Genomic DNA, 144,179 nt, shown 5'->3' with positions numbered 1-144,179 from the left:
CCTGACCATTTACGGTAACAGGAGATACCAAGGATTGAACCTGGGACATTCAGCATGCAAAGTATGCATGCACATTGCTACAGAGATACGTCCCATCCCCAAACCAGCTGCGCTGTTGGGTCTCTTCAATTCAACTGCAATGGATGCTGCTATGGAAGCAGACAGGTAGACGGAAGCAAGCACAGCCTCCCTGACAAGCGGCACTCTCTCCAGCATGATTGATGGGTTCTCTCTCGCCCGCTGCTTGACATGCCCGCAGCGCAGTCGATGTGACTGATAGATCTTCAAAGCCAGGGCCTGTCACAAATTATGTTTCAGAGCGTTTTCCTTCAATGAGTTCAAAAGTAATCAGAAGAGAAATATTATTTCAGCTCAAAACCTTAAGCAAGTTCTTGAATAACTCTGTCAGAATGAGAAGGGCTCCCAAAGACTGGGCAGAAGCATCAGGCATGGGGTATGATGTCCTTGGGTATAGTTCCATGAAATCAGGAAGGAAAAATCAACAAAGAAGCATTTTTTTTCATTAGCCAAATCTGCACTGTACATTTAAAGCTGCATCATACTTGGGCTTCTCTCTCCACCCTCCCAGGTATCTTGGGAATTGTAGTTCATTAAGGGTGCTGAGTGTTGTTAGGAAAACCCCTATCCCCCTCATGGAGCTACAATCCCCAGAGTGTTTTAACAATCCTAGTTCCCAGGGAACTAGCAACCACAAAATCAAATTTGGAGAAGCGATTTCCTCAGGATATTGACATGGGTTGTCATTCTGGTATTTTCACTTCTCACGGTCTCAAAACAATCACTCAGTAAGCCTTGTGATCAGCCTCCAAACTCCTGATGGGGGTGGGAGACGTCCTCCCAAGGGGCAAACATGAGGGAAATCTGTTAGCCATGTGTCTTGCTCCTACCCGTCAACAATGAGGTAAATAGGCAAGACTGGTTTTCTCAATTACCTTCGGCAGGCAACCAGCACACTCTTCTTTGTTTTAAGTTTTTTTTGTCGACTGTAATCTAAGGGCTCCACTTGACCTAGTTATAAAGACTGGGGCTGTATACACACTCTATCTTTGAAGCACATTATTTCCCTCAAAGAATTCTGCACAGCATAGTTTGCTAAAGGCTGCTGGGAATTGTTACTCTGTGAGGGCTAAACTACAACACCCAGAATTCATTGAGGAAAAGAATGTGCTTCAAATGTGCTTTAAATGTGCCTAAGAGTAAAATTTCAAGGATCATTGCAGGCAGGTGTGTCAAACTGCTGCTGCTACTGATCTCACCTTCAAAGTCTTTCTGAGATGTCCTCTGCATCATGTGGGAAGTGTCTCCTAGACTAGAGGTGTTGGGGATTTCATAAATACAGCCACAGAGCTTTGCTTTTGTACACGTAAAGCACTGACCAATGTCCACCTCAAAGTTGGGATCAGCCTATTTCTGCTCCCAGACAGTTTTGCCTGTGTTCTTTCTTAAACCCATTTCATGCTATTTTTAAAACTGTGCCAAAAAGCATATCTAAATACCTATTTTATATCAATGAATGCAATTTGAAATGTATTTTATCCTAAAATACATATTCTTTTATGCATTCTCGTACTTTGTGTGGTAGGAAAGCCCTATTCCTCTCAGAAAGCTACAATTCCCAGAGTGGTTTAACCATCAATCTCACTTCCCAGGGAACTCTGGGAATTGTAACTCTTTGAGGGGTATAGGGGCTTCCTAACAACTCTCAGCACCCTTAACTACAGCTCCCAGAATTCTTTGGGGGAAGCCATGACTTTTAAGTGGTATCATGTTATGATTCATAATGCTTTAAATGTATGATGCGAATGTGGTCTTAAGTGAACATGTCCCTTTTTAAAAGCTGAGAACTGTATTTCAAAATTCAGAGAAGTACAAAATCCAGAGCATAATTACATTAGGATCAATGTATTAGGCCAAGAGATAAAAAAAATGTTCAGTTTATTTTAAAATATAGAACAAACTAAATTCTTTAGTCCCACCTCAGTGACCAGTCTTGGACAAAAACTAGTCCTCATCATTCTAATAAATACAGGCTTAAGCAGTGTGCTGGAATTATTAGAAGACTCAGAGTTATGATCACATATCTTGGTTTTCAAATGCCTTGGGAGTCGAATGGTTTGGCTCCCAAACGATTGTTCCGGTTTTTGAACGTTCTTTGGAACCTGAACATCCGACGTGACTTCCACAGCTTCTGATTGGCTGCAGGAGCTTCAAAATCTGTGCCTTGGTTCTCGAATGTTTTGGAAGTCGAACGACACATTCCGTTCCACTTCCATGGTACCACTGTATTTGCCCAGCAATCAATTGATGTACCCATGCCATCACACCGAGAAATAGGACATCTTAATGCAAAAGGTTGACCACTGCCTAACATGTATCAATACCATGCAGCCCCCTTCTGTATCATCATTCAGTGTTGTCGGCAAATGTTACAGAAAAGGAAAATCAAGTCCAATGTTCACTGCAGACTCAAGATCCAAGCCAACAGATCTCAGTAATAGTTTTATAAGAAGAGTTCAAAAGGAAAAACGGAGGAGTCAGTGTCCGACAGTATCAAAAGAACTGATCAAAGGGTGAAAAGGGGATTAACAGCATCTTCAGGAAAAAAGAAAAAGAGGGAAGAAAATCTAGTATATTAGACAGGGGGCTTTTTTTGAAATGGTAATAGGCGCTACCTGAGCTGAAAAGACAATTAAGATAATGTGTTAATTTTTTTATGGTGTCTGGCAGTAATATTTTCATCCTGTTAATTACACCACAGACAGCAAATGTATATAATATGATAGCTCCATGCTGAGAGGACATGCTTGCTGCCTAGTTAAGTGATGGCATTTATCCTATAATTAGCTTGTTGGAATGCGATTTGCATTGCCTGCCGAAGAGTGTGTATCATATCAGCTCTGCCAAAGATACCTAAAATGGAAATGGACAATCTCTTATGGTTGACCTCTGTGGATAACCAGGTGATGCTCTTGATGACCTTCTGGTCTTTGAAATCAGCTACACACACACACTCGGGGGGGGGGGATATGTTTAGGAAACATCCAAAATAAGACATGCAAGAGAACACCAATTCAAAATGATTCCATAGATCGGTTTCAAGCATTTTCACAATGCAGTTGTTTGCCACAGTTTTAGGTTGCGTCAAATGAGTAATGTAAGGTGAGGGACACACCTGCCCAGATCTGAAGTTCCCCAAGCTCCAGAATAATACAGAGGTGTTCACAGATTGTGAGATCTGCTTTGATTGATGACTAGAAGATTGCATCTCTCATACATTACGTCATGCATGATAGTAGATCACTCCTGTAAGTGTGGAGATAGACTAATTACAACCCTTCAATGGCCTCAGAACCAACAATGAATGGAAGATTGACTTTGTGGATTACACCATACAAACGAAATCAGTGGTACCAATTAGGACAGGCAAGGGGGGTGCACAATTGTTCCCAAACACCATCCCATCTTTTAGGGCACCAATATCTGGCTGTTACAAGACCTACAAATTGGAACAATAGCATTAAGTCAGTACTTTAAAACCTTAATACTCTTAAGTATATATACTGCAGGTTTTTGCAATTTAAGCTTGAAAGTATGCAAGAGCTGATCATTGAGTTTGGCTTTAGGAGCTGTCTTAAATCGAGTCAATCTGGTCTATCTACCTTAGGATCAACTAGACTGACTGGCAGGGCTTCAGGCGGGGACATTCCCTGTCCTACCTGGAGATGTGAGGGATTGGACCTGGAGCCATGGACCCCTGAAAATTATGCCTCTGACCATTTTCATCAGTGATCCTAAGGCAGTGTTTCCCAACCGGTGTTCCGCGGCACACTAGTGTGCCGCAAGACGTTGCCTGGTGTGCCGTGGGAGGGAGGCGGGCGAGTCCGGCGGCGAGAGGCGGGGCGGCGGCAGCGGCGAGCACACGCGGGGCAGCGAGCGAGCTCCCTCCCAAATCCCATCGCCGCTCGCTTCGGCCGGCCGCCCCGTGCCGCCGCCCCAAGCCTCGCGCGCCCAGCGGGAGCTCCTGCCGGGCGCGCAAGGCTTGCAGACACTCGCCCGAAGCACGGGGAGCCCTCCGGAGGGCTCCCTGTGCTTCGGGCAACAGGCTGCCGCCCCAAGCCTTGCGCGCTGGGCGGGAGCTCCTGCCGGGCGCGCAAGGCTTGCGGACAGCTTCCTGAAGCCTGGAGAGCAAGAGGGGTCAGTGCGCACCGATGCCTCTTGCTCTCCAGGCTTCAGCGAAAGCCTGCATTCGCCCCATAGGACGCACACACATTTCCCCTTTATTTTTGGAGGGGGAAAAGTGCGTCCTATGGGGCGAAAAATACGGTACTTTCTTTGTGTTTATTTGATGCCTATTAAAGAGAGTTACTTTATATATAGTTAATTTTTTAAACATTTTCTAATGGTGGTGTGCCTCGAGATTTTTTTCATGAAACAAGTGTGCCTTTGCCCAAAAAAGGTTGGGAAACACTGTCCTAAGGCACTTCTGGGTGGTGTAATGCTAGATATGGGCTTTAGAAGACAGCTATATAGAAATGGAAATGGTCATCACTGAGATCAGCTTTGCTATTTTTAGCAAAGTGCTGGATTAATACCTAAACAACAATGAAACAAACTTTGGTTATTTTGTTGTTTAGGTATCAGTTCAGCGGTACGATTTATTCTATGTTGTGCCTGCCCTGCTATCAGCACTGACAAAGGGTGGGCTAGACATAGTTTTGGTAAATCCATAAAATAAATAAAAGCATCGTCATAACAACGTAAGAAACCCTCCCCCCACCACACACACTAGATCAGACGAAAGGCCCATCGAGCTAGTGTGTCAGACTAGGACCTCAGAGACCAAGGTTCAAATTTCCTCTCAGCTATTAAACTCACTGGGCCAGTCACTGCCTCTTGGCCCAACCTACCTCACAAGGATGTTGTGGGGATTAAACGGGGAGTGAGGGAGAACCTAGTACAGTAGTACCTCTGGTTACGAACTTAATTTGTTCCAGAGGTCCGTTCTTAACCTGAAATCGTTCTTAACCTGAGGTACCACTTTAGCTAATGGGGCCTCCCACTGCTGCTGCGCCGCCACCACACGATTTCTGTTCTCATCCTGAGGTAAAGTTCTTAACCTGAGGTACTACTTCAGGGTTAGCAGAGTCTGTAACTCAAAGTGTTTGTAACCCAAGGTATTTGTAACCCGAGGTACCACTGTGTGCCACCTAGAGCACCCTTTCTTTCTTTCTTTCTTTCTTTCTTTCTTTCTTTCTTTCTTTCTTTCTTCCTCTTTATAAAGGAAATAAAATAATAAAATTAAATAAACAGTCTGGCATCCTGTTCCCACAAGGGCCATTCATGATGCCTATGGGCAACCCACATGGTTGGTCTCATCAATGTAGCTCTTCCACGCCATGTACTGTCAGTAGAAATTCCACTGCCATTCTTAGCATCACCCTTTAAAATAGCTGCCAAAAAGAAGAAGTTGTTTGATCAATATCCCCAGCCCCTCTCCCATGTGCACATACGAACCCAGACAATGACAGCCTTAGGAAAAAAAAGGTTGCTGGAAGTTAATCGCCAGTTTGTGCAGCACCTGAAAAAATGTTGATTTCCCCCCTTTTTTAAAAAGAGACAACAACTTCAAGGGAGCCCCTGCTTATGGGAAATCTCCTAAATGGTGTGAAAGAAACAGGGCATTAAGATCTCCTAGTTTAAACAAACAGATTTTTTTTTTTTGTCTTTAGCAGAGAAACTAATGAAGTGCCCCACTTATTCTGAATAGCTAAAGGGTGATAACAGCTAATACCAACATAGCCTTAGGTCAAGAAGCTGAAGCTCAGAAATTGCCTGTTAGTATTCAAGAGCTGTTGCTTAACATAAAATAAATAAATAAGACATGGAAACCCAGAAGCCTCCTCAGCTTGCTTTTTGCCTTAGCCTTATTTACTGAGGGAAGGAAGGAAGAAGCTGATTCAGCCTTATTTATTTAAGAAAGAAAGAAACCGATTCATCCTGCCAAATATGCAGTGTATTTATTTCACAAAATCTATATACTGCTTGATTGTAAAAACAAACAAAACTTAAAGCAGTTTACAAAAGGGGGGAAACACAATGAAATCATCAGCAAAAGAAACACAGTTAAAAACAACTGTTCAAAACATCCAAAAATAATTAAAAACCCACGATAAGCTGCAAAACAGATTAAGACATTTGACAGTGTTTTGCATGTCTGGAAAGGCTTGCCTAAGCAAAAAATGTTTTTAGCAGGCGCTGAAGGTGAAGGCACCTCCCTGATTTCAATAGGCGGGGAGTTCCAAAGTGTACACACTGCCACACTAAAAGAACAATTTCTTACATATGCAGGATGAGCATTATGCAGCGACTGTAACAGAATTCTTCCTGAGCCAGCATTTTTCTCTGCTGGAGAAAGCTGGGTATGCCATGCATTTCGCAGCCCTCCATTGCCACGGAGGATTGCCACTGTAACAAAGTAAGATTTAACTCTGTTTAGTTGGCTTCTGTTGTTGCTGTTTGCAGACCGCATGGCACCTCCATCTGTATTCCCCACCCTGTTTTGTCACCATTCTGCCTCACTCTACCTAATGGTAGAGCTGGCCCTACCATTGAATCAGGCAGCAAAATGGCTGTGTGGGCCCTGCTGTGAACAGAGGGGCAAAAAAAAGGCAGGCACTGGGTTGATGGTGCACGCTTAGAAAACAGAGAAATCCCCAATGTATGGTTTTCAGGCATCACCACTTGGAGAGACAGCATGTGAAAGCATTAGGAATGCTTTTGATGTTGGCAAAATTAGGAGATGGGACTGAATTTGGGTCACATCCCCTTTCCTTGTGCTCCCTATCGAAAAGGGGAGGGGGGAATACGAAGACATACACACGCACTCACAAAGAGAAATCAAAAAGCAACAAAGGCTGGCATTTCAGCTTTGAATCAAGACAATGAAGTCAAAGCGTCCCTAAAATAAAGATATTGTGATTAGTTTATACCATCTCCTTTTAAGAAGCTGCATTAATTTTGATTTATATTTAAATAAAAATGATTAAATTTTATCTTCTAAGATGGAAATGTTGTGATAAATACTGGCTGGTAGCCAAAGTAATCTCTGAAGCCTAGAGCTTACGGCCCCTGTTGTCTTGTATGGATATTTGAATGGCAATGGGTTTTATCAGTATTTCTAAAGGCACTCATTTAATTATGTGGTTGTAAGAATTTTCAAAACCCCAAAGAATTAACACTCTCAATACATATTCATGTCCCTCACATTAATTCAACCTGAACAGTTGAAAAAAAAAATATTAAAAATAATATTAAAAAACAAAAAAACAAAGCAAAACATGAACACTCATTTATTTTTATTTCTGTAAACACTTCAGAGCAGTATCTAGGTCTCATTTGGGCTCTTGTTTTATTTGTGTATAATTAAAAATAATTAGATGTTATCAGCTCTTCTCTACATTGGCTAAAGGAAACCTGAATCACAATTAAGAGTAGAGATTTGGGCCTTGACACAGTGATCTGCTTTCCATTTGGTCCCAATGCTCACATGAAGTTCCTATCCACATTTCAAAGAAAGCATGAGATCCGCATGTATACCTCTTTTGTACATGGAGACCTTGTTCAAAAAGAGGGTGCTAATTTGCATGCACTGATTTATATGCATGGATGCAAATTTAGAAATAATTTATTCTATGCGATTAAGTCACAGTCGGGGTAGACCCACTGAAAACAGTCTTAACTAAGCCCCCATCTGCACCACACATTTAAAGCAGTATCATACCACTTTAAACACCCATTGCTTCCTCCAAATAATCCTGCTAAGTATATATTGCTAAGGGTGCTGAGAGTTGTTAGGAGACCCTTATTCCCCCTCAGAGAGCTACAAACTCTGAGTGGTTTAACAATCAATCCTCCTTCCCAGAGTACTCTGGAAATCGTAGCTCTGTGAGGGGAATAAAACGACATTAAAACGGGAGAGCTGGTCGTCACAAATTAGCAACTGGCATTTGAATAATCTGCCAAGATTATGGCAGAAAGGCTCTTCCCACAAGAGAATTACAAATATATTACAGTCAGAATATAACACAAGGGATGACATGAAATCATCAGGGAGGCAGTGATTGCTGTGTTGTTGTTGTTATTGTTGTTGTTGTTGAAACAGTCATCATATTTGAAGAAATCAAGAGAAAGAAGGAAATGACCAGGAATTAAGGCAAACTACAGTGTGCAGTGTAGAGGACTAGGATATGGGTTCACATTCCCATTCAGTCATGAAGCTCACATGGTAACATGAGACCAGTCACTGGGCAGATCTACACCATACGTTTAAATCACATCCGACTTACATTTAAAGCACACAATGCCTCCCAAAGAATCATGGGAACCGTAGCTCCACCCCTGCATAGCAACAATTCACAATACTAACAAATTAACAGGATCTTGGGGGAAAGTCATGGGCTTTAAATGTATGGTGTGGACCTAGCATTCATTTCTCAGGTCAACCTACCTCACATGGTTGGATAAAATGGGAGAGAGGATAATAATGTATGCTGCCTTGATCTCCATATAGGAAATAAAAACAAATGCACAAACAAGGGGATTTTTTTTTTAAGTGAGTGCGGTAAACTGCTAAAATTATTATTATATTATTATTGCTACTATTATTAACAGCAGCAGCAGCATTTGTGTGCAGAGGGTGACAACAGTTTAAGACAAAAACTGAACTATCTGGAACAAAGGATACTGAGTTTGGAAACAATCCAAGAAAACTCTTAGCTAATTAGCTACCAAAGCGAAAAGACACTAAACTTGATGCCGTCCTCTAAAGAAGAAACATATTACACTGTTCCCCAACAGAAGTATCAAGTGAGTTTGAGCAACTTAATAAGGGGGGAAAAAGTTGTACCATTCAGGAAACCCAGACCTGGATAAAAATATCGGAGTCCTTTGACAAACTTAATATGCCACAGTTTGCTGATAAAAGCAGTTAGATTGCCAGAAGCCCACATTGCAAAAGGACAGTTTAAAGAATGCATTTTTAAAAATACATAAATAAAGGCATGTTAAAGGGGAAGGGCGGTGGTAGAGCATCTGCTTTGCATGCACAAGGACACAGGCTTGACCTCCAGCATCTTCTGAGAAGGTCCCCAGTCTGCAGCTCAAGACAGCTTCTGCCACTCAGTGTTTCCTGTATTTGGCTAGATGAACTGGTGGTCTGAGTTCACATAAGGCTGACTTGAATTAGGGTACACTTCTGTTTCAGTGTAGCTGAAGAAGTGTGCATGCACACGAAAGCTTATACCAAGAACAAACTTAGTTGGTCTCTAAGGTGCTACTGGACAATTTATATATATATTTCGACTGCGTCAGACCAACACGGCTACATACCTGAATTTGGATTAGAGTGACCTAGGTTCAAATCCATGCTCAGCTGTGAAACTCACAGGAGGTCACTATCCTTTCCTCTTACCTACCTCCCTGGGTGACCATGAGGATGAAAGAGGAGCACAGGCAACAGGTGTGGTGGAACCCCAGTCTCCTTGGAGAATGGGTGGGATAAAATGCAACAATAATCAAGCACTATCTGATAGCATTGCTTAACCTGGATATTAAACTAGGAACATTGTTTATTTATTAAATATTTTATTAATCAGAATAAATAAATAACCTTCCCCCAATACAGGATTCCAAAAAACATTACATACAGGAAACTGATGATGATTCTTAATTGATGCCAGAGGCACCAAATAAACATATTACAAATGTATTATCTATATCACCTCATGCTTTTCATATTCCTGAGGCAGATATTTATAGGGGTCCTTGCATATTGTCATTAGCTGCATTAGTTTTTTCCTAAAGTATCTCGTAAAGTATATTTTCTCAACTGTGTTGTGTTCTGATCCATGTATATGATGCACTTTTCTATGCCAATAAAGGAGATTGGTTGAATGATTGAAATAAAATTCCAACTACTTTTATGCCAAGTGGATAAGTCTCGATCTTCCGAGGATTACCATTTCCGAACAGCTGATTACTGTGCAGCAATCAACAAATAAAATATTAATTCTTACATTTAATATTACGGTTTACTCCATCACATAACAATAAGAAAAACAATCCTGGGGCTAAGGCAATATGTTTTCCTCTTATCTTAAGAAGTTCCTGGTAGATCTTGTAGACTGCTATCATCACTATTAGGTTAAATACTGTTATTTTGAACAGCATTAATGAATATGCATTGGGGTTGATAAAGCACAGGAAACCAACAAATATTACCAGAAGGCTGATAAACCTCCAGTGCAATCCTTTGCTGAGACAGAAGGGGGTATATAACTCTTGCTACATAAACAAAATACCTATTCATGTTAGATGGGTTCCTGCACTGCAAGGGGGTGGACTAGATGACCATTTGGGTCCCTTCCAGCTCTACAATTCTATGATTCTAAGTTCAACTTACTCAACACACAATCCAGACTCCTAGTAGACAACAGCCTAGCTTCAGAGAATGGCAAAGCCACTGTTGCGTTTGCATCCCCACTGTTTTTGCCAGCCAAGGAAGAAGGTGAAACTTTGCAGGTGGCCAGTTCAGTCTAACCCCATCACCTGCCCTTGAAATGCCCCATTTTGGAGGGGGTAAGCTGGCTTCCACTACTGTGGATACCAGCAGCAGTAGGTTCCACCCACCTGTGCTTTCGATGGCAGCAGAGCCTGGCACAGCTGGGGAGAAGGTTGACGCCACCTCATGCAAACTTCCTCCAGTGTGACAGAACACAAGGTTTGGGTAGCTGTGCTCCTATTAGAGACATGTCTTCAGGATTGCCACCTGTGTTTTATACAAATAAAAGGGAAACCCCCCAAAACTTGCATATTCATAGACACTGAAAAAGCCTTTGACAGACTGGAATGGTCCTCTTTCTTCTACAAACATTTAAGAGGTAGAAGGTTTTTGTAAACTGCCCTAGGAAGCTTTGCTAAAGAGTGATAAGCAAATCTTTGGAAGAATGAAATAAAATGTTTTTGTAAATATATTACTGAAGTTTACAATAATTTCAGTGGTCATTTAAAGTTTTTGTTTTGCTTTTAAATTAGGGAAATTTGTACTTGGCAAAGGTACAAACCAAGGACATCCATTATTCTCTTAAATCATTGTTGTTATATTCATACTTTCATAGAGATATCACCAAGTGCAATTAGGGATAATCCCAAAATGAAATGGATTGAATACAGCTATGAAATAATTTTCTTTTATATGGTTATATTATATAGGTATAATTATACCCTACATAATTCTAGGGTCAATCCTGGGATCACTGAGAAACAAAAATTTTGTTGCATTGACACCTTTCAATTTCCGACTTTTGCCGATATGTCATATTTTCACTGGGGATTAGTGGACACTGACACGTTGATCTACCCCGGTAATTATTGTTTTGCAAACTTAATTTTTCTTTATTTTTATAGTTTTGTAACCTAAATATTTGTATTTTTCAGATCAGACCATGGCTTCTTCAAGTAGACAAAAATGTGTAAACAAGCCTGATGCCTTTTGTTAGGCTATTTTTGTCTGGTCAATACGAAGGATATGAGCAAGAAAAACCAACATTCTATCACCTATCCCAGTATTCCTTCAGCAATTAACCTATCCCGCACTCTGAGGAACTCCCAATTTCAGTTTTTAAGGGGTTTGTCACTTCTGAAGATGAAGGAAGTGAACATGGTGAGGAGCACAACTGGATCATCTGTGTGGATCTCAAAATGGTCAGCTTCTTGCTTGGACAACAGAAAGGCTTTACCGAGTACCTGAATAACAACAGCTTGTAGATACCACTGGGAAACAAAAATAGCAGTCACTTGTGTGATCCTTGGGTTCTCACCAAACCATGGGAACCCCAAAAGGTATACTCTTCCGTTTTTCTTTTGTCCAGTCTCTAAGCATTTCCTCACAATTGTAACAAACAATATGTGGAGCCCATTTCTTGTCTTGGTTGCCCAGGGGAATTTCAAAATAGCTATTATAGGCACACCTCACAAACGCTGTTATATTGCGTCTTTGACAAGGAAGTGCGTAGCAGCGGGGACTTCCAGGTTAGCGCCATCGGCAATGGAGGAATTCCTCTGATCCAGAGGAACCCGCTCAGCGAAAATCGGGTCTTGCCGCCGCGGCAAAGGCGGAGACCCTTTAAAAATCCCAGGCGGAGGAAGCCTGGGAACGTGGGATTCGGCTGACACCAGGAGCGCCCCCCCTACACACAAGGAAACCCCTTTTTCGGGGATCCGAAGTGACGTGGGGTGAGCGGCGCGGTGTTTTGAATCGACTGCTATTTTTGTGGAGTGAAGCCTCACAGCCATTGCCGGAGAGCGCTGACTTTTTCCTGTGGACAATTGGACTCTAAACAAGTACCCGTGAGTAGAACGGAAAATTGGGCTAAGAAACATTTTAATTTGGCACTCGAGCGGGAAGGTTCTAAACAGGAAGTCCGCCTTCCACTTTTGTAAATAGCCTGAAGCAAAAATTGTGCAAGCTAAAGTCTGGAAAGTTGTACATAAAGGTTTAAAATTCCTCCTGTTTTAACCATCTAAACCCCTCTTGGAAGCAGGAGTAAAGAGGGGGAATTTTGACTGTTTAAGCCTTCAGGAGAGAGAGTAAAGAAAGATAAATTTCCACCATCTCAAACCTGGGAACGGGGTGTCAGAGACAGAGATTTTTGGTGAAGTTCATTGACTGTGAAAGGAGCATCCTTTGACAGATAGTTAAAGAACAGAAACAAATTGTCTCCAGTGTTGCCTTTTGCATTTAAAAGAAACAAGAAATCTGAAAAATGAAAGTAACTTTCTTTTGTTGGAGCTGCTTTCAAAAGATGGATACAAATAGAAATTGTCTCCTCTAGAGGGAGCTTGTTAAATTGTTGCTGGAGTCGATCTGGGGACTCTACAGCTGCGGTGATAAGGATCATGGGATCAGACTGTGACCTTGAACAAAAATGTGTTTGGAAGAAGCTTTGGTGCTTGCCTTTTGCAAGACAAGCGCTTTGTTGGAGCAGATTCATGAGAAGATGGACTTGATGACTGTTGCAATCAAAAATTTTGGACAAACAGTGAATACTTATACAGAAACCATCCAGGAGCCAACTCAGGAACATGCTTTGACAGAGCAAGTGCAAATGCAGAAGATAATGGAGGAGGCTGCTGTTGAACCTCAAGTAATACAAATGGAGAAGCCCGAGGCCCTACAGGAGCATAAGCCGTTGTTGTTGAAGGTTGAATCTGGAGTGGGCCAGGGGGGGTCTGGAGTTGTGGGGGCCCTTAAGTTTGGAGGGACTTTGAAACATGCCTTTAAATATTTTCTGGACTACACTGTTGATTGTGGGGAATGGGACTGTGGGGAATGGGCCGATCTGCTGAGGAGAGACGGAGATATTTTTGAGTTGGAACATCCCCGAGACCTACTCCTCAATGAGAAAGGAAACGAATTAAGAAAGAGATCAACAAAAGATAAGGTAAAGTGCAAGTACAAACAAGAAGATCTGCAGAAGGGACATGGAAGAGACTTAAGAGCCTCGGACATGATATTACCAGGTTGATGGACTAGATGGAACAGACAGTAAGGACTGACATAACCCGAGACCAGGAAGAAGAGATGCTGGAGGAAGATTGGAAGAAATTTTTTTTACTTATATTGGGAATTAGTGTAAAATTAATGAGCATTAGGAAAATGTTGGAATGAAAATATTTGGCTTTAGTAGAAATGATATAAGGAATTATGTACAAATAAATATTAAGTTTTAAGCTTTAAGGTATTTTATAGAAAGATAAGGTTAAAATAAATTAAGGTAAATTGAATGACAGAATATAGTGAAAGATGGAAAGGATTTGCTGAGTTAACTAATAGGTTAGAATGTTAAGACAAATTATTCAATAAAAATTGAGAAAGATGGAAAGAATTTGCTGAAACAAATAACTAAACTAGAATACAAAAAGGGAGGTGTGAGGAGGTCGATGAAACAAGTAAATGAAGGATGGAGATATGGAATATTGGATGTGTGTTTTTATTGTTATTGGTGTATTGGTTTTTATGTGTGAGTTTTTTTCTTTTTTGATGTACTGTTATGTATGTTTTGTTAATTTTTTGTTGTTCTCTTTTTTGTCTTTTTTTGTAATTTTTGAAACTTCTAATAAATATCATTTAAAAAAAAAAAAGAGGAAGTGCGTAGCAGCCACATACATAACACAGACAATATAAAGCAGGGATGGGAAACTTGTGGCCCTCCAGAACTACAATTCCCATCAGCCCAGCCAGCATAACCAATGCTCTAAGAAGACAGATGTTGAAGTCCAGCAGCATCTGGAGGACCACAGTTTCTCTTTCCTGATCCAGAGCTGATCAATCCCTGAACTGTTTCACTGGTAAGCAGTTGTTTGCATTGCTTATTACCCTCAAAACAGAAATGATTAAATATGTATCTTTGTATAGATTGCACCCCAAAATATATATTTTGGTGCATTTTTCTTAGCTGTAAACTTGCAGAAGTACACAAACAGAAATATAGCTGGCTGGTTTGCTTATAAATGCAGACCAAATCAAATCCTTAAATATAGGAACACAAGAAACAAACCTTATTCCAAGTCTAACTGGTGATTTATCTGGCTGAGTATTGTCTACACTGACTGGCAGAAGCTCTCTGGAGTTTCAGATGGGGACATTCCCAGCCCTACCTGAAGATGCTGGGGAAATTCTGCATACAAAGCAGATGTTCTACCATTGAGCTGGCATACCTAGAATCAAACCATGCAGCCCCCCCCCCGAAATATTTCTACAACATATACAGAATGAAAGTACTATTGCAATTTTAATTCTACACACACACACACACACACACACACACACCACAAACATAATCAAAATTGTATTAACCACCTCCAGCTCTATGAATCTTGACAATTCCTTGTCTCAGAATCTGGGCAGAACTGACGTCTGTCAACAACAATTGCCTCCCCTTCTTTCAGCAAGAGAGAACCGACCCCACTTCTATGCACTCGTATTAAGAAGAAGAAGAAAATAAATCTGTATCCTCCTTTTAATATGTTTATCATCTCCTTTCCCCCCCTTTTTATGCCAGCGAGCTCAGAGATTGAGTCGCTGAACCCGTCTTTTCCAAGCGTGTCAATGCAATGCTCACTGTACATCTAAGTCTTATCCTCTGTTTCATTCTGACTGCCCCTTTGTTCTCTTTTCTACCGCTATGGTTTCAAATATCTTTTGACAGCAAATTTAAAGCAACTGCAGTTCCTTTACTGTAAGAGGATGGGGGGGGGGAGAGCCATTATTAACAGAGTTGTCAATAAACAATACCAACTTTGTAAGGCTGACTAGTTTTACAGGGTGGGGCGTGGGGAAAGAAAATCAATAATTAGTGGTACGTCTGAGTGCTAGTAAAATATATATTTCCGACTATATCTTAAGAGCAACCAGAAAGCAAAGCACTTTAAATTGCATTTCAGACACTAATGCAGGCAGCTAATCCTATTTACATTCATATTAGTCCTGAGTATCTTTCTGGGGCCCCTTAAGATTTTCACATTTGTATGCTTGCATGAGTTGCAGAGCTTTTTACATGATATCAGGACTTTTGTAATTTAAATCTATAAAAAGCAATTGCTTTTAAATATACTTCCCAACGGTGGATGAAAAAAGAAGCCCTAAACTTATTGGAGAGCTCTACACATCACTAAACATGAGTGCCAAAGTCTAGGCTGTGTGCACTGTGAGAAATTAATCTTCTACTGTATTAGCAAAACAGAGAGATCCAGAGGTTGGAAGGCGACAAGCTCTGAAATGTCCACATTGGATTTCTTCCTCACATCCGATAACTGAAAAATGTGTTTGTGGAAGGGTTGGTAGTTGGCTTTTTTTGTTAGCTTGCAATTTAGAAATTTAAACCATTATCATAATTATCTTAATCTATAAGAAGAGTCCCACTTGATCATACCTAAGGCTCACCTGGTCAGTGATAGCCCATTGGGATTGGTAGGGTGAGAGGCAGGGAGCCCAACAGTAGGGGGCATCAGAGGCAATGACAGGCATAGCCAACTAATTCTAGGTTCCCCCACCCCCTGCACAATCTCCTCCCTGCTGAGTTATACATGGGCAACCTGAGACTAAGGAGGAGGAAGAGGCTAATAGGCAGGACCAAATCCAAGACTGGCTGTAAGAACAAAGGCAGGAAGTTAGGAGCAGCCTGAGGTTGGTGAGGCAGTGCCCCATTCACCCAAATTGTTCAGACTCTACTGCATGGTGCTCTCACAGTGACAACCAGATACCCATGCAAAGCCCACCAAAGCAAGGCTTTAAGGAAATGTCTCCCTAGCACAACCATTCAGAGGTAAACTGCCTCTGAGCAAGAAGGCTCCATTTAACCCTAATGACTAATAGGCATGGATAGACATCTCCACTGCTCCATGAATTTATTTAATCCCCATTGAAAGCTATCCGAAGCACTGACCAGTGCTGTGAATGGAGATACCCAGTAAAATGATGCCTTCTGATTGGAAACTAGACCTGTTAGCCACAAAAAAACACTCTTCCTTCTCGTTCTCCTTATATGACATGTTTGGGGAGAAATACTTTGGTTTTGGAAGACATATCACCTCTAGCATCTGTTAAACACCTGGATTTCTGGAGCTTCCTGAAACACTTTGGAGATCCCCACTTTTTGTTCAGAGTGCTTTGAAGGGATCCAGCTTTGGCTTGGGGAATCCCCAAATCTGTCTGACCCCACTTCATTTCTTGATTTCATCTAGACATTTTGCATACACCTGTCAGAAACTTCACTTTAATACCAAACATGCATGCAGAAGAAAATGGAGATCTACACTTTTACAATCCTGGATGCAAAAATAACCATGTCAACAAAAGGTTCACATTGTATACACATACAGTCTCCATTGAATTGAAGAGGGCTTTCTCCCAGGTAATTGTGCATAAGATTGCAGCCTTAAGAGGTGACTAACCTAAGTGATCTTGAACATGGCGTCCAATTTCTGATGACATTTTGAGGCAAAAGCACGCACATAAGAAATATTTGCTGTTACTGTGTTCCAGAATCACCTGTGTGGAACTAGGATTTTTAATTCTCTCTCTGCTGATAATATTCTTGCTATTCATGTCAACCAGTGGCTGTTATATTTCATGCATGTGTTTTCCATTAAAAATATCAAATACAACTGTCTTTTCTTTTTTAAAAGAATTGCTAACAGCAACCCCCTGATCAAGGCCAGATGTGAATACCTAAAACCATAGGTAGACTTTGTACATTTTGCTCAGCTGCTGACACAGTGCAGCAGCAATGCCTTTTCGGAAGGGAAAAAAAGAAAGAATATCAGCTCAGCTACAGGTCCTTGAGAAGATCTCCACTGAACATCAGTGGCTCATGTTATTTCGTGCCCCCTTTTCTTACTCCACTTGATCACCATTCCAGGGAGAAACTCTCTTGTTATCAAGGTCTATAACAGTTTACCTTTGTGCAGGCACCTCTCGTACCAAGTAGCTCGTGGGTTGTTTCAACATGACCTCCTTTCTATACCGTAGGAAATCACTTGGCAGGGGAGGAGGAGGAGAAGCAGGGGGAGAGAAAATCTTTTATTTTTAAGCCTCCTGCCATTTTCGACACATAGATCCTTGGAAGCTCAGAACATTTATGCAATTCCCAAGCTGTCCAATAGGATCAAGCAGGATTGATTGGCCTCCTTTGAAATTAGCAAGGAGTACAGTAACTTCCTTGTTGGTTAACCCTGTAAAACACACACACACACACACACACACACACACACACACAAAACACACACACAGCGACTTTGGGAAGCAGGGGCGAGTGATAATAAGCCAGTCACAATAGATGGCCACATTAAATACGTATCTGAAAGAACAACACATTATTTCAGGTGCACATTCATGAACAGTTAAAGGGTTGTGCGCCTTTATTTATTTCCCCCCAAACGGTTATTTGAATATGAAGTCGGTAGCAAACTTAGCATCCCCAACTTTAGTTTAAAAGAACTATACAAGACTCTGAAATGAATGTATAAATAACATGCAACTGTCTAGACAGTATAGGTCACTTACAAAGAGACTGGGTCAGGCAAAAATTGTCCATCAGCCAGACAACCATAACTGATTCTGATGCTAAGTAACGGTTTAGATATTCAGTATTCTATATATGCGAAAGGCTTCACTGAGCATTGGATTTTTCCAACCTGGCTAACCCTTCTACTTAAAACATATCTTTATGCAGCCTTAGGAAAATGCATGCGCTATTTAAACATTAAAATTAATGCCAAAGGAGGGGGGAGGGCAGAAATGCTCTTTTAACAAGGGACTTGAACCAAGCTGTGTAATTGGCTTTTGGTCAAGCAAAAAATAACAATTGTATCCCACCCTAGACAAATAACCTCACGTTACAACATTGGCAGAATCTTAAAGATGAGTGGGTATTTAACACCTTTCAGTCTAGCATATACAGCAACAACAAAATCCCATCAACTCTTTAAAAAAATGACATTTATGCCAGTATGCATGTGTGTGCGCTTCTTTCCAATTTCTCCATAGTTTTTAGGGCACAGTGCCTTCTATTTCAGGATCTGCTAATATCTGGCTGCCCTCAGAAAGGTCTCAGCCACATATTATTAGCATTAGGAGCAGTTCCTTTGACTGTTGTATGAAGTTATGGGAAGAAAGAAACTTTAAAATAATTCTGAATCAACAGACTGTGCATGTTCCACAATCATTAGTTGATGTCTGTTTTTAATAGTTTTAATGTTTTAACTGATGAAAACCACTTTGATAAATGACATAACAGTATACGGTACGTTAATAATTGTTGAGGTGTTTGGAACTAACCTACCCCACTTTATTCAGTTAGAGCATTTTTGTGCCCAGCTCTTCAGCCAGAAAGTTCCCTGCATGGCTTATAAGATTTAAAGGTGCAACATAAAAGGGGGAAAGGGACAGGGGTGGCAGAGGGAGGAAAGCAAGCTCTGGCACCAATTCTTAAGGTAGTTTCTATAATGAGCAAAGGGATATGGCGCCTGTTGAGAACCAGCAGTGTAAAAATACCACCCTGTCCACCCATAAACAGAGGGGCAGGTTCGTTGATGCATCTTGCCATCCCTGCTTCCTCCATCTTTGCATGACCACATGGACATGGGAAGGTCATCCACATGGATCCAACACGCTCAAAATCCAGCATGCACTGGCCAGAATTATAAAGCTGAACTCACAGATGAAAAATAAAAACTGGCTGCATGATTTTGGCTTATATGAATTGGATTTTGCACACACTGGCTGCTTGTGAATCCCATGTATCTATTCAATGCATTTCTTCTATTGTTTTCTTACATTTGGAGTCCACCTTTCTTCCATCGTGCAACCCAAGGCAATATCCATGTGGTTGTCAGGCAGTCTCTCTTCCCAGGCACAGACCAGACCCAACTTCCCCAAGGTGGTGGCCTCATGGTGTGTGCAAAGATGAGTGGGCAGGCGGGTTGGGTGCTCATGGACTTGCACACAATGAGTTGGGTTGGGTGAGGGTTATCATCTGATCTGTCCCCAAACATTCCATTATTAACTATGTTCTTCAGTCTGCTTCACACAGTACATAATTTTCACATATACATCTACAGTGTGCAGGGCATGCTGAAAATATGTAAACTGTTTATGTAACAAATATTTGCAAAGACAACAGTGAGTTTGTTTTTTTTAAGTCTAATTAGTACAAGCAGCCTGTGATCTAACTGATTTTCTGATCCTGGTTTTCCACTAACTACAGTTTCAACAAGCTACAGTTACCCAAGTTTGGATGTAATTTGCCAGAGGAACCTATGGTTTCCTGTTATGTCTGAGACCAGCATCTATTTCTATTCTTGCCCCCTTCTTGAAAACCACTCCTTGATACCTGCTCTGGTAGCTTATCAGCATAGTTTCGGCCAATCTTCAATAGACTTTGAAGGTAGATTTCAATAGACCAAGGAAGAGAACAGATGAACTTTGGATCTAGACTGCTGGTGGTGCATGTAGAATCATAAAATTTTAGAGCTGGAAGGGACCATGAGGGTAATCTAGTACAACTGCCTACAATGCACAGATGTTTTCCCCATGTGTGACTTGAACTCACAGCTCTGAGATTAAGAGTCTCATGCTATCCCAGGTCCAATGTGGTGAAAGGTGATGTAATCTCAAGCTTAATGCACTCAATAATTGGTCCTCATTTGAACTGATTCTATGGAGCAAGAACGGACATCATATTGAAAATGTGGGAGGGGTGAGGAGGGAACCACTTCCACTATAAAACATAGATCTTAAATCTGCTTTACCAGCTCTAAGTAAAAAGCATTATATTTGCTCCTTCCTATTAATTTTTCATAAACACTCTGATAGAAATTCCATTTTTGGAGAAGAGAAATGGATCATTACTATGCAGATGGCATCTGCTTTCATTTTCACATAGGTGCCATTATTATTTCATCACTCCCCCTGCTTTTTCTGCTAAATCCACCGTTCATCCAGCTACATTAACAGACTTGAAACATGCAACCATCCCACAATAGGACTGATATTGCTTCAACAATGCCACTTTGGTGGAAGGAGCAAAGTCCTCTTTAAACGCTGCTCACTGAGAGCTTTAAGTAGTATATAAACCAAAAGTTGGGAGTTGGGTTGGTTACCTTTTGGACTCTTTCAATAACTGATATTCACCCCTGTGCACATTGCTCACAAACCCCACCAACCCACCTCAATCCCTGCCATCCCTTCATACACAGGTCCTCTGTGTCTTCCCAGCGCTGCTCCCCTCCTTTGCCCTTGATCTGAAAAAAGTTCCCCAACCACAATTCCATGCATAGATACTGCAGTCCTAGGCAAGTCTACTCATAAGCAAGTCCCTCTACTGGAATATTGTAGCTGCAAGATAATCATGAAGGAGACTATGGGGTGTCACAGCTATGTGTGGAGATTTGTGTCTGAAAGGGACCACAGGTAAAACAGTATCTAGAAAGCCAAGTCTTTCAGTCTCCAAACTTTCCCTTGCATAACATTCTCTGAAGACGATGAGGTCAGTGTATGGATACATATCTAGTACTACTAATCCCTCAATTATTTCTGAAACAGCTGTTCTTCCCAGGATATGCCTCGGGATATCGCTGGAACAGCTGGCACCACATCCCAACTCCTCCTCTGGCTGGAAATATAGGCACCCACTTTCAAATGTTGGTCTATCAAAGGAAGTGCCTCAGACTAATTTGTCTGCAGTGCCTCTTATGATAAAGGAACGTTGACCCCATTTGGTTATCAATTCAAGTGGCAAGCTGGAGTGCCTTCCCACCAGTAAATTTACTTGTGTAAGAATGCAAGCCTGCCACTTCAGAGACAGCAAAGCTGGGACGGCTCAATGAACCTGCAAGAAAGCTTTCCAAGGGAAACAACATAAGAACATTAAAAAGAACCTGCTGGATGAGGCCAATGGCCCATCTAGTCCTACATCCTGTTTTCACAGTGGCCAACCAGATGCCTGTGGGAAACCCCCAGCAGGATTTGAGCACAAGAGAACTCTCCCCTCCTGCGGTTTCCAGCAACTGGTATTTAGAAGTTTTGCTGTCTCCCACTGTGGAGGCAAAGCATAGCCATCATAGTTAGTAACCATCAATAGCCCTCTCTTCCATGAATTTGCCTAACCCTCTTCTAAAGCTATCTAGGTTGATGTCCATTGCTGCCTGTTGTGGGAGTGAGTCCCATAGTTTAACCACACGCTGGAGCCACTGATCAACAGGAAAAGCTTCTGATTTGCCCACCATTGCTTTTCTCCATGTGATTGGACTACAAACAGGCATCAAGGGCAAAAGACTCAAATATGAGACAATAAAGCAAAGCAAAACAGAAGAGAACTACAGAAATCCCTCCAAGGCAGCTATTTGTATAGTCACTTCCAAACAGAGCTGGATTGCAGCTGAGCTGATATTTCGCAGAAGAGAATTGTCTCTCCCCCTCCCTGCAGAACACACACACACACGAAAATTTTGCAAAATACTCTCCAGAAATTTTCCATATGTTGGCCAGTGGTCATCATTATTTCGGCACCATGTCTGGCCATGACTGATAATGACAATGATTAAATTAATTACCCACCGTTCACCAGCAGGTCCCAGAGTGGATTACAGCAATTTGAAATTCAGTAATAAAGACAATTAAAACAGATTACAATATGGGAAAAGGTGAGTCTTGAAAACATACATCTTATCTCTCAAAGGCCAGGTTAAAGAGGCCTGTACAACCAAAAGTTGTACAGTGAAGGTGCTAGACAGACCTCTATGGGGAGAAAATTCCATAGCTTAGAAAATGGCCTCTCTGGATCCCCAATGCCAACTGCTTCTGAGACTACAGAGTGCTGAGGGGAACTACCAAGAGGGCCCCCTCTGCTGAACATAACACCTGAGAGGGCCCATACGGAAGGAGGGTCCATAGGGAAGGAGGGTCCATAGAGAAGGAGGATGCCTTTCAGATATTCAACGCCTAAGTCATTTAGGGCTTTAAAGACATGAACTGGCAACCTTTGCAGCTGTATGGGGCTATATGAGTTGTAAAAGCAACTCCAGCCATTCATCAGGCCAATGCATTTTGGACCAGTTGAAGTTTCTGTGTCATCGTCAAGGCCAGTCCTACACAGGTGCATGGCAATAACCATGCACCATGCGCTCTAGAAATTACTAGAGCATGCAGAGATGGTCAAGCCATCTATGAAAGTGTTATATTTAAATCAATTTTCTGTTTGAAAGGGTGTCCAGCCCAAGTCTCTTTAAAGATAAAGAACCATCAGAAGCAGCCTTGAAGTTGTCCATCAATAGTGAGCAACTGCACAGCAGACTGAGTAAGCATATACCGTATTTTTCGCCCTATAGGACGTACCGTCCCATAAGGCGCACCTAGTTTTTTGGGGGGGGAATAAAGGGGGGGAACATTATTTTTTTTTCCCAGGCGCGGGGCTGGGGCGGGGGAAGCCCGAGCTTCCCCCAACCCCAGCCCCCAGAACAGGCAACTCTCCGCAGGCAGAGGGAGCCCAGCGCAGGGCTCCCGCGCCTTGCGGAGAGGTGTGCGAAGTCTGGGAGCGCTGGGCTCAGCGCGCCCAGCCTTCGGCATGCAGGCAACTCTCCGCAAGCAGCGGGAGCCCAGCGTAGGGCTCCCGCGCCTTGCGGAGAGGTGCGCGAAGTCTGGGCATGCTGGGCTCAACGCGCCCAGCCTTCGGCATGCAGGCAACTCTCCGCCAGGAGCGGGAGCCCGGCGCGGGCTCCCACAGCTTGCGGAGATTTGCGGGAAGCCTGGAGAGCAAGAGGGGTCGGTGCGCACCGATACCTCTCGCTCTCCAGGCTTCAGCAAAAGCCTGCATTCGCCCCATAGGACGCACACACATTTCCCCTTCATTTTTGGAGGGGAAAAAGTGCGTCCTATGGGGCAAAAAATACGGTAGGTCACCTGGACACAGTTTCCCCCCACAATGGTCTGGTGCATTGTAGGTAGAGATGGTAAAAGGCCAGCTTCCTTAGGAGCAATAAATGCTGGCAGCTGTGGAAAAGGGTCAGGTAGGCATCTCACCTCCTCCACTGGAGTTCTGCAGCTGCTCCTGCCTCCAATGTTAAAGTGTCAGGTCTCCAACTCCTATTTAGTTCTACTGCTAGGGCATTTTCAGTCCAGCTCATTGCCTTGTAGTTAGGGTCCTATGGAAATGAACACAATGAAATACACTAGATTGGCCATCCCTATATATTTCCTCAGAAGCAAATGGCCTCATGTGCAATATATACATTTAACACCACAGATAACAACCTGATCTCTTATAGAGGAAGTGAAAGAGTAGTAAAGGAGTCTGTCTCCATTTTTCAGGCCACTGATGTTTACAGTCTAGTGGTGGCAGATCAAGAGGGTTCTCCCGCAAAGCCTTCTTTATATATACTCCATTCTTAAACGCAGATTCATAACCATGGTGAGCAATGAAATCTTCCTCTCCCAACCGAGCCTCGTGAAGAAATATTAAATCAAGGCTTGATAAATGATCTTGACAGTCGGATTTAATACTTTGCTCTCAATCTGTCTTTTGAACAGTTATGTAAGTGTTAACATATTTCCTCCCTCTTCCTAACTCAAGCACATGGGGGTTTGGTGGGCAGAGCTGCCCCCTGAATTGCCTGCATTTTCACAGCAAAACCAACACTGCATCCTAATTGGTGATGTGAAGAGTTTACACGACTGATTTAATGACCCTTGGGATGTTTCGGGAAAGGCGGGAGTACCTCATCCTACACCCCCCCCCCCCGAACGTGCCATCCTGACAGTGGGAACTTTGGAATGTGCGCTAGCTGAAATTCAATCTGCAGTTGCAGTTATTTGAATAAACCTCTCAAACATTCACAGACACTAAGCACAGCTGAAGCAAATCCACAGTTAAGTTTGCATAAATGCCCAAGGGGACTTTCTTACCATATTCATGCCAGCTTTCCCCCTCTCTCTTTCTCACTTGGCTTCCACTTACCCAGTGTTATGTGATCGTCACAGTAATTATGGATGCCTTAGGAATACTGGTGGAGTTAGATGAGAATGATATGCCATAATGATAGCTGTTTTGCCAAATTTCTAGGGAAATGCTCCTCGGGCTCTTGGATCCACTGCTTCCATCTATTTGCTTATGAATTTCTGATGGAAAGGCAAAATTACTAATATATATACTATAGATATATAGTTATATAATGATACAGAACTGCTTGCGAGATTTATTTTCCATTTATTTCTTTTCATTCTTGAATTGCTTCCCATGGAACATCCTAAAGCAATTAACAATGAAGCATCAATAGAAACATCAACAGTAAAAAGAAAAGAAAAATCTATACACAACTTCAAATTTGTTTGAGTCAAGAAGAGAAACACATTTTGCTAAAAAGTTGACCATTTTGTTATTGCAATCATTGGTGTCAAGCAAGGCGTTAAAAGCCATACTTCGCTAAAAATGAAATGGCAAACAAATGGAGTTCCATCAGTCATAAAGCATCATGCAAGGGACAGCGTCAGAAAACCTGAATGAATTAGGGGAAGAATCACTGAGGGAGAAAGTATGCAGAGAGGCAGAGTAATCATGAAAATTAGATGGAGGTGGGGTTCAACAGAAGAGCAGAAGGAGCCAGTGTGATGTTGTGGTTAGAGGTACTGGGACCATAATGAAAGTATGCTCTGTATTCTTGGGTCAGACCAGAGCCATGCTCTCAGAGATTGGGTGGAGAGACAATGAAAATCCAGACAGAAAGGTTGTTGAGCTTTTTTGGCAAACTCACAAAAAAGATTTTTTTTTTAGCTATTTTTGAGGGAAATCGCCCAAAACACTACTGACATGGGTATCCATACTTCAGGATTTTAGCAATTTCAGCCTGGACACTGCTTCCGACGGCAGTGTTTTGGGATGTCCAGGAAATTCCAGACATAAGGCAGCTGGTAAGAGTGTTGGCCCAGGGCCTGAGAGAGACCAGGCTTCAAACCCCCACTCAGCTTCACTTTCCTCACAGGATTGTTGTGAGGATTAAATGGGGAGGGGGGGATCATGCACACCCTCCTGGCCTCTTGAGGAAAGATGGGTCTTCATCATCACCATCTTCAGTCCTAATATACAGAATACAGTCCTATATATGAAAGAACCTCCTATCTAAAGAGCTGTCCAAGCATAGTAAAACCAGAAAAGGCAGACATCCAGGGGCTTCAAAGTTGCCTATGAACAATTAACAGACAAACAGTTGACTGAACTCTCCCACTATAAAGAAATAAAAACATAAGATGAGGCTGCTGGATCAGGCCAATGACCCATATAGCCCAGCATCCTGTTTTCATGGTGGCTCACCAGATGCCTGTGAGATGCCTGCACACTAGACGTGAGTACAGAAGCACTTTCCCTATCTGTGACTCCCAGCAACTGGTACTAAGAGGCATAATGCCTCTGACAGTGGAGGTGGAACATAGCCATCATGAGTAAGCAAAGCTTATATGGCTTAGGCCCAGGTTATCTGAAGGACTGCATTCTCCCATAGGAACCTTCTCAGGCTTTTCAGGATCTAAGATTTTTGGAGGAGGCCATTCTCTCAGTCACACCAGCCTCACAGGTATGTTTGGTGGAAACACAAGAGAGGGACTTCTCGGTGTTCCCAGGCTGGAACTCCATCCCTAGAAAAGCTAGGCTGGATCCCTACTGTGCTTCTGCCAGCAGGTGGAGAATCTTTTATTCTGACAGACTTTGGGGCACTACCTTTTTTTTTAAGGAAAGGGTTTTCACAGTGCTGTGTTGTTTTTATGCTCAAAACAAAACAAATTCCTTCCAGTAGCACCTTAAAGACCAACTAAGTCAGTTCTTGGTATGAGCTTTCGTGTGCATGCACACTTCTTCAGATACACTGAAACAGAAGTTTCCAGACCCTTCTATATAGTGAGAAGGTGGGGAGGGGTATTACTCAGAAGGGTGGTGGGAATGGGTGATTGGCAGATAGCTGTGATGCCTCATCACAGCTATCTGCCAATCACCCATTCCCACCACCCTTCTGAGTAATACCCCTCCCCACCTTCTCACTATATAGAAGGGTCTGGAAACTTCTGTTTCAGTGTATCTGAAGAAGTGTGCATGCACACGAAAGCTCATACCAAGAACTGACTTAGTTGGTCTTTAAGGTGCTACTGGAAGGAATTTGTTTTGTTTTGACTATGGCAGACCAACACGGCTACCTATCTGTAATTGTTTTTATGCTGTGCATTTTAATAGATTTGTTTTGATATTGTTTTAATTCTATTAGAGTTCCATTCCTTTTAAATTATTGCCTTTTATGTGTGTTTAGATTTTTGTATTTTACCTGTGTTTTAATTTGTGTGAGCCGCCTTGAGCCCTGGACTGGGAAATAGGCGGCATATTATTAACAACAGTAACAAATCAGCCTTCTCTAATCTGCAGCTCTCCCATCATCCCTGACCGCTGGGAATTCTGGCTGAGGCTGATAGGAGATGCAGTCCAAAAGATGCACAGGGGAAAGACCGTGCGAGATAAAGTGCAGTAGGCACAGTACTTCGCACAAGTTAATCTCATTTACCCTGTGCTGACTCAAAACTCCTGTGAGGTAGCTTCATTTAGAAACAGCAGCATGCCTGAGGGCACCTGGTGAGTTTCACGGCTGAGTGGGGATTTGGATCTGAGCCTCACAAGTCTCAACTGCCCTGCCATGACTCTACCAAAGTCAACAGAATCCTTTCCATTAAATAATCATCTCTTAAAGTTGAATGGCCAATTTTATCTTTTTCAGGGGATACTATGTCAAGCGATGATATCGGATTCTAGGACAAATGTGAGCACACTCGCTTTGAATTTGTTCCTTACATCTGTTGCCTGTTCCCAGCCAACATTTCCCGTGGTTTTCATTACCTTCTCTTCCACCGGTATAAGTTTTCCTTTGATATATTCCCCCCACTCCAATAACCATTTCCGCTTCTCCTATCTCTTAATCATTGTTCCCCTACATAGAGTGGAGCAAATGTTGAATATACACCAGTCTGTCTGTGATCATAACATGAGTACTGACTTTAGCATCTGGAAGAGCTCAGTTTTCATTCATTTATATTTAAAAAACAAACTAAGTTGCTAGACCTTATTACTATGGTGTGGACAGACTTGGTGAAATCTTGGCGGCTAGTAAAAGGGATAAGCTGGACTTTGTGGAGACAGAGGATGGGCAGTGGTGCAACTAAGTACTTTTTAAAATCTGGATTTAATTGCCTTATTTGTGTGGGTCTTTAGATGGTAATCTGTATTATTTCACTAGCTTAAAAATGTTAAAAGGCAGCCTGGCTGCATTTGGGGGCTTTCCTGCTCCTTCTGTTGACTGAGACCCTGGACCTCTGCCCCAAAGTTCTGCTCTGATGGCACCACTGAATTTGTTGTTGTTGTTGTTTAGTCGTTTAGACGTGTCCGACTCTTCGTGACCCCATGGACCAGAGCACGCCAGGCACTTCTGTCTTCCACTGCCTCCAGCAGTTTGGTCAAACTCATGCTGGTAGCTTCAAGAACACTATCCAACCATCGCATCCTCTGTCATCCCCTTCTCCTTGTGCCCTCCATCTTTCCCAACATCAGGGTCTTTTCCAGGGAGTCTTCTGTTCTCATGAGGTGGCCAAAGTATTGGAGCCTCAGCTTCACGATCTGTCCTTCAAGTGAGCACTCAGGGCTGATTTCCTTAAGAATGGATAGGTTTGATCTTCTTGCAGTCCATGGGACTCTCAAGAGTCTCCTCCAGCACCATAATTCAAAAGCATCAATTCTTTGGCGATCAGCCTTCTTTATGGCCCAGCTTTCACTTCCATACGTCACTACTGGGAACCACTGAATATATAGGGTTAAATGCTCTAGGTTGCTCTAGCCTGATGAAAGCAGCCACCAAAAACCTGATCAATTTAATTGTGATGTTTGGCTAGGACTTCACAAACATGGGAGATCATGCAGCGCCAGGTAAGTGACAACACTTTTCTAGAGTGGTTGCAAAGAGCATGGTGCTGGGCTTGATAAAGTTCTTAACCCATAGCTAGCAAAAGCAAAGTACATTACTAAGGACCCATCTGCACTGTGCATCCAAAGCAGCATCATACCACTTTCAACAGTCAAGGTTTCCCCCCAAGAATTTTGGGTGCTGTAGTTCATTAAGAGTGCTGAGAGTGGTTAGGAGGCCCCTATTTCCCTCACTGGGCTAAAATTCCCAGAGTTCCCTGGGAAGGTGGATTATTGTTAAACAGCTTTGGGAATTGTATGTCTCTGCAAAGCATCTCACCAGTGGTCTGCACCCTGGAGCCTCCCCAGCTGCCCATCCTTCAGCTAAGGAGAAGACCTCATGAGCTAACTCCTTCCAGATCAGGAATTGTGGACAGCCAGGGAGGCTGCAAACTGCAGAGAAATGTTTAATGGAAACAGAAAGGCACACACACACACTCCATCCTCATTCCCTTTATCAGCTAAGCTCAAAACCTTGCAGTAGGGATGAGTGAATCTGTCAGTTTCAGGTTCTCTCAGTTCCGAATCTTAAAATTAAATTCCACAATTCCACATAAATTTACTTTTAATAAATAAATAAATAAATAAATAAATAAATAAATAAATAAATTCTCATGAAAATTAATCAGCATCTTAGTGTAAATATATCCTAGTGCACAAGTTTTTGTATGCAGGGTTTTTTTACCTAATATACACATTTTTGCAAAATTCGTTTCCCAATACACTGCGCTAGCAGACACACTTTTTTGCACACTTTACCCTAATCTATGCATTTGGTACAGATCGTTTGGCTAGAGAACTTCATGGCAAAAATCTAGAGAAGTCTGAATTTCCAAAGATGGCCTGTGTTTCAGTTCACGTAGTACCTAAGAAAGCGCCAGTTAGGTATGTTCTCCCTTAAATGCAAACTGGATCAAATTTCTCCACGGGCACGCACACCAAAACTCTGAAGAAATTCCAAAGTGCCCTGAGAATGAGGGGAGAAAAATGGAAAGCCTGCTTTGCAGGGGAAGATAATTTTCAAAAGTAAATGTAAAAGAGGGAGGGCAGATTTCAGCAGAGCACTAATTTCTAGCAGAGGCGTTCATTGATTTGGCTCGTTCTTTTGCCCCCAAATATGAAATGCCCCAAGAATTTCTTTGCTGAAGTGGAAAGCGGCCTCAGCAACTTTGTAGTTATTGCTAAATCTTGACTTGCAGCCATTTCAGAGTCAGTTTGCTTCTCCTCTAAGACAGCATTTCCAAAACTTCACAATAAATGACAAAGCAACATGCAAAGAATGAAGGAGAGATGAAGGTGGGGTTTTTTTATTATTTTTAGAAAAATTGTTCCCCGAACCAAGTAGGTATCTGTAACAGCAGGTTTAATTTAAAGTGAATATCGCTTTCCTGGCTTTAAGCAACTTCAAAGCAAACGTCCTAATGCCTCTCATTTTGTATGTCTGTTTTACATCAGTCACAATTTTGTATCACCATTTCACTTCTGCCCGATACATATCATAAATTTTTGTAACTGGAAAGCACACTTAGTATATGGATTAAATTAAGAATGGTTTTCAAAGGGAAAAAAAGAACGACGAAAGATAGTGGGCATTTACATTATTAACTTGCCTCCCCCCTCCCCTTGCATCTGATGATGTGTTGTTAAGGGCATGTTAAAACATTGTAGGATAATCCACGCCCCATATATCAATAAGATATATTTTTTTTAAGGGAGGGGGACCTCCAGTGGAATTCGAAATCAGGTTTTGAAAAAGCTCAGTGTAAGATAAGCAAAAGACAGTGGACAGCAGGAAGCCTGCCTCAGTTGCTGAGCATCCTTGCAGAGTCAGGTCAGGATCAACTGTAGGTGAGGTGGCTTTCACAACAGGTACTTACTATAGATTTTTCCAAACAATCTTCAAAGGCAGCCCCATGAATAACATGCTGCAGTAATCTAAGCTGGAGGTTACCAAAACATAGACAACAGAAGTTAAGTTATTCTGGTCCAGATAGGGGTGCAGCTGGGCCACCAGCCAAAGCTGTGTAGGAATGTTCAGGGAGGCAGGAGAGGATATATTGTTTAATTATATCCTTCCCAACTTGTGTTAACAATTTCTACAATTTAGCAGAGTAACATTCCCCTTTTTAACCTGAAACTGTTCTTAACCTGAGGTACCACTTTAGCTAATGGGGCCTCCCACCACCACCGCGCCACTGCCACACGATTTCTGTTCTCATCTTGAAGCAAAGTTCTTAACCTGAGGTACTATTTCTGGGTTAGTGGAGTCTGTAACCTGAAGCGTCTGTAACCTGAAGCGTCTGTACCTGAGGTACCACTCTACAGTGGATAACGTCTTTGCCAGGCTTGTTTAAGTTTCTGAAATAAGTTCCCTGGTAATTCCCCTTTATTCCCTCATAAAAAGATTAGACATGACACAGTCTTGTATAAAAGTATAAAAGAGTTTACTCACACACATTCTGTTCACAGATGGATCCCTGAAGGCTGACTTAAGTTACAAAATATATACACGTGGAATCTATCCCATAAGGAGATAGTTCCTTTGTCCTCCCTTGGCTGGAAGCCAACAGAGCATCTCAGGCTAAGGAGATGTTGCTTCTTCGAGGAATTGAGTCAGAGAGAGATGGCTGCCTCCCCTGTGCTGTTTTGTTATCTGCATAGGTGAGGTCACGCCCACCTCTGGTCACATGTAGAGGAAGTCTGTCCCAACCCAGGAGGAAACAGGAAGTACCGACTGGCTGGTCCAGACATCCCCTTTAATGTCCACTCTAGGAATGTTGTATTTGACTGCTCTGTGTTTCACATCCCACACACTGCACCACGGAGGCCGCCTAACCATAAGCGACAGAAGTACCCCCAAGCTGCAAACCCACTCTTTCGGAAGAAGTGTATCCCCATCAAGAGTAGGCCACCTCCCATCCATCTGTTCTAGGAAACTGCCTGCTAACAGTGGCTATGTCTTATCTGCATTGAGCTTCAGATTATTGGCTCTCATCCAGTCCATTACTGAGGCAAGACATCGGTCCAACACAGCCACACCTGCAGATGTAAAGGAGAAGCAGAACTGTGTGTCATCTGCATATTGCTTACAACATACTCCCAAACTCCAGATAACCCCACCCAGCGATTTCATGTGGATGTTGAACAGCATAAGACCAATGGATAAGACCAAGCCCTCAGGTACCCCAAACCAAAGGCTCCACGGGGCCAAACAGCACTCCACAAGCATCACCCTCTAGAAACGACCAGCCAAGTAGGACCGAAACCACTGCAAAGTGGTGCCACCCATCCCTAACTTGGAGAGCCGCTCCAGAATACCATGGCAGAATACCAAGCCACTGAGGGGTGAAGAAGAATTAGCAGGGACAAACTTCCCCTGTCTCTCTCTCCACAGAGGTCATCATATAGGGTGACCAAAGCTGTTTATTTTTCAGCCAACAAGGCTGTCAAAGCACCTTACAAAACTCACTGCTAAGACAGGCCCAGCTCTCAAGCTTACAACCTAAAATGGTATGACACATGAGAAAAATGGAATGTGGTGGGAGAAAACTAAGCTCAGACAAAAGTTCTTAAAGTCACAGTCGCTGTCAGTGGTGTCTCTGGCTGATAAAGAGCAGCTCCTTTGCTGAAACCGTCTCCCCAGTGATCAGATCCAGGAGAAGAACTGCTGGCAGTGCCTAGTCCAGTAGGGTGCTTCTTCCCTTGGGCTATTTAATTTAGTGCTACACCAAAAATTCCTTCTTTTTAGTCCTCTCTCATTTCATTGTCCATGAACTAATTACAAAAGAAACTGAGTAGTAGTAGTAGTAGTAATAATAATAATAATAATAATAATAATAATAATAATAATAATTTATTATTTGTACCCCACCCATCTGACTGGGTTGCCCCAGCCACTCAAGGCAGCTTCCAGCATATATCAAGACATAGTAAAACATTAAAGCTTAAAAAGCTTCCCTATACAGGGCTGTTTCAGATGTTTCCTGAAGGTAATATAGTTGCTTGTCTCCTTGACATCTGATGGGAGGGCATTCCACAGGGTGGGCACCACTACCAAGAAGGCCCTCTGCCTGGTTATGCATATTATTAAAGCAGGGGGAAGGGTTTTGTTGTTGCACTTACGTTACTTTTGAGGTGGATGAAGTTTTGAGAGTGGCTTGTCTTTCATTCTGCAAATCATCTCTTCTGTGGCCTGCATTCTGCAGCCTTCCTGGCTGCCCAAGGTTCCTGAAACTTGGAGCACCGAAAAAAGGTATCTGAACTGGACAACTTTCAAGACACATGGAACATTTTTATTACATTTGTTATTAGAGAAGAAAAATTATTGCAGCCTACCCACCAGCCACACCTGGTCAATTTTGGCTATGTGCTCTGAGTTAATACCAAGCCAGATGGGTGGGGTATAAATAATAAATTAATATTAATTAATTAATTAATCAATCAATAATAACTAAATGGAATAGGTCCAGCTATAGTTAGGAGCACAAGGAGAGAGCATTCTCTGTGGCAGCCCCAAAGTGGTGGAATTCCCTCCCAACAGAGCGGTTCTTCACTTATATAACTTTTGGCTAACGGTGAAGAAACCCTTCTCAAGCCTGGCCTTTGACACCTAGCCTATTTTTGTGTCTAGCCTTCTGTTGTTTTCCAGCTCTGCATTTTTTCCCTGAAACGTCCTTTGCTATGCTTTTAATACTATAAAATTGAATCTCCCAGAGTCCAATTTGGGAGGGATCATTGTTGGCCATTAGAGAATGAAAAAACTCCAGAAGTTCAGATGCAGAGTCCCAGTCCCAGCAATTTATTACAATCTCTTAGATTCATCATGATAAGAAACGAAAACACACAGAGAATCCTGGCTTATGTAAAACATGATTTAGCTGCGTGACCCTGAAAAGGTTATATTCCTTTGCCACATGTACAATGTAACATCATTTCCCTCCTGGCTTGATCTTCTTCTGGTGCCCATATGTCATTTCAAAAGATGCAGCAATCTCCTTTATCATACGCACAAAACTCATTGGGTGTAGCCTTGTTTGATCTAGCAGCAAATATTAAATCAAACTTGGGCTTCATTAGGGCAACCAATGCAGATAAATAACAGTTTAAAGGCATTTTGATCCCTGAAACCAACAAGATAAATAAAATAAGGTAAATTATTTTTATCCAGCCAGCTTATTTAGCTGGACAGACTCAGACCACCATCAGCCACCCAATAAGTTACACTTCAGTCCATTGAAGTCACTCAGAAGAAGGATCCCAGTGAAGAAGAAAATAGCCAAGGAGGAGATTACCTAAGGAAGAGAAGATGATCTCAAGCCCAGGTAGGCTTGTGTAGGAGAAAGCAGTTCTTCAGGCATGCTGGTCCTCAGATGGATAGTAGGAATGGGGAATCCAGCCCTCCAAATGTTTGTTTATTTATTATTGTATTTATATCCCACCATTTCCCCAAGGAGCTCAAGGTGGCAGTCACAGTTCTCATCCCATTCCTCTTTTTATCCTCACAATAGCCCTGGTCACCCACTGGACTTCACGGTTGTTCAGGATTTGAACCCTGCTCGTTGAGTTCCTAGTCCAGCACTCTAACCACTACACCACACTAACTGCTTAGACTCCAGCTGCTGTCAGCCCCTGCCAGCCTGGCCAGTGAATGGCCAGGGATGGTAGCAGATGTGTTCCCGCATCATCTGAAGGACACACTTCCGACACTGCTGCTGTATGAGGCATGGAAGAGAATTGCCTCCAGAAGTCAATGCATTTGCTTCAAGACTTATATGAGAAGTTCTGAATCTGTGATCCATGAAGGTGAAGGCAGCTGACATAGAGAAATATGGCAACCTACTTTGCAAAAAGAAAGAAAGAAAAACCCTCCGCATTTGGTGTCAGCAAAAATAGGTTAGCTGTTGAACACTGGGGGTGGGGCATACAAATATATTTGTATGCTAGTTGTGGTCTGCCTTGGTCTCTCTCAACTTGGTCTGCTCTCTTTGCTGTGATCTCACCTTGACATAATAGCCTATTTTATTGTCTCTGTGAGTCGATCCAGAGGTAAATTTCCTCTAGCCCTCAATAGTTGTTGGTTTTCTTTTTAAAATAAATAAATAAATAAAACATAAGATTTTTGTTTGCGATAATGCTTGTCACATTAATTATGGCTGGCAAAATAACCATGGCTAACACTAATTTATGCAGATTTGCACACCATAATGCAAAGGAGGGGAACAACATTTCAGAAGGACCATATAATAAGATTTTCAGTTAAAAGAGTACTGGGAATTAAATAAAGTATACTTTTAATTATTGGCTTTGTTGTTGTTGCCATAGGAAACATAATGTAATGGGGAGGTGTTGGTCCAAAACTTAACAAAAGTTAAATTAAAGAAAGAAAATCTGAAACAGTGTGGTGCAATAGAATCCATGCTATCAAATTGGTTAAGAACAAAAGGAATTTTAGATCAGGTATTGTCTATCACTCACCTCAGCTGCCTTTGTGATCACAACTTCCGTGCTCCTGTTTCATCTGCCGTTTCATCTATGTGCCAAACTTTATCCTGGCCTCCATGAACTGATCGAACAGCAAAACTCCACTCCAGCACCTTCGCTGCACTCCAGGTCTTCTGTAAAGCCACGGCTGACAAGATGACTCAAAACCAACAGGGCTTTGTTTTCCTTATGCCACCCCCCCTTTTTACACCAGAGGTTACCTCGACCTCATGAAAGGCTTGAAGCCTCCAGGATGACAAACTTTGTTTACTGCTGAATAGGATAAGACATAAAAGAGAACCCACTCCATAAGATGCGAGATCTTTTAGCAACACAGACTCTATCCAGTGTGTGATCTGTGTATTGTACATCAGGGGTGGCCAACCTGTGGCCCTTGAGATATTGCTGGATGCCAACTCCCATCAGCCCCAGCCAGTGTGGCTATTAGTCAGGGAAGATGGTAATTCTGGTCTAATAACATTGGGGGCTGCAAACCTAGCCATCTTGGTTGTACATCAAGGCTATACTTTGCCAAACCAAACCGAACAGGAGTTAAGTGTGTTTCAGGATTGAACTTTGAACTCTTCAAGTTCATTCTCTTACATGTGGGGCGGGTAGGTTTGTAGTTACTCTTTATAGACTTTTTGAACTGTGCAAGACATGGTTACCATGATGGCTATCACTACTAGCCATGATGGTTATTATTCTACTTCCACTGAGAGGGTTCATCCACACAAAATGGAACACATACGTACTATTTAAAGTAGATATATTCTCCTTGAGGTACAGATTTGCCTGTGTCTTTCATTTTCATGGACACTGTTGTCTGGTAGATCTGCCTGATGGGCAAATTTGTTGTTAAAACCTGCCCTTACAGCTCTGCGAGTGATTCCACTCTGCTGTCAGTTGTGTAATGCAGGCAATGTGGTTCCTAGCCATGCGTAAAAGACAGTGTGGATAGGGAGGGGAATTCTGCACACTGCGTGTGGCATTGCACTGCAGAAGTGAGCATTAAATTAGAGTGAGAGGTTATAAGTCTGACAGAAACTTGATCTGTATTCCCTAATTATAGAGTCTCCCTTTCACAAAACTGACACAAAAATGTTAAGCCAAATTACATGTTGTCTAATTAACTATCATATACAAGGCTTCAAAAAAGAGAGAGAGAGAGAGAGGAGTAGGGGGGAGGAGAATGTCTTACATGTTATTTAGTAAAGCGGCATTTCACACTTGCAAATGATCAGTCAACATGGATATTGCATCTTGGTTAACCTGCTGCAAGGTTAAGTCATTTCAGTTTCAGAAGCCGGGCCTTTGAAGTGTGCTGCTCATGATATTTATTGAGGTGGGAGAGGCGATGGGGCAACAGTTCAATAACTCCAAACTCCAGTGATGGACTGCCCAGAGTGGTTGCAGATGGATTAATGACTGATAAATGATGTGCTAGGGGAGGAGGCAGGGGACCAACGGTAAGGGGAAGTTTTATTAGACATGACAGGACCAAGGGCAGTGACCAATCACAGTGTGAAGGGGTGGAGCTGGTGAAATTACTCGCACCCTCCATAGCACTCTTTAAATACTTTGATTGGACAACCCTTCAGACAGAGTATATGCAAATCTGTGTCCTCTTTTGTCTTTTTTTCTTAGTGATGCATCACACTACTTCCTCCAATGCCTGAAAAAAGAAGGTGAGAACAGGACTTTTGTTCCTTAGCTCCGAGAAAGTCTGAGAACCTGCTGAACTTCTAAAAGCACCATAAAATACAAGAGGACCAAGCAGTTCCTTGTAAAATTACTCATTTACAGCCAACGCTATTACTGTAAGTAATTGCAGACATGGGGGAAAAATGCAGAAGTCCTTTAATAAATGCACTTAAAAACTCTGTTCTAGTCCAAAGTCTTTCATTAACGAAAATTGCTACATACACTTAAACCGCTGAGGTTACTTCATTTTTAAGAGACAGAGAAGAACTTCTTTTTTTATCAGCAAATATAATAAAGCTTTCAAGTGACTAAAACAGTGTCATATGTTGTTTCCTTCATTAAAATGTTAGTGGTGTGAGATAACCACAGTCTACTTTTCTATGGAGAGGTCAGCCTAAATTTGGGTTGTACCACTAGATTGCAGGGCAGGGGTCACATGGCTGACTGTTGTCCATTAAAAAATGAGATCAAAACTGGCATCTCAAGGAGAAGGCTATGATAGAGCCCTTGTTCCCAACATGTGGAGGGATTTATTTATTTTTTGTATATATGGATTTATATATGTCCAACACTCTTGCAGATTTGAGAATCATAGCTATGTGGTTTGTCGGCTCAGCAAGTACAATTTAATTTGAAAAAAGTACCAATAACTGAGGAGGGTCCAGGGATCAACCAGAGAACAGACATTTTGTACTCATGTGTATAATGGCTGTTTGCTAAAACACAATAAAGTGAATGAGACATTTTGCACACTCAAGATCCTAGATTCAGTTCCTAGTGTATCCAGGTAAAGAGGACCTCAGGTAGAAAGGCTGTGGGGTGTCAGAGATCACACCCAATTAGAGTAGATGAAGAGGCAGCTTCAGATGATGCAGTACTATAGGATATATTTCTTACTCGATCTTCACTCTAAGGTCTCACAGGGGGTTACAACAATATGAAAATGCAATATTAAAATCTGCACTCAGCTGTCATCTGTGGCTCCTAGAAGGTGTCAGCTTGCAACAGCAGCCACACTCCATGAATAGCTTTGATTGGCCAGCTAAACCAGGTGAGGGTAGCCAATGAGTCTCAAACCCTCAGTGAGTTAGGGACTACCCCAGCATGTGAAGGCAGACTCTGACAAATTGAGCAGACAAGACCAATAGGCCAACGGTCAAGAAAGCAGTTTCTGCACATGCTGTAGAGGGGAATGAGGGGCACATGGGGCTCGCCAATCTGGGAATGTAGCCCATCTAGGAGAAGGAAAACTCTGATCATAAACATCTGCTGCCTTGTGGAACATCTTCAGGAGAAGAAAAGGTTAAGGCAGGGGCCAGCAAACTTTTTCAGCAGAGGGCTGGTCCACTGCCCCTCAGACCTTGTGGGGGGACCAGACTATATTTTGAAGGGGGGGTGAACAAACTCCTATGCCCCACAAATAACCCAGAGATGCATTTAAATAAAAGCACACATTCCACTCATGTAAAAACACCAAGCAGGCCCCACAAATAACCCAGAAATGCATTTTAAATAAAAGGACACATTCTACTCATGTAAAAACACACTGATTCCTGGACCGTCCGCGGGCCAGATTTAGAAGGCGATTGGGCTGGATCTGGCCCCCAGGCATTAGTTTGCCTACCCACGGGTTAAGGAATAAACCCTACACAAGTTTGGATTGGAGTCCCTAAGATGTTTGAACAGTGCCTTGTAGCCTCCTTCTGGCAACTCCTGCAGCTGGTGCCAAACCACATCAGCGAGGCCGAGAGGGAGATATTGTCATCTGCACAGCCCAGGACCTCCATGCGTACTGCCCAGGCTTGTGCCCTGAGAGGTCACTTCAGATGAGTGTAGGCAAGGGGGGCAGGGGGGCATAATATTCTCTGGGGGGTTACCTGTGATCTTCCAAATTTCTGAGGGTGGCAAAACTACCAGTCTTAACACCTGAAAATGGGCTCTCTTTCAGATAGTTGATATATAGACTTTGGCCACATTTATACCATACATTCAAATCACTATGATACCACTTTCAACAGTCATAGCTTCCCCCCAAAGAACTCTGGGAGCTTCAGTTTATTAAGGGTGCTGAGAGTTGTAAGGAGATCCTATTCCCCTCCCAGAGCTACAATTCACAGAGTGGTTCAACAATCAAGTCCTCTTCACAAAGAACTATGTAGAACTGTAGCTCTGGAAGAGAAATGAGGTCTTCTAGCAACTCTCTGCACCCTTTAAACACTAGAGTTCTCAGGGCTGGGTGGGTGTGCGAAACTGTGCGTGTTTAAAGTGATATCGCAGTACTTTAAAATGAGCACACTCTGTACTCTGCACCTCCCTTTTGCCAGATAGCTTCTGAATTTCAGTTCAGGAGGTTTAAGGTTCCATATGACTTTTCAAGCATGGTTGACTGGAAGGTGGCTTTGTTAAGAGATGATAGCTGGGATTAAGACAGCATTGTAGGTTTTATTGTTCTTTTATGCTCCCAGAGATGAAAAATGTCTAACAAAGTCACAAGCCAAGTGGAGAGCCGCTTGCTTGTTTCGCCAACCTTGCTCGGCCTTGTTCAAACCTGTAAGGTGGCTGTCAAACAATCTTGGCCACATCTGAACCAGAACTGACACTTGTTCCAAAACAATTTGGTGGCTTTGCTGCGGGAATGTGCAGCTATGAATGCCAGCTTGCACCCTCCCCTGCAAAGACACACAAATAAATGCATTTTATATACTATTTGCTTTGATGCAAAAGGCATTGCCACATCTTCCGCTACTGCACTGTAACCCTTATGGCCACCTCATTCCTGTTGCTGCCTCCACTATATTTAAAAAGCAGGTACAGTGTATTTGATTTGCAACCTGTCATGTCTCATTGCTGCGATGAACTCATTGTGCGAGAATGCTTTTGACATCTTACACCGGCCTACTACATGATTCCAATGGAAAGAGACACAATGCAATGAAACGACTGCGATAACACTTAAAAGCTACACTGATCTGACTCTCTAAAATTGCTTAAGCAGTTGAGAAATATCCAGAACTGTAAAAATGCACACACGCTGAATTCCCCCTCATGTTCAGTTACTTTTGGAGATGCTTAATGTGCCAGACTTTTGGTATGTGCTGATGGCTTCTCATCAGCTCCAAAAGCTACTAAGCACGATGGCTATGTTCTACCTCTGCTGTTAGAGGAATTGCCCTCTCAATACCCGTTGCTGGGAATCGAGGGTGGGCAAGCTATTCCATCTGCTTTACCCCACCACCTTTCCTGAGACCCTTAAAAGGAGGAGCTGCTACCTGGCAAGTATTGCTACAGCAGAGAGACTGTAGGTAAGTATGTGCAATATTGTGCACGTTATTTGATGTATAATGTTACATGCATGTTATACGTCTAAACACTTCATGTTTCCTAAAGCAACCAACACATACAAAAATCCATATCACTGTATAAAATTGTATGTGAACACTTATATAATGATGCTGCAGAAATATAGTACCACATGGACCTTCCCTCTTATACAAATAACATGCATATTATTATGTATTGTTTTTGTGCATAGTTTTGCACATGATTCTTCTTTCCTTATGGCAATGTATGAGTGGCTAAGCTGTGCAGTGGGCACTCAATTCAGGAGGCTTGTCTGTTGAGGGCAAAGCCCGATTGGGTCAGAAGCACTATATTCCATGTACAAATCCAGTTGAAACATATTCCTCATCCATCCCTAGTTCCAAGTGCCTGCTGGATTTCTAAGGGAGGGAAATCTTGATGCCCTTTATGCTTGTGGGCTTCCTGAATGCCCCTGGTTAGCCATGGTGGGGAAGCAGGTGCCGGGCTGGGTGGACCTGTAGGTTTCTCTGGTTATGTTCTTGTGATGTTAATACTAGGAAAATGGCCTACTAATGGACAATAGAAAAGAAAGCCATCATAAAAGGAAGTTAATTTTATCATTGGTACAACAGATCCTATTTTCTCAATCCAGTGGTGCATTCCTCTATTTTCCCCCAATTCTTTTCTACAACAAGTATTTTTGCAGCTGTTAATAAATTAAGTACCACCTCTGAATCATTTTTTATGATTGTATCAGTTAAAAACCCTAAAAGTACTAGCTTGGGCTCATGAGGTATAAGTTACCAGTTATGGTATTATGGACTGGATTTTGAAGGGGGGAAAATGAAGGACAGAGTACGCTCAAAATTTATGCATAACCTTGGCTCTTCTTGCCCCACATCTCAAACAGTCATCCTGTCCTGTTTTGTATTTCAGATTTTAGCTTATATGGTTTAAGGTGCCATTGGTGCCATTGATTTTAAAATGGGTTTTCTTTAATTCAGCAAATGCTGACCCAGGTGGACTATGAGTCCCTAGCATTTCCATTCATCTGTTCTTATATCATGTATAAATTAGCCAAACAGATGTATCAAAAAATGGGCCATGTTTGTTACGTTTGGCAAAAATAAAGTACCAAGAAAATGTACAACCATATGATGCTTTTAATGCATTATTATCTCATATAAATTGTATTTGTGTATATGATTGTTGCTGCTGCTGCTGTTCTTATTCTTATTATTTTTTTGAAAAGAAAGGTTTCATTAGGATGACTGCTTCTTGACCGTTTTCTAAAGCAGGAAATAGCAAAATAGGGAGTTGCCTTATATGTACTGAGTCAGACCAGAGATCAGTATAGTGCTATAGTGACTAGCAATGGCTCTCCAGGGTTTCAGACAGGGGTCTTTTACAGCCCTACCTGGTAATGCCAGGCATTGAACCAGGGACCTTCTGCATGCAAAGCAGATGCTCTGTCACTGAGCAATGGCAAGCTGATTTCCTTCTTCTACAACCCAGCTGCCCATAAAGAGAAAGGAATTAAAGCAAGGTTCAAAGGACTTGATCCCATCCTTGACAGATGAGAGGCAAGCACTAACAACCTTTCAGGGGGGAAAACGTTTGTTGAAATGGAGTCTAATCTAAATAAGTTGTCCAAGTCCACACAAAGAAGTACTTTTTTAGATCAATTGTCAACATGATAAATTTCAGCAGCTCCACTATCAGGTCTGTGCAGTGGCTGCCATCAGCACCAAGGAAACAGCACAATTTTCAGAAGTACAAACTGAAAGCACTGTAGATCAATTAAACTATTCCAGTGCAAAGTGCTTGGGGATTAGGGAACAAAAGAAACTGCCCTGTGGTCAGACCATTGGTTTATCTAGCTCTGGGATGGAGAACCTGTGGCCCTCCCGATGTCGTTGGACTGCAACTAACTTCATTCCGGATGACTAGCCATGCTAGCTGAGCCTGACGTGAGTTTGAATCTAAGAACATATGGAGAGTTGCAGGAGCTAGTGGGAATATACAGTCGAACAACCTCTGGAGGATTGCAGGTTCCCCATTCCTGAGTTAGCTCAGTATTGTCTACACTGACTGGCAGTGGCTTACAAGGAATTAAGGCAGTGGGGGTGACTCTCCCAGACCCACTTGGAAATGCTGTCAATACAACCTGGGACCCTCTGTTTGCAGAGCATGTGCTCTACCACTGATCTAAGATTGGTTTCCAAACGTGAAGCCATGTTGATTCATTATGTTATGTAGGACCCAGAATCCAATGGCACCAGAGTTCATGGTGGCCAGAGGTTTTGTAGGTTTTGAACAGAGTGAACCTATGACCCTCCAGATGTTGCTGGACTACACCTACCATCATCCCAGTCCCTTAGCCATGCTGATCAGAGTTGGGAGCCAACAACATCTGGGCAGCACCTACGACCTTGAGTCTTCTTCATTATGTGGATGTAAGGTAAAGGTAAAGGTACACCTGACCATTAGGTCCAGTCACGGACAACTCTGGGGTTGCAGCACTTATCTCACTCTATAGGCCAAGGAGCTAGCGTTTGTCTGCAGACAGCTTCCGGGTCATGTGGCCAGCATGACTAAATCGCTTCTGGCGAACCAGAGCAATGCACGGAAATGCCGTTTACCTTCCCGCCGGAGTGGTACCTATTTATCTACTTGCACTTTGACGTGCTTTTGAACTGCTAGGTTGGCAGGAGCAGGGGTGAAGATGTCTAAAGGAATCAATGTAAAACAGCAATAAACTATGTTAGCCAACATGGTATCTTCCAGATGTTGTGGACTACAACTCCCATCAGGCCCAGTCAGCATAGCCATCATCTGGGATGATATGGAGTTTTAACACAAAACATCTGAATAGTATTAAGCTGGAGAAGAGTGCCTTTGAGCACACCTTCTAAAAACATAAGGGCACCTTTGAACCCAGTATGTTTCTGGATGCACAGACTTATTCAATCAATATTTAGAGAAAATCTCTTTTCAGAGCTAGAGTGGAGCATCTCCTCTTAGTTACAAATCTTTTCAGCTTTCATTTCCCCTCATTGGCATTTCAGAAAAGAGCACTGACAGCTTTGATGAGTTCTTATCTAAATACTTTGAGTTGAAAAATAAAAATCGGACATGGAAGTGGATTCCATTGGATATTCTCCCCCTCTTCCCTTTACTCCCAAAAGTTGAATCAACTGGAAGAGGGTAATATAATACCCTTTGACAAGCTGAACAGTCGTAACAGATGGTTGTTTAAAGTCTCTACATGGCCTGTTAGGAATGAAAACAAGACACAGCTCTGTAACTGGGCTTTCAAACCCAGCTCAACCATCACAGTGTGCTTTAACCAAGTCATTTTATCCCATTAATTTCATGAATGAATCCCTTCGGGTCTTTCTAACCATCACCAACTACAGCTCATTAAGAGCCACCACCCCCATCCAACTGGTCATGTTGTTTCACCAAAACTCCTTACGCTTAAAATGCAATTAAACTTTTTAGAAAAGAAACAAGACCTCTTCTTCTTCCATGGCTTCATCCATTTGCCCACACCCTTCTCCTTGGAAAATAAAAGAAATGAACTTTTTAAAAGGCTCGTTTGGGAAAACGTTTCAAGCGCTCCTGGTGCGACATTTGCCCAACTGTTCTCACGGCATGCAATTAGAAGTCTAAATACTCAGGGTAATGGGCATCTATTGGGATTTCAGCTCGCAGATCTTTTCCAAACAATAATGTGGAAAGACTTGCTGTCCAATGAGGTGTCTTATTGAAATATCCCAGACCGTTTCACATGCCAGAACTGTCAACTCCCCGATTTACACTTACACTGTTTTGCTTTCATTACAAAAATAGAAATTTGTGTCCTTAGTGCTGTAACATTACTAATGCTAAATATTTAATTCCCTGGGGTGCTAATTATGGTCGAGCAGTGGCAACACTGATTCTACTTTTTAATAACAACTGTAAAAGCAATTTGAGCATTTTTTTTCAATTAATTAAATACATAGTCTACCAGTAACCTCTTGTCATTTTGCCCTCCAGGACCTGCACTAATTTGTGTGGAATAAAAATGTTTTGAAAAATTAACAGATATGCTAGTCTGCCTCCCTGTTATTCTATTAAATTAAAAGGGCTGTCGAATCAACATGATCACCTAATAGTTACAGGCGCTGTACACTCGGCTATAGCTGGGAAAGCGGAGAAGTTCGACAAGTGGCGTTCAGACACCGCAAATGTTTACGAGAACCTAATTAGCAGAGAAGAGAGGCAAAGGGGGAGCATGCTCAAAGCAAGCACCAGCCCGAGGTGACATGCTAAAATGCTCTCAAAGACAGCATCTTGCAGATTAGAAGTCCACATTCAATAAAGACTTTGTGGCAGAGTGCAACAGCCATAATCATTTGCCACCTGTGCTTTAGATGTTCTGCTTAGTCTGAATCAGAGATACCTAATGGCTAAAGGAGGGCCATTTATAAGGCACATCCAAGTTATGGTTTTGGAAGCAAATGGAAGTGGACCGTCCTCTGTCAATTCACCATCCATGCAAGCTCAAACCAATGGCATCCCACGCTGGTTGCTTCCCTGTCCATTCACACAATTTATTGTGGCAATTGAGGGACTGGTGTTGGCCAGTCTGCAAAGAAGGAGTTGTTAGAATTCAGGCTCGGTCAGAGGTATGTGCCTATCGTTCCGGCGATTTTCCTCAGGCTGTGAGAAAAACACACCAACTGCTTCTCCTCCTTCTTGTTCCCTGCATATCCCCAGGGAGGGGAATCAGACTCAGACAGAAAAGTAACTACATGCCTTTATTCCTGTCTTTAGCAGTCATACAGTAAAAGATGTCTGCTCTCTTCAACAAACAGAGAGAAACTCCAAACTCCACCCATGTACATCCTGTACAGGTCATATGACACACACTGAGCTCACATCCTGTGCTCAATAAGGAGAACGGACTGCCCCTTTGTTTCCATGGCAACAGTCACAAACATCCAGTTTGGCTTTGCAGCCACAAGCAGCTGACTGAGCTGCTAGAGCCTTTGCTTGCTGCAGCATTGCTGCTTTAGAATAACAGGAGTAACCTATAAGGACATAAGAAGAGCCTCCTGGATCAGGCCAATAGCCTACTAGTCCAGTGGCCAATTAGGTGCCGATGGGAAATCACTGTTAAATATAAGCAGCTTGCATAGCAGTAGTCAGTGCATGAAGGGGTTGTGGTCATAGATCTGTATTCCTAGACTTAGCTATGTCACAGCCCTCACCTAGAAGGAAGTTAAGTTTCTTTGTTCATTCTCTTTCACCATGTCATCTCGATGAGATAGGACACACCAGATCTTGATCACTACAAGCTCAGACCATTTGCTTAGATCCATTTTACTATATTTTGTATTTCTACCTGTGTGCTTCTAGCTGCTGAATGGAATAACACATGAATCTGACCTTTGGAAGTTGTGTAAGTAAAGCATTTAAACTTACTAGAGATCCAGCAAAATCAGAAAGCTGTTTCCTGGTTCTGCAGGAACTCTCAGCAGCTTTTGATACCATCGACTACGGTATCCTCCTTGATCGTCTAGGAGAGTTGGGAGTTGGGAGCACAGGTACTTTTTTCTAGAGGTACTCAAGGGTACACAGTACTGTCACTGAGGGCACTGTTATGCAGTGGTTCCACTCCTTTCTCATGGGCCATATCTGAAGTGTTGGGGGATGTGTGTTCAGACCCCTGGGTGCTCAGTTGTGGGGTGCCTTGGGGCTCCATCCTCTCCCCCAGGCTTTTTAACATATAAATGAAGCCACTGGGAAGGATCATCAGGGGAGTTGGGCTGGGTGCTCACCAATATGCAGATGATACCCAGCTCTACCTCTCATTTAAATCAGAACCAGTGAAGGCAGTGAATGTTCTGTGTGAGTGTCTGAAGGTGGTTGGAGGATGGCTGGTGGTCAACAGACTATGGTTGAATCCCAACAAGACAGGGGGCAGACAGGTGGGGGAGGGACTCCCTGGTCCTGAATGGGGTAACTGTGCCCCTAAAGGATCAAGTGCACAGCCTTGGGGTCATTTTGGACTCACAGCTGTCCATGGAGTTGCAGGTTAATTCTGCCTCTGTCAGTGGAGGTAGAACACAGGTATCATGGCTAGTAGGCACTGATAGCCTTATCCTCTGTGAATTTGTCCAATCCTCTTTAAAACCCATCCAAGTTGGTGGCCGTTCCTGCTTCTTGTGGGAGCAAGTCCCACAATTCAACTCTGCACTGTGTGAACTGCTTTCTTTTATCTGTCCCGAACCTTCCAAAATTCAGTGTTTGGGTGTATGTTTTCATTGAGGGCCTCTTTGGTTTTGGACTTTAAGACACAATGCTTTCTAAATTAGTTCCCAGGCAAAGTGAGTAATTAAAGGATTGCATCACATTTATTGACGCTGGAACACAGTGGATGTGAGTCTGTGGATGTGAGCAGAATACTTTTTTGACAGCCGGAACTTAAAAAGACTAAATGTGGTTAAAACTGGTCTAAGAGAGCAAGCGTTCATTTCAGGTTCTGCCCTGTTATATAGCAGAACTCTAAACATAGGAGGATCAGAGGCTGTCTGAAATGTTAAGGACATTCCTGCATGGCAATCTTGACTAAAGCTGGAATTACCATCCTGCAGTCTCCATTCATAGATGACTTCAGACTAGTCTTGTTTCTTGTTCAAAGTGCTAATTTTGACTTATAAAGCTTTGTTTAGCTCAGGACCCCAATACTTTGAGGACTGTCTTTCCCCGTATGAACCTACTTACACCCTAAGATCGGCAAAGCATTAAACATCTTTTGAACATTTTCATTATGTCCCACTGCTGACATCTAGCCTCAGAGAAAATCCACCCCGGCCTCTGGAACTATGACAATCTTTCAGCTACCCAAAAAGACTGCAAGAGAGTTTAATTAACTGTGTAGGCCAGAGCTTTGCGGCATCTTTCTTACTGAGTATGCCTGAGGGCACTTGCTAATGTTCGGGATGAATCAGCAAGAGAGCCTGCATTTTAGCTGAATTGGGAACAAAACATGCAAGGATTAGCAGCCTATTTATATATTGCATTTATTGCATTTCAACCCCTCCTCTTTCTCCAAGGAGCTCAAGGTGGCGCACACAGTTCTTCCCCCTCATTTCATCCCTACAACTACTTGCTGAGCAGAGCCAACCCATCTCAAGTGGCAGAAGTACAAGAGGCAGTGCCCTGCCCACTCTACCACCCCACCGCTGCCAGAATGCCCAGTCTCTCACTGGCAAGAGGGAGGCATTCCAATGAATGCCAGTGCCTTGTGGAACACCCCAGCTCTTGTCAAGTTTGGCGAGAGGGGAGGCATTCCACCAGCAGTGGAAATGATGGGGATGGGGGGCGGCAGCATGGGGCAGGGAGAGGTGGCACATTCCCATTTTGCCTCGGGTGTTGAAATGGGACAGGCTGCCTCTGCCTGTTAGGTTAGTCACTGCCTCTCAGGTTAGACTGAGAGATAGTGACTGGTCACTCAGTGAGGATTTGAACCCTGGTTTCTCCCAGGTCAAGGTAAATTCAGATGATGTGTGAGAATGAACCCTTCTCATTCTGTGCAGAGTTGTCTCATTGAAATGAATGGGCATGACTAACTTAGGTCTATTCATTACAATTGGTTGACTTTGAGTAGAACATGGATGCAGACCACTGTGTCTCAGTATTGCCTATTTCACAGGGTTGCTGTTGTTGCCAATAAGAGCGTTAGTTCCATTCCTTAGCCCAAGGTCCCATGGTGAGTTACAGTATTAAAATCAGTTTAAAACTGTTGGGAATTCAGTGGCATCCAATGGTCGCCCAGCCCTGGTGAAGGTCATGGGTTACTTCTTCTCATACTCTGAGGTCTATGAAAGCCGATTATTGAAGTTCTGTGCACGTGGCACTTATGGAGATTGTGTGCATCTGTATTTTCTCAGTTTTGCATCACTATGGCATCAGTGCTCCTGTAGGTTCCTAACCTGGTACCTGGGGTTACAGATGCTTCAGGTTACAGACGCTTCAGGTTACAGACTCCGCTAACCCAGAAATAGTACCTTGGGTTAAGAACTTTGCTTCAGGATGAGAACAGAAATTGCATGGTGGCGATAGCAGGAGGCCCCATTAGCTAAAGTGGTACCTCAGGTTAAGAACAGTTTCAGGTTAAGAATGGAGCTCCAGAACGAATTAAGTTCTTAACCCGAGGTATCACTGTACTGCTTTTCTGTTCAGTGAGAGCAGAATTATCTTTAAAGTTATTTCAATTGCAGACGCCTTGGGACAGGGAGCTGCCTTCTTCTTATGCTTACACTGCAGTGTGTCATGTACATAAATGGAGCTGTATCAATTAAAACAGTGTATTGTGTATTTTTTTTAAAAAAAATGTTGTGGGGATAAAACGAGGACCTGGGGGAGCACCATGCATCATGCTTTGAGATCTTTGGGAGAAAGCTATCAATGTAAAATAATTAATATGAATGACAATATGAAGAAGGACATATTCCAGACAGGCAAGATTACTCAGTGATGGGCGTTCCTTGTGGGGGCTGGATAGAGCGAGCCATGGTGGGAGATACATTTGACCCACCCGCAAGCCTGAGGTTCCCCACCCCTGCCCCTACTCTGAAAGGGAGGGGTGATGCTGGATACTTAAAGGACTCACAGCATTAGGTCATGACACAAACATTTGCATCAAAGTTGTGGGTGCAAATTTAATATGCATAGATGCTTTCAGGAAATTAAGGTGGTAGGTGGCCCAGCCGCCCCATATTCAAAACAAAGACATTTTTCAAGCTGGGAAAAGTGGGGAAGGTTCACTGCAAAAGACTCCCCTGCTGTAAGGTCAACAGTTTCCAGCTACATTATATCCACCTCTAGGAAGGTTGGTTAGGCAGATTGTTTCTCAGGAGCCTGGCAAGGCCTATTTTCTGAACTGTGAGCAACCTGTTTCCTTAACAGCTGGTTATTATTGGAACTTTCTAACTTTAATAATGTGGTGTCTGAATTTGCTTGCTTTTCTCTTCCCTCCTCATCCCTTTTCCCTTTTGTGTCATGTTCTTTTTATATTGCACACCTGAGGGCATCGGTGGTGCCCTTTGTACTGGCTTGCAAGCCACTCTGGCTGATCAACTGAATATAACCATTGGACATGCTGGCAAGGGCTGATGGGAACAGGAGTCCAACACTATCTGGAGGCCCAAAGGTCCCCACCCATCTTAAGACAAAGAGGAACAGCCACATCAACATTCGCAAGTGCATTACACTTTGTTCACTCCAACCTGAATTAGAAGAGTGCTGAAGTTGAATATATAGTTCCTGGTTTTAAAAAGGTACTTTGTGGGTCCTGTCAAAACACACACACACACACACACAGTGTGTGTGTGTGTCTGTGTGTGTGTAGCAAAAATAGACAGTAAAGCAAGCAAGTCAAAAATGTTTGAGATCTAGAAATATTCACACAGAATACAGCAATCATTGTAGAGCCAGGAAGTCTGGGAGAAACCAACCTATTATTTGGAGTATTTATATATATATAAAATGGATTCTGTCTGCTCCAAGATTACATTTTGTTTTCTATCTTGAGTTGCTAAATAAACAGCATTGCAAACCTAAACGCTAATGCCGGGTCATTATGTGCACTCAGAGGTACGATTTTGAGTCTCTGACCTAATGCAGCCCTTTCCTATGCTATATATGAAACACACAAGTCTAGTGTTACGCAGGTTTAATTAAGGATAACTACATGGTACGTCTATTGAACCACACATGGAAGATTAAGCAGCAGCAGGAGCAAACCCATTTCAAAGTTGTTTTCTGGAAGGGGATTAAAAATAGACCGTGTGTGGCAATTGAAGACTCTAGACTTCAGGCAAAGCTCAAATCTTAGGTTGATGGAAAGAGATGATCAGTCATGAATCCCAAGGTTGCATCTGCTATTAACTCCCGGCATTGCAGGATTCAGATTTGGAGCAAGGAAGTGCTAACACTTACCGGTACCTTCTTCCCAATGGCTACCAATTAAGAAGTGGCTAAGGATAACTCATTGAATTTCACCATTTTTCATGGGGCAAAACTGATTTACTGCTGTGCTGAAACTGGTCCTCCAATTTCTCAAAAATTTCCTTCCCAGCCACGTTGCTACCTGCCCCACACAAGATTTAGGGATGGGCAAATAGGTCAATTTAAGCTTCTCTACGTTTCTTGTTCCCCACCCCCCACCCCAATCTTACATTCAATTATCCACATTTTCAGTTTTTTAAAAGTCCTCATTAAAACTTCAGATTTTAGTGCAAGTTTCCCCTAATTCACACATTTGTGTACACAATTTTGCCCAATATACATTTTTTGCAAAGCAATTTTTCTCGAATATAATGCATTTTTGCACTTTATTTTCACCAATATGTGCCATTTTATGCATACTTTACCCTAGTATAGGAATTTTTGCACACAACAGGTGGCTGGAGAACTGCACTGCAAATTCCAGAGAAGTGCACATTTTTAAGAACGTCTGAGTTCTGGTTCACTTACTGTCTCATATCACTTTGGGACCTTTTAGTTCAGATAAAAGGTATGGCAGACAGATGTTTATAAAATTATGCAGGGGTGCCAACCTGAATAAAATATTGGGGGGAGGGACAGGTAGGTAAACCCCGCCCCATTATAATTGATCACAAGAAGTGGCGCACACACCATTTGAATGGCAATGCCCATCAACTTTGGCAGGACAGCCCCCTCAAATATTTTAGGGGGGGCTGAAGGGTCCTAGGCCCCTAGGAGTTGGCTCCTATGGCAGAGAGAAAGCGGACAGAGAAAAGCTTTTCACCCTCTCTCATAACACCAGAACTCAGAAACAGCCTATGAAGCTGAGTGTTAGAAGACCTAGGACAGAAAATGTCCTTCTTTATGCAGCAAATAAAACAGTGGACCTCACCCCCACAGGAGGCCATCAACCTAGGTGGTTTTAAGAGAGGATTAGACAAATTCATGGAGGAGAGGGCTACTGATAGGTACTAGCCATGATGTCTATGCTTTGTCTCCACAGTTGGAAGGCAGCAATGCTTCTGAATATGAGTTGCTGGAAACCACAGGAGGTGAGAGTGCTCTTGTGGTCAAATCCTGCTTGAGAGTTTCCCACAGGGATGTGGTTGGCCACTATAAGAACTGGATGCTGTACTGGATGGGCCACTGATGTTATTTAAAAAGGTAAAGGACCCCTGACAGTTAAGTCCAGTTGCGAACAACTCTGGGGTTGCGGCGCTCATCTTACTTTACTGACCAAGGGAGCTGACATTTGTCCACAGACAGTTTTTCTGGGTCATGTGGCCAGCATGACTAAACTGCTTCTGGCAAACCAGAGCAGCGCACAGAAACACGGTTTACCTTCCCGCCAGAATGGTACCTATTTATCTACTTGCACTTTGACGTGCTTTCGAACTGCTAGGTTGGCAGGAGCAGGGACCGAGCAATGGGAGCTCACCCCGTCACAAGGATTCGAAGTGCTGACCTTCTGATCGGCAAGCCCAAGGGTTCTCGTAAAACACAGGATTTCCGTTACAGCATCTGACTGGTGCTTTTAGAAGAAAGGAGATCAAGTTCAAAGGGAAGAAAGGCATCTGTAGAAAGTGGGGATATCTCCAGATATCATAACTTCCTTGTGCACATCCATCAGGATTTTAAGAGTTTGTTCTGCTCCTTTTTATTTTACAGGTTTTTCAGCTGCAAACACCCTAGTGCCTATGGTGCAGTGCAAAATGGATCTAACAGAGCTCCTTTCAAATACTGAGATCAGTACGAACCATAATTCTTCCTTAAGCTGTATCCCCATTTATTCCCTTGGGACTTTCCCGTCTTGAATGCTTGGGCTTATGGCAGATGAGTCTGGGAGGGAAGACTGCGAATCCATCGGGTGCATCTCCAGCAGTCCCACAACACCTATGCACAACCATTTAATGCTCAAAGGTTGAACCCGGGTGAATGGGTGCCCGTAGCCTTTTAGAGCTCCACACACTGAAGAGGGAAGCCTGGCAGCAATTTCTCAGGAATAATTTACTTCCCCTTTTCTACCATACAAGGTAACTAAGGGAAGTGGCATATGGTCCTTCTAAAGGACACCAAGATAAAATATGGTAGGTCAAAGCAGCGATCAGATCAAATGAAGGCAAACGGAACCACACTGGAAATGAAATGTGTGCACACAGAAAATAAAGCAGAGGAGAGGGGGAAATGCTTCCACTATTTTTGAATTATGTACGAAGTCTGTGGCACCAGCTGTTGTCACCAACCCATAGATATAGGAGCCTTTCCTACATGACAAATAAAAAAAGAATTCATTTTGGAAGTAGAGAGAGGAGAAACTAGAGGTAGCTTATATTATTAAGGAATCTTTTTCTTTCTAATAACTGCCGGGCAGGAAGGGGAATATAACCATCAAAGGTTGATTTTTGAAAAATAAAATGCCAATGTTATGGAAGCAAAACTGGATTGGACAGGTGATGAAAAAGGGGGGAACGTCTTAAATGAGCAGCTGACAGATTATTTTTATGGACCAGTGTTTAATAAGCACCTGAGCGCACAATACAAAGCAGAAATCCATGGCACTTGATGCAGTATCTTTAGCAACGGAGGAAGATGCCTTATGCTACATCAGGCCATTGGTGCATCTTGACTGACATTGTCTGCATGGGCTGTCAGTGGCCCCAACAGGGATTCAGAAAAAGGACATGTCCAACCTGACTTGAAGATGCAGGTGACTGAAGCTGAGACTTCCTGCAAATTGAGGAAGGTTGCCTTGGTAAACCACCATGTGCCAGCCTCCAGCTTTCACCTGTAGAATGGAGATAGCAATAATGACCTTCTTCACAGGGTGGCGGTTGTTGTTGTTGTTGTTGTTGGGCAGGGATGGAGGATTCGTACCCCTCCAGATGTTGGTGGATTGTACTGTTTCCATCACATTTGGCCTTTGGCCATGCTGGCTGAGGATGAGGGAGAGCTGGAGTCCAGCAACATCCACATGGCATATGCAGGGTTCTGATGGGCAGGGCAGGAGAAGTGGGGACAAAGTACTACAGCTACCTACCAGCACCTGCTGAGACTAGTTTATTGTATTTTTAATTGCATTTCTATCCAGCCGTTTTCTCCAAGGAGTAAAAGGTGACGTGCATGGTTCTCCCCCTTCCTCATTTTAATCCCCACAACCACCCTGTGAGGTAGGTTAGGCTGAGAGGCAGTGACTGGCCCAAGCTTCATGGCCAAGTAGGGATTCAAACTTGGGTCTCCCAGGTCCTAGTCCAACACTTTAACCACAAAGCAGGGTGGCAGGAGGAGAAAACAGCAACTTGGAGAAGCTGTTTTTGGACTTCTACACTCAGTGGCATAGCGTGGGTTGTCAGCACCCGGGGCAAGGCAAGTAATTTGCGCCCCCTAACCCATGGATTTGTGCCCCCTAACCCGGGGATTTGCGCCCCCTAACCCTAACCCCCAGATGTTGCACCCGGTGCAGCCGGGCCCCCCTGCACCCCCCACGCTACGCCACTGTATACACTTCCCTCTCTTTCCTGGACACACAGACTAAATTTTGCCCAAATATTCACCCTGAAGAACAGATCTTAATGAGTCCCTAGCATTTCAGGCTTTGTGTGGCGAATGCAATTTTGGTTGAAACTTCCATATGCAGAGCGTTGCTTCAAGACAGAGAATGGGCTTCCGAGACTGTTCTTGCTATCTTAGAAATGCATTGCGCATACCAGCCTTTGGGGTCGAGAGCCTCCGTTTATTCCCTCTATTGTTTAACAGCCAGTGACTTGTTTATAACGCTGCATATTTTTCGACAGCTAGCCATAAAGAATGAAAAGCGTCATTGCTGTAAGCAAGGGAAAGAAAAAGGAGGGGGATAGCCTTCCCCCTTTGCCTACCCCTGAAGAGCTCATTTTCACATTACTCAGGCTTCATTATGCTGAATCAATATTCGTTTAGTCACTGAGGTTATTGACATATTTTAAAATAAAAGCATACCCTTCAGCTACTGAACTCATTACAGGTAATTTGTCTTGTCAGGGACCAGGGAATATTATCCCTCGTCTTTCAGAAGCCAACAGCCCATGGAAATACATCCCCATGGTTACAACTGTAAATAATTTTAAGGTAAAAATATTGAAAAATCAATGGCTGTTTCCTGCAATCTGTCACAAACAAATCAATCATCATCCGCGTAGCCGGCAAAGTAAAGATTTGAAAAGGAGATGAGAGAGCCGCGGTAATTCTGGGCCGAAATCTTCTCATTTCAAAAATCACTTCACATAATGGTGTCATCATTTAAACACTTAGCAGGCGCTTCTGCCTTTGCCGTCAACATCACTCACCGCTCCTAGTTGTGCAGGAAATCCGTCCCACGTAAAACAAGCCTCCCGTCTTAAAAATGCTAACGGAGTTAAGTAAATTTTAGCCAATCGAAGAGTCGGCTCTTGGCTTCGTCCGCAAGCTCAGAACAAATCAATGGCTGTTCTTCCTCATAAAGATTCTCTATAAATTCACCTCTGAAGATGGATTGTGCTCTAAAGTGTAATCAAGGCAGCACTTTAGATGTAGACGCAGATAGGGAAAACAGCGGCTTCTGTGTTCTGCTTTCATTTGGAAGTTCCCCAAACAAACCTGGGCAGAAAAATCTAAGCCATTCCCCCCCCCCCTAACGAGATCCAGTGTGGTGCTGTAATAGCTAGAGTGCTAGACTACGACCTGAGAGACCAGGGTTTGATTCCCCACTCGGCCATGAAGATTCATTGGGCCAAGGTCTCTGGGCCTAACCTACCTCCTGTGGTTGTTGTGGGGCACAAGATGGGAAGGAAGGGAATCATGCACACCACCTTAAGCTCCTCAGGGGAATGGTGAGGTATCATTATAACTAATACATTAAAGACAGAATCAAAACCATAATTAAAGCCTCATATGGAGAGATCAGGCTTCTGGCCCCCTTAGTTCTGACAGTGGCCCCCCAGATCCCTGTAGGGAAACTTACATTATATCACATATAATAAAGAATTTATTATTCTGGATACAGTGAAGAAGCTATTTTACTCTTGAGCTTCCAAATGTTGTTGTGTCACCTATAGGACATTTCTAGAAACAGCAAAACAACACTAAGCTAGCTTATTTAATGACAAATGCTGATAATTATTCTTCATATAGTGCTTTTCTCCTATGCTACAGTTCCCCAACCTGACATCCACCAGATGATTTGGACTACAATTCCCAACATCCTAATTATTATTATTTTTAATGCTTTATTAGTTTTAAAAACATAACAAAACAAATACCAAATCAGACAATATATAGCAATCAACAAAAGCCAACATCCCTAATTATTATGTTGGCCAGGGCTGATGGGAGTTGTAGTCCAAAATGTAAGGACACCACCAGGTTGCAGAAGGAAAGCTGTCCTAAGCGTTATTCCATGGCATAGGAGATAGATCAATCAATAGCTACATGGATCATTTTAGATTTTATTTTTAATGCTTTTGAGGGGTTTTTTAATATGTTTTTTCTTTGTGTTTAATCACTTTTGTGTTTACCACTCTGGGCTACTTTGGGAGGAAGGGTAGGTTAAAAATATATAAATAAAGAAAAAGTTTCAGAGGCAGTATATCTCAGTATTAGATGCTACAGACATCAACCAGACAGGACAATTCCCTTAATGTCCTGATTGCGGGCTTCCCAATGGTGGCGGTTGGGCTACTGTCAGAAGCAAGATGCTTTCGCATTCTCTTCACTATAGCAATCTAGGAATTCCCTAGATGGGGTGGCCAAGGATTCAGCTTTCTTAAAAAATAAAAATAAAAATGATGGTGGTGCCATGCCTCCATTCACTTCCGTTCATTTGGTGAGCAACTTCCATGTGTGCCTTAGGAAAGCCGTGCAAACCACACCTGAAAAACAGAAGGAGGAAAGAAAAGAAAGCTACATTTATAGGCCAAATGAGTGGACACAAGCAGACATTTTACAAAATGGTGGAAAGGGCCAAAGGTAGGGATGGGTGAATCTGTCAATCTCACTTCCTTTCTGATTCTCCTGTTTCTAATCTTAAATTCAGTTTGCCACATTCGACAACTTTTTATTTATTTTTATTTTTAAAGCCCTCTTGAAAACTCTCACATTTTAACACAAATTTCTCCTGATTTGCACCTTTGCATCAGGAGACCTGAAATAAAGAGGCAAAACAAAGGTGTGGGGTATAATCAAAGCCACTTTATTCCCCTGCAACATTAAGAGTTTATGAACTGAATCGGGGGGGGGGGGGGAGAGATGTGCAGAAAATATTCAAAACCTTCTATCAGGCTCCCAAGCCTGCCATGAACCAGCTAGCCTGCCCTCTTTCCCCCTGCCACACCCGTTAGCACAGTGGCTAATCATACGTTTGGAGAGGATTTTTTGTTTTGCTCACAAAACATACCAGGCTGTTAATCAAAGGCATCCTAGAGCCAAGGGCAGGGAAGCTATGGTCCTCCAGATGCTGTTGAACTCCAACTCCCATCAGGCCCAGCACACATGGCCACTGCTCAGGGATGAAGGGAGCTGTGGTTCGGCAATATCTGGTGGGTCAAAGGTTCTCCGCTTCTGCTAGAGAGGGTTCACGCTCATAGAAAAGCAAGATGATCAATACTGAATATGAAGATGGCACACAATTCGCATGTGGCACAGGGCAGTCATTCCCAAAACTGTGAAAACAATGAGAAATAAATTCATTGTGGGGTTATTGTGTTTATTATTTACTGCATCTATACCTGACCTTTCCTGAAAGGGTAGGGGTGTCCCGTCCCGTTCCCTGCAACTACCACGTTTATCCTCAGAACCATCCGAGGTAGGTCAGGATGATGAAAATGTGAGTAAAGTAGAGCACAACATTATGGAGTGGATCAAAAGAGACATGGGATAAAAATACGTGAGAACTAATAACTATCATTTTTTCCATCAGCACCCAGGTGTGATAGTGGTTGAAATGTCAAGAGCAGGGAGAAGTGGGTTCAAATCCCCACTCAGCCATGACGCAATCTCAGGACAGTCCCTGCTTCTCCACTTAACCTACCTTACAAGTTTGTCAAAACAGAATCACACACACACCACCCTGAGGTTCTTGCAGGAAGAGCAAGACACATGAGATTAATATTAATGTAATTTTTTATTTTTAAAAAAATCCTTTCATAATAATAATAATATCAGGGACAGCTGGGCCCTAGAGATTGGCAAGATAAGAGTATTTTTCAGTGAACCAGAGCACCTCTTATCATGACCGATCTTACCTTGCATGGAGAAGACAAGGTAACCAACAAGAACTTTAGATTTGATAGATTGTATTTCTATGCCACTCTGTATCCAAGGGAATCCCAAAGCAGTTTACAAACAGCAACAGCAACAGAATATGATAGTTGCAGCACAAATGGCTGCTCTCAAAGTTTGGAGCTCCCTTCTTAGAAAAGGTAGACTGACGCCCACCTTGTTCTCCTGCTACCAGCAGGTGAAGAACTTTTTATTCTGACAGGCCTTGGGAGCTAACTGCTTTAAAGGAAATAGCTTTAATAATGCTGTCTGTTTTTCTTGTTTTTATCATCTGTATTTTAGTAGATTTGTGGGGGGGGGGTGTTTTTAATTCTATCTGAGATTAATGATTCCCCCCCCCCTGTGTTTTTAGCTTTTTACCTATGTTGTCTTAATTTCCATGAGCTGCCTCGAGTCCCAGTCAGGTGAAAAGGTGGGATATAAATGAATATAATTAATAAATAACACCATTCGCAAATCATCAGTAGAACAATTATAAAAGAATTACATCCCATAAAATAATGCTAACAGAACAGCAGCTGAAAAGGAAGCTCCCTAGTGTTGCATTTACCCCCTTCACACTCACACACACGCCAACATAAACACTTTCCGTAATCCTTCACTCTTCTCAGTTCAATTTTTTTCAAATTCTCCTAGGCGGCGCTATGGATGTGCAAAATTCATGCAGAGTTGCAAAGGTAAAGGAGACACCAATGGGCATTTCCCATGAAACACCAGCTTCTCAGAATCTAACCTGTACAACGGAGCTTCTGGGTTGCAGCCAACTAAGTTTTTGCAGAGTAGGCCAATCAGAATTTACAGACCTACATCACCCATTTCAGTGGGTCTACTCGGAGGGTAACAAGCACTGGAGGCAGCCCTTAGCAAACAAGGGCGTCAATTGGAACGAAGGGAGGCAGTCTTGGGCAAGGACTTTCTGCCTGTCAGAACAAACTGGTGGAACCGTTCCAACCTCCAGGACAAAGCTTAAGCACTTATCAAAGGCCAACGAAAACACTCCCAAGCGTAGAGAAAGCTGCAGAGGACGAAAAAAGTGTTCTGAGCTGTTACACCTGCTTCTCAGGGTAACATGCCTGATACACCAATCACTCAGCAACCGGCATATTGATTTAATTCAAAGCAGGACAGCCAGTTTTTGCTTTTCACCCAGCTGAAAAAAAAATCTGTGCTGCTTTCCAAGCAATGGAAAACCGTCTCTCTTCTCTTGTCCAACCTGCTTCTAAGTAAATGTCTTAACATTATTCTCTTTCTTTCTTTTGTAATGAAAGAAAGAACAAATAATTATGAGACTCCAAAATAAGTTGTATATAATTCACATAAGGCCTGCCAAAAAGAAGTGGGGGAAATTCAGACAGAAGTGGAAATAGCAGACAGAAAAATATTAAGAGGCAAATACTTGAGGTACGGTAAAGAGCCAGTATGGTACCCTCCAGATGTTGTTGGACTACAAGTCCCATCAAAACCCAAAGAGGCAAAAACAATCCATTTTGTCAGGACACCCTGTACTGTAATTCAGTTTGTTTTGGGATTTTACTGATTTTGTTAGGGGATAAAAAAAACACACACAGAGAAAAGGATTATATCCTTCGTTCTAGTTCCAACATTTGGGCCATGAGTGCTGTCACTCACATAGCAAAACAGCACTACTCATGTACAAGAGGGAGGCAGGCTTCAGAGAAGTTTGCAAAAGTTTTTTTAAAAAAATGGGGGGGGCAGCCCAATGAGGGCTGAGCATGCTCAGTGCCCATGGCACGCTGACTGTTTTTGCAGAAAAATGGAAACATAGAAAGCTGCCTATACTGAGTAGGACCTTCATTCCATCCAGCTCACTATTGTCTGCCCTGACTGGTAGCAGCTCTCCAAGTTTCAGGAAGTGCCAGGAATTGAACCTGGGATGTTCTGCATGCAAAGCAAACTCTCTTCCACTGAGCTATAGCCCTTCCACCTCTTTCAAACACAGAAAATGGGAAATTAAACAGTGTGGCTAGACTCCACACTACAGCCTTTTGTTGCAGCTCCCACTTGTTTTGAAACAGCCACTAGCTAAGCTTCCAAAAAGGATGGTATAACTCAAACGCTATTTCAAGGGAAGTGTCCTATGCACAAGAAACTGGCGTAAAGCAAACTGGTTTAAGTTCAGCTGGTGTGCTGTTACACCAGCTCCAACCTTTATTCAGCAGCAGGGATGCTGCCTTTAAAATAGCGACCTATGCCTGGTTGCCAGGTCAGATGACCAAGTTAAGGATCTTGCTTAAGCCCTACCCACCCACCCCCCACCCCTGGGTCTCACTGGTACCATACCTCCAGAACATCCTTTTTACTCTGGCCTCGGCTCAGCTAGCTTTGGCTCAGCCAGCTGAGCCATGATGAGCAAGTTATGTCGGTGTATCTTTAGCTGAGCCAGGGCTGGGGACTTAATGCCACCTGAGCCTGGAATCCGGTGTCTGAGTCAGAGATCCACTACATCCTGAGCTGCTCATTCCTTTGCCAGGCTTAGGCCAGCTCAGCCAGCAGCGGTTCCATTCCTGAACGGAGTTTGAATCTGGTGTACTTTATGCTGGCTTAACCTAGGCCAACTAGGTACAAAACAATGACTCAGCCAGGCAGATGCAGTCTGAGAGTTACAGAACTGGGCACCTCTGAGCACATGTTGACACCAAGAAGCTGAGCCTGGTACCTTGCTAATTACTACAATACTCAAACTAAAACACAGGCATCTCTGAATCTTGCAATGCAGTTCTCCAGTCAAGTAATGTGTACAAAAATGCATATATTGAGGCAAAATATGCATTAAATGTATATATGTATGAGTCAAAACAACATGCAAAATTGCATTATGTTAGGAGAAACTGCTTTACAAAGATATGGATATTAGGGGGTGAAATCACAAACATAAATGTGTATATTGGAATAAATTTGCACCAAAAAGGCTGGTAAATTTTCATGAGGACATTTTAAATTAATAAATTGATGTAGGAATGTGGATAACTAAATTTATGATTGGACAAATGAGAAACTGACAGAAACTGAAGCTAACCGAGATTTGCCCATACCTACCCTCAGTATCAGTTCAATGGAATTATGTAGCTACTTTGTCGTTTTGTCATCCTGACCGCCATTTTGTTTCCAGGCTCATTTCAACATGGTGCTGATAAGCCGCTGTCCTCCAGATATCTTCAGCTCTGATTCACATTTCCCTGACCTGCTGGCTGTGGTTGATGGGAGCTGGAGTCCAAGAACATCTGGACCACATGAGATTGGGGGAGGCTATCCTAAATATTTTGGAATTCCCAGAAGAGCCTGCTTGTCCTTACAGATCAGCTGAAGCAGCTCTTTTGAGGATCCCACCTTCCTCAGAAATACAGCTGATGGAACAAGAGTTACACCAGTTACACCCAAGGAAATCTGTCTGGAACTCTCTCAAATGGCTTTGTTCTTTGCTACTGATTAAAGACTTGTATATTCCAGGAGGCGTTTGTTAGTTTTGTCTGGCTGGCTGATTTCCTTAATATTGCAATAGGCACTGTCTGTCTCAAAACTATTTTCCAATTGGCAGTTTTTGACTGTTCTTTAATTTTCTTATAATGAGATTGCTTTTATACCGTATGGTTTGCCACCTGAGGCATCTCTGGATTGAAAAGTGGAGCATGCATTTACACTCAAACACTAAGGTCTTTGGACCATGTTCTTCCACAAGTAGCACTTTCATCACAGGCAACATCAACAAGGGAGGCAACTTTTGGGATAGTTATGACCCAGCTGCAGAACATCCTGCCCAGGAATTCTAGAACACCCCATTGCCAACTTCATAGTCCTTTATCCAAGCTAGGCAAAGACCACAGGCTCTTAAAATTAATTTTAAATACTTCACACTCTCTGATTATTAACTGTTACTTTATCTGCATTGCTTTACGTTGTTTATGCTCACCTGACCTGGTTTCTATTTCTTTTTTTAATCTACCTTGAAATCACTGAGAGGAAGCAGTACTTGGACACCAAAATGAAAAAATAAAATAAAAAGCTTTTCTGTACAAAAATATTAGGGTTAGCAGCACTTAGAGATGGGGGAGAAATGTGATTCAATTCACACTTCAGGAGTAAACTACCTAGGATTGCATTTTTGAAACAAATACTGAACAGAAACATTGGCAATCTTGTTAAATCCACCTTTCTAATTTTGCAGTGCACAAGGGCAAAGTGTCCATGAAATGAATATAATTGTGAAAATAACATACCAAAAAAAAAAAAAAAGCATAATGTTAGGGGAAATTGCTTTGCAAAAATGTGCATTTTAGGGAACACTGCATATTAAAAGGCATGTAACTGGAGACATTCTCAGTAGGATGCTAACAAATTTTCATGAGGACTCTTGAAAAAAAGTTTTGCAACAGATGTGGAACTGTGGAGAGTGGAAGTAAATTGAGGAACTAAGAAAAAACAAAACTGACAGGTTCACCCATCCCTATTATTGCATGTAGGGAACCTTTGGCCCTCCAGATGTTGATGAACTACAACTCCCATCATCCATGACCATTGACCAAGCTTCCTGGAGCTGATGGGTTTTGTAGTTCAGGAACATCTAGAAGGCCAAAAGGTTTGCCACACCTGCCATATACATTCAGGAGTAAGTCCCATTTAACTCAATGGCAGTTACTTCCAAGAGATGAGTACAGGACTGCAAGGTTAATATCATGGAAGAAGAGCCCTAGGATAGACTTCCCCCAACATCTAATACTCTATGTGTAAGGAATATTTTCAGCCTGGGGAGAATTCCAATCAAACGAGCCTCCGCGTGCAGCCGCACTGTCTAGACACACACTTGGCACCCCCCCCCCCGGGGGGGAGCCTGGGTTTCGCAGGGCAAACAGACCACCACTTCCCATAATGCAACTTCAGAATTTGTAGGCCTCCATATCTATCTGTAATATTCTATTTAAAAGGCTGAAATGTATATATGTGCATATGTATATAATAATACACACATATATACAGTACAGTACATACTTGTGTGTGTGTGTGTGTGAACCTTCAAAAAATAAAGGAAGGGAAAACCCCTCTTATTCACATCTGCAAAATTAAAACAGCACGCCAAAATAGCTAACACAAATAGATGGCAGAAGGAGATAACTGGAGGGGTTGGTCCTGGTCCAGAAGATGTGGGTTCAACTTCATAACAGCCATTAACTGCCTGGGTGGCCTTTGGAAGGAGAAGAAAAAGAAAGAAAATTACTCCCTCTTTGCCTCAGTTTCCCCATGGGTAAAATGGGAAGCTTAAGTTCAAGAGGGGTGAGCCGTGTTAGTCTGTCACAGCAAAACTTGCAAAGAGTCTTATGGCACCTAAAAGGCTAAGAAATGCAAACGCTTCGGCTGTAATAAGTCTGTCGGCCTTTAAGGTGCCACCAGACTCTTTGTTGTTTTTTTGATGGGGATATTAAATCTGCAATTAGAGAGTGTTATACTAAGTCACTGCACAGACATTTGCACACGCCAATATTTTTATTAATAACGCAAAGCATACAGCTCTAGAAGTGTGTGCCTGTACAGGGACTATGAACTCTTCCAGAATGGAAAACAAAAATATTTCAAATCTCTAGGTTTCCGAGTCAACCATATGCAGAGGAGAGGGGAAATATCACAACTTTAAGAGATTATCCAGTCTAACTGAAAGTGTGAGGGTTACTAGAGGGCTCATGAGAACATTCTGCCCCCAAGCCCAGTTGGGAGTGATGGAGGTATTCAGAAAGAGCCAGAATGGTGTTGCGGTCAGTGTATTGAACTAGGACCTGGGAGAGACCAGGGATCAAGTCCCAACTCACCCATGAAGCTCCTTTAGTGACCTGAGGCCAGTCACACATGCTCCCTCACCCTAATGTCCCTTACAGAGTTGTTGTGATAATATGGAGAGGGGGAAAGTCAAGAGCCATGCACATGTGTGGATGGTGGGGGACGGGGAGGTATGTGTGCTCAGGCTGACGTGTGCTGAGGGGGGGCTGGAAATCTCATCACAGTTCTGCTCTCCTCACAGTGGAGCTGTGTCATCCTCTCCCATTTTTAGGCACTTGATAATGTTCTGCCCCTGCTTGCTAAGATGCAGCTACTACTGCAGTGGAAGTATTTGGCAGGCATGAGGTGCCCCCAGTGCGAAGAGATGCATGAATTCCAAAGAAAGCCGTCCCAAACTGATCCATGCAAAGGGAAGCCAAACTTATCAAGCAGGATGTTACGGTTCCTTCTGCGTTTGCGGAACTATTTGCTAAAGCGACGCACAGCAGAATGCAGGGAAGTGGGGAGAAATCTCCAGATCGAGCTCATATTTTCCTTTAATCAAAAGGAGTCCAACAGACCCCCTAAAAGCAGATTAGATTTCAGCTCCTTTGTGTGTGTGTGTCTGTGTGTGTGTGTGTGTGTCTGTGTGTGTGTCTGTTTCTGTTTCCAAACACAGTCATCTCCTAGCAAAGCCTTCCTCAGCCTGGTCATGCAGGATCTATCAATGTGCAGATAAAGCAGAAAATAGAGACATCCTTATGAAATGAATCTGCAATTGACACAAAGCAGAGGTGACAACCACGGCAGAGGAAGCCACGGCTAAATGTTTCAATACCTTGAAAAATTATCTACAGTCCTCTTAAAACTGCAGTGGCTAAGCAAGAGGAATGCTACGGCAAGGACAGCTTATGAAAGGCATTTACATCTGCAATGGAGCGGCATGCTCCTTGTCGGCATCTCATTCACCAAACAGAGTCCAAAGCTTGCACATTAATAATAAATAATAATAATAATAGCTTTATCATTTTTAGCAGAATGTCAATCACCAAGAAAAGGTTATTATTACACAGCAGCCACCTTACCTTCTGCCTCTGAGTCACTGACTGGAGTGGAAAGCTTCTTTAAACAGCTCTGCTGCAATTGAGCGAGAAACAAATTGGGTTACTCATTTGACTACACACACACATATGCACAGACCATACGGACATTAAATACACTCAAAACTTTGCAAGATGATATCTTACTTGCTGAGTGCAATTGTTGGGAGATTATGACAGGCAGTCTTGAGAGAGGCATAGGGAAGAGAAAGATTTGAAGGACTAAAAATTAACTTGGGGACAAATAGCTGTGCCACAGACACGCTGAAAACTGATCAAAGTGCACACCTGTGTGGATTCAGCATGTAAGAATGCCAAGGAATTCATTTTACAGAAAGCCAGTATGTTTCCAAAAGGCAAAACACCATGCACTCTTAACAAAAAAAATGTAGAATCTGATTCTTGATTCTTTAGGACAAATGAAATGTAAAAAGAAAAATCTCCTTAGAAAATATTCAAACTCACACAGAGAAATAATGCCTCCTTAGTAAGATGCCTGGGAGGTTCTAGCCGGTCTACTTATTTTGACCAGAATTTAAACAGCCATTTTCATAAACTCCTGAGCTATATGAAAGACAGCATAGAACTAAAAAAAAACCTCAATAAGCCACACGTGATCATACATATTTAGCCAAGGAAATCAAACTGCTACTCTGGGAATTAGAAAAGCATTGGGTTTATTTTAACGTTTTGCAGTTTTCAGATACCAAGTATTTACATTTATATCGCTAACAATAGGAATGCAACAGTTCTGCGTCACTGTTATTTTAACAGAACATCTGTGCACTGATAGTTGCATATTAATTTGCAACGCTAAACTTTTCACTAAGGAGAATACAGCAATATTACTTGCAACTGTCATTCACAATTTGTGTGCTGGCATTACTCTGAACCAAGAAAAGCTGGGGACCGTGTTCTGGGTTTGTAGCAATTCAATTCACTTTAATATGACTAATATTGAGGAAGCAGACTGCAGATGTGCACCCAGATCCTAAAGTGGAAGAAAGTCCCATTGATTTCACAGCATTTACTCTCAAGTACATAGTGTGTAGGATTGCAGGTGAAGACCGCAATCCAATACACACATACTTGAGAAGAAATCCCCTCTTCAATTCATGGGACTTTTTTGCAGGTAAGCCTCAAGTTGCAAAACCTCACAGAGACTACATTTGATGAGGACCAACCAAAACCTTGAAGAAGTAAAATTGTAGCCATCTGGAGAATATGAGAAGAAGGAATGAGGTCCTTCAAGAAAAGACATGTAAACAGAACCTTACACAACTCAGCCTGCAGACAACCTTATCTGTCTTGCTTTCATTGATCATTTTAGTATCATGGTTCAATAAACTGCTTTTCAATTTTGTTTGTTTGGTTTGGATTTGGTTTTGTTCCCCCACCCCACTCCATCTCACTCCACTGTGACTGTGGAAATGGAGAAAGACAAGTTACTGCCTGGGGAACTGATAAGTGGGAGCTGCCCCACCTCTTCAGGTACTTTGGGGGAGCATCTCCATAAGGACACACACACACACCAGGATATATGCAAAATTAACCCCTGAAGAAGAAGTGTTAAGAAACACACAGGCACATGAGTTCTCAACTCACAACTACTCCAAGTGAGACTCTTTGTTCACCAGCCTACACAACACACCCCCTTACTGTACTTGAGAACACACTTCTATTCCACTTTAATCAATCACTAAGAACTTTCAGAAACCACCAACCACGAAAGGAAAACCCACCACGAAATATGCTCAGGTGGCTGGGATGGTAATTAATCCGTATTAAGATACCTCTGTTATGTGCAGTAGGGTTGCTCTGCTTCTCCCCCACCCACCTCGATGCACAAATTTGCTGAGCTCTTATTCTGCTGGGGAGGGGAAGGAGAGAGCAGGGAAGCCCGGGGAGAGAGAGAGAGAGAGAGAGAGAGAGAGAGAGAGAGAGAGACTGAACGGGTATCCCAAATACCTGATCCGGGAATCTTAGAAGAGAAAATATGACGACCTCGCTTTGAACACTGGGTTAATAATGATCTGTTTTATTTAAAACGTTGAGCACCACGGTTGCATTCTTTCAGTGCCGCCGCCCCCATTCAAAAAATAATTTAAAAAATGAATGAATGGCTTTGCAATCGTTACATCAAAAGCAAGCTAAGCCCATCCTGCAGCGTGCTGCAAAACCAGGAGGAATTTAGCAAGGAACAAGAGCTAAGGCAGGTAGAGCCATCCTACCCCAGACCTTAATCAGCGGAGAGAAGGGGGGGGGGTGCATCCCGAGCCACAGCATTGCAAAGGGGGGATGCACAGCTCTGCTCCTCCCCCTAGAGGATGTCTGCCTGCCTGCCTTCCAGTCCACCCGCCCAGCCCCTGCTCACCTTTCCACTCCGGATCCCTCCTTTGCAAGCGCCAGGAAAGAACCCGAGCAGGGCGCGAGGCTGCAGCTGTCCACTGGGGCCATAGCGCCTTCGCCCAGGTTTGACTGGCGTCTCTGTAGCAACGCCGAGTGGCAGGCTCTTTCCGCCAATCGGGACGACGCGTCCGGCAGAACGCCAAAGGCCAACACCAATAAGCGGGGGAGAGAGAGAGAGATAGGCGGGGCTTGCTGGAAGAAAGGCGCTTGGGTAATGTAGTCCCAAACGTTACCTGTGCTCTTAGCGGAAAATGAACGCTGCTTTGGCGGGGATTTTTTCCCCCCAGCCGGCTTGCTGTTTCTCTTGATTTGCTCACCGCCAGCTCCTCTCCTCTTCACCATTTCCTTCTTCATTTCCTGATGTTTCAGTCTCGCTACTTCTTACTACACCCCCAGGATCCCTGATTAAAGAGGTGGGGGATGTCACTGCACAATAACCCAGTTTAAAAATCGGTTTCGCCTCTGCTGCGGCGCTCATCAAGACCCAGATTCCCAAGGCGGAGGAAAAGCACCGCAGACCACAGGAGTTTGCAGTGCACTAAGGCTATACAATTCAGGGACGGAGTAATTTGCCCACCCAGGTATTGCTAGACTACAACTCCCGTCTTCCCTGATCATTAGCCATACTGGAGGGGGGGGTGATGGGTGTTGGAGTCCAGCTACATCTGGAGGGTCAGAAGTGCCCCGTTGAGCTCAATGGGGTTTGCATTTGTGGAGACTACGTGTCTGGGATTTACACTGTGCATAAAACCGAACTGACGGTTGCACTCAATTCTCATTGGGGTAGAGAGAGAGAGAGATGAGGGCAGTAGAAATCGTCCTTCTTTCGGCCAATTGCTTAACGCAATTCTTGTGGGTAGAGCCTCCCAGCCAGGTTCCTCCCAACCCCATTTTATCTGCTAATATCTCAAGCAGTGGGAATGATCGAAACTTTGCAGGTGGTCTGGCTGAAAAATAAATAGAACTCCGAATTTGACAGTTATGTATTCTCTGAGAGGAAAACTGAAAACATACAAAACCCACGAAAAGCTGCCTTATACCAGGAATATTGGTTCATCCAACCTAGAATTGTCCACACTGACTGGCAGCAATTCTTGAGAATTCCAAGCAAAGATTTTCTCCCACCCTGCTTAGAGAGGTCGGGAACCGAACCTGGGACCTTTTGCATATAAAGCATACCACCCCTGCCCCAAAGAAATGCTTTATAGTGTGTGTGGGGGGGGGTACTTTTTACAAACACACACATACAAAACGCCACCAGCATAGTGCAGTTTTTAAAGGTACACAAGAACCCTGTGCGATCCGGTGGCTGAAGCACAGAATCTAGCCCCCATCTTCCATTTCCTGGAAGGGCTTCAGGGAATCTCCAAAGAGGTGAGTCACGTGAGGAATAAAGTAAAATACAAAGCATAACCTATACACCTGTTTACTCAGGAGTATGTCCCACCGTGTCCAATAGGATTTGCTCCCATGGGACGTGTGAGCAAGCTTACCAGCCGGAAATTTACTTCCGTAGGCTTGAATTGCCGCCCTATATGAGCTTACACGGTTTCCATTGAATTTAACGTAGCTTACTCCCGAGTAGACTAGCTGTTCTACATCGTAGCTATAAATAAAATGAACGAGTCCCAACCTTCTCTGGAGGATTTTCGTGTGTCCCCTAGAAATCCTCTTTCCAATTATAAGAAAATAAAGGAAAGGAAATTTTACCACGAATTTATATTGAAGACCGTCTAATTACGGCGTAATCATACAACATATAAACACACACCAAAAGACGCGGCGCTCTTTTATTATATGATTGCTCTTATTGTTATTTAAAGCAGGCGTTTCCTCCAGTCAAGAATTCACCCTTCAAACGCATAAAAAGAATTAGCAGCAGCGATCAGAGAGAGAAATCGATAAATATGCAGGGAGAGAAACCCCAGGAGACTTGCTTGCTCTGAATCCGGATTTGCATGACAGGATCTTCCCCCGCTCCCCGCCTCCTTCCTCGCCCCCCTCCCTTTGTTCCGAAGAGTTAACAACTACAAGTCAAGGCACTGAGAGAAAGAAGTCCACCACCTCTTTCTCCGAGAGATTTCAACAGAATGGATGAGGGGGGGGATTCTCCCGCCCCCTGAAGTTTTGGCATTGCTTTGTCTTCCACGGCAAAACAACATGTGCAGATAACTCTGTGCCAGAGAAGTCAATGGTTGGAAGACATTCGGTTCAACTGGGTTGCGGGTTGCCCCCTCATGGGCATAATTTGACCATTACATGCAGGCAGTGGAGGGGCGGGGGGTGGAAATGAGGCGAGGAGAGGGGGGAGTAGATGGGGTGCAAGAAAAGCGCAGCGTGGTAATCCTGGAGAGACCCCATTGAATTTAACAGGACTTACTCCGGAGTAAAACAAGCTTAGGGCCTTGCTTGCAACGTGTGCGCGGAGCCGGAGATTATTCCTGGGGAGCAGCACCTCAAACCTACGCACGTTTGCCTGAAAGCAAGCCTCATTTTGCTCCATGGGTCTTAGGTCCCAAGAGCATGGGCTTGCAGCCTGGGAGTCACCCCCCTTTCTTCTCCGTAATTACACAGTTAAAATAAAAAATAAAAATCACTGGTCTGTGGACTGCAGAGCAACTCTTTCCCGGGTGAGTTTAAATAATCAGCAAGCTTATTAACTTACACTTCTTTCTTTCTTTTCTAAAAACCCTTCCGAAAGGACACATAACAGTACACATAACAGTACTTGATAAGAAGATGGTTCTGGCAGATTTCAATGGAACTTGCTCGCGAGTGAATCTGGGGGTCAGAAATTTAGAACATTCCTAGATCCTTTAGTTTCAGAAGGAAAGAGCCGGTTACCTAGTTGACAGATGGGTACCCACTGTTCAGAGCCAGTCTGGAGAAATTGGCTTTTCTCAGCTAAGCCGCCTCCCCGACCCGCTCCAATCTATCCCCTCTTTGGGTTTTGCCATTTTTTTATTTAAACCCAATGTGTCCCGCATCTCCAGTGTGTAAAAGAAGCAAGCAAGCAAGCTACAAGAGGCGCCGAATTCAGCCTTACGCTTCTCCGCTGCTTTTACCAAAGTTCTCCCCGCTTCGGAGTTTTCAAGACCAAAAGCGGAGGACGATCATCGCTCCTCTGGCGGCGGCGGCTGCTGCTGCCGTGGCTTTGAAACTGACACTCTGCTTGTGTATTTCATCTAAGTAAGTGGCTGAAAGAGCGGCCGCAATCTGGCAAGAAAGACCTCCGCGGAAAGGAGGACACACGCAATGGGCACCAGACCAGAGCTATAGGAAAGAAACCCCATTCCAGACCCATCCCCCTGTGCACCCTTAAAAAAAAATAAATCAGCAAGCCGGGCAGGAATTTCGCCAAGAGGGGGCTGAAATTATGTGCTGTATGGATAGATGCAGGCATGCTAACGTGTTTGTATCGTGGCTGGCTCTCTCTGTGTGTGTGTGTCATTGTCTGTGGATCCCGAGAGGAAACTTCGAAAGCTCATCAGCCGGCGTCGAGATGGATACAGAGTGCATTTGGAAGACAGAAAACACCCACAAGGTGATGCGGAGGCACCTCACAGAAGCGAAGCCCCATCTCCGCCTCCCCCCCCCCGCCAAAAAAGAGGTGGAGAGAGGGTATCTTCCTACAAGCGAAGGTATCTTCCTGCTGGGCTATATATCTGCTGGAATCAAAGGCGATTACATCCTACGATCGCTGTGGATTTCCCCCTGGCCCATATGGTTTTAATCTGCTTTCTCTTCTATCCTTTTATGAGTTTTAAATGGGGCGTGTAGTAAAGATACCTGGCTTATTCTTTTAGATGTTCTGCACAAACCTCTTTCAGCAGACAGGTCTCTCCCATCATACCCCACCCCACTTTTCTCCTTATCACCCCCCCCCCCGCGCGCATTTTTCTCCATCCCAAGAAGGCTGATGGCGGGAGGTAAGAAATTGCCCCTATTATCACAACAGTTTTAAAACGCCCACCTTGGATTCTTTGTGCATATTAAATAAACATACACATTTACAAACGTCTCCCCGGCATCTGAGGGGGCGTTTGCCCTGTGCCCTTTGGTTCCGCATGTAACAACAGGTATGCTACAATTGCACCAAATAACAGCCCGCTAAGATGACCGGCGAGAGAATTGAGCGACGCGACGTCGATCCCCTGGTTTGGGCACCTTTGAGTTGTTCCATTGGCCTTCATCGACCTTTATGCACGAGCTCGCGGCTGTGCGTTCGCTGCCTATACTTCTCTTATTAATGTCGAGCGGAATGAATCCGTGATACTTATCCACAGTAAACCAGTTGGGACACACAGGGAGAGTGCGGTATTCCTCACAGCAACCCGGCAAGGTAGGTTGGGAGAAAAGACTAGGACACGTCCTTCCGCCACCCCACTCCCCCGAAAAGAAATATTTAGTTGAGTTTTCATCCCGCCTCCCGTCCCCAGTTCAGTCCAAAAGCCTGCTCCCAAACTCGCCTTCGGGCTGCCAAAACGCAAAACTAATTGGCAAAATATGGCTCGCTCGTGTATGTCGCCGCGATCCCCAAAGCGCGTGAGCTGGCCTGCCAGTCCGCGCGCCTCCAGGCGTTTGGCGCCGCCCTGAGCCAAGCAGGCCGAACGGTGCGATCCGCGCGGCACCCACGCAGACTTCCCAACCCCCAGCCATCCCCAAAGCGTTTCAAGCCCCAGCGCGCTGCTTTAAGCAGGCTGCGGAGGACTCGTTAAGCCCCCTCGCTAAGTGTCAAGCGGCTGGCCCAATCCGTTTAACCCGCAGTTGCTGCTGTCGAAAGGGGAGGGGGTGGTGCTGAGTGAGCGGTGGGAGGAGAGGAAATCCACAGCTGGATTCCTCGTGAGTAAAGGGCCATGTGGCTCACCAACATCCAGTAGTAATATGTGCTACAACAACAACAATAAGAGCGACAAGAGAAGCACGATCGCGAAGCAACTGTGTGGAACAGAAGTTATCTTCTTCCATCTCTTCTCTGCAGATAGTTTAAGAAACAAAAACAAAACCCTCACATTAACTGCTCTTTTTTCAAATGTTTACTCGGGAAGCATCGATTCATGATTTTATTTCCCCCGTGTGTGTGTGTTTTAATGGCTACTAAATCTTGTTATGAAATCTATTTCATCAACTGAGTGCCTTTTGCATTCCAGCGCAGGGAGCCAGAGAGAGAGAGCGAGAGAGAGAGAGCGCAAAAGCTCCTCGCTATAAATCAAAAGAGAAATTGCGCTGATGGTGTATTTAGCAAATGAAGAAAGTTGGAGGTGATCTTCGCTAAACAGCTTGGCTGTTGATTGCCAACCAGAGGCCGGCGCAGTTGAGCTTGAGAGAGAGGGAGAGGGAGAGGGAGAGGGAGAGGGGCTGGGAAAAAGAGAGGTTTTCTGGCTGGTTGGCTTTGGTTGTGGCAAGCCCAGCAGGAGCCAACCTCCTCCTCCTCTCTCCCGTTTCCCTCCCCCTCTTCTTTTCTCTCTCCCCCCCCCCCACTTTTTTTTTCCTTTTTGCTTTGCCAACACCCGCGGAAGGTGGAGCTTCGGCCGCGCTGCGTCGCAGGCGTCAGAATCCTCGATTTCCAACTTCGCGTCTTGGCCGGACCTTTTGGCGGAGCGCGCAAAGGAAAGTGGGGTGGGAGAGGGAGAGAGAGAGAGAGAGAGAGAGCGCCCTTCTCCGTCCAAAGGAGGGAGGCAGAGAGATAAGGCGAAGGAGTAGGAGAAGAGGGGGAGGAGGAAGAGGAGGGGAGAAAAGAAGAAGGGAGCCATTCGCCGGAGTGCGTCGAAGCTCAGCTCGGCTGCACTGGAGAGGCGGCGAAGGAGGGCGCGCGCGTCGAGCCCGCTAGCCCTGGCTTGTAGAAGCACCCTCGGAGGCAGACCTCGACGACGCTCGCCGTAGAGAGAAACGCACAGGGCGCCCGGGAGAGAGGGAGGCAGGGAGGGAGGACGGACGCAGTTCCTGGCGACGGCGGTGGTGGCTGTGTGCTCGCTGCCTGGCGGGTATATGCCTGCCTCTGGCCATGTCGTATCCTCAGGGTTATTTGTACCAGCCGTCGGCTTCCTTGGCGCTCTACTCCTGCCCAGCGTACAGCACCAGCGTGATCTCCGGCCCCAGGACGGATGAGCTGGGCAGATCGTCGTCCGGCTCGGCTTTCTCTCCTTACGCCGGCTCCACCGCCTTCAGCGCGCCCTCGCCGGGTTACAACTCACACCTCCAGTACGGCGCTGATCCGGCGGCCGCGGCTGCAGCCGCTTTCTCCTCTTACGTGGTAAGGGAAGCGCTCGGGTCGCCCTCTTCCTCCTCCTCCACGCCGGCCGCTTGTGGGAAAAGGAGGAGACCGAGAGAGGGATGGAACCAGAGCTCAGGGACGAAGACTTGGCGGGGCGGGTGTTTTTGGGGAGTTGAGGAGATAACCCAGGGGGCTGGAGCTTGGAGGGTTTGCAGGCTGTAACCATAGACGAAAGCGGCAGGTAAAGTGGGGAAAGATGAAGTGCAGAGGGAGGGGCGCAGGAAAGAAAAGCTGCCCGTGGATTTTGGCACCTTCCATGGCCGCAGCTCCTCAGTGGATGGTTAGCCTACCGCATTTTCTTAAAAAGAAATCGGTTGCAGTACGAAGGATTCCTGCGCGGAGATCAATGGGACATTTCTCTCGCAAGAAAGCCTGCAGCCGGCCAGCGTCTTTCTCCTCGCTGGTTTAACTCTGGACTATCAGCACCCCCTGCCCCCCCCCCCCAAATACAGAGTTGAACGGGAGCTGCAGCGCGATCTGGTTTTACTCCGTAGTAAGCTCCACTTTTGCTCCCAAGGAAGCTGGGCAGCGCCACGATCCTCGGCTGCTGTTTTACGCGCGAGTAAAAGCACGCCAGGTCGCCACGCAGCAGCAGAACACGGCGATCCTAAGCGTGTTTGCTCGGAAGTCAACCCCGCAAAGTGACTCCGGGTCAGTTTGTGATTAGGGACGCAGCTTTGATCTTGAAGGGGCTAAGAAGAGCGAGGCTTTCCGTTTGTGCCTTTTCATTTTAATTTAGAAAAGCGCGTGAGAGTTAGAGTCTCAGTGAAGGTGCGTGTCTATACATACATATACACTCTCCAGTACGATTTTCAGGTGTTTTAATTCAAGTCAAATCCGGCAGTTTAGATGCCCAAAAGAAAAGCTGGATAAGGGGGTGACCCTTCTGCCCCTTGCCATTTCCCTGCCGTCTTAATCGGGCTCCCCAAATATTGCAGAGCTATAATTTCATCTCAGGATACCGACTGACAGTCTGATGATGATGATGATGATGATGATGATGATGATACAAAAAGGTACAAAAAGATTTATTTTTTTTTGAAGTTTCAGTATCTCTCTCTTTTTTTAAAAAAAAAAATGTACGTACCCCTTCCACAATAATCTCAGGCAGTATGGAATACATCTGGAAACATCTGTCCAGAAGTTATGTGAAAGAAACGCTTTCAGTAGCTCAATAAATCTACAAAGAGAAAGCGAATAAAGTGGTTATTCCCTCCTGAAACTAAACAAAGCCAAAACTAAAGGGCTTCCTCTTCCATGCTTGAACTACTTCTTCTAGTTACATTTCCAATCTAAATAACGCAGCTTCTTAAAAAAGAATGCGAGTTAGGCCTCTTGGAAACACTGGGACTGGAATAGAGTTTAATCCGAATATTTCGGTTTAAGGCTTATTGTCGGGAAAATTGTCCCTCGGGAGTGGGGGGTGGGTCATGGAGGCAGAGCTTGCTATCTGTCTAGACACTGTCATGCTTCCAAGTGAAGGGGGGGAAGGGTGTGTGTGGGTTTGTGTAAAAGGTTGCGTTCAATTAGAAGGGGAGGAGGCTGAGGTGTAATTTGTTACTGTTTATAGCTTGGTAATTTGGCAGAGATTGAAGTGGGTGGGTGAGATACACTTTCTGGTCGCATTCAGACACCGGTGGGCAACTCGTGTTTAGCTTAGGAAAGACTTATTTTGACTCCCACCCCCAGGTATGGTGACACTCCAACTTTTAGGCCGTCTGTTATGGAGATGGGGGTATAACCCTCCCTTTCAAACGGGAGGGAGATGGTTTGATTTCTCAGAGATATGGATTTGAAGAATGATTTTTTAGGAGGTCTCCTTCTCACCTCAGGCGACGCTTCTGCCTCTCCTTCTCCTTCCTCCAGGGCTCGCCCTACGACCACACCCCCGGCATGGCCGGCTCTTTGGGGTACCACCCTTACGCGGCTCCCTTGGGATCCTACCCCTACGGCGACCCGGCCTACCGGAAAAACGCCACCCGGGACGCCACGGCCACCCTCAAGGCCTGGCTGAACGAGCACCGGAAAAACCCTTACCCCACCAAAGGCGAGAAGATCATGCTGGCCATCATCACCAAGATGACCCTCACGCAGGTCTCCACCTGGTTCGCCAACGCCCGGCGGCGCCTCAAAAAGGAGAATAAAATGACCTGGACTCCCCGGAACCGGAGCGAAGACGAGGAGGAAGAGGAGAACATCGACTTAGAGAAGAACGACGAGGAGGAGCCACAGAAGCTGGAGGAGAAGGGCGATCTGGAGGCGATCGAGATAGGTAAGCGGCCGATGGAGATGAGAGGAGAGGGATTTGGGGAGGTGAACTGGGTTGTACGCTTTTTGCCAAGGGGGTCTGTCTGGGGCGAGGGAGGAGCGGGGGATCGCTAGACTTAATGGGGTTGAAACGGCCATGGGGGAAAAATAGGAACTGTCTGGATTCGTCCCCAGAAAACCTTGGTTCCAGAGTAGTTTACAATGCCCGCTTTGGGAAGGTGTTTTTTCTTCTTCCTGGGACTCGACGGGGTGGGTGGGAAGGCCGAGGATCGGGCTCCAGAGAGGCCTCAAGGACTGTGTGTCGCCCTCCCTCTGCCCTTGTCCTCAGGTGCTGGAGACCCGAAGGGAGGCGCGGCAGGCAAAGAAGCCGACGGCGCGTTGAGCGACTCGGATTGTAAAGAAGCCCCCGACGAGGCGCTGTCTAAAGGAGGCCCCGGGGCCTCGCCGCCTTTGGCCCATTGTCTGCCGGCGGCAGCGGCTGCTGCTGCAGCGGGTCGCCTCCTTCTCCAAGCGCACCAGCAGCTGCACCCGGCCGGAGGAGAGGACCCGCAGCCGGCCCACCCTCTGCCCGCCCAGTACAGACCCCCTTCGACGGACCTGCACCCCCTCCTGCCTTCCAGCAACGGGACGTCGGTGATCCACTCGCCCCAGGCGGCTCCGCAGGCGGCAGCGGCGGCGGGAGCCGGGGCCCTTTCCAAGCCTAAACTGTGGTCTTTGGCGGAGATCGCCACCTCAGCGGACAAATCGAAGGAGGGCAGCGGCGAGGCGGCCCCGCAGGCTCCGAGTTTAGCTGGAGCCGGCTCGGCGCAATCCCCGACGGCGCGGTCGCCTTCCTCCACGCACTGCCCTTTCCCCAATGGCGCCTCGGTCCTCTCGCGGCCCCTCTATTACACCACCAGCCCCTTTTACCCGGGTTACACGAACTACAGCTCTTTCGGACACCTCTCCGGCAACGCGGCGACGGCGGGGAACCCCAGCCCCCATTTTAACGGATTAAACCAGACTATTTTGAACAGAGCGGAAGCCTTGGCTAAAGAAACTAAAATCCTCAGAAGCCAGTCCCAGTTTGATCTTAGTAAAGACTCGCCTTACGAACTGAAGAAAGGTATGTCGCATATTTAATCTTGAGTTTCTTCCCAGATTAAAAACCCTCTTCGTCATCCACGACCGGACTATCCCCTCTCCCTTGATTTTTCTTTTCTTTTTAATTTTTTATGTTGTCTATTTCTTTCTGCTTTTTTATTGTTGTTGGTTTTAATTTATTTACAACCAATACAGACTTGATTTTGGCAGAGGTTTCTTTTTTAATTAAAAAAGGAGAGAACTAAGTGCGGAAGGAGGAAAGCAAGAAAACGAGGGGGGAGAGAAACCCAGACCACTCCAATTTCCAAAATCAGTGATATAATTTATTTGAGAAAGCAGAAAGTAAGCAGCTCTTGGGAGGAGAAATAATAATAATAATAATAATGTCTTAAGGTAAAAAGTGCAGGAAGTGCGGGAAGAGGGAAAAAATACCCACATGGGGAGGGCGGGGGAAGGCAGAAACAATTTGTATGAAATGTTATTCTGTATATTTAATGTAGCTTTTTTGTATTTAAATCGGTAACACTATCTTTGAAGTAAATTATGAAATCCAACCGCCTGTACAGCCATCAATGTTGGTTTTTTTGGTAATATAAAATATAAATATATATATATAAATATATATATATATATACATTTCTGTGTCTTTTCCCAAATTGTTTCATAGTTTTAAAATCTATCTATATATATATATATACAAGTTTAAATTAAATTTTTATGCCTATTGAATTACTATTAGTAGTATTATATTATTACTCAATGCGAAGAACTTTTTTTTTTTTAATTAGGGGAAGCGGGAGAAGCCGGTCAACCCACGGGATTAAGTATAAAAATGCAGATGCCCCTTTGTCAAATATCGGTATTTAATCAAAGCATAGAGTTGTTGTTTTTTTAAAAAAAATACAAATTATTTTATTTATTCATTTTGATGGCAAAGTGGAGCCGATAGAAGGAAATGTGGGTTGGGGCGGAGACCCATAACAAAAGACATATTTAGAGTACATTCCTTCCACCACCACTCTTAAAAGGGGAAAGGGGGGAGGGGAAGCGGAAATCTGCACTCTAAGAATTTAACGGAAAGTAACTTTTCCAAGTGAGGGACGGATGTTTCCTGAACGCAGGCGATTTGGGCAAAGCCTCTACATTTGGCATAAGTTCCACCTGATGGATTTGGTGACAGGTGGGACCGGGAAGAAAGGCGAAAGTATACAGGGGAGAGCGGGGGAGGGAGGATGCAGTGAAATATGTACAGGTGATTGACTTGTGAAAGGAAGCGCCGGTGACGTTCCGGATCTAATGAGGGCCTGTCAGGGGAGTTAATTCAGTCTGAAAATCTGTGGGTTTGATCCCCGCGTAGGATGAGTGGCCTTCTAATTCTGCCTCGCTAAGCGCGCAGAAGGTCCCAGGGTTCGGTCTCTTTGCTTCTTCTTCTTTTTTAAGGGTTTCGGGAAGAAAAGCTGGGAAAGATCTCTGCCAGAGAGACCTTGGACTCTCCCTGAGGTAGCTGGGACCCATGAACGGATTCAGCAAAAGCAGCACCCCCCCCCCTCAAAAAAAACACACACACAAAAAAACACCCGCAGCCGAATATGTCAGCTTGCTGTCTTAAGGCTCCCCCCGGTTTCCCTTGCCCCACCGCCCCCCTGGGGACCCTGTCCCGTGGATGCTAGCGGGCGCCTCTGAACGTCTATCGCTTGTAGCTTGCTGCTTGTCGAGCGGGGTGGATGGATGGGTGGATACAGGGATACAGGAGGAGAGGATGGAGATTTCCTGTGGAAGTGCTCTCAAAAGCGCAGGATGGCAACAGCGGACCGTCTCTTAACCTAATTACTTTTAATCAGTGTCGGGCTTTATGCAAAGCAGTCAGCTCGTGAACTTTGCTAATGAGTTCGATTTTATGCCAGATTTATCCCTTATTACTATTTCAAAGGTCTGCAGAGTTTTTACGGAGAGGGATAGGGGGAATACATATTAAAAAAGAATACACTGGGGAAACAGATGGATAAATAGCTCTGTTTGTGCATATACTGTGTGCATCTCTCTGTCTGTGTGTGTATACGGACAGACATTTCAGTTGTGCGTGTATAATACACACAGAGAGAGAGAGAGAGAGAGAGAGAGAGAGAGAGAGAGAGAGAGAGAGAGAGAGAGAGGAAATACCTCCCTGCATTGCTAGCCTCAAGTTTAGCATTAAAATTATTCCCCCAATTGGCGGCTCCATTCTGCAATAGCACTTGATGGTTTGGCGGGGTGTGCGTGCTGCCTGTACGGAGATTAGCACATACAAATGGAAGGTTGAGGAGGGTCGCCTTTGGATTGCTTCCCAAATTCACAGGTAGGTGTCACACTTGTACCGAATTTCAAACATAGCGCTCATCTTTTGAAAGTTGGGCGAGTTTAAAGAGGGAGCGACAAGAAGCGCTTAAAAAAAAATCTAGCACATCCACGGGAAACTTGAGTGGGGTGAAAGGAAGGCTCCGAAGAAAGATGGATTTCCGATTTGCTAAATCATTTTGAGCTCAGGAAACTTAACCACCTAGGGTCCTGATTTGATGTGAGGGTCTCACTCCTACACATACTGCCGGTTCTTTGGGGGACTAAGATTTATTTCCAGGTCTCAGGGTTATGGGCTTTTAAATAGAGGAGAAAGGAAAATTGAAAGTATCCCCCCCCCCCAAGATCTCTTCCATTAATGGGAAAGGGGCATTGAATATTTAGGAAAACTCTGCCCTTAAAATATAAAAAGAATTAAAGACAAAAGAAAACTCACAACTCAGAAGTAAAATAAGATAGATTTCTTTTTCTATTTTTCACCCCTGCTTGGAAATTGATTGGCATCCCAGCCTTGAACCCACGTTATCGAAAGGAAATTAAGCTGGTTCTTACCCGCTTGACTTGATTGTTTGGGAACCGTAATTTTTTTTTCTCGGGAATAAACACCACTGATTTGAAAGGGATGGCAATGAATTTTCGTCGATTTTAGAAAAGCGACAACTTGTATTCGTTTGCTTAATCTTTCAACTCGGAGTCCACTTCCAGCATTTAAAAATTATTAAATACCTTCCTGCAAAAAGAGGGAGAGAATACCCCCCTCCACATTATTTTGGATTTTCTACGGATGTCAGTTCCTAACCACTTATCCGTGACTTTCGTCACTGCCTCGGAAAATAGGAAAAATTGCCTCCCTATATTTGTATAAATCTTTTGCGAGCTTTTCGGAACTTCGACTGGACCCGCATAATTAATTAGCTGCTAATTGGTTTAGCTACATACAGTTAAACGATTTGCGGGTGGGGGTAATCTTTTTCCCTTTCACTCTCACAGCGACCCAAATGTGATTTGATTTCCCCCAAGAAACCACGGGGTATATACAAATACTCTTTTAGCCTGGCCGATAAATCTAAATAAAGAAGTCAAAGCTGTTTAAACGTGTAAACAATCACATATTAGGGCCATAAGAATACTGTAAATAATGATTTCAAAGAAAGCACCGATTCAATACCCAGGTCAAATCGTTCATCTGAACTGTGATGTGGGGAGGGGGAGTGATGGCGGGGAGGGGGGAATACTCCACAAATCAACCTGTTGAACTTACTTCCATCATTTAAGGAAAAAGGAAGTTGCGAATGATTCGTTGACCTCAGTTGAGTTCAGGGGAAACTGTTGGCCTGTTAGAAATGGCCACCCGATCTTTCAATTCTGAAAGGCGCCTTTTAAATATAAATATAATGTTTAGCTTCCCGACATTCTGAAATAAAATAAAGAAAGTCGTGTTATACTTGGTATGGTTTTTTAAAAAAAATATTACGACCATTTTCAGCACGCACGTATATGACAACCTCGAGACTGTTGCTGATGTTATTTATAATTTTAATAACCACGATTCTTTCAGTCTTTGAATGGGGGGGGGGGGAAACACACCACACAAACTCAGAATATAAGGTTAGTAACTTAAACATAAATATTGTCAACCTTGGTTCCTTCTATATAATAATGATCATATTGAATAGGCGCGCCAGCAGTCTCCATAAGGTTTTCTTTTGATGTATTAAATCCCTAAGGGAATTAATCAATTTCCTTTAAGATACAACTAACCGGCCTGCTGTCCTTCTTGATTCTAGTTAAGGCTGAACTAGGATTATGAATAGATAATAAATCCAATAAAAATTAAGTGTACTCTCCTCTCCAGGTGAAATTTTAAATACATGTGTAACTAACATGCATTTGTCTGGTATACCCTTAGCAAAACATGTCTTCGGGTTGTTGTTGTTTTTATAGCAGCAAAAATAATGTTATGGTAATTAGCGTTTACAATTACATCCGAAACAAATTTACATTTTTATTCTAAACGGGGTGGTTTTTGTTTTTATGTCTAAAGATCTAAAAAAATCTGGAGCTTAGAGCTGTGTCCAATGTTTGTTCTACTCAGAGTAGACGCACTGAAATTCTTGGACAAGAGAAACTTAAGTCCATTAATATGAACGTGTCTCCTCTAAGTAAAACTTGGCTGGGTGCAACCGTTGAATATATTTCCCACCAACTGGATTTTCGGAAGGAAGTTACATACAAAACAGTCATTTCATCCCAAATAGTGTTTATGTATGCTGTTTTTTTTTGGGGGGGGGGGCAAAACAATTTTCCTGAGCATCCAAAATGGGACACCACGTGAATCTGGTAGGAGGCTGATATGCCGCACCAATACTTTAAACCAATACACACCAATACTTTAAAAGAAGGTCTATGCGTTCCAGTGGAATTTGCTTCGTATTAGGAGTAATCAGGCGTATTAGATATCGAAAGAAAAGTCATTCCCATTGATTCCAGTTAAATTTACTTCGGAATCGCAACGTACAAAGTACCTGGAGTCAAACCACTTTCGATCCACTTGCGTTAGTGAAAGGAACCGCTTTTCGTCGTGTAAATATAACAAGTGGTCTCTGCATGGCGTTAGAAGCAAAACATAAGGCGGTTCATAATGGGTAGGTGTGCGCTAGCCAACTTACCCCCCGTGAAGTTTATGGATGTGGGGTGGTGGGAGAACAAGGCTTGTCTGTTTCAGTCCAGAGTTCCAGCTTTCTGAGACGTTTCGAACGTTCGGTGGGGAAGAGAGAGAAAACTCGTGTAAAGGTGTAACGTGTGGATCTCTGACTAATTTATTAAACCTGCAGCGAGTGTGAATCCATCCTGGGTTGTGTGTGGGGGTTTTTTTGGGGGGGGGGGGCAGCCGGGCAGCTATCTTCCTCATTCACACAAAGGGGGAAAACAGCTGGACTTGAAAACAAAGTTTGGGGTAACAGAAGTATTCTCGCAAATGGGGAGGGGGGGCAAATCCGAATTAATGGCTGGGACTTGGGATCCAGTATTTTGAAAGCGGGGTGGTACTGGAAGTGTGTGTGGAGGGAGATGGAAAAAGTACTGGCCAGGGAGACAAGTCGCGTCGAAATCCGTGAATTTAGATAGGGCAACAGGCTGGGGGCGCCCAAATGCGTCAATGCCACAAAGTTGACTGACTTCCAGGTCATAACATTTCTGAAGCCCTCGGTGTGGCGTTAAGCTACGTTCCCCATCCGAAGGGAATCCTACTGAGGACCATGGGGCTTTCAAGCAAACCTGCTTCGGATTAAGTAAGCATGCAAACGTGTTCCTGGAAAAAAAGCGTTCACTGCTTTCGGAGTCCCTTCGCGTAGGATCACAATCCTGATGCCCCGGTTAAGAGTGCGAGACTTCTTCCTCTGCAAGCACACATGCCCTGGATAACGTTTGAAAGGCGCCGAGTTGACGCTCGTTTGGAGATCAAGGTTTCCTTCTAAAGCTCAGGGCTGTGCATGTTGCAGGTTTAGATAGGGGCTGGGAGGACTGATTGGTCTCGTGTTCCAGCCAGATCTCTGTTCTGCAAATCGAAAACCGCGACGCGCAGATCAAACCGCAGCGAGGTGAGGTCAACCTTCCCCTCCGTCCACACACACAAACGCCTGCAAACCGTTTGCCAGCGCCCCGGAATGGTCTGGGGGAAAGTAGTTTCTCTGATTTTTATTTTTTTTAAATGAAAACATAATGAAGCAGTAATTTCAAACCCAGAATCCTTCTGTCTCTGATCCCTCTCCAAATATTGCTTCATTCCTCAACGCTCCAGACTTATAACTTGTAGATCTCACTTTCAGGGGGTGGGGAGAAAACGAGGCAACCCCGCTCCCACGGCCTTAACCTCCTAAAAACAGAAAAAGAAAATCCCTCTTAGGTTACGGTTGGAGTAAACAGCACTTCAGAGAGCAGTCATCAGAGGCTGTTACAAACTCGGTGGTAATTAACTAATGATCGGCTCGTTTGGGTTTCAGACGCATGCCGATTAAAAGCCGATTATTCACCCCTCCCTTCCCTTTCAGGGGCGCAGCTTTATCTGCAAATCAAAGTGATGGGAGCCGGGAAGTCGTCCTGAGGTACAATTCCCAGAAAGTTCACACTCCACTTTTGCCTGAGTTTGGAAGCGCTTCCCAGCAAGTGGGTTGCATATAAATCGAAGTCAAAGGCACTCTGTTTACAAGTCGGGTTTCCTGCTTCGAGCGCAGGGCTTCCAGGGACCTGTAAACTGAGTGCAGGCGTTTTGTCTAGCGCGAAGGTCCGGTTGAACCTCAAACCGGTTGATCTGCGAAGAGCAGTCACTGAAAGGAGCTAAACAGGCGCAGGTGGATTCTCTAGGCAGGTCGGCGTCGCACAACCGCGTTAAGTGGGGTTTTCTCCCGAGTAAGCGCCCAAAGGATCTGTCTCAACTGGAAAAACAACAACATGGGAAAACAATCGAAATACCGAAATCACCTCCTTGGGGGTAACAAAGATCCATTAGGGCGTTTAGCTGGAGCCTATGCATGTTTACTGGGATATAAGTTTTGTTCAGTGGGTCTCACACTTCTGTTGAGAGGGTAATAGTTGCAGGGGAGACACGTGGGTTTGGGAGTGCAATCCTCTAAATGTTTACACGGGAGTAAATCCCATTCTCTTCCACAGGGCTTATTCCTTAGTCTGCGTGTTTAGGATCGTAGTGAACGCCGAGCTGTAAGCTTCATAGGCGAAGTGTGCGTGTGTGGAGGAAAGTCCCATAAAAAGCATGGAAATGACTAGATTCAATTCAAGTTGAGAGAGGGAGAGAAATCACCAGTGTTGCAAAAACCATTTTCCTTTTCACCTCTACTCGCTTGGTATTCTGGTCAAAAGGCTCTTGGCTTCTATTTGACCGAGGCCTTCAAAACAGGGCTTGGTCATTTCCAAAGAGAGAGCGATGAAACTCACCATCAAAAGCCTGTTTCCAAACCCCCTCTCCATCCCAGATGCGGGCTCCCCGCCCCCCCCCCCCCAGCAGAAGGAAAGAACCCTTTGCACATGCTCAGAGAAATCATGCCTCCCAGGACCGAGTCAGTACTGAAAGGAAGGTTCCCACCAGGACTTGATTTCAATGTCTGCATAAACTTCCACAAAGATGAGCTTGGAACAAGGGGTGGTAGACCCATGTGCCCATTCCTCATACCTCCCCCTCCAATTCCCATCAGCCTCAGCCAACCGGTCCAAAGGTCAGGGATGACCGGAACTGTAGTCTAACAATATCTAGAGGGTCATACTCCCAGCAAACTAGTTTAACCGAAATATTTCTACGTGTGTCTGACCCCGTGTATGTTTGCATGGACGTGAATCGCAGATTAACTAGTGCTTCCTTCCTGAATGGGAGAAGCGGGAGGCCCTGAGAACGTATTCGGAAGCGGTTTCCAAACTGTTAAAAAGAAAAAAAGAAAACAACTATTTCAAGGAAAGGCGCAGAAGGCAGAGGAGCAAACTACCATGTAAACGCAACTGCTCTGGTTTAGGCGACCCTCTCTGGGACTCCTGAGGGGCTCGTTTAGAGAGGTGCTGCCCAAGAAGAACAGATTTACTCTATAAAGACTAACCTAACCCTCTGGATTCAAAGGGAGTGGAGGCTTAATTGGTGATGAAAAGGTAAAAATAGGAAAGTGGTTCTCTCCCCCACCTGCCGCGCCCCATCTTTTAAAGGGAGGAAGAAACTTCCCCACCAAGAATAGGGCTCTATTGTCTGACATTTCCTCGGAGTTTATGATCATTTAAACCACCTGCAACGAACAGATCCGTAACAAGGAAAACTAATCCAAAGGGATTTTTAAACTCCTCTTGATGTCAGATTCAGTTTGCGCTTTGCAAAACGCCCTTAACAATGCAATCCTATGCGTGTCTGCACAGAAGTAAGTCCCACCAAGTTCAAATGGACCCCTTGGCTAGGGAAGTGTGCCCGGGATTGCAGTCCAGACCTTCAGTCCTTTGTGTACTTTACCCTGGAGTAAACCCTGTTGGACTCAGTGGGATATATTTCCGAGTAAAATGCAGATAGGATTGGGCCGATTTTTTTTTAGGGCCCTCGAATACTTATTATTATATATAAAAAATAAGTACCGTAAATAACGCGAATGTTACTATTTTTTAAAGGCTGCGATCCTGTGTACACTTATTCAGGAAGATACCTCCTTTAAAGCGGTAGGAAAACCTGGACAGGATAGAGTTGCTTAAAGATGCAATTCTAGGCAGTATTTATTTAATAATAATAATAATAATAATAATAATAATAATAATAATAATAATAATAATAAAAATAAAAATAAATAAATCCCGCAGAGTCCGTCTCCCTCCCACTCCGCATTTTATCTTCACTACAGCCTTGCAAGGTAAGTTAGAGAAGGAGACTCGAAGCAGGGTCAAGTGAGCTTCACAGGTATGAGCCGAGAATTGACCCTTAGCTAAGTCCCCTTCCACATCCCAAACTTTCTTTGTCCACTTCTCCACACCCTAGTTAGGCACAAGTCCAATTGCTCTCAGTAATACTTTTTTACGAGTAAACACCCACAGGAACCATCTCGACAGATCTGCGGTGACAGAGTGAGAGCTCTCTACTTCAAGCCCTTACGCTTTCAAACCTTGCCTAAACCCATTGATTTGCTTCGAATGGTCTGCGAATATGGGGAATTGGATGTTCTGACTGAAGTGGTATTATAAAAGAGATTTGGGGAAGGGGAAAGGGAGCTTGGGCATACACACATGCGCACACGTGTCAGGGGATGAGGATCCCCCTTTACCCCTTAAATCTTCTCCACTCAGATGCTGACTCCGGCTTGAGTTCCGAAAGGTTAACATCCGAGTTCCCACGCACACCCGGTTCCAGAGCTAGACCCGAATTTAAAATGATCTCCAGAGAGCGTTCCCCGCTTTTAGTGATTGCGTATTACTGTCATTCCCGATGTTTTATTGTGACTACATTGATTCGAATTCTACTTCGCTTTATTGTGGAGTGTGTGTGGTGATGAATCTGGGATCTAGTTTTCCTTTGCGTGCAGTCCTTGAAACGCTATGGTGAAAACGAAGGGTCATTCGGGTTCGGAGGATTCGTATTGAAACCGATTTCACGCCAGTTTCTAGGCACACTTACCCAATGAGGATAAAGGATGCTGCCGGCTTCGAAGATCATCCGCTCTCTGGCTCCAGTGGCCTGAGGGCCGGTGGGAATATATTTTCCACTCTTGTTTAAAGGCAGTATGAATAAAAGATGGTTCCGTAGCCTCCAAATTGTTTTATTCACACGCTGCTTTCAGGGTTGAGGGGGAAACAGGGAGAGTTTGTCATGCTCTAGCAAGAAAAAGGGAAAGAGGAGAGAAATCCCTGCTCCAAAAAAGAGAGTATATATTAGCTTTTATGCAACCAGCTCCCAAAACAGCTGTTTCCCCAATGCCAAAGATATCCACAAAGACTGAGTTGGGGGGGGGGAGGATGGAGGGAGATATTCTAGGGGGCTTGGGTAACTAAACTCAAATCGGTTTCGTTTGCATTTAAATCACACGGATTGCAACGGGATTTCTTCTGAGTGAAGCTCAGGAGACTTTCTGATTCCCTCCCACGGACTGACACCGGTTTTCATCCAGCAAGGAGCCAGGCACCATACAGGAGTTAGTGGATATTTACTTCGGTTTAGCTCCCCTTAAGTTCGATTAGACTAATCCGAACTGGTTTCGGAGGAAGACGGCTGCGGTAGGGGAAAAAACTGGGCATCTCCAAAGCAAAAAACGCAAGAGATTTCTTGCTAATAAACTGCAAGGCTTAAGCGTCAAAGGCAAAGAGGAATATTTACACCTAAGTTGGGCTGTGGTGACCTTGGTCTTGCCTGTTTCTTCCAAACAAGCAACAGGAGTGAGGGTTTCTGGACTTAGCTCTGGGAGCGACATCCTGTGGCCTTGGCCAGTGTGTTGTGCTCTCACGTTCATAATCTTCATGAGTGGCCTACCTCACAGGGCTGTTGTGAGGACAAGCACAATAAAGACAGCAAAGTCCTTTGCGAGGTGAACATCTTTTGAGAGTGGCAGTTGCCTAGCAAATAAAGTAGGCCTATAGGCTTCAAGTGAGCTGCGGTGTAACTACTGTTCCGTTAGTAGAAACTGACTCAAGGATTGGGTAGTCTATGCAGGAGTGAAGAAGGGCTGCATAGATTCGTGCATCTTCTCCATCCTGCAACGGTTGTCTACATTTAGCAATGTAGAAAACTTTGGTCTCTTGCTGTCATGAGGACTAGAAACGCTGGTTTGGGGCGCGGGGAGCAGGAAGGCAGGAATAAAACGCAACACAGCACTGCATGGATTTTACGGAAAGCCAGGATGCCCATTGGGCAGGGAAAATATTTCAACTGTTTGGTTCTAATGGCGTTTATTGATTTCTCCCAATTTAAAGAAACCAGTGCGCACTCGCTTCTCGCGCAGCAGCAGACAGACGTCCGTCCTGCTAGTTCCGGTCCTGTGCTGTTGGTAGCTTTTTTTGGTAGCTAAAAAGGTAACGGGACCCCTGACCGTTAGGTCCAGTCGCAGACGGCTCTGGGGTTGTGGCGCTCATCTCACTTTACTGGCCGTGGTAGCGGTGTACAGCTTCCACGTCATGTGGCTAGCATGATAAGCCACTTCTGGCGAACCAGAGCAGCGCACAGAAACGCCTTTTACCTTCCCCCGGAGCGGTACCTAATTATCTACTTGCATTGGTGTGCTTTCGAACTGCTAGGTGGGCAGGAGCAGTGCCCGAACAACTGGAGTTCACCCCTTCGCAAGGATTCGAACCGCTGACCTTCTGATGGGCAAGCCCTTGCCACCAATTATCTCTTGCCCTCTTTGGCACATCTTATGCTCAAACACTCCTCCGACTTGGTCCTCTCCTGGGGAGAAAAGGAAGAAGCGGGGAGGTGGAATACCACATGTACTAAGGATATATAATACTCATATAATAAATTAAACTAATCAAGTTTACGGGGAAAACTTCTCTCTTCCAGCCTCCAAAAAGGAGGACGATTTTTGTTCACTTATTATTATTATTATTATTAATCATCATCATCTTGATCACAAGAAAGCAGCGAACTCGAATAAAGTCACACGCACCCCGCCCAGGAATCAACAATGTAAAAGAGCACGATCCAGCCAGCCTGGAACCCTTTTTGTAGCCTAGATCCGATGTGTGTTTACTCAGAACTAACCTAAGGATTGTAAACTAACACTTTGGAGTTTACCACTCCTACCAGGTAAGTGGGTTGAACAACCCTTTCAGTGAGAGCCAGCAGAGATCTGAGAGAAGGGGGGCGGTGGGGAACGTGCCAGGTAATCTTATGCAGGTTTATTCAGAAGTAAGTCCGTCTGGGTTCAACGGGCTTGCTCCCAAGGAAGGGTGCCAGTCCAACCTCGACTCCAGTTGGAACACTTTTCAGATCCATTACTTGGCCTGAGAGATCCTAAAGGAGGAACCGATAGATAGATGATAGATAGATAGATAGATAGATAGATGATAGATAGATAGATATAGATATAGATAGATAGATAGACCTGGTGCAGAGAGAATTAAGGAGAGTATTAGCTGCTTGGAGTTGAGCGGACCCCGAAATCTGTTTCATCCGCTGAACCGGCCTGGGCTCATTGATTGGAAGGTGCTGAAATTAAAAGCGTCCACTTTGAACCCGATCCACAGACAACTCGACTAATCCAAAGCCCAGGTATTTGGACTCAAACCGGATTCCCCACTCGCCACTTCCCAGAGAATCCCGGGAACATTGTAGTTTCTCAGAGAGTAGATAGACGACTCTTAGCAGACCACAGTTCCCAAGATTCTTTGTGGGGGCAGCATATCTCTTAAAGTGGTATATAATTATTCTTTGAGTGTATGATGTGGATGTGACATACTAATACAAAACGTCTTCTAGATCAGGCTTTCTCAACCTTGGCCCTCCAGATGTTTTGAGACTACAATTCCCATCATCCTTGACGACTGGTCCTGCTAGCTACGGATCTTGGGAGCTGCAGGCCAAAAACATCTGGAGGGCCGAGGTTGAGGAAGCATGTTCTAGATGATTGAAAAAGATATTAAATATCCAATTGCTTCAAAAGAGGGAGATGAGTTTAAGAACTTGTGGTAAGACAGCCATGGGCGTAGCCAGGTTTCTTTTGGTAGGGGGCAGAATCTCAGTTTGCTATGTATTTTTATTGATTGGGGGGGCAGCTGTCTCTCCCTGCCCCTCTTGGCTACACCCATGAAGACAGCCACCCAGAAACGTCACCCCCCCCCTCAACAGGCAACCCAAAGACTTGAGTCGATGCATATGAAATATGGCTCAGGCGATTTCCGCTGGACAAATGAACCGCACCTATTTTTAAAGGCGTTTTCTTTCTTCAAATCCCCGTGTTTGGCAAAAGGATCCGTTTCCCCATTGCATGACTCGGTGAAAGGACTGTCCTAATGCCTCTCTTGTTAGTGATGGTCATTCCAGGTGAACATATCCGGAATAAAATGCTCTAGTCTTTATTAGTGGGTTATCCTTGCAATCAGCGAGTTAACATGCGTTAAGATATCTGTAGCGTGAACGCGCGTTAAATACTCTTGCTTCTAGACTGAGCTGAGGTAGGTTCGGATTCACTGAAAGGGGTTCTGACGCTGTCTTTATTTGCACTGAAGTCAAACGTTCCTGGGGGTGAGGAAGGAGAAATTAAATAATCTGGCGCGCAGCTTTCCATTCTCGGAAGTCACTGGGCAACTAAAGTGAGTCCCCTGCCCCCCTTAAAAAAAGTCCTCCTTGGGTTAACGAGGTAGAGTTTCTATTCCAGCCTGAGCCTTCTAGGCTGTGAGACGCTTCAAAAACTCGGGAAAGTCCTCTTCTCGCTTGAGACGGGGGCTGCAAACTGAAATCGCTGGGGAGGGAGCAAAGTTTTGTTTGCTTTTAAAGAAATTAACAAAACAAGTGGGCGTTGTTGTTAATTGTGGTTTTTGTTGCACAGGCTGCCGCCAGACATTCTTTTGCTTCGAATTAACTAACCGCGAGAGAAACTCCCCCACCCCCCGCGCAGCCTCACTCTCGCCCGTCAAAACCTGGGGTCCCTAGAGCCGAATCGAATTCGGCTCACGACGTGTAAAGCGATAGCCATGACCTCCCCTAACCAACCACTTCTCTCCCCCTCCTCCCCGCTCCTTTTTTTTTTTACGTGACCTGCTTAGAGTATTAGGCCATCTGGACTTGGCAAGGCGCTAGACCGTCTCACACACAGACCCCTCCGCCTCCCCCCCCCAAACCCCCAAACCAGCTGCTTTTCCAAACGACCAATACGTTAATTCTTGACAGCACTGGCAATCCCCCCACCGCCACTTTCTAGTTCCTCATCACGATCATTTTGAAAAGGGAGAGGGAGCGCCCCACCCTCCCCGAACCTTGCAAACGAGTGGCAATTTTGAATTAGTGTGAGCATTAGAGACAATCTGGAAACACCCTCCCCTCTTCGCTCGTGGGGAGGGGAAGAGGCCGGTCCGTCCTATCTAGGGACATATATCTCCCCCCAGTTAGAGAGAGAGAGAGAGAGAGAGAGAGAGAGAAAGTGAAGTGGATCATTGCAGCCACAGAGGAGAATATGAGAGTCTGGGTTTTTATTGAATCATCAAATCCCCACGAACGGAGCTCTTAATTAATTTTGGGTGCGAGCAATGCAGCCCAGCTGTTTCCTTTGGAGTGGAGTTGTTCGGAGACAGACCCGCAGGAAGAAGGGAAAGTCTGCGGGCAGGCTGCTGCTTCCCCCTCCTCCATTCTCTCCCCCCACCCCGCCCCCCAGCGCCACGAAAGCGTATCCTAGCGTTCGGCCCTCTCCTCACGACCAAAAAAAGAAAAAGCCACTTGTAACTGACAGATGGCTGATTGTAGACTCGCATTCCTGCAGCCTCCTTACCTCTACAAGATGCGGGGAGGGGGAGATTGGTGAAAACCAAAGAACGATCGGTTTGGAAAGAAAGAAAGAAAGAAAGAAAGAAAGAAAGAAAGAAAGAAAGAGTCGTCAACAGGCTCATCACAGCTATCTGCCAATCACCCATTCCCACCACCCTTCTGAGTAATACCCCTCCCCACCTTCTCACTATATAGAAGGGTCTGGAAACTTCTGTTTCAGTGTATCTGAAGAAGTGTGCATGCACACGAAAGCTCATACCAAGAACTGACTTAGTTGGTCTTTAAGGTGCTACTGGAAGGAATTTGTTTTGTTTTGACTATGGCAGACCAACACGGCTACCTATCTGTAACTGGAAATATATATGATTAATATGATTTATTTTAGCATGCCTCCCCCCGCGCGTCTCTCTCTCTCTCTCTCTCTCTCTCTCTCTCTCTCTGTGTGTGTGTGTGTGCGCGCGCGCGCGCATATATGGGATGTTAAAATAAGTCACATTAACCAGATAGAATTTCCACTCCTCTCCTGGCCTTAATAATTCTGGGCACCGTGCATATCAAGTAAGTGAAGTGCTATTACAGGTTGATAAAACACAGGTATTTCAGTTGCAGAGTGGTACTTAATCATCTCCCCACGCCCCTCGGGAAAATGAAAGAGATTGAACTGGATCGGGTCCCTGACAAGAAAGCCAGTCTTTCTGATGGGAAAGAAACGGACTTTTAGTGCATAGCTGCTCTTAAGAGAAAGCCGTGGCCTTACTCAGAGAGAAAGAATGGGAGCTGGCCGGGAAAGAGCTGGGTTGTCATTTGTAAAACAACCATCTATAGGGGTCGTAGATTACCAAGAATTGCCATTGAGCTCTTAAGGCTGCAATCTTAAACGCACTCCTTAGCGGGAACCTACAGCAAAAGAGTTCAAAACCTTGAGTTGTGGAACAACTTTCTTTCTAAGCTAAGGCATGGACACAAAAGAAGTCGCAAGTTCCCGCCATCTGCAGGAGGTTACTCTTTTGAGACATTTTGTGTAACATCTTGCCTAGCGAAGATACTTGGAGAACGCGGAAGCTTGCCACAATTTTGTGACTTTTTATTGGTCTTAATAAGGTTTTGGCCAACCGTGGATTTGGGAGATTTCTTTTGCTACGGATCTATACGGTATCTTTGAGTTCTATATGCTTGCTCTAGTAGGCGCTCTGGGTTGGTGGACATAGCTGAAAGAGAGCTGCTATCCACAAAGCAGTTACAGCGATTTACTGAGCCTAAGCGTGCATTTTGATGAGAAAAATAATATTTAGGACACGATCCAGCCAAAGTTTGTAAAGCAGTTTTAAGTCCCATTGTAATCAGCGCATGCTGATTTAAATGTCTTCCTTCTGCGATCAGAGCAGGGAGAACTTTCCTTTAGCTCTCTCTATTTATAGCGACTTGCAAATGAATCCTGTATAGGTCTCGGGAGTAAATGCCGCTGTATTCAATGGGCCTCCCTCCCAAGTAGATGTGTGTTGTGTATATAGAGGATTGTAGATACGGGGTGCTTCAAAACATTCTGCATAGGTGTTCTCCGCAGCCCTTGCGACAACCCTGCAAGGAAGTCAAATCACTGTAAAGCAGAGGCGAGACTGAGAAAATTATAAACTTGCCTAGATGGCACTTCTGTTTTCCAATATAAGCCTGATGTGTCTCTGGCAATATACTGATAGCTAAAAGAGAAAAGGAACCCTAGAAAGGCGATAGCTTCTGTCGAGCAACTCCTCTCCCTGGTAACATATCAGTGCACGGGATGCTTCGCGACAAATAAGCAGCAGGTCCCTGTCCGCACGGAGCTTTCAGTCTATAAGCAGCTGTCGTGAAAAGTGCAGCGAGGGCAGTTTGAGAAATCCAAGTTTGGTTCATTGGGAAGTGAGCCGAGGCCATTCCTCTGGAAACCAGAGGCCACGTTTCCCTATTAAATAAGACCCTCTTGGAGAACAAACTTAAGGCTGAGATCCTGTGCAAACTTTCCTGGAATTAAGTCCCGTTAAACACACTGGGGCGTACGTCTGAGTAAATAAGGCTAGGGTCCCCCCCCCCATAGTTCAGATCACAGGGTTGAACTCCTAAGACAAACTTACCCACGTGCCCAAGGGCACGGCATCAAAATGCCCCCTCCTCTCTTTTGACAGCGCCACAGATAGTGAGCGGAGTAAAATAGGTGGTCAATTATAGCCTTTCCTTAAATAACTCCAGTAGCTAAGCTTTTAAATAAACCAAGAAACCCACATGCCCCTCAGGGCAAACTCTTGGGACAGAAGAATCGGCATATGATTCCTGCAGCTGTTGGGCAACTGGAGGCGGGACAGAGAGGTTTGAGGGGGGAGACACACACCGCACCGTGGTGATACAATCGTCACCTCCAGCCAGACACCGTCTATTAATAAGGTTTGCATTTGACCATCTAACACAGGGTTCTGAAAGAGGCGACACACGGTTCTCCCTCCACCCCAACTCCGTGATTTAAAAGTATTTGCAATCAACAAGGTTTCCTTTAAGACTCCTTTAAAATAACAAGCAGCATTTGACTCATCCTTGTGCTTTCGAGCACCCCAAGATTGTCTCTTTGTTGTTCATGCAGAGAAGCAACAGGAACGCGCGCCTTGAGGGCAGATCCTCCCCATGCTTCTCTGCAACCAGGAACACTGAACACCCCGACCCCAGGCCCTGCAGAGAGACAACAGAAATACCCACCCACCCCGCCCGCTAAAGCTCATTGAAAAGAGGAGAGCGCACAACAAGGCATCATGAAGTGAAACGGCGGAGAGCCCACTTTCTCAATGGTCTTTTCCCCCCTTTCTACAGTATTTATTTCTTTCCCCTGAATGCAGAGAAAGAATGCCTCGGCACAGAACTGGCAAATTAGACAAGCTAACTAATTCAAGATCAGACAAACAATGTTGGTGACCCCCCCCCCGCCCCCGTGTGTGTGTGTCTAAGAAGTCAAGAGCTAGACCTAAGCAGAGGATCCCCAATTTACTTCAATTTCTGAGAGGTTTACCTTCAGTGTAAAGTCTACATTGTGGCAATAAGGAGGGCTGTACACTTTGATTAAATACTTTAAAGATCCTCTATTATTTTGGCTTTTTAAAACAATTTAATTCGACGAATTAACTCATTCCATGTCTAACATGTCCAACATTGCGTCACTGCAACACAATTATCATTGAAGCATGCGCGAAGCCAAGGGAGGGGGGCAGGGGGCCGCTGCCCCCCCATACCAGGTAAATCAATAAAAATGCTTAACCTACTGAGGATCTGCCCCTCAACAGAAAGCCTTTCCCCCTAACATGAAGCCTGCCCCCCACAACATAAATCCTGGCCACGCCCATGCACTGAGGATTGGCGAAAAGTCCTCTCCCCCAGCATAAACCCACAGTTTAGACAACCAGACACCTCTGTCTGATTTTAAAGCCCTTTTTAAAAATCCAAGTACTGTACTGCCATTTCCCCTGGTTTATATAGGACGGATTGTGAAAGCATCCCCCCTCACAGTGACATCACACCTCCCTACGAATGTTAATTCGGAAGTAGGTCTCACCTAGCTCAATAGGACGGGCTCCCGGGTGCCACTCACGCACGCCATAGCAACAGAAAACATACAGTATTCCATACGATTAAATCACTTTATCGTAAGCCACCCCACGAACTTGTTTAATAGTGAAGGGCGTCGTACGCATCCCTTAAATAAAATCACAAAAGCGAGGATGTCATAATATCCTCTCGGTTTCTGTGAAGACAAGCCCCACCCAACTAGAAACCGCAGGCTTCTTACATACACCCAGGCACCAGCTCCGACGACATCAGTCGACCTCGCTTCAAAGCAAGTGCATTTTGAGGAGGTTAAGTATCAGTCTCGGCGCTCCTGGCAGCCCTTCATAAATACTGAGGAAGGGGAAATGGGTAGAAGAATATGGTGGCTTCCTGATTGTACACCTGTTGCTTATTTCAGATTCTGCTTTTTATTATGATAAAAAACCACACTTTTATTTATTTATATCAAAACTACAATATTTCAGTTCCAGCTCTAATATTAGGCAGAGTGAGGCATCTGCCTCCGGCAGCTGATATTGAGTGTCATGAAAGGGCAAGCAGTTAGTTAATTATTTAATTTAATATTGTTGTTTCATTATATATATATATATATATATATATATATATATATATACTCCCAAGGAAACGTCGAAAGCCCTGTATGGTTTTCTGCAGGCCTTATTTAAGTTAGTATTGCTTCATTTTCATTGCCAATGACAATGAAACGTAGGATCCCCACCCCACCCCTCGCTGGTATTAAGCAGGGTGAATTGTATACAAGCTACGCTCACTGAAATGAATGGACCTAAGTTGGTCGCGACCATTATTTTCAATGGGTATGCGCTGAGTATAATTTTGTTGGATATAATGCTCAGTACCTTGGTGCGTGGTGCATGTGTGTGTGTGTGCGCGCGCGCATGCTTGGAGAGGGGTCATTTGTTGTTCCGCGTCAGCCCGGCCCTGAATCCAATACCCACTTTCGTGAAAGTAAGCCTCTCTCACCTCCATGGAACTTGAAGCCGAGTCTGAAGTGCCTGGCCGCCCTAGCTATGCGGGTTTATCACGCCAACTATTACAGTATTTAAGAATAGGATCGCGCTGCTGCGCTCTTCTTCTTTACTGCTGAGATCCCGCCTGAATCCACGGAAGAACGCCTCCCCCCAACCCCCACATGCCACTCAATATACTCAAACCCTAACTTTATTCAATGTGGGTTGAATAAAGGCCCACAGTTGTCGTTCCTACATTATGGAATGTGGCGACTTTCTGGTTCTGGGACGATGGTTGAAACCTCTTTTTACAGTCTATGGGACCGCAGTGATTCTGAGCAAGGGATCTGAAGAACCTGAACAATGGTTAAACTCAAGTTAAGGAAGGGGAAGCCGAGCAGTGCCCTCCAGGAACACCCCAAAAGAACGATGCGTGTATTTTTCTGCTGTTTGCAAAGCTGTTCTTGAACTGTGACTAACCCCGATGCTAAAGCGCAGCCCTCCTCTAATAAAAGTGGTACTTGTAACAGAAACGCCTCCCCATTCCAGCCACCCACTTACTCAACTGTTACAATTAGTTTCGTGTTCCAGCTTGTATTCAGAAGCTGGGATCCGGGACTCAGACTGCTAAGGAAGGCATTCTCGGCTGTTGATTTATTCGCTTGCAAAGAGTTTTGATGTTTTGTGCCCCATAACATCTCTCCCCCCCAAAAAAGAAAACACACACACACACACACACACACACACACACACACGGCAAACCAAAAACTTTTTTGGATAGCTCTTTTGTCCCCCAACCGCCCTGAATTTCTTGGTGGATTCACCGAGTAAAAGAGAAGCAGAACCAAGCAGGTTATTAGAAGTTATGGGGCTATTTTTTTTTTCTTTTTTTGGCAAGGGACATTTGTTTGTACAAACACCCTAGCGCCGCCGCCGCCGCCTTTCCCCCTCTTCGCTCTTGTCTTGATGGATACAAATTTAAATGTGCACTTATTTAATTGGATCAGGTCCCGTGATAAAATAGATAAACGGCTCCCCGTTTGCCAAGTTATTTCCAGAAGCACGCAGTCATGCGAGGAAGGAAAATTAACCGAGAGAAGAGGAGGCGCACCGTACTTAAGTTACACCTCGGGTCTAGACTGCTGCAGAGAAAGCAGTCCCCTAGCCTATTTTAATCTCTCTCTCTCTCTTTCTCGTCCCTGTTTATTAGAACAAGCGGATTTCAGAGATAGAGAACCGGGGAACCCCATTTCTAAGGCTGCCATCCTAAACAGAGTAAGGGACTCCTTCTGGCTGAGCACAGCAGGCCTTTCTTTCCAGTAAACCTGCACGTAAAGCGATTTTACTTTCTCTCCCCGAACGTTCCACTTAGACGTTCCGCCGAGAGTTCCATCCGACGCTTCCGTGTTCCTATCCAAATTCTTGGGTTAATCTACCTTGAATGCCCCATTGGAGGCGGGGGGGGGGGGAAGAGAGAGAAATCGCAGAAGCTCTTGAAGCATGCATTGGCTAGCTCCCTACCTAAATACATTTTCTCATAAATCCCCTTTGACATCAGCCGGTGGGACTGTCTAAGAAACGAAAATGAGCACACTGCAGCTTTATTTCGTAGAGAATTCAAGCTCTGGGCACTTAATGTATACCTTTTTAGAGGTTTCCACCCCCCTAAAACAGGTAATTAATACTCTCTCTCTCTTCTCTCCCCCTTCCCAGTTCTCTCCCTTTCCGTCTTTTTGCCTTGTTCCTTTCTGTGTTGTACATACTTATGCAGGAAAAGCTAACAGATGGTTATTGATACAAACATGGTTTCTGTTGCTAAAGGCCTCTCCAAAACAAATTTTGCCGGCTGAATGCCAATGTATGCATGTTGGCTGGTGACAGCTGATTAGTACAGTGATTTACGGCCAAGTTTCTTCTATTCCACCCCCCCACCCCCCCAAAAGAGATGATACTGTCAAAGGCAGCAATTTAGGGGAAAAAAGATAAGACAGCACACCCCAGAGGCTTTCTGTAAAACCACCCAACAAATCTAAACCTACACTACAAATACCTGAAACACTGGAGCAATCAATTGGTCACAGATTAAATACAGTCTCTATTACGACTTTCCCTGGCAATCCGTTACTTCTGACAATAGCAGCCTCTAGATTTATGTAACTGCCCCTCACCTGTCCACCCGGCTAACAGTGTGTATATTTCAAAGTGCTGCAGCAAAGAGAGATTGGTTGCATTGCCATCCCTTCCTCCTTCGCTGCTGAGCCCCTGGAATGAGATGAAGGCTGCAATTCAGAAAGCACAGATCACTGATGAGTAGTTCCCAGTGATTTCAAGTGGTGGGGGTGGGGGTGGGGGAGGCAAGGAAGTGGCACAAGCCTAAGTGTGTAGGCCTAGCAATGAGCCAGAGTGGAAGGGCAGAACATCAGCAGTGCCATCCTGGGACAGAGCACTGGCCTATGGATTCCTGGCATTGACCAGCTGGTAGAGACAAGGTGCTTTTTTTCACAGACAGAGCATCTTTTTAAAGAGGACATAGGAAAAGCTCATCCTCCTGTATTTCTGGTTACATGTGACCCATCGCTCCCAACAGTCATTATGCGGCATGTAAAATTAATTGCAATGAACGTTCTTAAAAGACACTGCTTTGGGGCAATTTAATACTAGGCTAATACAGATCAACCTTATGCAACCTAGAAACAAACTGTGGTTAGGTACACATTGGCAGCTTGAAACGTTGTGAGGCCTCTCTTTCTCTCCCGCCCCCTGCCCGCCTGTTTTCAAGTCACATTTTTACATGGCTGTTCTCCCATCCCTGCAACATTCCCTCCAAACTCCTCTTCAATGCAGCTCTCATCTGCACATGCTCAATGGATGTTTCAGACATGCACACCTCAACTTGCATTTTCAAACTGAATGGTAACTGCTTTGAGGGGACGCACATCCAAAAGTAAGCTTTCTCAAAAAACTGCAGGATACTTACGGATTGTGGTTAGTGTTGGCAGCTTCAGATATCAGCAGAGGAGTGCACTGGAGCAGCCCTGCAAACACATAGGATAAAACGAAGGTGTGCCATGTCCACTGCAAATGAACCCGGTCGCAGACTACATGCTAAGGTACATGCACACAGGCTTTACATGTAGCAGGTCCAAGCTTTTTATAACCTGCAATCTCCAGTTAGGAGAATCAGATAGGAGGCAGTAAGAAAGATCTCTGTCTTAGTTTGTGTACACACAGCACATCTGAAACACATTTAAAGCATATCGCCTACTAAAGAATCCTGGGAACTGTAGTTTGTTAAGGGTGCTGATAATTGTAGCTCTGTGAGGGGTAAACTTCAGTTCCCATGATTATTATTTTTTTGGGTGGGGGTGTGCTTTAAATGTATAGTGCTTACCTAGACTCAGAAAAAGATCTGAGACTCTGAACTGTTCTTTACTAAGCTGGATGGACTAATGGCAGTCTGACCTGGAATAAGGTAGCTCTCTGTGTTTCTGTTCCTGGAACTGGTCCTTATTATATATGGTCCAGTGTCATCATTACCACTTGAAATGTCTCTCTCTTCCATCAGTGACGCTCAATAAAAAAAATAAAAATGAATTCTCCTGTTCCTCCTTAACCCTCAGCCCCCCTTTTCATTTTTACCCCTTTTCTTCACAAATAAAGCTTTTGCTTGGCAATAAAGCCCAATGTCTCTGGTCTTCAGATCATCCTCTTTGGCTCTTTCCAGCCAAAAACCAGCGACAAAAACTATGTGAAGTCATTGTTTGCAGGAAGGTTCCAAAAGGCCTGATTTATTAGCTTGTCAAGGGGAGCATTGTTGAGGAAGGCAATCAGAAAGCACTTACCTAGCAAAACTAAAATTACTGCCTTTTCACCCGCTAATTTGTATAACTCCCATGGAGGAACTTGGGAAGTGTTTGATGAGGCATAAAATGATGATTAATGAATTTATTGGCCCGTTGCTCATCAAATAGGGGTAGTATATCTTCCCTCTATTGGGCGGTTGGTTCCAGCAGCGATGTGGCTGCAGAGAGCTAGGCCGAAGTGGATCTCCTTTCCTGGAGTCTCTCTCCCCCCCCCTTTTAACCTGCCTGACCTGAAGAATACCTTGCATGTAACAGAGGCAACGACAGGGAATGGCAATCCACAAAAGGCCCGTTTGATTGGGTGGTAAATGAGAAATGTGAAGACAAGTGGCTGCGGGGAAGGGTGGTCTGCTCAGTTTTCAATCACTCTGACTACTGAAGAAGCGAAGAATGCAGAAACCAGATAAGGTGTGAGAAGCAAGAGGGGAAGGGGGGGGTGGAGAAAAAGAGAGAGGAATGGACAAACCAATTTTAAACTTTCATAAAGGAACTGGCCAAAGCGCTCGATTGTTGCTATAATGAAAGAGGCAAAGGCAGAAATGGAATTCTTTTGGCAAGACCGCCATTTTCACAAAGCGGTCTTCTTAGATGTCACAAAATCCTGGGCACCTCTGCCCTAAATATTGGGTTGATGAGGGCTGGGCCCTAGACGGGAAGGCGCCCTTGGATGAGGCCCTGGCTGCATGCCTCCCCTCTGGGTTCACCCCCCTGGCATGGATCAGTGCCCCTCCCTCCCTCTTCCTCCTCCACTCTTTGACGCAGGCCTGAAGGCAGATGTAACAAAGCACCAAGGGATAGGAGTATGTGACCAAAGTCCTGTTTTCCCAATGAGTATTTCATATCAGCCAACAAGGCTACACTAGGTTGCAGACCCAACTCTTGCTTTTCATGTGCTACCTATTCACTTAGCCACACCACACCGCACCCTGTCACTTACCCAATTCACACCATTGCCTGGAAGTAGAGGGAGCAGTGCAGTGGTGCCTGATGTCTGTTGGAACTGGAAGGGCATAAGGCAGGAGGCCAACAGTAGGTGGAGCCAGAGTCAAGACCAGCAGAGCCAACTAATTCTAATTTTGTCCTTGTTCTCCTCTCTGTGGAGTTCTGCAAGGACAACACAGAGACTCAGGAGCAGGAAGCTGACAACCAGAGCCACCCTCTGGACTGGTTGTATATAAGAAGAGAGACAGGTGAGGGCTGGATGAGGGCAGAATGAGATTACTGCAGAGCAGTGTCCCATCCCTTCTAGGGAACCAGCCTTCCCTGGGACGATGAGCAGAAATCGCTGCTCCATTCTTCTTTTTCCTGAAACTGTTTATTCTCTTGTTGAGGAAGAAGGAATCAGGGATGACAGCAAGGAAGAAGAGTTGCAACTCAGGGTGGGGTGAGGTTGGGCACGGTGCTCCCTTTAGGGTTTGGCAGCTACCTGGCAACATTGACCCCTGATGTTGACCCTGGCATATAGGAGTACAATGGGTTTGAAAGCCTACTCCCCAGGGGCAGGAAGTCTCTAAGGACATGGGAGAATGGCTGGAGATGATTGGTAGATCCAATCTTTCTGAGGTCCATTGTCATAATGCCTCAGGCGATACTGTCGTGGGATGCCCTTTCCATTATCTCCAGGAAACTTTGCTTCATTAATTTGTCAAAGAATGTCCCTTTTTTAGGTGGACACCCAGCTGCACAAGGCACTGAGCACTGAACCAGCAAGTGGTTGGCCGGAATCCCTCACTCCCAAGTCATCTTTTTAAAGGTAGTGTGACCAACCGGAGACAGAGTCAGTCTCCTCTCTTCTCATACACTCCTCTCATACACTGATCTGGAGAAGAAGAAGAAGTGAGCCCTTCTGTGGTTGTAAGTATTTTAATCCTGGCATTGAACCATTGCAAAACTTGGAGGAAGAGCTTGGTCTGTCAAGTTGGCATGTCTGAAAGTTTTGAAAGGTCTTCATTCCAGTACAGCAAAAAATGCTGACAATAAACTCCAAGGTGATGCTTGCAAAACAAAAACAAGAAAACACACACACACACACACACCACCCTCCTCCTTTGACTAGATGAATCAGCTGCCCACCTTATGCTGAAGACTAGAAAACCTCCAGAAACCTCTGGCAAGAATTGGTGGTGAATTCAGGAGTGTATAGCCGAACAGAGACGCTCACCATAAACCATATGCTTTAAAAGTACAATAAAATATATAACCTATTGAGTTGGTCTGTGCTTTCTCTTTGGTTTTGGAATATTACATACTAATAAAATTAAACTGCCCGCATCAGTAAACAAGAGACTGTTTTGAATTTGCAGTACTGGCTGAAGCAACGATGAGGAACCTGTGGCCCTCCAGATGTTGTTGGACTCCAGCTCCCATCAGCCTCAGCCAGCATGGCCAGTGTTCATGGATGATGGGTGATAGTCCAGCAAGATCTGGAGGACCACAGACTCCCCATCTTGGGGCTAAAACAACATAATGTGTTTTACCGACACAGTGATATGAGTGCTTATCCATTTGCAGTAATCATAAATCACTCTTGTTTTGGGCTGCCTTAACCAACACATTTCCTTCAGTGGCCAAATCCTTGAGTTAGTTACATATGTTCCTTAAGAATTTGCCCTGCTTCTCATGAGGTTGTCAATCCATGGGGCCTACCACTTCAGACTGCAACAATATTATCCACATAGAAAACCAGAGAATGTTTTAGATCAAGTGTGGCAAAACTTTTGGCCCTCCAGATGTTGCTGAACTACAACTCCCATCACCTGTGGTTATTGGTGATGCTTGTTGAGGCTGATGGGTGTTGTAGTGCACCAACACCTGGAGGGCCGAAGGTCCCTCACATCTGTTTCAGACCACCCTTTATTTGGTTCCAGGTGATTTCCTCCATTTCACCAGGACATTGTTCCACATCACGTCTACATGTGTTATGCTCAGAACAAACAGGCAAAGATTGTTTATAGGCTGTATATTCATCTGTATTGTGTACATGCCTCAAACATTTTCCAGCCACAAACATTACATACAACCTGAATAAGATCTGCAGACTAAGTGAAGCAACTGATGAAATAAAAGAAGAACTTAGACTACAAGCTACTTACCTCTCTCCCCCACCAAAATTATGGTAGCTTCCGCTAATGAAGAAAAGCCCAAACTACACAGTTATTCTGAATATGTTGGGAGTGGCAATATTTTAGACCTGATCTGAACTACCAAATGAGGTATTTGTTTCAGGGTGTATTTACGTCCCCAATGTATCTATGTCCCTACCTGCTCTTTCATGCCTCCTCCCTCCCCGTGATCAGTGTTTTTAAATGCTCACTTTCCATGTGAAAGAAGTCACGGTCCAATTTGCATAGTCCCAGCAATATTTTAGGCATTTAGTGCTACAACCTTGGTGGGCTGACTTACGATTCTATCTGCATTGCTAAGAAGTTAGCAAGATGTATTAAAGTGTGTGGTGTGCACAGCATTAGACAATGACAGTTTTGGGGTATAATTGCTTTAATGTGGGCAATTAAGACTAAGTGCATGCGGTTTTACTGTCTGCCCTACATTCCTCTGAATGATTGCAATGATCGATACACATGATTTGTAAGTCGCTTCCTATTGATCGAATGGTAAAATGTTTGACCTTCCTCTGAGGAAGTAATTTGCTAAATTATGACGCTGCGTAAAGTCTTTCTCCGTTCAGAGGTGAGGGGTAATGGCTCATAGGACCAGGACAGGGAGAACAGCATGTATGCATGCGAGAAACTTTTTTGCCTTTTGCCTGAAAGTAGATCTATGGCTGTAGAGACATTAGTGGCTTAAAACACAGTGAGGTCATTCCCCGCCCCATCATGTTTTAAGTTGCATTTGCACTTGTTGTGTACACCTAACGACAGGGTGTCTTCACTTCATTTGTCCTCCTGTGCCTGAAATCCCCAGCAAAAAAACTTGTTCAACGAAGCTGCAATCTGCAAATGTGCTGTCTACTGCACATGCGCTATGGACGTCTCAGTTGTACACACCTCAGCTTACATTTTCAAATCGGATGGAAGCTGGTTTGAGGGGAAACACATCAAGCAGCAGCATTTCTCAAGAAACTACAGGATACATGTCAATTACGGCTAACTTCATGTGTAGCGGGCTTCAAACAGCAGTGGTGGGAGCGGCCTGGAGTCGGAGCGAATGGTAATGCGCATACAGCTTATGTGTGGTGGTTCTGCTGCCAGTCTATTAACCTTTTCAATGTTGGTGGCTGGCCATTTGATGCAGCAACACTCAGTTTGAACTTGTACGCCTCATTTTTCTTCTTTGCATTAAATAAAAAGAGGTTTGCTCATCTCATTTATGCTCAATTCTGCATCTGATGAACGCATCGGAAGGGCAATACTTCATGGAAATTTCTTGCTGTCAACACCTATCCCCTGTACAGCAACCTCCCCACAGCTTGTTTTGGACTACATGTCCCATCAGCCCTTGTCAGCACAGCTGTGATGGCTGGGGCTGCTGAGGTTCATAGTCCAAAACATCTAGAGAACACTATCTTGCAGAAGGCTTCCTTATACATAAAGCTTCTCAAAGCCAAGCTCATGACTGGGCTTGGAAAACCAAGCTATTTACCTCCCACCACCCTAAAAAAATAGGAAAATAGCTTGGTTTATAGTGAACTCAGAACTGAGTCAAGTCTCCCCTTTAGTGCTCCTGGTGATATCATCAGGGGGAAAAACCCATGGAAGTTAAGAAAATATGGCTGCTGCCATGGTTCCATAAGAAAAACCATTTTTTTCATACAATGTCCTTGAAAGGGACAGGACGTCATCACATCTTGCCATTTCCAGGGACATTTGCAGTCCTGTTTACACCCCAAGTGGCAACGACCATGCTTCTTAGCCACTCCAAGGAGCTAGTCCCTGTTAAGGAAAGGGGAAGAAAGGTTTTTAATCCTCAGGCCACCTCTTAAGTGCCTATTTTTCATTATATCTCTGGCTTGTTGGAGAAACCATCAGTACATTAACTGTTGAAATGGGACAGGATGGATCCCTTAGGAAATGGACACAGATCAGGCTTCGAGTTGTCCATCCATCTCTAATAATTACCAGCTGCTGAGATTTGCATTTCCAAAACAGGAAATATGAAATTAGGTGACATCATGGATTTCTTATCCTCTAATACAGGCATGTCCAACTCCCAAGAGACTGTGATCTACTCCCATTATTAAAAAACTGGCAGTGATCTACCCATTGTCATTGGAGGGAGGAGGAGCGTGCATGGGGTGGGGGGGGTGGATTTCCCAGGGTGGTTGAGCTTTTTTTAGGAGGGAAGTGCCTGGAGTTGTTCAGCTTTTTTGGGGGGGAGGATTGCACAGAGTTTTTTTACTTCCTCCCGCCCTGTAACTTTTTGTACATGATAAGGATCCCACAACCTACCAGGATCAGCCAGGGATCTACCGGTAGATCACAGTCTACTGGTTGGACATCCCTGCTCTAATATTTAATGCTTGAGCAATTCAGCCGATTATTTGAGTATTCTCTGTGTCATCACTTATGACACTTTTCTTAGAGGGGGAATAATTTAAGATTCCAAAATGGCAGGATGCTGATGACAGCGAGTAAAGAGAGAGATGGAAAGAAAAGAGTGTTCTCTTTGGGCAAAAAGAGACTACAAAATTAACAATCAACTTGTTCTGCATTAGCTTTTACATAGTTAAAAACTTATAATCCACCAGTTTCTTTGTTGCTATTCACTTTGTCTTTTACCAGCTTGTTAACTGCATCACTTTGATTAATATACACATGCATGACTACATATATAAATGGCTATCACTCATTTGCAAGGCTTTGAAACATTGCTGAAAGTTTAAATGACGGGTAGCATTTATTCATGCTGCAGTAGGCTGCTCAAAGTTTTGATACGGGATTAAAAATAATAATAAGAATGACATTTGGAGTTAAAAGATGACGTCTTGATTAAAGCCAGAACAAATTGCTTGGCATAGGTTCAAGACTCTTTTTTTGCATGCCCTTCAAGTCTTTGATGCTCCCCTGTTGTCTCCCAGGCTTGCAGTGGGAGGAGTCAAATCCTGTGGCAATGATGTATTTTCATGGAATCATAGAATCGGAAGGGGCACCAAGGGTCATCTAGTCCAACCCTCTGCAACATACTTCTGCAAGTCAAGTGGGATTGGGGAGAAATTCAGTTTGCATCCAAAGGGAAACCTGGCTAATTTGCACCAATTGAAACACTTCTTTGAAGTTTGGACAACTCCAAATTTTGAAGTGCAGTTTTACAGTAATGTAAAGTGTACAAAAATGCCTGTACTAGGGTAAAGTATGCAGAAAAATGCATATACTGGTGAACATAAGATACAAAATGCATTATTTTAGGGAAAACAGCTTGTAAAAATGTGCATATTGTGAGATATCTGCCCTAAAATGCTGATGAATTTTCACGAAGACTTTGAAATAGCCACCCCAAATTGATGTTGTGATGTAGAGAACTGAATTTAAGATAGGGAAAAAAAAAAAAGAAGCTGAGCAAAACCAAAGTCAACAGGTTCACCTATCCCTATCCCTTGGCCATGCAGTTGTGTTTTCAGGATCCACATGACTCAGTCATCAAAACACTAACCCATATTCCACCTCGCCCAATTTAATTCAGGTTGACTCTTTCTTTCTGCCAATAACCCAGCCTCCATTCCAGCACTGATGAGACCCCTATCTGCCTAGCAAGACCGACACATTCTGTACCTTCAGACTATGCCCTGAGAATGATTCAGTCCTTTTAAAACCGACATTGAACTACACTAGCGCTTGGCACCAACTGCACTATACATTTGAAACACGCCCCTTGAAACTGTCAGGGCTTCCCCAAAGATTCCTGAGAAATGAAGTCAGTTGAGAGAGGTGAGAGTTGTTTGGAGACCTGCATTCCCATTCACAGAACTACAATTCTCAGAGTTCCATGGGAAGTGATTGCTAAACCATTCTGAGAATTGTAGCTCTGCAAGGGGAATGGAAGTCTCCTAACAACTCTTAGCACTCTTAACAAACTACAGCTCTCAGGATTCTTTGGGGGAAGCCAAGAGTGCTTAAAGTAGCATGATACTTCTTTAAATGTATAGTGTGGATGAGGCCTATGTGTATGTGGGGGTGATCACTGCTCATGCATCTGAAGGAGACTCATGCCTATAACAAGTCTTGCCACAATAAATCTGTTGGGTTTTCACACATGCCTATTTTGTGTTTGCTGTTGCCTCTTGTGCTGCTGCAGCAACACTTGTGAAGGATACACAGCTGCCACCCAAAATGGCAGCCCTACGCTGTCTCCTCCTCTCCTGTTCCCTGCAGTGTGCGCTATCCATGCAGTGACATCACTGCTTGGCAACACTCTTTGCCAGTGCAAAGGGCAGCCAATGAATTGACTGAGGGCAGGGAAACTTGGGATGTAACAACATCGTGACTCTGGGGAAGTGAGGAGGAGAAAGGGATGTGGGTCTGCTGCTTCCAGCAGTAGCCATGAGACCCCCATAATGTCAAGCTCTGGTCTGACACAACTGCTTTTTTAAAAGCTTGCTTCTCCTGCTAACAGTCAACTCAATAATGACCGACACATATCACCCGAAGATATGTCATTTCATCTCTGCGGGTGACATCTCAGTTGATCAAACAGTTGTCAAGTTGTTCGCCGTTTTGATGGCTATTAAACATCCCTTCCACAGCTAAATGAGTACACTTGCTAGCAACCCTCCAGCTATTCATAAAGAGATATTATGTTGGTGAAACAAGACCTGGCTGAACATTGCCTGCTCCTGAGGGCTAAAAGGGACTTAAAAGAAAACCCTTCTATAATATTTTGCAAGGGATTCCCCCACTCTCTTTCTCCCCCTGCTCACTCCCCACATACAGACTTTGAGCCCAAAGGCAAAATAACTTTGCCATTATCTCCCTTGGAACATGCACTAACTCACCACTATTTCTGCAGAGCTGAGCTGTTCGTGTCAGTGGAGTCGTCCGGGTGAGCTGGAGAATATCAGAGAGGGTCGCCACTCCTGTTTGCCTGCAACAGAGCCATGTCAAAAGCTTCTCAGTAATCATCAGAGCTTAAAGAAAGTCTCCGATTAGGCTTCCCTTTCATCTTTCTCTCTCCCCTTCCCCTCCCCACTGGTGTTAGCAATCAGCCCTCCAACTCTTCCGCTCTCTTAACAAATTTTGATTTATCTTTTAATCAGGGGATAGGCTGTGCCATTTTTTATTTTTATTTTTTAACTGCAGCAGAAGTTATTCTTGGATGCAAGAGTTTCAGTATTGCCATAGTGGTCGATTAGCCCAGGAGTGAGTGCTACAGAAGGGATTGCTTCTGAGCACGTGTAAAATAATGCCACACCAAAACTTGTCCTCCTATTTCTCAGCAGTTTCCTTCCCCCACAAAAGAGCTTTATATAATTTGCCTCATTTGCAGGGCATTGAAAATTGATTCAGAATGAGGTTAAGCATCCCTTCTCATTGCAAGGTGGTCAAGATTGGTGCCTGTGTTTCTCTTTCCATTAAACATTTCTCCAGCACTAGGCCCTCTCCCCATATTTCCATGCTTCCTTATCAGAAGAAGCCCCTTGGGAGACACCACCTCCCCTGTGATTTAATCAAAGTTCAGAAAACTGGAAAGTTATCTACCCAATGCCTGAGACTGGTAAGCCCACTTATTGTGTTTTTAAGGAAAGTCCTCCCTTTTACCTTAAAAACAAAATCTTTCCACTCTTGCTTCTGGAAGAGAAATAAAGAGTTCACATGCATGCACAAACCCATGCAGAAGCCAAGGAACAGCTATCAACAACATGGTGGGCAGCCTCCTTGCCTTTCTGTGCACACAGGAACACCCAGTCAAGGATGTCATGGTTGCTGTTTTTAAGGAAGCTAGGACACCTGGAAAAGCTGCATATTGCTGATCACCAGGTGATGATGTGTGGAATGAAAGGAAGGGAAGGACACTCACAAACATCCCTCAGCTTTCTCAAAGGTAAGACAAGTGGAAGAAAACTCCCACATCCCACACACGAGAATTTCACTTAATTTTTCTCTTTTCTTGGATATTTTGCATATCCAAAAAAAAATATTTCTTGGATATATTGAATAATTGATACCAGTCACCACAAAGCTAGGATTAGGAGGAAGGGCTTCCAGGCCTAAGTGCCAAAGCACTTCCCCCCACATTATCAAGCAAAGAAATCTGTGTCATCCAGCTCAGCCCTAAAATCCATGATCACTGAAATATGAAACTTCTGTCCAATGCCATTCTAGTTCAGACTCAGGTCTCTTGGCAAAGCTGTGCTTGGAAACCTACAAGACCCACTCCAGAAGAATGCTCAGGGCATCTCCGCACATTCAAAAGAGCCAGTAGTGACTACAGTGTTGGACTGAGTCTATTGGACTAAGTCTATACTTAGAGTAATCCAGGTTCAAATTCCTGCTCAGCCATGATGCTCACTAAGCAATGTTGGGCCAGTCCACAGAAAAATTCACAGTTCTCATGATAAAAGGGCTCAATAACAAGAAGTTATGGAACAGTTATTTATCTGTCTACCACCTTCCACAGACATGTATCAAGGTGATGTACAAAATCCATTAAAAAGTGACTAACCGCCCCCCCCCCCAGTTAGAAACAACACACCCATCCACCCACCCATCCACATCATCAGATAAAAATTTTAAAAATACAAAAGAGACACCCATGTTAGAGATTTATCCATCCAGCTTGGAAAACAAAACAAAATGCTTTCAGTTGTTTCCGGAAGGTAAAGATAGTAGACAACTGTTATATCTCAATAGAAATGAAGAAGGACACGGACAAACTGGAATGTGTCCAGAGGAGGGCAACCAAAATGGTCAAAGGCCTGGAAACGATGCCTTATGAGGAACGGCTAAGGGAGCTGGGCATGTTTAGCCTGGAGAAGAGGAGGTTAAGGGGTGATATGATAGCCATGTTCAAATATATAAAAGGATGTCACATAGAGGAGGGAGAAAGGTTGTTTTCTGCTGCTCCAGAGAAGCGGACACGGAGCAATGGTTCCAAACTACAAGAAAAAAGATTCCACCTAAACATTAGGAAGAACTTCCTGACAGTAAGAGCTGTTCGACAGTGGAATTTGCTGCCAAGGAGTGTGGTGGAGTCTCCTTCTTTGGAGGTCTTTAAGCAGAGGCTTGACAACCATATGTCAGGAGTGCTCTGATGGTGTTTCCTGCTTGGCAGGGGGTTGGACTCGATGGCCCTTGTGGTCTCTTCCAACTCTATGGTTCTATGATTCTATGAAGTTCCACAGAACAGGGGCAGTCACACAAAAAGCCCTGCTCTGAGTTCCTGTGGAGTCTGTTTCTGATGTATTTGGAACTTGATGGAGAAGTGCTCCCACAGACCACAATGGCCTACTGAGTATATATGTAACCTGGGCCTGAGCTGCATAAGGTCTTTTATGTTAGTACCAGTCACCATACCCTCCAATATTTCTCCAATGAAAATGGGGACATCCCAAGGAAAACTGGGACATTCTGGGATCAAATCAGAAACCGGGACAGCTTCTCTAAATTGGGGGGATGTCCTTGGAAAATAGGGACACTTGGAGGGTCTGCAGTTACATGCATGATTGTGCAGCCATCCCCACTGACACAATGAATAATAATAATAATAATTTATTATTTGTACCCCGCCCATCTGGCTGGGTTTCCCCAACCACTCTGGGCGGCTTCCATAGAAACCAAAAATACCCTAAAATATCACACATTAAAAACTTCCCTGAACAGGGCTGCCTTAAGATGTCTTCTGAATGTCAGGTAGTTGTTTATCGCTTTGACATCTGGTGGGAGGGTGTTCCACAGGGCAGGCGCCACTACTGAGAAGGCCCTCTCCTTGGTTCCCTGTAGCTTTGCTTCTCACAATGAGGGAACTGCCAGAAGGCCCTCAGCGCTGGACCTCGGCTTTATTAGTAAAAATATATGCAATGAATTGGGCTGAAAAGACAACAGGGAATCAGCACAGGCTCAGATACATTGGTATAATGCGCTCCTGGAGATTCACACCTGTAAGGAGAAGAATTGTGTCCTTAGAAGATTCCAAATGGTCTTGAAAGGTGACCATGTGTAGCATGCATTGCAACAAGTCAGCATGAGGCAGAGAAAGCATAAATTAGTGCTGTGTGTCCCTTGGTCACTGCAAAAGTAAGGTAAGCTCAACAGAAACGCTACACCCCACCCAAGTGAATCTTCATCAACATTTTCTCTCTTATTTCCCAATGTTTAAATCAGTTTCTTTTCTCATTAACTGATGGAGAATGGTTAAAAAATAAAATAAAATGCAGGATGATATTTTTTTTGGTAGAGCACTAGCATGAATGGCAGTTGCAAGGTCATCATGACAGCTAATAATTTTCCAATCTCTGACACTAGCTTCCTGTTTGGCTTTGAGACATCTCCTTAATCCTTCTTTATCACAGTTGTCCTGATAACAACTTTCTTGCCTCTTGAGAGTGCTTTGAAGATTTATTGGGTACTGGTCTGATAGTGCTTTGAAGGCAAGAGCTCTATACACAAACTCTGGGGCTGGATCTGTAATCTGAAGGAATGCTTCTAAAAGGAAAACCTATTTTCCCCAGCAATGCAACTGGTAAAAAAAAATAAATCAATAAATATATTAACATTCAAATGCTGCTTTGTTCTATTTCCATTAAACTTAAAGCTCAGCTCAATAGCTGAATTCACACCATATAATTAAAAGGTGGTGCAGTGGTCCAAACCACTGAGTCTGGGGCTTGGTGATCAGAAGGTCGGCGGTTCGAATCCCCGCGATGGGGTGAACTCCCATTGCTCGGTCCCAGCTCCTGCCAATCTAGCAGTTTGAAAGCACACCAGTGCAAGTAGATAAATAGGTAACACTGTGGCAGGAAGGTAAACGGCATTTCCGTGTGCTGCTCTGGTTTCATGCTGGCCACATGACCCGGAAAAACTGTCTGCAGACAAACGTCAGCTCCCTCGGCCAGTAAAGTGAGATGAGCGCCACAACCCCAGAGTTGTTCACGACTGGACTTAACTGTCAGGTGTCTCTTTACCCTTTATTAAAGCACTATGATATCACTTCGAACCATCATGGCTTTCCCCAAAGAATTCTGGGAGCTGTAGTTTGTTAAGGGTGTTGACAGCTGTTAGGGGACCCCTATTTCCCTCCCAGAGCTATAGTTCACTGGGAAGTGGGATTGAATGTCAAACTACTCCTAGGAACTGTAACTCTAGAAGGGAAATATGGGGTCTCCTAAGAATCTTCAGCAACTATAGCTCCCAGAATTCCTTGGTGTATAGGAATGCAGCCTTAATAACTGAGAACCTTAGGACCAGTTTTAGAATGCATGCAAGTAATGACTGCAGCGTGGGGGGAACTTGAAGGTGATTCATCATAGATCAAAACATCATAGGGAGCACTCTTGTATCTTCTCATATCACCTCAAGTACCAGTCATCAAGGATTGTGAAATCAAGTGATCCAGTTGTACTTGTTAACTGATCCTTGATAAGTCTTCAGTACACGTTTGAAAAGTAGTGTGCTTGGGTTGGCATAAAATCAGTGATTACTTTAGTAGGGCTCCCCCACCTCCAGCAATGAAACTGTTTGACAGGAGATTCAGGACAGACAAGCACTTCCTCTCACATCATTTAACTGATTTGTGGAACTTATTTCCACAACATGTGATAGCCTTTAGTTCAGACAAGGGCTGGGGAACCTGTACTTCTCCAGAGGTAACTGGACTATCAGCCACAGCTACCATGTGGGTAATGGGAGTTGTAGTTCAACAACCCTGGCTTAAATGACTTTAAGGAAGACAGTTAAATTCATGAAAGCCAACTGAGGACTACAAGTCATGATGGTACTATGCAACCACCACAGTCATCATCCCACTGCAACATTTGTGTGAGCAAGGCCTGGTGTCCAGGCTGATTGCACATTCAGCCTCAATTATGAAGTAGTGATGAGAGGATTTCCTTCATTTTATTATTCTGTTCTTCCTATGGTTCATTATGAGCTATGTTCTACACTTCCTGAATTCCTGAATATGTAAAACCAGTTTAAGAGTTGGAGCATATGTATGGTGCTGCAGCGTCTAGTTGCTTCAGTTAAACTCTTGCATCTTTTCTCTCTGCATCTCTGTCGGGTACCTTGTCAGCTCTGTATGCTTATATTTGGACATCGTTGAACTCTAACTACTGTTTTGAGAACAGAAGAAGATCCAAAGAAAGGTGGTTTTAAAACCTGTATACATAGACATCAGCACTGACGTTGAAATTACATGCTATATTCTTAGGTGTTATTTACTTCCCTTTTGGGAAAACTCCATGCAAAACTTCTTTCATGTTCCTGAAATAAAAGCTTGTTAAATCTATACTTAACCTGTCCAAAATGGAATGGTGACTTCTACAAAGGCTGGGGAAGGTTCTAATCTATAATTTGCAGGAAATAAGGCTGGTTCCGTGTTGTGCTTTGCAAGAAACTTCATTACTCCACTGCATTCTGAAGCTGCCCTTTATGTCAGAAATACTTGTGTTGGAACATAAATAAATCGGATCTACATTTTAAAACATTTTTTTAAAAAGGTCTTCCATGGTATATGAAAAAGATATTTCCCACCTTCCTCTTCTACAGTGCCTGAAATATTGAAGAGTAATTGGTAACCAAGACTGCAGTCCTAATGCCTACTTAGTTGAGAGTAAGTGTCATTAAACTCAAAGGGGCTTACTTCTGAGTAAACACTTGTAGGACTACCTGATTAAGCTGGTTCCCAAATGTGATGTTCACTTGCAGTGGTGGCTAGTGTGCATTGGGACTGGTGGAAAGGAAGGCAAAGAAGTCCACAGTATATGCAGCCTGAGCCATTCATGGGCGGAGCCAACTAATTTTAGCTTTGTCCCTATCCTTCTCCTTGCTGAGGTCTACAAGAGCAACATTCAAATTAGGAGGAAGCTGACAGCCAGTGCCATTGCCTGAACTGGATGTAAGTAAGAAGGAAGTCAGGTGGGGGCTGGCTGGGAGCAGACTGTGGTTGTTGGGGATGCAGAGCTCCATTTGCCTTTATGGACCAAGCTCCAGCTTATATTTACCTATTGTACTATATATGATGGCTGCCTACTGAATACTTTATCTTGGAAAGCATTGCCTTTGTGGTGACATCATATGACAGAAGCTGCAGTGTAATGGCTCAGTCACGCAGATGCAATTAATAAGAGCATAAGAAAAGCCCTGCTGGACTAGACCAGTAGGTCTGTCTAGTCCACCATGTTGTTCCCAGATGCCTCTTGGAAGCCCATGAGCAGAACACATCATGACGCTATTGTGACCAGATGTTAAGAGCTACTGGGGATAGAGCAGGTGTTGGGAACCTTTGGACCTCCAGATGTTGCTGAACTACAGCTCCCATCATCCCTGGGGATGCTTATTGGAGACGATGCAGCAACATCTAGTTCTGCAACATCTAGAGGGCCAAAGGCTCCCAACACCTGCTCTATCCCCAGCTCAAGGAACCCTTAGTACATGACTGCTTCATGCAAACTGAACTGAGCCACCCGAACTTCCATTTGGAATGTCTTCCGGCATGGTAAATTGTCCTCAGATCCATACTAGCCCTGTACACTTACTCTGTACAATGGGTCCTCCTAGACAGGAGACACTATCAAAAGACCTCATGTTTAGACTGAGACTTGGCTTATGAAGCAGTGATCTTTTGGGCTCTGATGCCTTTCTGTATTCTTCTGGGATCCTGGTATGACCACTGGACTCTTAGAAGCTCTATGGTGATGCACAAAGGCATACATGATTCTAATGAAAGCTTGCTTAGGGAACCCCAGGTTTCATTTTAAAAGAGATGATGCTTCTAAGTTTCAAGGGACAATGTTTGCTTATATGAAAGGACATCCCGATGAACCCATTTCACAAACAATACATTCTTAATACTTTACAGCGGAATGGTTTCCAACCTGCTCAACAGAGTTTCCTCGGCTAGAGGGCTGCACACGCCTGAAGGACATTACTGACCTTCCAAAGTGCATTTTAAGGGCATAGTTTAATTGCACAGAGTGATGGCTTGGACCAGGCACACCATATGGACTGGAAAAATGCTCTTTTAAAACATGTCCCAGAAACTACTGCTGCACATTGTAGAGATAACTCATAATTGCACTCTCCAGATACTCTTGAATTCCAGCTCCCACCAACCCTGACCACTGACCATGCAGACTGACAGAAGTTGAATTCTAATACATGGAGGGCACCATTACGGTTACCCCTGTTGTAGAGTATTCTGGAGCACACACTTAATTTGTATGTGGTATTTATATTATAGAGGGACGCAGGTGGCGCGGTGGTTAAAAGCCTCAGCGCCTAGGACTTGCTGATCATATGGTCGGCGGTTCGAATCCCCGTGGCGGGGTGCGCTCCCGTCATTCGGTCCCAGCGCCTGCCAACCTAGCAGTTCGAAAGCACCTCTGGGTGCAAGTAGATAAATAGGGATTGCTTACCAGCGGGAAGGTAAACGGCGTTCCGTGTGCTGCGCTGGCTCACCAGATGCAGCTTGTCACGCTGGCCACATGACCCGGAAGTGTCTGCGGACAGCACTGGCTCCCGGCCTATAGAGTGAGATGAGCGCACAACCCTAGAGTCTGGCAAGACTGGCCCGTACGGGCAGGGGTACCTTTACCTTTACTTTTTTATTTATATTATAACTATTTGGTCACCACCTAGAGTTGGGATGGGTAACTTGTAACCTTGTAGGGTTTGTTGGACTACAACTTCCATCATTCTAGTTGGCCATTCTGGCTGAGGCTGATGGAAGCTGGAGTTCAACAAGATTGGGAAGCTACAGTTTCCGCAGCCCTGATCTAGATTATGCAACACACAGAGCAATGCACAGTCGACAGCAGTTTTGCAGACAACAAAGCAATGCATAAAGGGTTCCTCCAGAGTGAAGCAGTTGAAAACTATTGCTTCATGTTCAGGGCATTTCTTTCTTTTGTATTGGGATCTGCAATAGGGAGCCAAACAGTTTAATTAGGGGAGAAAAGCACATTTTTTGTCAAGCAACCAGAGCCATTTTCAGATAGTTTTGCACTTGAACATGGCGACCTTTTGCTCCATAAGGCTGTTGTGTAAATGCAACATTTGTTGCCTATTATAAACAGGGATGCTCAAGTGGTGAAGTAGGCACTCTGGAACATTTCACAGATAACACTCTTTTTTTCTGAAGAAAAAAAAAATCCCTCTCTGATCTGTTAATCATGCATCACAAATTGGTCTGGAAATTGTCTACCTAGATATTGGCTGAAGGCATCCAGTACTCTTTTTTCCCTCTTTTTAATGGCAAACACATTTCAGGAGAGCTTTGGCAGGGGCTTTAAAAAGCAAACACTATTTTACTTGGAAAATATTAATAACCTTTATGACACCTGCCTTTTGATCTTAAGAGAATCATTAGACAGCTTCCACGGCTGAAGCCTTTGCGGTGCCTTCTGAGCAACAAAAGAGATTAATAGATGATCAGAGAGTTTCTTCAGCTCAGCTAGCTGAGCAGTGGATAAGGATGGAAAGAGGCTACAGGTGTTTCTCAGGGCTTTTGAATGCACCGATGGAAAAGCTTCCTCCGGCCTTCCACACACTTGCTTTCGGCACATGTCAAGACTTGCACCTGCAGCACCTCTTGAATTTTGACCTAAAAGGCAGCAGATTCAGCTCATGTACTGTAAGAACCCTGCTGGTTCAGATAAAAGGCCTAGCTAATGTACTTGCTTAGTTCTTTTCTTGTATTTGTATTCTATCTTTCTTCCATCATAAAACCCAAGACTGCATACAAGTGGTTCCTAGAGATGCACCCACCTGGCACTGATCAGATCCAGACTTGATCAGCACTAGGTAGAACAAAACAAATTCCTTCCAGTAGCACCTTAAAGACCAACTAAGTCAGTTCTTGGTATGAGCTTTCGTGTGTATCTGAAGAAGTGTGCATGCACACGAAAGCTCATACCAAGAACTGACTTAGTTGGTCTTTAAGGTGCTACTGGAAGGAATTTGTTTTGTTTTGACTATGGCAGACCAACACGGCTACCTATCTGTAACTAGCACTAGGAAGGTAGTGGCCTCATGTGCCTTCAAACCATATCCTGGGACCTATTCTGTTTTCCACAATAGGCAATCAGATGCTTATCAAAAGCCCTAAGCAGAACATGAATATGAATGTATGAACATAAGAGGAGCCCTGCTGGATCAACTCAAAGACCCATCTAGTCCAGCATCCTGTTCTCACAGTAGCAAAGCCTGCTAGCCACAGCATGCCACCCTCCTGCAAATGCAGGAGCTTCTGCTTTTTGCCCCCAGCACCTGACATTCAGTGGTATACCACCTCTGATCCATGACTAATAGCCACCATTGACCTTGTCCTCCAAAGCAACTGACCAACCAATGTAATGAGCTGTAGGAAAGACTCTGGCCAAAGGAAGGAAGGGAGACAACTCAATGTAGCCTCTGTCTTTTTCCCAGTAGGTTACAACAGGTAAGATGATACACTTTGGCCTCTGCAAAAGCTTCCATGACAGACTTGCTTCCTGGTCTTGACTTGTAAGGAAACTTGGGTCACATCTACACCATACATTAAAATATGTCTTCTCAAATCTCCCATGAACTTTAGCTTAATCCGCACAGAGCTACAGTTGCCAGCACCCTTATTAAACCAAAGTTCCCAGAATTATTTGGGGGAAGCCATGTGCTTTAATTGTATGGCGTAGATGTGGCCTTGGTCCCACTTGCATTCCTTCTTGGCTTGGGCAGGGGCTGGGTCAACCAGAACCCAATTTCCAAGTCTTTTGCACTCCCCTCCAAAGTCCCATGGTGGATGCATCATTCTATCATTCTGTTCCTCTTCTTTCTCAACCTGTGGGTCCCCAGATGTTGTTGAACTATAACTCCCATCACCCCTAGCTAGCAAGGCCAGAGCTCAGGGATGATGGGAGTTGTAGTCCAACAACATCTGGGGACCCACAGGTTGAGAACCTCTGATGTAGACAACCCTGAGCTAGATGGACCAATGGTCTGATTCAATGTAAAACACCTTCCTATGTTTCTATATTCACCTAGATCGGGATTGACTACAACATGAATGTGGGTACTGATTCTGGCTATTGAGTCAGATCCTTATCTCCCTTACCCACCTGTGGATAAATTTGACTGGTGGGTGGGGCAAAATAACCTCAGCCAATGAGACATTTTGAAGTCACTGCAACCAGTTGATTGCTGGGACTTCAGAGAAGGGCTCCCCTCATAGAGAGCTCTGCACTGTGCTTTGAAGTGCTACCAATTGTTGGTGCTTCAAGAAGTCTCTTTTTTTCGCCCAGTCATCTTTTTACCTGCCCACATCTGATGTCATTAGCAGTCTACCCTGACTAGCAGTGGTTCTCCAGGGTTTCAGACGGGGGCATTCCAAGCCCTGCCTAGAGATGCTGGGGATTGAACCTGGACCCTTCAGAATGCAAAGCTGATGTGCTGCCACTGAGATATGTCCCTTCCCATTGCTTAAGGATAACACAGATTCCCTTTAATACTCTCCATGTTCTGAAAACTTGGCAGAACGCCATTTAACACCCCTCTCTAGCCAAACGGAAACACCAAGCAATAAATACAGAATTCTTAAATGGGAGGGGAAATGGTGGGATTAGATTTGGTTCTGCAGACTCCAAGCCCAATGATCTGCTACTAAGCTACAGACGAGTTGTTCCAGCTGCTCAGACCGGTGCGTCTCCTTATTCCCTCCTGCGATTCTACACATGCAACACTTTGTCTTGTTGTCACACACAAAGAGGGGGAATCGCTCAGGGAATTGGATTGAAGCCACATGTTAAATTGCTTGTGCAGCTTCTGTTATTGGGGCATCAGGCCTTGCCTGCTTCCCGTGATGGGGACATCTCAATCCAATCAGACATGTTCTTCATGATAGCGGTTTCAATCCAATTCAAAGGAAGAAGAAGGTGGTGGGGTGGGGGGGTGGGGGAAGAGAAGAGAATGAATGAGAAGACAGATTTCATATATTTTTCCCATTTGCCTTTGTCACAGGTTCAACTGTTTCCCTTAAACACTCCCATCCCCTTCAAGACATTTCCTGCAGAAGAACATTGTGTTATTCAGACACAGGAGCATGGGAAGTTGTCTTCTACTTAGTCAGACCATTGGCCTATCTGTTCAGTATTGTCTACACCAGGCATGTCCAAAGTCCATTTCGGGGGCCTAATCCGGCCCACTGGTCAGTTTAATTCGGCCCCTGTGGCAGTTCATTTCCTGGGGTAAAATCCTAAAAAACCCTCAACAACTTCAATCCTAAAAAAAGGCTAACAACTTTGGTTAGTCCTTTGGTCGGCCCTCACAGCCCTTCACTTCATCAAATCTGGCACTCTTTGAAAAAAGTTTGGACATCACTGGTCTACACAATAAGTAGAGTGTCTGTTTCAGACAAAGGGACACATTTCTTCATAGGCAACCTTCCAGGGGCCACATGCCAGTGGAAGGTGGAGAAAGAAGCAATATCAAAAGTGGGTGGAACAATTATTATTATTCATTTCATTTCTATACCACTTTAAGTTTTAAAGAAAATAAAATCTCAAATCAGTTTACAATATATTAAAAGATAAAATGAAACAAAGAAGAATGAGGAAAAACAAAGAATGAAGAAATTCAACTATAAAGTATATATTCAAAGCAAAATAATTAACATAAAAGAAAAACATTACCTTCAAGATCTCAAAACAGAACATTACGAAGGAGGTCAACTACAGAATGCACATTTAATGCAGCAAAGTTGACTAAAGCAATACCTTAAACATTTCAAAAGAAAACATGACTAAAGGAAGTCAAATATAAAGTGCACTTTTATAACAGCATAATCAACAAGAGAATAAACATTATCTTAAGCATAGAACATATCTGCTACTGTTGCTGCCAATCCTGCCAATGGTGGTTCATGGTGATTGGCTGCTGTGGCAGCTCAGGCTCGTTGACCTGGGTCTGCACTAAAAGACAGCCAGGATGGTCTGTGGCCTCAGCAGTGGCCTCAGCTTTGGGTAGCTAGAGTCAGACAGGGCCCTCTCCTCCCAGGGAAGGTGGAAAAAGGCCTCCAAGGCAGGGAGCAGGTCTTCTAGGACTTTTCTTAATGGATGCATTTATTCATTTAGCACATTATTATCTTTCCTCAAAGAAGCTCTAGGTGGCATAAATATGTCTCTTTCTCATTTTTGTCCTCACAACAATCCTGTGAGGTAGGTTAGGCTGTGAGGAAGTGTCTGGTCCAAGGGGATTTGAACCCTGGTCTCACAAGTTCTAGTCAGCAACTGTAACCACTTTATCACTATACTGGCTCTCTTGTTGATGTTGGTTCTTCACCCTCACTAAAATATAAGACGGAACCCTTAATTTTAGGTTTCCCCCCATGACTTTGGTTTCAGGGCACATTCGGGCACATTCAGCTGTACCCAGTGGGGGCTTCTACTCTGAGTAGACCCATTGAAATTTATGGATATGAACTAACTTGTATCTCTTCATTTCAATGGGTTTACTCCAAGCAGAACTTAGTTGGTTGCAACTCCTTGCCCTTCCTCTTTTAAGACACATCACACAACTTCTTACATTAATATAGGTTTTTATATGGTGATGATCAGAACTTTGTTAAAGAAAAGAAAGCGTGAGGAAGGTATGCAACAAACACCTGCCCCTGTAGATTTTTTTTTTTAAAAAATGATTATTTTTACCTTGGAATGAGGTCCGTTTGGTGGATTTCAATTCAGGAAGAACAAGAGCCTCAGCTGGATCTATGGACTGTTTCATGTAAGAGTCCATCAATATTTCATACTATTATTGTCTCTGCCTCCTCTTAGTTTCCTTGTTATCTTGCACAATGAGGAGGGCAGGGAGCTGCAATAAGATACATCAGTGGGAGAGTGTGAAGCGATGCTTCAGTAGCAGGGCGTTAGGCTTCTGATGCCAACAAGCCTCTCGACCTTGACCTCCTTTAAGTGTGTCCTCCCTTGGAGCCGTATAATTAGAATATAGCTCTTTCTTCTTGCTGTACTGTGAATGAGGAAGGGGGACAGCTTGAAAATGAAACTGGCATAAGAATGAACAGGGAGGGGTGAAATTGCAAATTTCAGTTTCTCTCTGCTTCTCAGTTTTTCCAGTCTTGAGTTCAGCCAGCATAATTCTGCACAAATTTGCATATTTTTTTTTAAAAAAGTAACTGTACACTCACAAGAATCTAGTAACAATTTAGTGCACATTTATTTTAATATACACCTCTAATAAACATATTTTTGCAAGCAGTTTTCCTTATATTTCACACATTTTGTATGTTATTTGCACTTTTAGCCACTTTCCCACGTGCTCCTTTCATTTTTCTCTCCATTGCTAAATTAGACCAGTGACCCATCCAATCCAGTATCCTGTATGTATGTGTCCAAACAGATGCCCACAAAAAAGGACATCAGTGCAACAGCAATATTTCCACTTGCGATCCTCAGGAAATGGTCTTCAAAGGCAAATACTCTCAAACACTGGAGGCAGTATATACAGCCATCATGGTTAGTAGTTGCTTATTTGAATAAAGAGGATATCATTCTTAAATAAGATTCAGGAGAATCTCAAGTTCATACTCAAAGATTACAGGGAGGTGTGCAACAACAACAAAACACAATGTAATAAAACATCACATCAACACCACACATTCTTCATAGTAAGATAACTGAGAAGCAACATAGCTACAAAGTTAGAAAGCAGGCAGAGACAGTAAAGTAAGTCTATTTTAGATTCCTGGACAGAGAGATATGTTTTGAGCTGGTGCTGAAAAATAGTAAAGTTGGTGCCTGTCAAACTGCCTTAGGGAGGGTGTTCCAAAATTGGGGTGCCACCACAGAAGAGGCCCAACAAAAAAACCCGGATCTTTTATTACCAAAATATCAGAATATTTTCCAATCCCGACAATCTCACACTGACCTATTTAAGGTTCACCCTAGTTAAAATTTACCACTTTAGCATTAAAAACACATTAAAAGCTTCTAATAACACTCACTATATCAGTAGAGTAATAAGCCTTCCCAAACTGGCCACAGCCATGAGATGATTGACCCAGCCAGTAAATCGGTGCCCTTGGCTTTACCTCTGCACGTCAATCAATTACAGTCGTCAATCATGCCCAAGTACTGCCTGCCTCAGCAGGTCTTACTGCTTAATCATATAACTGTTGAGCTAATACCATTCATATTTCTGGCCTTAAAAAACTCCTCTAGGAATTCTCATCCATTATGGCATCAAAATTAACGAGATCTTAAAGTGTGCACTATATCACTTGCAACTTAATACTCTGCTAAATGGAAAACATCAAAATTGAGCATAATTTATCACTATTTACATTTGCTTGTTAATTAGCAGTTCTCATGAATGATCAAGTAATTGAGAATAAAGAATTTTCTTCTTTTCCCAGAGAAGTTTATGGATGGGAGTGGATGTTCCCTCTTAAGTGTTTACCTGAGAGCAAGTTTACGTATCAAACTTAAGGGAGCACTGAGCCCCAATCATTTGCAAAAAAATGTGTATATTAATCAAAACTACATATGAAACCACATGATGGGAGAAATTTGCACTAAATTGCTGCAGGAATGTGGAGAACTGAATCTGTGACTGGGGAAAAAAGGAGAAACACAGAGAAGCTAAGATTGACAGATTCATCCATCCCTAAATCCTATATTTACTTCTCAGTAGACACAGATTGGATTGCCCCATAAAAGACATAAATGATCCCCTCCCCAGTAAAGTGTGATGTATCTATGCACCCAGTGGCGTAGCGTGGGGGGTGCAGGGGGGGCCGGCCGCACCGGGCGCAACATCTGGGGGTTAGGGAAATCCACGGGTTAGGGGGCGCAAATCCATGGGTTAGGGGGCGCAAATTACTTGCCTTGCCCCGGGTGCTGAAAACACACGCTACGCCACTGTATGCACCTCAACAAAAGCAGAAGATAGGAAACAAACTGCATTAGCTCTAGAGACGACTTTATGAAAATACCAGAGAAGTGTGGTTTTGGAAGCAAATCTATATTGTTAGTCACTCAGTGAGAACGATGTAGACAAAACATTATTAATGCTAACTATGTCTGGATTGCACATTCAACCAAGATAGGAGTCAACATGTTTGGTAACATCAAAGGGAACCTGATACCTGAAAGTATAAGAAGATTAACGTTTACAGTGATCTGTAGGTTTGGCTGTTCCAGGGAGACTAACAGACACAGCCAGGAGGGACACTTAGTTATAAATTGGCATGGGAATCCTCTCATGTGCTTAACAAAATCTGGCACTGTATATAAACTCATATTTGAGGCCTTTTCTTTTAAAACCCCCTACTACAAGCCGCGGAGAAACATGGTCTATAATGCTAACAGACAAAACAGTGAAACGTGAGCTGTTAAGGCTTGCCTAAGTTAGACGGGTACACCCCACGGCATGAAAATGTGTCAGGGTTTCTGAAAGAGGGAAGGGGTGGGTGAGTAAAGGAAGCATATAGCCAGTGTTTGCCATTCCTTCCAAAAATAAAGTTTTTTGTGGGGGACTTTGAATAAGGAAACCACTTCAAGACTTCAGCTCCTGCAATGTGGCTTTCAAGGATTTTCCCGGAGATTCTGCTATTGAGTGATTTATGGCAGTGGCGTAGCGTGGGGGGTGCAGGGGGGGCCGGCCGCACCGGGCGCAACATCTGGGGTTAGGGCAAATCCATGGGTTAGGGGGCGCAAATCCATGGGTTAGGGGGTGCAAATTACTTGCCTTGCCCCGGGTGCTGACAACCCACGCTACGCCACTGATTTAGGGCCCTTTTACGATGCATTCAGGAACATTTTGCACTCCTGATGGTATTGGGGTGGTTATGCACAATCCAGCTTTCAAAACCATTTGTGGCTGCAAAAGTTTTGTAGTGGACATACCACTTTGGAGCATGTCCTATACCATCCTACTGCAATTCTGTCACTTTTTATACCAACAAATGTTCCAGGTTTTTCAATGTGTCCTGCTTTCGCTGTGCCATAGTTGCCCTCCAGATGGCAATAAGGCAGTAACACCAGAGAAGCATCTCAGAACAGCTAATAATGTGTGGACAGTCCAGTATAAATCCATCACTCATGCACTATCATTGCATCAATGATATGTTGCAGAAAATATATGCAAAAATCCCCCAGTCTGTAGCAGCCCTTACACAGCAATTCTGTAGACACTTTACACTGGAGTAAGCCCCACTGAATGGAATGGGGCTTTCTTCACAGTAAGATAGTGCCGTTATGACCTACCTAGCTGCAGCCCACAGCTAGTTACTTGATCAGTAGATTTCAGAATGCTTTGCCATAGATTAGCAAGTATTTCTGATGCTAAATGGTCAAACAGTAGCAGCAACTATGGCTGTGCAAACACTATACCTTTAAAGCATATTTGAAGCACAATCTTTCCCCTTAATGAATTCTGTAGTTTGTTAAGAGTTGCTGGGCAAACTACAGCGCCCACAACACTTTGAGATAAAGGCTATGTTTTAAATGCATTTTAAAGGTACAGCACACCCAGAGCTTAAATTATACTGCTGAAATTAAAAGCACTTGAGGCAAGGAGTGTGGGAGGAGGACCATGAACTTCATTCCAATCTGTTACTCTTGAACAGTGTTTGGCTTCAGGGCCTGGCTGCTGGATCCTATGATTCTAGTAAAAAACACCAAAACAACACACCAAAACATGAAATCTGCCCACCCCTGTGATCAGACTTATCTCTAAGTAAACATAAATAGAATCAGGCATTAACATCTAAGGTGATTCAATAAAACCAAAATGCCTTTGGGATGCGCCCTGCACTCAGTAACTCCAAATAAATGGAAAAACACAGTGCCAAGTTTCCTCTCCCATCCCCCACTCACCTCCTTCTTGAGGAATGATATATAGATCTTTTTTTAAAAAAACTATAAAGATGGAGCCAATCTGCTCCCACATGTTGCTACCTACCCAATTTGGCAACACCAAAGTATAAATTGACTATAACCTTGCTTTATGAACAGCTGCTGGAAATTACCACTCTGCTCAAAGATAATTGGCAATTAGTTAAACAACACTCATTAAACTCTTTTCTCCTGGCTCCGGCTGGTGCGAGTCAATCTTCCAAAATTTAAATTAAATAAAATGTTGTGCAAACTTGTTCCCGTATCTCTCTTGCTACCTGAAGCAACTCACTAGGAAAAGTATAATTTGCATTATCCTTTGAGGCAACAATGATGGAAGACTGCTAATATCTGGGTTCTTGGCCAAAGCTGGAAGACTTGCTAGTCACAAATGCAGCCATGTTAATGAGAGATAAGAAACAGTTTCACATGTTGAATAAGATGTCAAAGTTAATTGATCCTCTAAGAATCCCGTTGAGATAAGCTAGTATTGTATCTATTTAACACAGTGTTTTGCAAGGTTCCTATCCTCAAGGAACATTCCATATAAATTTATATGTCATATCTGAAAGGCCTGGCTATCAGCCCACTTGAACTAAGAGCATAGAGCAGGGATGGCAAAAACATGGCCCTCCAGGTGTGGCTGGACTACAACTCCCATCATCCCTGTCCATTGACAATACTGGCTGGGACTGATGGGAGTTGTAGTCCAACAGCATATGGCAGACCACATTTTTCTCATCCCAATCTTACAGCTCATCCAACACTTTTAGCCCTTTCCCCACAGGTAGGGGACCTTTGGCTTGCCATATGTCACTGAATTACAGCTCCCCATCAGCCCTGGCAAGCATGGCCAATGTCCAGGGATGATGGGAGTTGTAGTTCAGCAACTTCTGAAGGGCCAAAGGTTCCCTATACCTGGTTTATCGCAATGTTATACAACCATTCTGCAAACAAATCGGAAGGGAATCACTCATAAAAATAGCTGACATTGTCTATCCTCCTCACAAACTTTGTGTGAAGAAATCAGGGATGAATGCTGAATACAGCTTGTCTAGAAATCCTGTAACATCAGTGAATTTGTGTGTATGTGAAAATACCTGGAAGATTTCCACTGAACAGAGTGAAACCTTTTTGACCATTGCATTGAGATCTGCCTTGTAAGGAGACTGTAGCCTTCTTCATATGTCGTGCCTGAAAAGGAAGCATCAAGCCATATATATGGTGCCTTCCTAACTTCCTTCATTGAATGGGGTAATTCCTACGATTTCATGAATGCAAGTAGAAGCCTCTGCATGGTTAGGAACCTTGCTTTATGAAGCAAACACAGGTAAATAGCTCCTCCACCCAAACCTCCGTAACTTAATGTGGGATGATCAGGAACAGGAAAACTGGAGTAGGTATGTATGTATTTTCAACAAGGGATGAAATTTCCTGATCTGATCTGATCTTCCCTTGAACTTTAACTAAAGCACAGGAAGTCCGGAAGACTACTTATCCATTGCCTAAGATTAAGATGGGTTTGCTAATTTTGTATGAAGGAAAGTCCTTCCTATTGCACTTTTAAAAAAAATAAAATAAAAAATTCCTACATTGATTTCTTTTAAAAGTTTTTAAAAAAGTTTTCAAAATTTCTTTATTTCTTTATTTTGGCAATGTATATAACACTTAATTACATTGATCTCTATCTGCTGTTTGTGAAGGTCAGTAAAATGCAAATACAGGTCAACTGTAAAATAAGAATTAATTTAATATTCCTTCTGGAATAATGAAAAAAATGTTTTTTAGTAGCTTCTGGAAGTTCAACAGGGAGGGGCTGCTGATCTGACATCAGCTGAAATTGGGCCCACAATACTCAATGCACAGCTCCTGATGGATATGAGCTTTGCTTCTGAGGCATGGGAGACCATCAAGGAAAATGACAAACAGCTGTCAGGTGCACAGTAGACAGTCTCCCCAGCTTCCTGTGCTTAGAGAAAAGCCCAGCCAAGGATAGCATTGTGTTTTCTGAAAAGGGAGATACCCTGCAAGGCACTAGAGTTCAGATCACCAGAGAGATGCTTTGCAGAGTGAAAGAAAAGACCCTTCACAAACACTTTGTGACCACCTTGGTCAGAAGGTAAGCACAACAAAACTCTGCATCCCACCTGTGAGAACATCCCCACTTTTTTCTCCCCTTTGATAACTTTTGGATGCATTCCTTTTCTCATTATTTGATGGGTGGTAAAAAAGAACAGCAAGACAAGTTTTCACCACCACATTATCTCTCACACTTGTACCAACATACATTTGAGGCTGCATGGTTGTATGGGGAAGGTGTGCCTCTCCAGATGTGGCTGGAATACAACTCCCACCCTCCCTGACTGTTTCACATACTGGAGGGGTCTGATGTGACTTGTAAGTGCAACAACATCTGGAGGGCCACACAGTCTCCATCCCTGCTGTATCACCTGATTAGGGTTTCAAGTCATATCCCACAACTAGCAACTGAACTCTTTCCTAGCCCTAGAAAGCTTTCTTTGCCCTTCCTCCCTTTTTATCAGTCCCGCCTGCCAAAGGCCTCATGCAACATGATGCTTCTGTAAGTCCCTTGCATTTTTATAGGTCAGCTGACCACAACCGATACTGCAAAGAGGAGCATAATAGCCCATCATTGGAATGACTGTTGAGGAATGCTGTGGAGCTGCAGCAAGAACAGTGAATGCAGAGTAATGAGCTACCACACCACAACATTGTTTAAGAATACCTTTCAAATTTTAACAACTAGCTAATAATGTAAGCAGTGTTTTATTTGGAACAGGATAAATCCATTTGATGTAACTTCAGCTTAAGCATCCTGAACTGTCTGAAGTCTCCCCCTACTGGTTAACCAACACCATTTCCAGCATGGTTAACTATCTAGTTTACATTGGAACATAGGGAGCTGCCTTATACTGAGCCATTGGTCTTTCTAGCAAAGTATTGTCAGCAATGACTAGAAGCAGTTCTCCAGGGTTTCCAAGCAGTGTTCTTCCACAACCCTACTTGGAGATTCTGGTGATTGAACCTGAGTCTTTCTGCATGCAAGCAGATGGCCTGTTGCGGAGCGGTGACCCTAACTACAGCCATGACAACAACAACAACAACAACAACAACAACAACAACAACAACAACAATTAATATGTTGTCCATCTTACTGGGCTGCCCCAGCCACTCTGGGCAGCTTCCAACAATTTATAAAACCACAGGAAAACATCAAACATCCCTAGACAGGGCTGCCTTCAGGTGTCTTCTAAAAGTAAAATAGTTGTTTATTTTTTTTTTTAAATAATTTTTATTGATTTTACAACATAAACAAAAAACAAATAAACATAACACGACTTCCCCAAACCTCCCCTTCCCTGCATCCATATTTTAAAATTTTTAGCAATTCTTCATCCCATTTTTATATTTAATTCTCTTTAAAAAACATTCTATTTTATAAATTTCAATTTATAGCTGTAATTCTTTGTATCCAATCCCTTGACATCTTAACATTCCGAAATTTTACAACAATTTTTAAGATAGATTTTAAATTTTTTCCAGTCCTCCTCCACTGTCTCTTTCCTCTGGTCACGAATTCTGCCGGTCATCTCTGCCAGTCCCATAAATTCAGTCACCTTGGTCTGCCATTCTTCCAGAGTAGGTAATTCTTTAGTCTTCCAATACTTCGCCAAAAGGATTCTTGCTGCTGTTGTTGCATACATAAAAAAGGTCCTATCTTTCTTTGGTACCAATTGGCCGACCATGCCCAGGAGAAAAGCCTCCGGTTTCTTTACAAATGTCCACTTAAGGATTTTCTTAATTTCATTATAGATCATTTCCCAGTAGGCCTTAATCTTTGGGCAGGTCCACCAAAGGTGATAAAAAGTTCCTTCACATTCATTGCACTTCCAACAATTGTTATTGGGCAAATGATATATCTTTGCAAGCTTGACTGGAGTCATGTACCACCTATAGATCATTTTCATTATGTTCTCTTTCAGGGCACTGCATGCCGTAAATTTAATACCTGTGGTCCATAACTGCTCCCAGTCAGCAAACATAATATCATGACCAATATCCTGTGCCCACTTAATCATAGCTGATTTAACCGTTTCATCCTGTGTATTCCATTTTAGCAGCAGATTATACATTCTAGACAAATTCTTAGTATTGGGTTCTAGCAATTCTGTTTCTAACTTTGACCTCTCCTTCTGAAATCCTAGTTTTCTGTCCTGCTTAAAAGTTTCATTGATCTGGAAATAATGTAACCAATCTCGGACTTTAGGTTTCAATTTCTCAAAACTCTGTAGTTTCAACTTTTCACCATCATATTCTATAATTTCACAATATTTTGGCCAATCTGTATCCATGTTCAGTCTTTTTACCGCCTTGGCTTCCATTGGTGACAACCACCTGGGGGTTTTACTTTCAAGCAAATCTTTATATCGATTCCATACATTATACAATGCTTTCCTAACAATATGGTTTTTAAAATTTCTATGTACCTTTACCTTGTCATACCATAAATATGCATGCCAACCAAAACTATTATCATAACCTTCCAGGTCCAGAATGTCTGTATTCTCAAGAAGTAGCCATGGTTTCAGCCAGCAAAAAGCTGCTGCTTCATAATAAAGTTTTAAGTCCGGCAGGGCAAAGCCCCCTCTATCCTTTGCATCAGTCAAAATCTTAAGTTTTATTCTGGGTTTTTTGCCCTGCCAGACAAATTTAGATATGTCTTTCTGCCACTTCTTGAAACAGTCCATCTTATCTAGAATTTGCAATGTCTGGAACAGAAACAACAATCTCGGCAATACATTCATCTTGATAACAGCAATTCGGCCTAACAAGGAAAGTCTCAATCTTGACCATATATCGAAATCTTTCTTCACTTCGGCCCAGCATTTCTCATAATTGTCTTTAAATAGGTTCACATTCTTAGATGTTAAATTCACCCCCAGATATTTTACCTTTTTAGTAATTTCCAAACCAGTTTCTCTTTGAAAACTATCTTTTTCCCCCACCGTAAGATTTTTTTCCAACACCTTTGTCTTATGTTTATTTAATTTAAAACCTGCTACCTGACCAAATATTTCAATAAGTTCCAGAACTCTTTTTGTACTGGTTTCTGGCTGTTGTAATGTCAAGACTAGATCATCTGCAAATGCTCTTAACTTATAATGTTTAGTTCCGACCTGTATACCTTTAACCAGCTGGTCTCTTCTAATCATATTTAGGAAAACCTCCAGTACCGATATAAACAATAGAGGGGAAATTGGGCATCCCTGTCGTGTCCCTTTCTCTATTGGAATTTCGTCCATAACCATACCATTTACAATTAGTTTGGCCTTTTGCTCAGAGTAAATTGCACTTATACCATTTTCAAAGTTTTTGCCTACCCCCATCCCTTGGAGATTCCTCTTCATAAAGCTCCAACAAATGTTGTCAAAGGCTTTCTCTGCATCCACAAAAATCAAAACAGCTTTTCTATTTATGTCAGTTTCCAGAAGTTCTAAAATGTCTATAATATTCCTCACATTGTCTGACAATTGCCTGCCTGGTAGAAAGCCAGTTTGGTCCCTGTGAATCTCCTCTAACAAAACTTTTTTGAATCTTTTTGCTAAAATGTCTGCAAAAATTTTATAATCCACATTCAAGAGTGATATAGGGCGGTAATTCTTAACTTGATGTTTCTCAGTTTCTGTCTTCGGTATAAGTGAAATGAATGCTTCCTTCCACGATTCGGGAGCCTTTTTCCCTTCCAAAATTTGATTGCAAACTTCTTTCAATGGTTGTATTAACCAATCCTTCAGTACTTTATAGTATCTCGCGGTTAGTCCATCTGGTCCTGGTGATTTTCCCAGCTGCATATCCTGAATGGCGCTCTCTATTTCTTGATCTGTAATTTTCTCATTCAAACTCCTTCTATTATTTTCAGAGATTTTTGGTAAGCCGTATTTTCCAATAAATTCTTCTATCTCCTGTTCGTTTTTTGGCCCTTGTTTGTATAATTTCTTGAAAAAACTTTGAAAACAATTACTTATCTCATTTGGTTTATTAATAGACTTCCCATCTACTTCGAGTGATGTCACTGTATTCAATTTTTGCCTCTTTTTCAATTGCCAAGACAGTAGCTTCCCACATTTATCTGCGGACTCAAAAGTCTTTTGTCTCATTTGTTTAATTTTCCATTCTATTTCCTGATTCATCAATTCCATATATTGTGTTTGATAGAATTTTATTTCTCTTAATATCTCTTGAGATTTAGGCTTAGATCTCAATTTCTTCTCCCCTTCTTTTATTAGATTCCAAATTTTCTCTTTCTTCTCATTCTGTTTTTTCCTCTTTATTGAATTCTGTTGTATTAGGAAGCCACGCATCACGGCTTTACTTGCATCCCAAATAACTCTTTTTTCAGTGTCTGATCTCAGGTTAATCTCGAAGTAGTCTTTAAGTGTCTTTTGGGCCTTTTTACAAATTTCTTCATCTCCAAAAAGAGTGTCATTCATTCTCCATCTAAAGGTTCCAGCTGTTGTCAGTTTCATTTCCATCTTGACAGCATTGTGGTCAGAACAGGTCTTTGAGCAGATTTCTATTTTTTTAACTTTTGATGCCAGATTACTAGAAGTCCATATTTGATCAATTCTAGTCCATGTCATTTTTGCTTCAGAGAAGAAGGTCCCCTCCCTTTCCAGAGGGTTCCTAGTTCTCCAAATGTCAATCAGGTCCATAGTGTCAGTCAGTTCGAAGAATGTCTTTGGTAGTCTTCCATCATTAGATATTGTTTGTCTTTGGGCCTTGTCCATGTTTGTGGAGACGACTCCATTCATATCACCCATCATTATAATTTTAAAATCCAAAAAGTCCATTAAAGTCTCATGCAACTTCTTGAAGAATTCAGCCTTCCCCTCATTTGGTGCATAAACTCCAACAATCAAAATCTTTTCTCCATGAATTTGAATTTCCACTGCCAGGTATCTTCCTTGGTCATCCTTAAAGATCAGTTTTGGTTCAAATTTTTCCTTGACATAGATCACAACTCCTCTTTTCTTAACTCTATCTGATGAAATAAATTCTTGTCCTAATCTCTTATTTGTTAAGAGTTTTCTATGTATCCTGGCAATGTGAGTTTCTTGTAGACAGATTACATCTAGATGTTCCTTCTTTAATAGATGGAATACTTGACCCCTTTTTCGAGGGTGGTTCAAACCATTACAATTCCAGCTGAAGAGTTGCAGAGACATTTTTGTTACTGGGTAGCTCTTCCACCGACTGCACCAAGTTGTTGTTCCTCCTCGGTCGGTGCTCGGTTCAGTCCAAATGATAGATTTGAAATGTCCGGTACTTCCCCCTCACTAACAGTTCCTTTCTGAAGATCCTCTTGATTTCTTTCCAAAAAGAGTTCTTTATCCTGGTTTGTTTTTATTTTAATTTTCTTCCCTTTAAAGTTAAAGGACAGCCCTTGTGGAAATTCCCACCTGAATGGGATATTATTCTGTTTAAGTAGATCAACTAATTCTTTAAATTGAGATCTAACCTCCAAAAAGTATTTAGGAATATCCTTGAAAATCTGGATCTGAGAATTTTTAATGACCAAGGCCTTCTGGAAATGTAGGTTCAGTATTTTGTCTCTTTGTTCCTTTGATCCCAAGGTAATTAAACAGTCTCTTGGCTTCTTCCCTTGCTTCCTGCCAATCCGAAAGGCTGAGGTTATCACAAATTCATCTTCTTCTCCATCTAACTCATCATTCCAAAAGTCTTGAAATTTATCTGTGAGGAATTCCCCAAGCTTGTCCTCTTCCTCTTCTGGAACCAGTCTTAATTTCAGGTTCTTGCTTTTCCTTTCCAGTTCTAGTAGGGCTAATGCTGTATCATGTTCATGTACTTTTTTTGCAATAGGCGCAAACTTTCCTTTGGTTTCTTCGGCAGTAGACCTAGCACTCTCAGCTATTCTCCTTGTTTCCGTGGACTCTTGAACCAAACGGTTTATAGAATCTGTATTAGATGAGATTGTTGTTGTGTTCAGGTCTAGTCTTGTTGTCAGCTCCGTCAGTTTCTTAGAGTTCTCTGTAGACTGTTTAGTAAGTTCTGCAGATTGCTTGGTGAGTACTTCTAATGACTGATTTATTTTGAGCAGAGCCTGTGTCATTGACTCCATTGATGCTGCTGTTATTTTTTCTTGTGCAGCTGCTGCTCCTGATAAAGAGCCTCTTTTTTGAGCTTGTTTTTGAGCCTGCTTTGTTTTACTTCTTGTTGAAATCTCTTCTGGCGGGTTGCTCATAACTCAAGGTCATTCACACAGGAAAGTTGCAAGTGGAAAATCCCGCTGGATACACCGTAATACAACTAAAGCCCTCTAGAGGAGGAAATTGTAACCATCCAAAGGCACCCACAACAAAGAAACAGAAAGTCCAAAGGCAAAAGTCCCACTAAGAGTCTTTAATTTGTAGCACTTTACTGTTAAAATTGTAATCCACCAAAGTCCCGTTAATATGTTTCAAATAAGTCTTATTTTGTAGCCACTGTCTTTTGACAGCTCACTTGACAGTTCCTTTTTCAGGCGATCGCTGCTCCGGCAGCCTGACCAGAAGTGTCAGCAGCAGAGGTTTTTTATTCCTTATCCCTTTCTTTTGCAGGTTAAATTAATTCTGTTTCCTCCCCCCCTTCTCCTGCACTACAGGGGGGAGATCCTTTCGATGTCTGGTTTAATAAGAGTTAAAAGGAAAGTCCGTTTAAACACAGCTCAGTCTTTCATTGCTCCGTTAATCATGCAGATCCGGGAGGCTGACTTCCTTAATTTTTGCCTTCCCGTTTTCAGCCAAATCTTCTAGATTTTTAAGTCCCGTTTTAATTTTGCGTTCTTACTCACGGGTATTGTTGTTGCCAATCTTTAGTTTCAGAAAGGAATCGGCGCTCTCCGTTAATGGCGACGCGGCTTCACTCCGTAAGCTGGGTAGCGATCCTCAGCACCGCGCTCACCCCGATGCCGCTCCGGAGCCTTTAAAAAGGCTCTTTCACGATGCCGGGGGGGCGCAAAGGTGCCCACCGAATCTCCTTGCTCACAGGCTTCAGCGCCTGTGATTTTAGGGGTCCCCCGCTTGCCGTAGCGGGTAAGACCCGAACTTACGGAGCAGTCCTGCCTCGGAGCTCGAGGCTAGGACCGCCATCAAACGCTGGCGCCGACCGGAAGTCGTAAAATAGTTGTTTATTTCCTTGACCTCTGATGGAATGACATTCCACAGGGCGGGTGTGGCTACTGAGAAGGCCCTCTCCCTGGTTCCCTGTAACCTCACTTCTCACCATGAGGGAACTGCCAGAAGGCCCTCAGAATTAGATCTCACTGTCTGGGCTGAACAACAGTAGTGAAGACACTAATTTAGGTATTCAGGACTGAAGCAGTTTAGGACTTTAAAGGCCAGCACTTTGAATTCCCCTTGAAAATAAAAATAAAAATAGAGGGTTTAGTCTCTGTAGGGACTAGAGGAGATGCCATGTAAATATATATGAAAAAGTCAAATATCTAGCACCAAACTATTTGTAAGAATTGCAGATAAAAAGGCAGTGCTAGGACTCCAGAATTCCATGCTTCCATGACTGGCTGTAGCAAAAAAGGACAAAGTTCTGCATGCAGGACATATGATGCAAATCAGAGATCAATTACAGTTAAGGGGTATTCTGTAGGTGGACCTGCGGTGTGGGGGATTGTGCTCAACTCCACAAATTCAGTTACTCAACCAGTTCTCTGAACAGGACTTATGTCATTATGAAGGATCAGCCACAGATACTTCGAGAGTTTGCTATTCAGTGCACCAGCCAAATCAGTTGTAAACTGTTGGGCTTTTGGAGGATGTTGATGAGATGTGTTGATAAGTTAGAATGGTAGGAATGCAAACAATGTGACTCTGGTGTGTGTCACCAAATGCCAAGCCACCAAGGCTAGTTTTTGGAATGGTGCCTAGTTGTTACATACCCCTTGGTTGGCCTTAATGGACTTTCATTTTAAGCCATCTGTCTGCCCATTTTCATGAGTTAGAAAACAAGCACAGTGACAATCTTACAGGATGCCTCAGTTGACATATTTGCAGCATCAGTATTCCAGATCTAACTATCAGCCATGGTTCACAAGGCCAGATTTCTGATACAGCCCTTCCTCTTGTGAGGATGAGGATGATTTACATCCTGCCTTTCCCCCCCAAACAAGATGGCTCATAAATATTAAATACTGATAAAACAAATATAGCTAAAAACCTATCAAAGGTTGTTGTTAAAAAGTAGACTATATATGGAATTAAAATAATGTAAAAAAGAACTACTGAACTGCAGATACTGCTACTACCACCAGTGCTGCTGCTAATAATAATAATAATAATAATAATAATAATAATAATAATAATAATACAGCACAGCATTAAGAGCCCTTTCCTTACAAGAAATCGGTTCCCCAAACTCTGCTGGAATAAAAATGTCTCCACCTGCTGGCAGAAGGGCAACGAGGAGGGAGCCAATCGACCTTCTCTAAGAAGCGAGTTCCAAACCCAGGGAGCAGCCACCGAGAAGGCCCTCTCCCTTGTCACCACCAGGCATGCCTATGAATGTGGACTGAGAAAAGGATCTCCCCTGATGATCTCAGAACCTGTGTAGGTTCATATGGGAGAAGCAGACTCCTTTTATGCCTTTTTATTCTCCTTGCTTTTACTTGTTAAATTGCATTTGTATGTGTCTGATTCTGTTTTTGTTACACATTAATTATTCCACAGGAAGCTGCATTTTACCAAGTCAGACCACTGGTCCATCTAGTTCAGAACTGTGTACATTGGATGGCAGTGGTTCTACGGGGTTTCAGACAGGGAGTCTTTCCTAGTCTACCTGGAGATGCTGGGGACTAAACCCAGGACCTTCTGCATGCAAAGCAGATGCTCTACCACTAAGCTAAAGGTAGCTCTCTGGATGTTTTTTGGACTACAACTCTCATCATGCCTTGCTATTGGTCATCCTAGCTGAGAATCATGGGAGCTGGAGTCCAACAATACCCAGTTTCCCACCCCAGCACTAAGCTGTAGTCTTTCCCTCCTGCTTTTAGCATTTTTATTTCAAGATCCCTTGTAAGAGCTTGCCTAAAGGGAGGGGTAGCAATAAAAAACCATAAAATAATATAATACAATAATGCAACATCGAAGGACCTAATTCACGATTTAATTTGTGCTGAGGCTTATTAGAATCTGGCCCTGTGACCTTTCCTCAAACTGCAGAGATTGGAGAAGAGAGAGAAGAAGATTGCAATACCGAACTATGTGAGAAGCAAGGATTCAGCACTATTACCGCCCTGCATTGTGCATGAGAGCTATCCCTTGGGATATGATAGTCTGCAGCCTCACACCAGTGGAGAGGGGGCACAGCTCTTCTCACACATCTCTTAACATGCACACAATTGCTCCAGTCACTGAATGGGGCAGCTCATTCCTGCAGGAGCTCTTCATGCACAGGGGAGTATACATAGGGCTCTGGATCCAGGTGCAAATATTTAGACATTCCTTCCTCTGTGGCCTGAAGTAAGCTGTTTGACTTATGACCTCAGGTCCTCAAGGAAAAGGAAGATATATTAATCCTATCATCATCATCATCATCATCATTATTACTAGTAGACGACAAAATCTTTAGAGCATCACAGTGCTGAGGTATGGGGACAAAAGCATTCAGCTCCAACTCACCCACGACTGTTCTCTTTTCAAGGCAAGCAGAGCAAGACAGTCTCTCTGGAAACACAGTCAAAGCCCTGTTAACAGAAACTTGAATTGTCCTTTGGAAGTGTCAAAACGGTTGACATCTATTGAGACATGACTTTCCGGCTCTGCTCTTGAACAACTCTTACAAACACACACACTTGTAGTGATGGCAAAGCCTTTACACGCCCTGCACATTGCTTTTTAACTTCCTTGATTTGGAAGCAAACAATGTCATTCCCCACTTGATAGCTCAAGATGTCGACGCAGACCGATTCCCTGACACCTTGCAACAGGGAAGAGATAAACACCCTGCTGTGGAGTTGCATGACTTTACAAGTGTCTGTGATTTTGCTAAGGGATATATTTTGCCCATCTCCCATGGCAGAACAGTACCCCTCACTCACTTCTTTTAAGGGCTTTTGTGTTTTGACTCGTGACATGTGCTCTGGGCCACTCTGTCTCTTCCAGAAGTTCTTTCACCTGACATGGGAGATGAGAAGGGGAGGGGGAAGAAGAAGAAGAAGAAGAGAAGGTCAGATTGAGAGAGAAAAAAGAAATACAACCCCCACACCAAACAGCTATATGTGAAACCATTTCACTTACTTCTACTCTCTTCGGCCCAGCCATGTGTAAGGAAGGAGAGAACAATGGAGAAGTTCCAACTCAATTCTCCTGGCAAATCAGAGCCCCCTCTAGAGGAAGGCAAAGCAGTCAAGGAGGCATGTAAATGATCTCTAACCAATAACTCCAGTCTACTTGTGGTCTCCAAGTAGGGTCTGTGCAATCCCTTGTTCTGAACAGTAATGAATGTATGTAGTGCTATGTGCTCCACAAGCAGAGCACTGAAAGATTAGAGAGGGGAGGTTGGCCTAGGACATGTCAATATGGATCTGAGATGATCAAAGGAAGTTGTCCCTCGTGGGTTGGAGATTGGGATGGGTTGGAGGCGGGGGGAAGGGGAGGAAGAATGTGAAGTGCTTCTTAATGTGGTTTCCCTGTATTCTCTCTTTTAAAAGGAACAGCTTCATCCTCCCTCATAATCTGTTTCCTCCATATGGCTACCCCAATAAATATTTCAAGATTTTGTTTGAAGGATACAATTTTTTAAAAATGGAGGGGTCAGGAGGGAACTGCCATCATTTGTGCAAAGTTGTAATACCTATATCATAATGCACTGTAGGCAAAATATGTAAATACATCTTAAGGAATACAAGTAGGGTTTTTTTAATTATTTGTATGTATGCCTATATTTGTTATTCCATTTTCTCATTTATCAAATCCTGAGAATTATATTTTAAAACATCTTGCTTTGTCTCTCTCACTCTCACACATGTGCAAATGTGTGTACACAAATGCACAATCCGGCTCACTGAAGAACACAGAGCAATGCTACAGATCTAACACACCTTAACACTCCTTACCTGGACAAATCTGTCAATTTCAGAATAATATAGACCAAGGCTGCAATCCTAACCCTGCTTATCTGGAAGCAGGAATGGATTCATCTCTCAATTTCATTTCTCTTCATTTCTCATTTCTTTCCAGTCTTAAATTCAGTTCATGATAAAATCCTCATGAAAATTCATGAACATTTTATTGCAAATTTCTTCTAATAAACCCATTTTTTTTGTATGCAGATTTGACTAATATACACATTTGTACAAATCAATTCCCCTAATATAATTCATTTTTACATGTTATTTTCACTAATACATGCATTTCTATGCATACCCCCCCCCCCAATATAGGCATCTATGTTCATATTTTTTGGTTGTAGAACTGCATCACAAAATTCAGAGAAGTGTGAATTCGAAGGATGGCTCCATTCTAGTTCATGCATTGGTTTGAAAAGTGTGAATTTGGTAATTTCCTATTAAAATGGAAACAAGATTGAATTTCTCCTCTACCCCTGAGTCAGCCCATGGAATTCAATAGGACTTCATGTAGCCATGGTTAGGATCATGCTGTTAAATTCTCACATCCTTAAAAGCTTAACCATAACTGACAAAACCTGGTTAGTTAAAAACCAGCCCATCAGTGTCAAAACAAGGTTCAACTGCCAATCCAACTGGCTTTTGTCTGTCAAGCAGGAGTGCCACCTTCTCCTTCACCTCAAGCATCAAATTGCCTTGGACTGGCCCTGCCTTTCACCGAGTCACACTATTTGCCGACTACTCCAGTGTTGTCTACTTTGATAGCCAGTAGCCATCCAGGATCTCAGGCAGAGGCTTTCTTTCACATCTAACTGAAATTGCTAGAGATTAGACCCTGGATCCAATCTCTTACTATTGAATTGTATCCCTCCTCCATGTAATACCATTGATCTTGTATTGCAGAACTATTTTAAAGGAGAACATGTAATTTCTCCAGGGCTGAAGTTCACTGGCCGAGTGAATCAATCCCTGACACCTCCAGGTAGGACTGGGAATGTCATATCTGAAACTCTTGAGATCTGCTGCATGCCAGTGCAGACAATAAGAGCTAGAGGGACCAATGGTCTGACTCTGTATAAGACAGCTTCCTATACTCCAATGTTCTCTTTCCTTCCTCACTTCCACCCATGTGTAAATGTGGCAATGTAGTTTGCAGGGGCGCTGACTTATAAAAAATATTGGGGGGGCCCATACCGGGGTTCTGCCCCGGGAAGTTTTCTAAATTTTAGATGAAAATTAGTGAGTTTTTAAGTTTTTAAAAAGTATTTTAGAGTCATATGATCAACATTAGAACCCCGAAAACTCGACTCTCTATAACTCCACACTCCAGGAAACTCGACAAGCCTGAAACACTTTTTGGCTTTGAAAAAAGAAACAAAACATAAACACGCACGGTATTTTCGTAAAAAGCTAATTTAATTTACAGTAACAATTACGCTTATAGACTATTACAGAGCAGTGAATATATAGCTCTGAAAAGACTGAAATGATATTTAAATAAATCCCAAACTATCATTAAAAGAATAAAACATAAAATATTGCTGTCGCACAGTAATAGCACTTTGATTAATAAGTGAAATAGCTAATTTAAGCTTACTTTGAATAAGGCTAAGGGTTCATTAAATAAAAATAATATCTCAAAGTTAATGCTTTAATACAGTTAATAAAGTTAATACAGTATGCCTAATACTGTATGTAAATACTGTAATACTGTATGTAAATAACGGGCTTTAATTGGGTCTTACACCCTAAAAATATTTAAGTATTTGAAAATAACTAATACAGTACTATAGTAATATAGAAATACAGTACTAAACTAGTACTAATATTTCGAAACTGAAAATTTAACATTCTGTATGTATTTAATTCTCTATTTTATAAAGATTTTTAATATTGCTCTAAATACCATTATTAGGGCTAGAGTGTCTTTAGAAAGGTGCAAATGTCGACCGTCTGACTGGATTACTGAATATGAAGTCGTTGATGACTGGTCGGATATCCAATTCATCCAAAACATCTTGATGGGCTTGAAGAACAGCCAAGTTGTTCAATCGCTTCTGTCCCATTGTTGATCGGAGATATGACTTCAGACGTCTAAGGGCGCTAAATGACCGTTCTGCTGTTGCTGTCGTGATTGGAACTACTTGGAGAAGCTTAATGCACTTCACTACTTCACATAACATTTCTCCAACTGCAGGCTCTTGTGTAATGTACTTTCTCACATCACGCATGTTTTTTAAGACCAGTTGTTTTTTATTAGCGATATCGGCTAACATATTCAAGTGTAAGCACAGTCTCTCAATGTCTAGGTCATTTTTGAAAAACTCAGTTGATTTTTCAAAATTTGTTTCACCTCTGTTTACTAAAAGCAAGCACTCTTGTTCAACTGCAATGACCTGTGTGAATCCAGTTGATGCAAACCGCTCAGTAATGCAAGATTGCACCGTTTCACAAACTTCAATGTAAATAGCTTTGTAGTATTCCTTTGGGGTTTTGAAAGTGTGCAGTGAGCTGGCTTCATTGTTTTCATACTTCTTTGGTATACGTCGATTCCGAGGAAGCAAAGGATCATCAACTTGTGAAGGTTTTTCTTTTAAACACAATTCCCAAAAATGTTCAAAACTATCACGCCTTCCATTCAATATACAAATCAAGCCCTCATATATTTTTTCCAGATCAGCAACACTTAGATGAGGGCATTGAATTTCTTCATTGACATCCTCTACTGGGTTCATTGCATGGCAATAAAGACGTAAAAAGAAATAAGTTTTGAATTGTAACATCGACTCAAGGTAGCCTGCACATTTGTAACCTGCCTCTGTTTTGTCCTCTGCAGAAAATGTTTCAAAAAACTCTAGAAATTCTTCAAAGTTTTTCAATATTCTCAAGATACTAGAAGCTCGCATAGTCCATCGAGTCGGGCAAAGGGGTCGTAGACCAGCTTGGTCGTTGGCGCTCTCACAGCGTATGCTTCTGAAAAGTCCCATCCTTTTGTTGGATTCCCTTACGGTGTTTATTAAGTCCTTGGCTAAGGCCATAATATCCCTCATAGACGTAAGATGGCGGAGACTGTCTACAACTGCCAAGTTTAAACTGTGAGCAGTGCAGTGCACATAACGTGCTTTTGGTTGTATATCCAAAACTAACTTTTTTAGTCCTTTGAACTTGTCTCTCATATTCGAGGCACCATCATAGCACTGTCCTCTTAAGTTATCCATTGACAAATCAAGACGAGCAAATACGTCTTTTAAAATACTAAACAGAGTTTGTGATTCATTGTTGGGGGTCTCGTATAAGCCAATAAAGTCTTCGTTGATAATTAAGGAATCATCGACAGTACGAAAACAAAATGACACTTGTTCGTGAATCGAAGAATCACTTGTTTCGTCAACCATAATAGAAAAATGTTCAGTCTTCTTGATTGAAGCCAATACTTTTCTCAACACAGACTTTCCTAGTAGATCAATGATCTCGTTTTGAATATTGTGGGACGTCCACTTAGACCCCGAACGCCCTAACCAATCTTTTAACTCAGGTACGTCATTCTTTCGGAGTTCCAACAATTGAAAAAAATTTGAGTTTACATCTTCGTGCCCTCTAATTGCTAGTCCTTGTCGGCATAAAAATTGCACGGTAGTAAAAATTGTCTCAAGAGCTAAACGGCCTTTCTTCATATCACTATCTAACTGTTCATTCAATTGGGAGGCCACACTTCGGTTAGTGATGGAATTTAGTTTCAGAACACCTTCTTTATGCGTAAACATATTTTCATGAAGACGAAATTTTTCCAAAGCCTTTTCCCAGTTAGAAAACCCTACGGAAATAAATGCATCTTCTTTTTTTGAAGAAAATTGTAATAGATTTTTAGCATCTGCCTCTTTGCAGGTTTTGCAAAAAACTTTTTCGGTACATGCTTCATATTCTAGCCATGTATATTTGATCAACTAAGACTTCTGAAATGATCTTCCCTTACCGGATTGTCCAGGTTTCGGCTGTGAACGGTTCTCACCTGAAGACGACGAAGCAATTGACGACACAATTATTGTCGGAGGTTGACTTGCAGTATCATCAACTTCCAAGCGCGCCTTTTTGGTAACAAATTTATCCATTGCAAACTTAATTCACAATACACTAAGAGACTAAAGTAAACGAATAAAATATAGTCATATAAAAGAGTCCACTAAACACTAAAGTCGGAACGCTAAACACGTCTGCAGCATGCACTGAACGAAACTATCCACACTGAATGACTGCGCCAGCAGGGCGTGGGCTTTATATAGCCGCGGCGTCGTAATGTCTCGAAGCGTCAAGGCGACGCGAGGTGGAGGATTCCAGGCGCTTCTGCTCCAGTCCTTTTGATGTCGCCACGGCCGCAGCGCTGGCCCGCCAGTCTTTACACGAAGGTTCGCGCACCGGGACAAATTCTAAGTGTGCCCGCAGCATAATATAACTAATAATTTTTACTGGGTTGCAAAATCTCCCATTTTGAAGTGTCTTTTCTCCCAAACTCAATGAATGTGTAAAAGAAACTCTCCTGAAGGGAGAGTAAACAGTCTGGAGACTGGTATGCAGGCTGTGGGGAGAGAGAGAGAGAGAGAGAGAGAGAGAGAGAGAGAGAGAGAGAGACCTTTGCTTTCAGATCAGCTTGGATCATTTTCATATTTTGTAAGATGCTAAGCCTATGATGGACATCGTATGAATATTTGGGAACCGTTTCATTTGATGTTTTCTGCTTTATTTCAATGAGTTCTGCCAGTAAAAGTTTGAATATTTTTATGGGTGTGGACAATGAGGAGCGTTTCTTATGCTTAATATCTGCAACACATTGAGTGCTCATCCAGAAAAGTTGAGACTCACCCTCCAGTGCTATGCTCATGAGGCACTTTCCTTCTCGTTGCTTAGGACTTCGTAGCAGCGGGGGAACCGCCAAAAAAGCCCCTTCGGGCGCGCGGGAGGAGCGAGCCGCCCGCTTTCCCGCCCTCGCCGGCCTCCTGGGGCGCACGCAGCGCTCGCGCCCTCCGCAGCCCGCCCAAACGCGCGCCAATGCCGGGCGACGTGCCCCTCCGGGAAGCGCGACGTAGGCGCCGCTCCTGCACCCGACGGCCTTTTCTGCAGGGCTTCTAGCGGCAAGCGAGTGTGCGCGCAGAAGGCGGCGCCTGAGGCGAGGTGGCGCGGGGCGGCGTCCTGCTCTCCCGCCCCGTTTCTGGGCTGCCTCCTCCGAGCTGGCAGGGCGACTTCCTGCTCTTAGTGCTCGGACGGAATTGGGGAAGCGCCTGCAGCGCGCCGCCGAGAGGGTGCAGCTTGCCGGGGCTTGAAGCGTCGCAAGGAGCCTGGGCTGGGGAGCGCGCAGCCTCGTCCCTTCCTTCCTATCCATCCGTGGGGCAAAAGAAGAGAGAGGGGAAAGTCCGCGCACCGGGACAAACGAATTTTTGAGGGGGCTCGGGCCCCCTCAGTCCCCATGGAGTCGGCGCCTATGGTAGTTTGCATGTAACTCTCTCTCTCTGTGTTTTAGCTCTGTGATCCTATAATAGGACCAGTGCATAATAAACCTGTGATGATTTCTAGGCATATGATAGAACATGCAAAAGCCAGGAATGGTCTCCCAATTTTTTCACCCATGGGGCCCACATGGATCTAGAATGAAATGCTTGCAGTATTTCCACACCCCCATCACTACTTCAGCTCTCTATCCACAATTCACAAGGAGGCACTGTGGTTAGAAGTTCACTACAATTAGTCATTTAATGGCTGCTGTGCAAATAGGGGGGGGGGGGAATGAACAAGGAAAGGAATCAGAGCCAAAAGGCACAGAGCTGGTGGGTCAGCAGTTGGCTAATCACCTCTCAGTGCAGATGACCTATGCTGTGGACCTCAGCTGGTATAAATCAGAGTAGTTTGGCTGATTTATAGAGGCTGAAAGTTTGGCTGTTTGACTCCTATGGAACTATGCCAAATTATAATGATCTGTAAATGTGGATACAAATGGAACTCACCAGAGGCATTGCTTCCTTTGATGTGCATCCATGGCCCTCCTATTTAAACCAGGAATAACAGTCATCAGCCTAAAGCTCGGCTGAGGGAGACCTTCAGCCTTGGTCTTGCAGTTCTGCCTGTGCTTCTGGGACAACATGTCCTTTCCAAAACCAATCATGCTGTTCTTCAGTACACCTACTGTAGGGCTCATCAGGCCCTCCAAGACTCTGGTCCTGGCTCTCCCACTGGCACTGTTCAGTTGACCAAGCAAGGGCAGAAGGCCAAAGTCCTATTAGGCTCAGCCAATCTGAGGTATCCACACTGTTTACCGAGCGAACCCCTTATAAGGAAAGCTTGGAACATTTGGAGCTTTTTAGTTTAGAACAAGTTGAATAAGGTGGACATGGCAGAAGTTCATAAAATTATGCATAGTGTGGAGAATGTGGAAAGGACACTTTTCTTCTCTCTAGAGCTCAAGGAGCCACTGATCTTCAGAGCTCTACTACTTCTGAAAGTGGAGTTATAACATAGCCATTGTGGTCAGTCAGTAATCATCTATAATCTTATCCTTCATGAATTTGTCTAATCCTTTTCAAAAGCAATCCAAGTTGGAGGCCACCACTGATTCCTGTGAGAGTGAGTTCATAGTTTAACTGTGTACCACGTGAGAAAGCATTTTCTCTTCATCAGTCCTGACTCTTCCAGCATTCAGCTCCACTGGATGTCCTTAAATTCTTGTATTTGGAGGGAGGGAGAAAAGCTACCTATTCACTTTCTCTACACCATGCATAATCTCACACACCTCTACCATGCCCCCCACTCATCTTCCCCCTAAACTGCCCCCCCCCACGTTGTTATGTTTCCTCATAGGGAAACTGGGATTTGAAACATCTGACGTGAGGAGTCAGAGTCTCCTTCCTTGAGTCTCAGATCAGCTTGCAGCCAAACTGCAAGCATCCTGGATTCCTGAACAGCTTTATAACAAACTTTCCAGCTGCCTCTCTGTAGAATTCTTGAAGCCAGTCTTCACTGGCTGAGGATGGCCA

The 144,179-nt window shown here is 43.7% G+C and overlaps 1 protein-coding gene and 2 long non-coding RNA genes across 9 annotated transcripts; 2 read left to right on the top strand and 1 right to left on the bottom strand.

The window, feature by feature from the left end:
* The first annotated feature begins 55,985 nt into the window (after positions 1-55,985).
* Positions 55,986-60,896, top strand: LOC309346511. 2 transcript variants are annotated; one of them, XR_014158651.1, is made up of 3 exons: positions 55,986-56,120; positions 57,784-57,843; positions 60,562-60,896. It is a non-coding gene; the product is annotated as an uncharacterized lncRNA (long non-coding RNA). The 2 variants fall into 2 exon arrangements; XR_014158652.1 differs by lacking the exon at positions 57,784-57,843 and having other exon boundaries at positions 55,989-56,120.
* A 10,875-nt stretch (positions 60,897-71,771) lies between these two features.
* IRX5 (iroquois homeobox 5) lies at positions 71,772-101,216 on the top strand. Of its 5 annotated transcripts, none has more exons than XM_081869950.1 (4): positions 71,772-72,956; positions 74,810-75,249; positions 75,574-76,350; positions 85,479-85,934. In XM_081869950.1, the coding sequence occupies exons 1-4, from the start codon at positions 72,808-72,810 to the stop codon at positions 85,679-85,681; spliced, it is 1,569 nt and encodes a 522-aa protein (XP_081726076.1). In that variant the 5' UTR covers positions 71,772-72,807; the 3' UTR covers positions 85,682-85,934. The 5 variants fall into 5 exon arrangements, with proteins under 5 accessions (XP_081726076.1, XP_081726075.1, XP_081726077.1 ...); XM_081869949.1 differs by having other exon boundaries at positions 71,773-72,956; positions 74,844-75,249; XM_081869951.1 differs by lacking the exon at positions 85,479-85,934 and adding an exon at positions 100,681-101,216 and having other exon boundaries at positions 71,775-72,956; positions 74,844-75,249.
* A 3,429-nt stretch (positions 101,217-104,645) lies between these two features.
* LOC309347130 lies at positions 104,646-136,067 on the bottom strand. Of its 2 annotated transcripts, none has more exons than XR_014158877.1 (3): positions 135,713-136,067; positions 106,959-107,047; positions 104,646-105,155 (listed from the first exon to the last, which is right to left on the bottom strand). It is a non-coding gene; the product is annotated as an uncharacterized lncRNA (long non-coding RNA). The 2 variants fall into 2 exon arrangements; XR_014158878.1 differs by lacking the exon at positions 135,713-136,067 and adding an exon at positions 119,796-120,107.
* Positions 136,068-144,179: the final 8,112 nt, after the last annotated feature.

This window comes from Podarcis erhardii (assembly GCF_964252035.2).
Source record: "Podarcis erhardii genome assembly, chromosome: 7".
NCBI classification, from domain to species: Eukaryota; Metazoa; Chordata; class Lepidosauria; order Squamata; family Lacertidae; genus Podarcis; species Podarcis erhardii.
This window is presented reverse-complemented; position numbering and strand designations above follow the sequence as displayed.

What these genes read in the sequence shown, in the direction of transcription:
- IRX5 (XM_081869949.1), top strand. Translation starts at nt 72,708, where the DNA reads ATGTCGTATCCTCAGGGTTATTTGTACCAGCCGTCGGCTTCCTTGGCG. An exon ending in CCGCTTTCTCCTCTTACGTG is followed by an intron (nt 72,957 to 74,843) that starts GTAAGGGAAGCG and finishes TCCTTCCTCCAG; the next exon opens with GGCTCGCCCTACGACCACAC. An exon ending in TCTGGAGGCGATCGAGATAG is followed by an intron (nt 75,250 to 75,573) that starts GTAAGCGGCCGA and finishes CCTTGTCCTCAG; the next exon opens with GTGCTGGAGACCCGAAGGGA.